This window comes from Hypanus sabinus, chromosome 13, assembly GCF_030144855.1.
Source record: "Hypanus sabinus isolate sHypSab1 chromosome 13, sHypSab1.hap1, whole genome shotgun sequence".
Taxonomy (NCBI): Eukaryota; Metazoa; Chordata; class Chondrichthyes; order Myliobatiformes; family Dasyatidae; genus Hypanus; species Hypanus sabinus.
In genome coordinates, this window is record NC_082718.1 from 55046349 (window position 1) to 55168244 (window position 121896).

Consider the following 121896-nt stretch of genomic DNA (forward strand, 5'->3'; position numbering starts at 1 on the left):
TTGGAGCCTTGGACACGGACCGGAACCTCCTTGGAGCCTTGGACACGGACTGAAACCTCCTCGGAGCCTTGGACATGGACTGGAACCCCCTCGGAGCCTTGGACACAGACTGGAACCTCCTCAGAACCTTGGACACGGACCGGAACCCCCTCGGAGCCTTGGACACGGACCGGAACCTCTTTGGAGCCTTGGACATGGACCGGAACCCCCTCGGAGCCTTGGACACGGACTGGAACCTTCTCGGAGCCTTGGACACCGACTGGAACCCCCTCGGAGCCTTGGACACGGACCGGAACCCCCTCGGACACGGACCGGAACCTCCTCGGAGCCTTGGACACAGACTGGAACCCCTCGGAGCCTTGGACATGGACTGTAACCCCCTCGGAGCCTTGGACATGGACCGGAACCCCCTCGGAGCCTTGGACACGGACCGGAACCTCCTCGGAGCCTTGGACACGGACCGGAACCTCCTTGGAGCCTTGGACACGGACTGGAACCCCCTCGGAGCCTTGGACACGGACTGGAACCTCCTCGGAGCCTTGGACATGGACTGGAACCCCCTCGGAGCCTTGGACACCGACTGGAACCTCCTCGGAGCCTTGGACACGGACTGGAACCCCCTCGGAGCCTTGGACATGGACTGGAACCCCCTCGGAGCCTTGGACACGGACTGGAACCCCCTCGGAGCCTTGGACACGGACTGTAACCCCCTCGGAGCCTTGGACATGGAGTGGAACCTCCTCGGAGCCTTGGACACGGACTGGAACCCCCTCGGAGCCTTGGACACGGACTGGAACCTCCTCGGAGCCTTGGACATGGACTGGAACCCCCTTGGAGCCTTGGACACGGACTGGAACCCCCTCGGAGCCTTGGACACGGACTGGAACCCCCTTGGAGGCTTGGACACAGACTGGAACTCCCTCGGAGCCTTGGACACGGACCGGAACCTCCTCGGAGTCTTGGACATGGACTGGAACCTCCTCAGGGCCTTGGACATGGAGTGGAACCTCCTCAGAGCCTTGGACACGGACTGGAGCACAGGAACACAGAGCACAGAGCCAGGACCCCTCCTTGGGGACAGGACATAGGGCTGGGACTCATACGTAGACACTAAACACAGGGACACAAAGAGACAGTTCCAAGCTCAACGATAGATAGTTCCTTCTGTTGGCATGGCCAGGCTCCGGTCTCACTCCGGCAGCTGAACTTGATGGCGATACAGGCGAGGACACAGGCCTGGGTTGCCGGCAGGGCTTCAGAGGGAAGGAAGGGAACAGTCCAGCCTCAGGGGAACAGCAAAGACAGCCTGACTTATCCCACAGAGGCAAGGACAGGATACTGACAAGACAAACTAGCAACCACACTTGAACCCAGGGTCACTTACATTCCAGCCCCAATATGAGAATCAGGTGCCTATGATTCAGCCCAAATGAAACAAGCAACAGCCGGAAGACCCGGAGTCTGGAATCCACGGACCGGACCGTGAACCAGAACGCGGACTTCACGGACCAGACCATGGAAGAAAGGGAAGTGGGTGGAGCACCAGAGGAAGGTGAGGAGCAGGTAAGGAGATGAAGTGAGAGAGGGAAACAGAAATGGGAAATGATGAAAGAGAGGTGGAATTCACAATTACTAGAAGTTCAAAAAATTGATATGAAGGCTACCCAGATGGAATATAAGGTGTTGTTCTTTGCACCTGATAGCAGCAGTTGACATGATAAAATGTGAATGGGAAGTAGAATTGAAATGGGTGGCCTGTGGCAGATCCTGATTTTTGTGGCAGAGGAGCAAAGGTGCTCAAAGAAGTGGCCTCCAAATCTATGCTGCGTCTCACCATTATACAGTAGGCCACACTGGGAGCACTGGATACAGTGGACAACCCTAAAAGATTCATAGGTAAAGTGTCGTTTCATCTGCATGGACTGTTTGAGTCCCAGAATGCTAGTGAGGGAGGAGGTGTAGGGGTAGGTGTGGCACTTGTTCTGCTTGCAAGGATAAATACCAGGAGGGAGATCAGTGGGGAGGAGGAGAAGGAGGACATCTTAGTTGTTCTGGAATGAAAAACCTCATCTTGAGAGCAGGTGTGGTGGAGATGGTGGAACTGAGAGAAGGGAATGGCATTTTTACGAGTGACAGGATTGGAAGAGGTGTAGTCCAGATAGCTGAGAGTCAGTGGATTTATAAAAGACACCAGTAGTAACCTATCTCCAAAGACAGAGACAGAGAGGTTGAGAATGGGAAGACAGGTACCGGAAATGGAACAACTAAGTTTGAGGGTAGTGTATAAATTGGAGGCAAAGTTGATGAAATCGACAAACTCAGCATGGGTGCAGGAAGCAGCACCAATGCAGTCATCAATGCAGCATATGAAGAGTTGGGGAGCAATGCCAGAGCGAGCTTGGGAAACAGACTGTTCCATATAGCTGAGATCCATGTAAGTACCCACGGCTACACCTTTGGTTTGAAGGAAGTGGGAGGGGCTGAAGGAGAAAATGTTGAGGGTGAGGGCCAGATGGAGGAGAACTGGATGGGCCTGTTCAGAAAGAAGCAGAGAGCTTTGTGGCCATCCTGATGGGGCATGGAAGTGTATAGGGACTGGACAGCACAGTGAAAATTAGATGATCAGGTACAGGGAACTTAAAGGAATTGAAAAAATCAAGTGCATATGAAGCGTTGCAGATGTAGGTAGGAGGGGACTGACCAGGGAGGATAAAACAGAGTTGTGGTATGCAGATACAAGTTCAGTGGAGTGTCTGCCTGCTATGAGGTTCATGCCCTTTCTCTGATTACTACCATCAGGGAGAAATATAGGAACCTGAAAAGACACACTAACCATTTTAGGAACAGCATTTTCCCTCCGCCATCAGATTTCTGAACTAATGAACACTATCTCACTATTCCTCTTTTTGCATTACTTACTTATTTTAGTGTCTTATTTATTTATTGCTGCACCATATTGTTTACATTTAGCAATTTAACACTGCAACAAAACAACAAATTTTACGGCATGTCTCAGTGATGAATCTGATTCTAGAAATGGTGGGGGTAGGGATATTAAAGGGAATATGAGGAGAAGAGGTTCCAAGGAAACTAATGGAATGGAATGAGATTGTTCTGTGAGCCATCTTCAGCATTATGTATCAACTGCTCTCCTTCTCTATATTTAGATTTATACTGTAGCTATAAGACCAAGTCTGCAGTTGCTCTTATCTCCTGACAATGAATTCAGCCCAAGGCAGGAGTTTATCCTTCTCCATTTTCATGACCTTGGAGGGATTTGGGCCAAATGCAAAGCTTAGGACACGGGGAGAAGGCAGGAGGAAGAAATTCAGAGAGATAATAAATCAGCTTTTCTCTTTGGAGAGAAGGAGAATGAGAGGTAACTTAGTAAGTGTGTACAAGATGAAAAATGGCATTGATATGATGGATAACAAGAGGCCTTTTTCAGGGCAGAAATGGCTAAAACCAGGGGAGATAATTGTAAGGTGATGGGAGGAAAGTATAGGGGAAGGTCAGACCTAAATTCATTACACAGAGAGTGATGGGTGTATGGAATGAACAGACACATTGAAGAAGCTCTAAGATAAGCACATGGATGATAGAAACATGGTGGGCTATGTTGGAGGCTCAGATTTGATTGATCCTAGAGTAGCATAAAAGGTTGACACAACTTCATGTGTAGAGAGTCCTGTGCTATGCTGTAATGATCTATGTTCTATGTTCACATGTGCTACCAAATTATTCTCATCCATTGTTGTATTTATTTTGCATGAAATGAATGAATTGACTCCAATAAAATTCCTCTGCTTTCTAGAAATTCCCAGAAAAACAATATCAAATACATAAGATTTACCATCTTATCTGCAAATGAATTACTCCTAAATTCTCAGGAATGATCTATAAGCTGACACTGTATTGGTTCACTTTGTTTCTGATTAATACTCACACTCCCCCTGCTGGTGGATTCCTTTTCGCTGTTCTTTTTGCACTATTTATTTATTTTATTTTTTATTGCTACACAGTAACATTTAGGTCTTGCACTGTACTCCTGCCTCAAAACAAAAAAAAATCATGGCATGTCTCAGTGATGAATCTGATTCTGGAAATTGTGGGGGTAGGGATATTGAAGGGAATATGGGGAGAACAGGCTACAAGGAAGCTAATGTAACGGAATTGGATTGTTCTGTGAGCCATCTTCAGCATTATGGATTGAATGCTCTCCTCTATGTTAAGGAAATACAAAAATAGGATACATTTACCTTAAATATAAAACCAGGTCTGCAGTTGCTCTTATCTCCTGACAATGGATTCAGCCCACAGCAGGAGTTTATCCTGATCCATTTTAATAAATCTAAAGGGATATGGCTGAATGCAAAGCTTAGGTCAGCAAAGGCTATGAGGAGGAGGAGAGAATGGAGTTCAGAGAGATAATAAATCTGCCGTAATGAAATGGTGGGGCAGATTGATGGGCTGAATGGCCTAACTATGATCCTATGTCTTATGTCTAAATCAGCTGCATAACCAGCAGTACTGGGCTCAGTATATTCTCCACCACCAGCACCAGAATGGAGGAGATTCTCCAGGTCTTGATTCTCCTTTCCCTTCTCCTACAGGCAGAAGCTAAAGAGCAACACTTCAGAGATGAATTAGCACAGCAAAGCACTAGTCACGGGAGACAAAGGAGCGACTACAGGCTTACTTTGAGTCAGTGGACTATGCCGTGCTTGTGGACTCATCTGTGGATCTGAATGAAAACATTATGGTTGACATGGACTTGATTGTACTTGTAAATGACTGTGTCCCCACAAAGTCATTCAGGATCTTCTCCAATCAGAAGACTTGGATGAACCGTGAGAGCTACAATCTGTCGGGAGCCACATCACTGAGATCTTTAGTCTCTTGCTTCAGCAGTCTGAGGTTCTCACCTGCTTTAAACAGGTTTCAGTTATACCGGTGCCCAAGAAGAACGTGGGATCTATCTCAATACTTATTGTCTCGTAGCAGTTATATCCTCAGCGATGAAATGTTTGAGAATTTGATGGTGTAACATATCAACTTCTCCCCGAGAAATGACTTAGATCAAATCCAATTTGCCTGCTTGAGCAACAGGTCCAAAGCAGATGCCATCTCATTGGCTTGTCACTTAATCTAGACAGCAAGGCTCTTTATCAGCTACTGCTCAGCATTCAATACCAACATCCCTCAAAACTTATAAATAACCTCGAGGAACTTGACCTAGATACCTCATTGTGCAATTGGATCTCTGATTTCCCCACTTGCAGTTCAGATTGACAACAACAGCTCCTCCACAATCTCCATCGGCACAGGTGCACCATAAGGCTGTATGTCTAGCTCCCTGCTCTACTCACTTTACACTTATGACTGTGTGTGTAATCGCAACTCCAACACCATGTCCGTTTGCTGACAACACCACCATCATAGGTCAAATCAAAGATGGTGATCAATTAGCATTTGGGAACAGATTAAAAATCTGGCTGAGTGGTGCCATAACAACAGTTAACTCAACATCAGCAAGACCAAGGAGCTGATTATTGACTAAAGGAGAAGGAAACCAGATATCCATGAGCCAGTCCTTATTGGGGATCAGAATTGGAGAGGGTCAGCAACTTGGTTTGCTATTTTGGAGGACCTGTCCTGGACACAGCATGTAAGTATAATTACGAAGAAAGCACAGTACTTTCTTAGGATTTTGTAATAATTCAGCATAACATCTGAAACTTTGACAAACCGTGTGTAAATGTGTCTTCTTACTGCCTGTTATGCAGCTGGCATTTAGGGCAGCAATGAAGGTCCTCCATCTCTGCTGGTCTTCAGGGCTTCCTTCATCATATCAGTAGCTTTCTCGGAGTTTCCACTACTGCCAGTCATGCAAGCCCCAGCCAGAAACTCAGGAATACTATTGCATTCAGCTGTAAAAGGATTCTTCATTGCTGTTTCCATAACAATTTTGTTTCACCAGTCAGGGTGAGCCAAACCCTCAACCTGGAGGACTGGTGGACCACACTTAGTCTGTCCTCCACCCTTTGATCTGTTTAGCATGGTTGACCTTACAAAGAGCCAAAGTCCTGACTCCAGCCAAAGTAGGCATGCAAGCCTCCAAACCTGACAAGGTTATGGTCCCCTTGGAGGCATAAACGTGTAGTGGAAAGTATATTGACTGGCTGCATCACAGCCTGACATGGAAACACCAAAGCCCTTAAATGGAAAATCACATAAAAAGTCGTGGATGTGGCTGAATCCATCCTAGTTAGATCCTTCTCCATATTGAGCACATCTACCATGTAACTCTGTTGCAGGAAAGCAGCATCCATCATCAGGGACCCCCACCACTCTGAGCATTGATTTAGAGCTGTGCTTACACACACAGTGATGAGTAGAAAGCGAGTTGAGCAGGGGCTAAGCACACAACCTTGTGGTGCACCTGTGCTGAAGGAGACTATGGAGGAGATAAAGCTAATCCAAACTGAAGGGTGGCTGCAAGTGAGGAAATCAAGGAATCAATTGTACAAGGAAGTATTGAGGCCAAGCACTCTTCTCACAGCTGCCATCAGGAAGAAGCTATAGGAGCCTCAGGACTCACATCACCAAGTTCAGGAAGCTATTACCCTTGAACCAAAGAGATAACTTCATTTGTTCCAGGATTGAAAATGTTCCCACGATTTAAGTACTCACTTTCAATAAACTCTTTATATCATTTTCTGCATTTTCATTACTTATTTATTTATTATTATTCTTTCTTTTTGTATTTGCACTGTTTGTTGTCTTTTACCCACTTGTTGAACACCGAAGTTGGTGCAATGTTTTATTGATTCTGTTATGGTGATTATTCTATGGCTTTATTGATTATGCCTGCAAGAAAATGAATCTCAGGATCATAGATGGTGACTTATAAAACCATAAGACCTAGGAGCAGTATTAGGCTACTTGTCCCATTGAGTCTACTCCACCATTTCATCATAATTGATCCATTTTCCCTCTCAGCCCCAATCTCCTGCCTTCTTCCGGTATCCCTTCATTCCCTGACTAATCCAGAATTTATCAAACTTTGCCTTAAATGTTCCCAATGATGGCCTCCACAGATGCCTGCAGCATTGAATTCCACAGATTCACCACTCTCTGGCTAAATAAATTCTTCCTCATGACTGGTCTGAATGAACACTCTTCTACTCTGAGGCTGAGTCTTCTGCTCTTAGACACCTCACCCTCTCTTTGACTTTTATGCTGGTTTTGAGTTCTCCTATCAGTCACAGTCGTGTTATCCTGGTTTTAGATTACTTCTTCCTCTTTGGGATGGGATATATTGTGTGCCTTCTGAATTGCTCCAACCATAGCTGCTCTGCCATCATCCCTGCCAGTGTTCTTTTCAAATCAATTTTGGCCAGCTTCTCTCTCATGCCTCTGTAATTCCCTTTACTCCACTACAATACTGATACATATGATTTTAGCTTCTATTTCTCAAATTACAGGGTGAACTCTATCATATTATGGTCGCTTGTCGCTACGGATTCCTTTACCTTAAGCTCCCTAATCAAATCTGGTTCATTGCACAACACCCAATCCAGAATAGCTGATCTTCATGTAAGATCAACCATTAGCTGCTCTAAAAAATAATCTTGTAGGCATTCTAGTAATTCCCTCTCTTAGGCCAGCACCAACTTTATTTTCCCATTCAACCCGCATTTGAAATCCCCCATGACTATTGTAATGTTGCCCTTTTGAAATGCTTACTTTGTAAACTCCATATTTACTACAGTTTGTGGGTCTGCCTATAACTCCCATCAGGGTCTTTTTAAACTTGTAGCTCTACCCACAATGTTTCAAGACCTTCACAGCAGTTTCCTGGAGTTGGACTGCAATTAATCACTGAATGGATTATGTAAAGATCTACCTTTTCAATCAGGTTTGCAATCAAGGTTAAAAAGGGAGAACTTCATGAAAGATTTTCGGAGTTAAACTGCACCCATCACTGAGTGGGATCCATTAGAAAGTTCAAATAACATAAGCACCAACACAGCCATCGTTCTTGCAGCAGCCATTATTGTGAGTGGGTCAGTGTTTGAAGTGGCTTTAGCTCATCAGGATTTGGCAAAATCAAGCTTAGACAAGGTAGGTTTCTCTTTATCTACATAATTCTTCATTCATTGTCTGTTTGGGCATAGCTCTGCATGGAGAATGGCTCCTGGGCAGGGTTTTGTACTATATGTGGGATGTGGGAATTCTGGGAGACCTCCGGTCTCCCAATAAACACATCTGCACCAGGTGCATCCAGCTGCAGCTCCTCAGAGAACATATTCAGGAACAGCCACTATAGCTCGATGACCATCTGCTCTTAAGGGAGGTGATAGATAGGAGCTACAGGCAGGTAGTGATCCCTAGGTTTCAGGAGGCAGGTAATTGAGTAACTGTCAGGAGAAGGAAGGGAAATATGCAGCCAGTACAGAGCTGTTCCCCTCAATAATAATAGGATGCTGTTGAGGGGGTTGACCTATCAGAGGGAGCCACAGTGCCAAATTTCTCACAATGAGACTGGTGCTTTGGCTCAGAAGAGAAGAGAGGTGAAGATGACTTCAGTGGTGACAGGAGATTCCATCGTCAAAGGAACAGAGATGAAGTTCTGAGGGTGTGATGGAGACACCTGGATGACATGGTGGCTCCCAGGTGTCAGGGTCAGGGTTAGCTCAGATCAGGTCCATAATATTCTAAATGGGGAGGGTCTGCAGCCAGTATTCTTGGTACATATTGGTACAAATGGCATAGGTAAGAAAGGTGAGGAGGTTCTGAAGAGAAATTTTAGGGAGCTAGGTAGAAATTTGAAAAGCAGGACCTCCAGAGCAGTAATCTCTGGATTGCTGTCCATGCCATGTGCCAGTGTGAGTAAGAATATGATGTAAATGTGAGGCTGAGGAACTGGAAAAGGGGCACGAGTTCAGACTTGTGGACCACTGGGATCTCTTCTGAAGAAGGTATGATCTGTACAAAAGGGATGGTTTACACCTTAACCCAAGCCAGACCAATATTCTTGTGGGCATGCTTTCTAGAGCTATTTGGGAGGTTTAAACTAAGTTGGCAGCGGGGATGGGAACTGAGGTGATAGTGCTGAGGACGAGGTAGTTGGTTTACAAATGGAAGCTGTGTGTTATAAGACTGCAAGCAAGGAGAGGCTGATGGTCGAACAAAATTGCAGTCAATAGGATGAGTTGCGGTGAAAAAGGGAGACACAAGCAAAAAGGGTGAATACAGGACTTAAGGTGTTATATTTAAATGTGCACAGTGAACAGAATAAGGTAGAAGAACTTGTAGCATAGTTTCAGATTGGCATGTATGATGTTATGGGCATCACTGAATCATGGCAAAAAGAAGATTATAACTGGGAAGAGTATGGTCATGCACTTTGGTAGAAAAAACAAAAGGGTAGACTATTTTCAAAATGGAGAGAAACTTCAAAGATCTGAGCTGCAAAAGGATTTGGAAGCCCTTGTGCAGGATTTCCTAAAGATTAATTTGCAGGTTGAGTTGATGGTAAGGAAGGCAAATGTGACATTCGCATTCATTCCAAGAGGACTAGAATATAGAAACAAAGGAGTAATGGTGAGGCCTTATAAAGCATAGCTGAGGCCTCACTGAGTATTATGAGCAGTTTTAGACACTTTATCTAAGAATGGATGTGCTGACATCACAGTGGGTTCAAGGTAGGTTTCTGAAAATATTTCCAGGATTGAAAGACTTGTCATGAGAAGCATTTGATTGCTCCGAGCCTCTACTCATCGGAATTTAGAAGAATGAAGAGAGACCTCATTGAAACCCATCAAATGTTGAAAAGCCTCAGTAGACTGTATGTGAAGAGGATGTTTTCTATGGTGTGGGACTCTAAGACCAGAGGACACAGTGTCCTTTTAGAATGAATATGAGGAGCTATTTCTTTCACCAGAGAGTGGTGAATCTGTGGAATTTATTGCCACTGACAGCCATGGAGGTGATTATCATTCGGTATATTTAAGGCAGAGGTTGATAGATTCTTGACTAGTCAGCCTACGATAGATATGGGGAAAAGGCCGAAGATTGATGTTGCATAGGAAAATGGCAGAGAAGAATCAAAAGGCAATTGCTCTAATTCAGCTCTTATATCTTATGGTCTTATGCTGTAATTGTATGTCACCTCTTTCCAATGATTTAATTTCATTTTTTACCAACAGAGCCATGCCACCCCCTCTGCCAACGGGTCTGTCCTTTTGATCTAATCTGTAATCTTGGCCAATAAGCTCCCAGCTGTAATCTTCTTTCAGTGTTGATTCAGCGATGCCCACAACACCACACAGGCCAATCTGTAACTGTGCTCCAAGTTCTTCTACCTTATTCCATGTACTCCTCCTTGAGGGTTCTGGCTTGTTGTGGTTTGGAGGTTTGCATGCCTCATTGACCCAGAGAGCTATGTTGGCTGTAGTCAAGGCATTATAATTTGGCTCTTGGTAGTGTCACCCATGCCAAACAGGTCAAAGGGTTGAGGCCAGAGAGTGGTCCTCCTGTCCTCCAGGTTTGTGGGTTCAGCTCAGGGCTAACAACCCTGATTAGTAAAACAAAATAGTTATGGAAACAGCAATGAAGAATCCTTTTACAGCTGAGTGCGACGGTATTCCTGAGTTTCCATATGGGACCTGCACGACTGACAGTAATGATAACTGAGAGGAAACAACTGACGTGATGAAGGAACCCTTGCACACTATCAGAGATGGAGGACCTTCTTTGCTGCCCTGAACACCAGTGGCATAATGGGCAGAAACACACACACTCTGTATATTGTGCACACTCAAATATAACAGCTTCAGTGCTGCATTCATATATGTACATTAATAATAAATTTCCTTTGAACTTTGATTTGGAATTATTCTCTGGTATTTAATCAGCCTTGGGATCATTGGACCATCAGTTGGTTATGAAACACAATATCCCTTTCCTGTCCAAATGCTAAATAAGCAACAGTGTGACGAATAGATAACACACCAACCCCTCACACATCGTAATGAAGCTGTGGATCCATTAGTGGCGGATGGAGTTCAACCAAAGTGTGAAGTGTGAAATGTTTCATTTTGGAAGATCAAATCTGAAGGCAGAATACAGGGTTAATGGCAGGATTCTTGGCTGTGTGAAGGAACAGAGGGATCTTGGGGTCCATGCCCATAGATCCCTCAAAGTTGTCGCACAGTTGTTACGGTTGTTAAGAAGACATCATTTGTCTTGGCCTTCATTAGTTGGGGGATTGAGTTCAACGGCTGCAATGCAATGTTGCAGCTCTATAAAACCCTGGTTAGACAACTCTTGGAATACTGTGTTCATTTCTTGTCACCTCATTGTAGAGAGGATGGGAAAACTTTCTAGACGGGGCAGAGGAGATTTACCAGGGTACTACCTGGACTAGAGAGCAGTTCTTATGAAGTTAAGGTTGTGTGAGCTGGAACTTTTCATTTTGGAGTGAAAGAGGATGAGGTGTACAAGATGATAAGAGGCATAAAGAGAATGGATAGCAAGGGTCCTTTTTCCAGGCCAGAAATGGCTAATATCAGGGGTCAAAATCTTCAGGTGATTGGAGGAAAGCACAGGGCAGACTTCAGAGGTAAATGTTTTACATAGGGTGTGGTGGGTGTGTGGAATGAACAAACACATTTAAGAAACACTCAGCAAAGCACATGGATATTAGAGGCATGGAGAGCTATGTAGGAGGTTAGAGTTGGATTGATCCTGGAGTAGATTAAAAGATCGACATAACACCATGGGCCACAAGAGTCCTCATCTATTTTCTATGTTCTCATGTGTTGGCAAATTATTCTTGTCAATTGTCATATTTATTTTACATGAAGCATATAAATGAATTGACTGAAATAAAATCCTTCTGTTCCCTAGAAATTCTCAGCAAAACAATTATTTCTATACATATGATTTACCATCTTACACACATACGAATTATCCCTAAATTCTCAGAAATGATCTATAAGCTGATGCTGTATTGGTTCACTCTGTTTCTGACTAACACTCACACTCTCCCTGGTGATGTATTCCATCTCTCTGTTTCATTTTCACTAATTGTCTGTTGGAAACTTTGAATCACTGCAAAGTAATGTCCTACGTGGGTTCTGGTGATTTTATGATTCACGGTTTCGTTTTAGGAGTACGAAAGTGAGCAAAAACGTGTTGCTTTATGATAGTTTATTTTGAAGTTTATACAAAGGAACAGAGAAAAGAAGAACATATGAAACTAAAGACAAGAATGAAAGCAAAGACAAAGAAGATGGTGATATTTGCAGACACTGACTGTTTATAGTGAGTTAAGGCCACATTCCTGAGATAAGTGAAGGGCCAATCAAAGGATCCACCAACACAGCATGTGTATCACGTGGTAATACTTAGTCAATGAAAAATGAAAAGGTGATAAACTGCTATGTAATTACCGTATCATTTTGCCACCAGTAGGTGGAGACAAACAACACATCTTACGAAAAATATCCACATTTAAAATGTTAGTCAACTGCAATTACTAAAAAATCATTAATTCAACTAATATCTTATTGGAAGCATAAAAACAACCGATTCCAACAATCTCACCTTCCTTGATTCCAAATCACATATTCACATATTTAGAATCATTTGAACTGAAAGGTCAGAAATAGGAAAGCATAAAGTGTCTACTTTACAGAGTAATCAATAACTACTTCAGTTATACAAGCTTGGATTATTCTGGTGATGATTACCTTTAAACACACACAAAAATGTAAATATGATTTTGCATATTAATGAATATTTTGACAAGCTTCCAAGACTGAAATGAATTCAATTAAAGAAACCCCATCTATCAATTTGATAGATTAGCAACTTCTTTACAAGCATTGTCAGCCAAATCAGATATGGCTTCAGAGTTGTCAAGTATGTAGGTGCAACATTTCTAACCTATAACTGTATCTATTCGCCCCTTAACTGCTAGGAGAACTCAAGAGGAATAGAATATAAAAGCAAGGAGATAATGTTGAGGCTTTGTAAGAAACTAGTCAGGCTGCATTTGGAGTAGTGTCATCAGTTTTGAGCTCTATCTCAGAAAGGATGTGTTGTCATTAGAGAGAGTCCAGAGGAGTTTCTCAAGGATGATTCCGGGATTGAAGGGGTTAACATATGAGGAGCGTTTGACAGCTTTGGGCCTGTACTCACTGGAATTTAGAAAAAAGTGGGGTGATCTCATTGAAACTTACCGAATGTTGAAAGGACTAGATAGGATGGATGTGGAGAGGATGTTTTCTGTGGTGGAGGTATCCAGAACTAGAGGGAACAACCTCAAAATTGAGGGGCAACCCTTTAGAACAGACATAAGAAGGGATTCTTTTAGCCAGAGAGTAGTAAATGTAGGGAATGTTCTGCCAGAGACTGTGGTTGAAGCCAAGTCCTTGCATATAATTAAGGCAGAAGTTGATCATTTCCTGATCGGTCAGGGCACCAAAGGATATGGCGAGAAGGCAGGTGTATTGGATTGAATGGCATCTGGGATTAATCATGATAGAATGGCAAAGGGGACTCAGTGGGCTGAATGGCCTAACTCTGCTCCTATATCTTATGGTCTTATGCGGAAGAGCTATGCCCTACTGGAATGGTACCTTCCGAAATCAGGCAAAAAAGCAGCTTTTATGGATAAGGTCAGGCGAGTCACTTCTCAAATCATATTGCTCATATTCACATAAGTGACTCAGTTAAAAATGATTTGTGGGGTTATGACCATTGTGTACTCATGTCACTTAATGAACTACAGGTAAAGTACCTACATCACCATCAGTGAAATGTTTAATGAAAAGGAACATACTTGCCCTGGATCTGAGGGAATGCCTAACACTGGTGAAGTATGTGGTATATATTGACATACCCTACAACTTGAATCATTAGCAGCATCTGCATATTCACATGATACCCAGAAGTACGTACAGTATTATGTCATTTAGTCCAGCAAGTCATGACTAGAGGAAGTAGGTAAACCTAAAACAACAACAAACATCAAAATAAATCCATAATGTCCGATAATTATATTAATGCTTGAAGTCTTCTCACACTTTTCTTAATCTGGTGTCGCTTTGGCTTATTTGCAATGACTGGCATGTACCCACTTACTTACTTCTACCATCTACCCTGACTGCTGAATTGAAATTTAACAGTTCTTGGCAAGGACCTTCCCATTGAGGTACCCGTGGTTCCTAATTGTGGTTCCTAATTCCTAATTCCTAATTCTTGACCAGGACTCTCTCACCAGGAATTAGGATGCGTCCTTCTTCAGATAGACCACTCATAGCAGCAAAAACCTGTTGAGAAACAGACTGAACAACTTGAGTTAGTTTCACTCAATTATTAGCCAAACTCGCCGCCATAATGTACATATCAGCCTGTATAATGTAATGTACATAATGTACATATTGCGAGCACCCAGCAGTGACCTGTTACCACTTCAAATGGACTCAGGTTTGTTTCCTTGTTTGGAGTTGGTTGAGAGTGACATTTACATTTCAATACAGTGACTTCTGATGGTAGTTGCATGAATTCCACAAGCTCTCATATTAGTTTGCCATTCTTGATTGGAATTGTCATGACTGTAAGAAATCCTCTTTATCTCCATAAGTATCCAAAGTCATGAACAAGAATCAGTGTAGATGTTTGCTGATCTTCCTTCTGCTAGCTTACATGCTTCAATCAAAGTTTTCAGTTCTGCTCATTGTGTAGAGGAGCCCAGACCCATGCTTCCTGAGGCCACTACTTCATTTTTTGTGACAAATCCCAACTTGCCATTCAAACTCCACTCTCAATGGTTGAGGAGCCATCAGTGTAAAGAATCAGATTTGGCTTTGGTAAAGGCATTTTTTTTTTGTAATTTATTTTTTTTTATTGAAGTTCATCATACAAACATTTCCATAAGATGTTTCAGACATTGTACATATATATCATAAATTCATATACATCACAAATCTCCACAAAGTATTTATCTGTGGTATACACTTATAGAAAAGAGTGGAAAGAAAAAACAAGCACAAGGAAAGAACTATGTACAAGTAGGGAGTGATCTTTTTTTTACAACAGATTCATTGATTTGAGAGGATAAAATCAGGCCTATGAGGCATTATGTAATTAAACCATTTTTCCCAGTATGAATCAAATTGTTCCAGCTTATGATTAACAGATGCTGTTATCCTCTCCATTTTGTAAATGTCCATTCTAATTTGCATCCATGTACTTAAAGTTGGGCTCTCCTGTGATAACCATTTCCTGGTAAGAGTCTTTTTACCAGCCACCAACAGTATATTCATTAAATATTTATCTCTTTTCAACCATCCTTGAGGTATATATCCAAAATATGGTCTTACTCTTCAAGGGTATTTCATATTTAAAGATGTCTTGTAGGGCATTGCGTATCCCCCTCCAATAGTTTTTGATAACAGGACAGACCCCAAAAATATGATAATAATTTGCATTTTGATTTCCACAATTTCTCCAGCAAACAGGGAGGTTATTATCATAATGGGATTTCTGAGAGGGTGTAATAAAATATCTTATCAAGTTTTTCCATCCAAACTCCCTCCATTTCTGTGAATTCGTACACTTCCGTTGATATCTCTATATTGTTGTCCATTCTTCCTCACATATAATTATCCCTCCTTGCTTCTCCCATTTTGTTTTAATGTATGAAGTCGAATGTGTTTTAAGATTTGACAATCCCTTATACATGCTTGAAATGATTCTACTACCATTATCTGAATTATATGCTTTTCTAAAGAGCTCTATCAAGCATGTATTTGCCTTGGTCACATTATTAAGCATCTTATTAACATATTGTCGCATCTGTAAATACCGATAAAAATCTTGTTTTTCCAAAAAGTGTTTCTCTTTAAGCATTTCAAAACTGAACAGTGTTCCTTCTTTCATTATGTTGCAAAGAACTGTTATTCCTTTAGCTGTCTAGTCCTTAAATCTAGCATCCAATTTATTTGGTGTAAAATCAGAGTAATACGCACACCATTTAAGAATTGCAATATCTCCCTCTAGATTATATTCTCTTATGGTGGTTTTCCACATTTTAAGAGTCAATTTCTCCCATGGGTTATCAATAGTATTTATGTACCTTTGCAGGTTGTTATCAGCCAAAATTGCTTTTAGATGGGAAGTACCCACTCCTCAATGTTTTTCCATTGAGCGTCATATGATGAGTTGCACCAACATATTACAGCTCTCAACTGTGCTGCAAAATAATAATCTCTATGAGAAGGCAAGCCCTACGCCCCCCCCTTTTCCTTTGCTAATTGCAAAGTTTTGAGACGAACTCTAGGCCTTTTACCCTGCCAAATATACCTTGATAGCATCTTGTTCCATTCATTGAATTGATTTTGATTAATCTCTATTGGTAGGGTCTGAAAGAGATATAACAGTCTGGGCAGTATATTCATTTTAATAGACTCAATCCTTGAACTGAGACTGAGAAAAAGAATCAGGCTCCATCTTACCACATCTTCCTTAATTTTTTTATATAGAGGCTGATAATGACATTCTGATAATTTTGCCAAATCTTTTGGCATAATGATGCCCAAATTTGAAAGACTGTGTGCCATGCCCAGGGGTATTGACTTTCAATTTCTCTTGGTGGGCTATAGTAATAAGAAAGTAATTGGGTTTTATCTATGTTAAACATAGAAACATAGAAAATAGGTTCAGTAGTAGGCCATTCAGCCCTTCGAGCCTGCATCGCCATTCAGTATGATCATGGCTGATCATCCAACTCATACCCCTGTACCCGCTTTCTCTCCTGATCCCTTTAGCCACAAGGGCCATATCTGACTTCCTATTAACTATAGCCAATGAACTGGCCTCAACTGTTTCCTGTGGCAGAGAATTCCACAGATTCACCACTCTCTGTGTGAAGAAGTTTTTCCTCCTCTCGGTCCTAAAAGGCTTCCCCTTTATCTTTAAACTGTGAATCCTCATTCTGGACTTCACCAACATCGGAAACAATCTTCCTGCATCTAGCCTGTCCAATCCCTTTAGAATTTTATACATTTCAGTAAGATCCCCCCTCAATCTAAATTCCAGTGAGTATAAGCCTAGTTGATCCAATCTTTCTTCATATGCAAGTCCTGCCATCCCAGGAATCAACCTGGTGAACCTTCTCTGTACTCCCTCTATGGCAAGAATGTCTTTCATCAGATTAGGGGACCAAAACTGCACACAATATTCTAGGTGGAGTCTCACCAAGGCCTTGTACAACTACAGTAGAACCTCCCTGCTCCTGTACTCAAATCCTTTTGCTATGAATGCCAACATACCATTTGCCTTTTTCACCGCCTGCTGTACCTGCATGCGCACTTTCAATGACTGGTGTACAATGACACCCACGTCTTGTTGCACCTCCCCTTTTCCTAATCGGCCACCGTTCAGATAATAATCTGTTCTCCTGTTCTTGCAACCAAAGTGGATAACCTCACATTTATCCACATTAAATTGCAATTGCCATGAATTTGCCCACACACCTAACCTATCCAAGTCACCCTGCATCCTTTTAGCATCCTCCTCACAGCTAACACTGCCGCCCAGCTCCGTGTCATCCGCAAACTTGGAGATGCTGCATTTAATTCCCTCGTCTAAATCATTAATATATATTGTAAACAACTGGGGTCCCAGCACTGAGCCTTGCAGTACCCCACTAGTCACTGCCTGCCATTCTGAAAAGGTCCCGTTTATTCCCACTCTTTGCTTTCTGTCTGCCAACCAATTCTCTATCCACATCAATCCCATACCCCCCAATACCGTGTGCTTTAAGTTTGCACACTAATCTCCTGTGTGGGACCTTGTCAAAAGCCTTTTGAAAATCTAAATATACCACATCCACTGGCTCTCCCCTATCCACTCTACTAGTTACATCTTCAAAAAATTCTATAAGACTCGTCAGACATGATTTTCCTTTCACAAATCCATGCTGACTTTGTCCGATGATTTCACCTCTTTCCAAATGTGCTGTTATCACATCTTTGATAACTGAATCTAGCATTTTCCCCACCACTGATGTCAGACTAACAGGTCTATAATTCCCCAGTTTCTCTCTCCCTCCTTTTTTAAAAAGTGGGTTACATTAGTCACCCTCCAATCCTCAGGAACTAATGCAGAATCTAAGGAGTTTTGAAAAATTATCACTAATGCATCCACTATTTCTTGGGCTACTTCCTTAAGCACTCTGGGATGCAGACCATCTGTCCCTGGGGATTTATCTCCCTTTAATCCCTTCAATTTAGCTAACAACACTTCCCTATGAACATGTATTTCCCTCAGTTCCTCCATCTCACTAGACCCTTGCTCACTATTTCTGGAAGATTATTTATGTCCTCCTCAGTAAAGACAGAACAAAGTAGTTATTCAATTGGTCTGCCATATCTTTGTTCCCTATGATCAATTCACCTGTTTCTGACTGTAAAGGACCTACATTTGTCTTGACCAGTCTTTTTCTTTTCACATATCTATAAAGGCTTTTACAGTCAGTTTTTATGTTCCCTGCCAGCTTTCTCTCATAATCTTTTATTCCTTTCCTAATTAAGCCCCTTGTCCTCCTCCGCTGGTCTCTGAATTTCTCCCAGTCCTCAGGTGTGCTGCTTTTTTTTTTGCTAATTTATATGTTTCTTCTTTGGACTTGATACTATCCCTAATTTCCCTTGTCAGCCATGGGTGCATTACCTTCCCTGGTTTATTCTTTTGCCAAACTGGGATGAACAATTGTTGTAGTTCATCCATGCGATCTTTAAATGCTTGCCATTGCATATCCACCGTCAACCCTTTAAGTATCATTTGCCAGTCTATCTTAGCAAATTCACGTCTCATACCTTCAAAGTTACCCTTCTTTAAGTTCAGAACCTTTGTTTCTGAACTAACTATGTCACTCTCCATCTTAATGAAGAATTCCACCATATTATGGTCACTCTTACCCAAGGGGCCTCGCATGACAAGATTGCTAACTAAACCCTTCCTCATTGCTCAATACCCAATCTAGAATGGCCTGCTCTCTAGATGGTTCCTCGACATGTTGGTTCAGAAAACCATCCCGCATGCATTCCAAGAAATCCTCTTCCTCAGCATCCTTACCAATTTGGTTCACCCAATCTATATGTAGATTGAAGTCGCCCATTATAACTACTGTTCCTTTATTGCACGCATTTCTAATTTCCTGTTTAATGCCATCCCCAACCTCACTACTACTGTTAGATGGCCTGTACACATCTCACACCAACGTTTTCTGTCCCTTAGTGTTATGCAGCTCTACCCACATCGATTCCACATCCTCCAGGCTAATGTCCTTCCTTTCTGTTGCGTTAATCTCCTCTCTAATCAGCAATCCTACCACACCTCCTTTCCTTTCCTGTCTATCCCTCTTGAATATTGAATATCCCTAGATGTTGAGCTCCCATCCTTGGTCACCCTGGAGCCATGTCTCTGTGATCGCAACTATATCATATTCATCAATAACTATCTGCACATTCAATTCATCCACCTTGTTACGAATGCTCCTCACATTGACACACAAAGCCTTCAAGCTTGTTTTTACAATTATACAATTATGTTGAAAAGTGTCCCTTTTTGCTTTTTGCCCTGGATTTGTCTGCCTGCTACATTTACTTTTCACCTTTACTTTTTGCTTCTACCCTCATTCTATACCCCTCTGTCTCTCTGCACTTGTTCCCATCCCCCTGCCACATTAGTTTAAATCCTCCTGAACAGCAGTAGCAAACGCTCCCCCTAGGACATTAGTTCCGGTCCAGCCCAGGTGCAGACCGTCCTATTTATACCGGTCCCACCTCCCCCAGAACTGGTTCCAATGCCCCAGAAATTTGAATCCCTCCCCCTTGCACCATTCTTCAAGCCACATATTCATCTGAAATATCCTCCTATTTCTACTCCGACTAGCACGTGGCACTGGTAGTAATCCAGAGATTATTACCTTTGTGGTCCTACTTTTTAGTTTATCTCCTCTCCCTAAATTCACCTTGTAGGACCTCATCCCATTTTTTACCTATATCGTTGGTACCTATGTACACCACTACCACTGGCTGTTCACCCTCCCACTCCAGAATGTCCTGCAGCCACTCAGAGACTGACTCCCTGACTCTTGCACCAGGGAGGCAACATACCATCCTGGAGTCTCGTTTGCAGCCGCAGAAACGCCTTTCTATTCCCCTTACAATTGAATCCCCATATCACTATAGCTCTCCCACTCCTTTTCCTTCCCTCCTGTGCCGCAGAGCCACCCATGGTGCAATGAATTTGGCTGCTGCTGCCTTCCCCTGTTGAGACTTCTCCCCTAACAGTATCCAAAACTGTATATTTGTTCAGGAGGGAGATGACCTCAGGGGACTCTTGCACTACCTGCCTACTGCTACACTGTCTAGTGGCCACCCTTTCCCTTTCTGCCTGTATAGCCTTTACCTGCGGTGTGGTCAACTCACTGAACGTGCTTTTCACGACTTTCTCAGCATCGCGAATGCTCCAGTATGAATCCAATCGCAGCTCCAGACGTTCAATGCAGTCTGCCAGAAGCGCAGTTGGACACACTTCCTGCACACATAGTCGTCAGGGACACTGGAAGTATCCCTGATTTCCCACATGCTGCAGGATGAACAAACCACAGGGCCAATCTCAGCTGCCATGACCTACCCAATGCTTAACTCAACTTCTGAAACTTTCTTCTTTGAAAGGAACTTACCCAGCCTTACCTCACTTGGAGTGAAGCTCATCCTCTGCCTCTTCTCGTCGAAACCTCTCGAGTCAAAGCCTCAAATCTCCACTCCTTCACTGGCCGCTTTCCACAGGCCACTCCGCTTGAGGTAACCCTCTATTTATTTGTTTGAGCTTTTCAATCTGCTTGGTCACCTAACCTCGATTGCCCAATCAGCTGCTTTCTGCTGAGTCTGACCTATTCAAATCTTGATTGTCTAATCAACGGCTTTCTGCTGAGCTATTCAAATCTTGATTGACTTGATTGCACAGTCTAACTGCCAAAACTGCCAGAATCTCTCGAGTCAAAGCCTCAAATTTCCACTCCTTCAGTGGCCCACTCACTCACTGGCCGCTTTCCCTGTTACTACCTTATATGCCCTTTGCTTGGCTTTTATATGGTCCTTAACTTCCTTTGTCAGCCATGGTTGCCTACCCCTGCCATTTGAGGACTTCTTCTGAAAAACATATCCATCTTGCACCTTGTGATCTATTTCCAGAAGCTTCAACCATCTCTGCTCTGCAATCACCCATGCCAGTAACATCCTCCAATCCATTTGGGCAAGGTCCTCCCTCATGCCTCTGTAATTCCCTTGATTCCATTGCGATACTGATACATGTGACTTATGCTTCTCCCTCTCACACTGCAGTATGAATTCAGTCATATTATGATCACTGCCTCCTAAGGGTTCCTTTACATTAAGCTCCCTAATAAGATCTGGGTTATTACACAACACCCAGTCTAAGATAGTCTTCCCCAAGTTGTCACAACCATGAATTTGGCATCACAGTAGATACAGCAATTGAGCTTGTGAATATGCACAGGTCAGTTAATTATTATTTCATTGTGACACTACTTAACTCCATACTTGTCGTTGTAGTGCCTCTCAAGACCTGGACACAGCAATGCCTCACTTCCTGCTTTCATTCTGCCTTGCCGGAGAAATTGGACTGTTGTGTCAACTGACTCTGAAGACTAGCGGTATTCGTTTAATGTTTAGATGTTCTTTTCAGCTGCAGTGTAGGCTTCGCTTTCCGTTTGAGGGTTTTAGCTAATGGCCCTGTTGGTCTAGTGTTTATTTTCTTTTCCCTTTAACATTGTTCGCATTAAAGTCTGTGAACTATCGACCAGCTTCGGTGTCTCTCACTCCACACTTGGGCCATGTCCGCACCTGCTGACATAAGTACGCCCAAGTACAAGCTGCTCTAAAAATTGTAGGCATTCAACAAATTCCCTCTCTTGCCATCTGACACCAACCTGATTTTCCCAATCCCCTTGCATATTGAAGTCCCCCATTAAGTTTTTGTTATTACCCTTATTACATGCTTTTTCCTTTACACTTTTACAATCTCAGCCACACATCTTGGTAACTATTTGGAAGTCTATATATGATTACCATAATAGTTTTTTCACCTTTGCAGTTTCTTAACTCCACCCATAAAGATTCAACATTCCCTTTGTAAAGATGTAATTCCATCTCTTGCCAACAGAGCCATACCACTACCTAGACCTTCTGGCCTATCCTTTCGATACAAAGTATGTCTACTGATTTTAAACACCCATCTATGGCCTTCTTTCGGCCATGACTCAATGATTCCCATAACGGCCAATCTGTAATTATGCCATGAGTTTGTCCACCTTATCCTGAATGCTACAGGTATTTGAATACAGCACCCAGGGTCTCAGCCCGAAATGTTGACTTTTCGTGTCAACGGATGCTGCCTGACCTGCTGAGTTCACCCAGCTTGCTTGTTCGTGTTGATTTGACCACAGTATCTGCAGTATACTTTGTGTCTGCATTTTTCACCCTTTCGAATTTTGTCTCTGTGGTACAACTTAACATTTTATTCTGTCTGCATTTGTACCCATGCATGCAACATCATCTACTTATAAACCTGCTAGCTCATCCTCAGCTCTCTCATACTAGTTCCCATCCCCTGCCATATTAGTTTGAACTACTCTCTACAGTTCTAGTAAACCTGCCCACAAGAATATTGGTCCCCCTCAGATTCAAGTTCAACCCGTCCCTTCTGTACAGGTCATACCTGCCCCAGAAGAGGTCCCAATTACTGAGAAATTGGAATCCCTGTCCCCTGCTCCAATTCTTCAGATATACCCTCTATTCTCTCAAGAGTTAAAAGAAATAAGAAATAAGGAATGAACTTAACTACTTACCTTGCCTCTACCTATTCTCACCAAAGCCTTGTTGAGCCAAAGCCTTACTGCTCTACTCAGACTACTCAGTCAATGGCCGCTCCCACAATGACCGCTCTGCTAGGTGGTAACCCTCTTTTATAGAGACTAGGTTTGAAAGCTCAGAGACTGGGTTTTAAAGCTCAGAGACTGGGTTTTTATAGAAACTGGGTTTGAAAGCTCAGAGACTGGGTTTTTATATGCTGGGTTTTTTAAATTCTGATACATAACAGTGTGCCAGTGTGCATATTGGTTCGTTCAACACTCGCATGTTTCGGAGTTCAATTCCAACACTGTCTGTTAGGAGCTTTTACATTCTTCTCCTTGAACATGTGTGTTTCCTTTGGGTGCTCCAGTTTCCTGCTACGTTCCAAAGTCGTATATGTTGGTAATTGTAAAGTGTCCTGAAATTCGGCTATGGTTAAATATGTGGGTTGCTGGGCGGTGCAGCTCATTGGGTCGAAAGAACCCAATTTAAAAATAAATCGAGTCACAAAGCAATACAGCTCTTCCAAGTGCTTCTTACATGATACTATTGCACCTGGCTCAGCCACTTCCCACCATCCATATACTCCCCACCCTGTCTGTGAACAAGTTGCCCCTCAGGTGCCTTTTAAGTCTTTTCCCTTTCACATTAAACCTATGCCCCTGAGTTTTGGACTTTCCTAATCTGGGGACAAGACTGTTACATTCACTTTATCCATGCCTCTCATTAATTGTAAATATTTTTATAAAGTTGTCCCTAACTCTTCTACATTCCAGGGACTAAAGACCTATCAATACCAGCCTTTCCCTATAACTCAATCCCTGTAGTCCTGGCAACATCCTTGTAAATCTTACCTGCACTTTTTCCAGTTCTTTATCCACTTCTTCACTATAATGGGGTGACTAAAACTGTACACAATACTTCAAGTACAGCCTCATCAATGACTTATATAACTGCAAAATATTGTCCCAACTCATATACTTTGTGGCCTGACTGATGAAGGTCAGCGTGCTGTTACGTATTCAGGCAACAATAAATATATGAGTTCGGCAAGGGTTTCTTATAATAAAACAACACGTTTATTAAACACAGAAAACAAACCCCTCAAAAGTAAACAAACACTACCGTAACCGGAAACAGCTGCTGAGCGGCTGTTCAAACAGTTCGTAAAGTGATATTCCAAAACAGTTCTTTGAAGTGATATTCCAAAACAGTTCTTAAAGTGATATTGCCAAAAGTTCGATATGCTCACAGTCCATTTAAAAGGAGAGACTTTACAGGACGATTTAAGTTCTCTTTCACGTCGCTTGCTTCGATTCCCGACGTCGAAATTCCCACGAAGAATTTACGAAACAGAACGGCTTAAAGGCACTGACCTTTCCTTCTCCACTACCTTCAATCCTTTCTAGGTAAACCTAGGGATTAACACGAAGATAGTCAACGAAATCCTTCCAAATAAGGATCAAACAAAGGTCGCCCCCGTTTCACCGTAGAAAGCGATTCTCCTCGATCTTTAACTTCCAACCTTGAAATCTTCACTCTCCTTTAATTCTCAAACTAACAGAATCATAAAGAACCTGTTGGCATTAACCTTTTAAACTTTAGGCATTAAATAAAAACTTCATCCTTCAACTAAACTGCGTCATCACTTCAAACACGCAGTGGCATGAAGTCAACTTGGCAAATCCAGCCACGAACTGCCCCTCCTCACAGGGTGGGGTCTACCTTTTATAACCTGTAAAAAAATCTCTACTGGCGGGAAAATGACATCATTCCACCTTCACAAGACCATCACCTCAAGTCCAGTACAGCTTCAACCCCAGTCACATGACAAGGGCTCCACTGTCATGTGTCACGAGTACGTAACACCTCCCTCCAAAAAAAACATTTTTGGTCTGACAAGAACAAAAATTTTTAACAATTGCTTACAAGAAAAACAAAGGTATAAATTTTATAACATATACAATCCACAACACCATCATATAACAGCTTATAACTCACAATACAGTAGGAGTGTTACAATTGAAAAAAAAACCACTCCAAAAAAAAATTACAGTGTACGTTCAACATCGAGATAGACAATCAGCAACCACATTATCTTTACCTTTAATATGTGTTATCACAATATTGTACTCTTGTAACATCAAACTCCAATTTAATAACCTTCTGTTTTTGTTTTTCATCTTACTCAGAAAAACTAACGGATTATGATCAGTGTAAACAATAAGTGGTTTCTGAGTTGTACTAACATATTCCTCAAAATATTCCAAAGCTAAAACAAGAGATAACAATTCTTTCTCTATTGTCGAATAATTTCTTTGATGCTTATTAAATTTCTTAGAAAAGTAAGCTACTGGATGATCAACCTCATCACCCTCATTCCTTTGATTTAATACTGCTCCTGCAGCCTCATCACTAGCATCCACAGCCAATGAAAAAGGTTTTCCAAAGTCAGGTGCCTTAAGCACAGGTTGTTGACATATCATTGTTTTCAATTTTTCAAATGCTTCTTGACAAGGCACCGTCCATACAAACTTCTCATTTTTCCGCAGGAGGTTAGTTAATGGAAGGGCAACATTAGCAAAATTCTTACAAAATTTTCGATAATATCCTACCATTCCCAAAAACCTTCTGAGAGTTTTTTTCCCCGTTGGAGTGGGAATCTCTAAAATTGCCTGAACTTTTGCCTGAACAGGAGCTACCTTACCTTGACCCACAACATAACCAAGGTAAGTCACAGTGGCATGTCCAAATTCACTCTTAGCTAAATTAATAGTTAAGTTAGCTTTTGAAAGCCTTTCAAACAACTTCTCCATCGCAATAATGTGTGCTTCCCAAGTATCATTTCCTGTCACTAAATCATCAATATAAGCATCAGTATCTTTCAATCCCTGAATCACAAAGTTAATCATCCTCTGGAAAGTACCTGGGGCATTCTTCATCCCAAATGGAAGAACATTATACTCATATAACCCAGATGGAGTTACAAATGCAGAAATCTCTCTACCTCTGTCCGTTAATGGAACACACCAATACCCTTTCAATAAATCAATCTTTGTAAGGAACTTTGCCTTTCCAACTTTATCTACACAATCATCTACTCTAGGAATTGGATATGCATCCGTTTTCGTTACAGCATTCACCTTCCTATAATCCGTACAAAACCTAATACTACCATCTGGCTTTGGCATCATAACACATGGCGAACTCCAATTCGAGTTAGAATGTCTAATGATATTATTCTCTAACATATATTCAATTTCTTTCTCAGCAAGTTCACATTTTTCCATGTTCATCCTATATGGATGTTGTTTAATAGGTTTGGCATCCCCAACATCTACATCATGTGAAGCTATAGAAGTCCTTCTCGGAACATCTGGAAACAACTCCCTATATTTAAAAATCAACTCCTTCAACTGTTGTCTCTGCTCTAACTGTAAATGTGCTAATTTTTCATCAATATTTTCCAGAATGGTTGAATTTGGTAACCTAACAGAAACAATGTTGGATTTAGAATGAAAGTCAGATGAATCATCTATCATGTTCCTAGTTAAATCAAACTCATTCTCACTAACCACAACAGTCACAGTATCAGATTGTTTCTCAAAATATGGTTTCAACATATTTATATGGCAAAGTTGTGTTGACCTTCTACGATCTGGAGTTTTCACCACGTAATCCACATCATTAATTTTAGACACAATTTCATAAGGACCATGAAATCTAGCTTGTAAAGGATTTGTCTGCACTGGGAAAAGAACCAACACCTTATCTCCAGGCTTAAACATCCTCATCCTAGCGTCTTTATCATACCAAGTCTTCATTTTCTCCTGAGCCAACTTTAAATTTTCCTTAGCTAAACTACAAGCTTTATGTAACCTGTCCTTAAATTTCAACACATAGTCCAACAAATTAATGTGTACTTCCTTATTAATCCACTGTTCTTTCAACAAAGCTAAAGGTCCTCTAACTCTATGCCCAAACACAAGTTCAAATGGACTAAAACCTAAAGATTCCTGTACCGATTCCCTTACTGCAAATAAAAGTAAGTTTATACCCTCATTCCAGTCACTTTCATTTTCCACACAAAATGTCCTAATCATATTCTTGAGGGTAGAATGAAACCTCTCCAAGGCACCCTGCGATTCTGGATGGTATGCAGACGAAGTGATTTGCTTAGCTCCCAATTTATAAACAATCTGTTGAAACAATCCAGACATAAAATTACTGCCTTGATCAGTTTGTATCTCCTTAGGTAATCCAAAATAAGTAAAAAAATTTATAAGGGCCTTTGTCACAGTCTTAGCTTTTATATTCCTAAGTGGTACTGCCTCTGGAAACCTAGAAGAAGTACACATGATAGTCAACAAATACTGATAACCAGTTTTTGTCTTTGGTAATGGACCAACACAATCTACAATAACTTTAGAAAACAGTTCACCAAATGCTGGGATAGGTTGTAATGGAGCTACTGGTGTAACCTGATTTGGTTTACCCGCAATTTGACAAGTATGGCACGTTTTACAAAACATCGCCACATCTTTTCTTAGACCAGGCCAGTAAAAATGTTTTAAAATCTTGTCCACAGTTTTCCTTACCCCTTGATGTCCACCTAAAGGCACACTATGAGCTAAAGTCAAAATCTCATTTCGATAAGCTTTTGGAACAACTACCTGGTAAACAACATTCCAATCCTCACTTGCAGGAATTGTAGGCGATCTCCACTTCCTCATCAACACTCCTTTTTCCAAGTAATATCCTACTGGCACCTTATCAATTTCACTATCTAGTAAAACCTGCTCTTTTAATTTTATAATCTCAGAGTCTCTATTCTGCTCTGCTATCATCTCCTTCCGAGACAAAGATAAATCTTTATAGTCAGACTTACTCCCAGAATCTTGTTCAAACAACGAAGATAAGAAAGTCTCTGACACATCCTCAAAACTCGAATCCTGAGTTGAACAGTCCTGAATAACAACCTCATTCTGCGCATCAATCTTTTTAGCCATAGCTCTAGTCACAACACAGGAAGAATCTGTGTTAGAATTCATCTCTGGTTCCTCTGACTCCATTGTCAAATGCACTTCAGGAAAAACTTGTCCACCTGCCAAGTCATTACCTAACAATAAAGAAATACCATTCACAGGTAAGCTATGCTGTAATCCTACTTTAACAAATCCAGTAACTAACCCTGACTTTAAATTTACTTTATGTAAATGTACAGGCATAAAATCACTTCCAACACCTCTTATGTAATTTACCTCACCAGTATCAGACTCTTCATTAAACTTCAACACACTGTCTAACATCAATGACTGAGAAGCACCAGTATCCCTAAGGATTTTTATTGGCACCAGAGTAGATCCTTCCTTCAAGGATACAAACCCTTCAGTTATAAAATGATCATATCCCTTTCTAACTTGGTCAGACTCTAACAAAGCCTCATTTGTTTTTATCAAACCCTGTAACTTTACATGTGCTTCAGTATGTTGCACACAAGCATCTGGAACTGCTTCCTTCTCTTTCTTTTTCAATTTGAAACAGTTAGCTATTACATGGCCAGGCTTCTTACAATAGTTACAAGTAAGACCAAACTGTCTTTCCTTCACAGGCTTTCCTTTCTCATCAACCTCCGATTTAATTTCAAATTTATCTGGAGTCTCCATGTTATTTTTCCTCTTAAAAATTCTGCCTTGAGGAAATTTGTTCTTATGGATCAAAACATACTCATCAGCTAATCTAGCACAGTCCTGCAATTTATCAGTATCCTTCTCATTTAAGTAGGTCCTTACTTCAACAGGAATGCTTCTTTTAAATTCCTCCATTAAAATCAGCTCTCTCAATGTATCATAGTCCCCATTTACATTTTTAGAAGAAACCCATCTCTCAAAACACATAGCTTTATCATAGGCAAATTCCACATAAGTTTTTTCCACAGACTTTTTCAAACTTCTGAATCTTTCCCTATATGCTTCTGGGACTAACTCATATGCGTTTAAAATATGACTCTTTACAATATCATAATCAAGAGCTTGTGCAGCTGTTAAAGCTGTGTAAACTTGTTGTGCTTTGCCTTTAATTACACTCTGTAACAACACTGACCATTTATCTTTCGGCCACTCTGACATCAGAGCAATAGTTTCAAAATGTTGAAAATACCTTTCCACTTCTGTTTCACTAAATGGAGGGACCAATTTAATTTCTTGACTAGCAACAAACGTTTTTTTAGAACCAGAAGACTGATTTCCAGTCCTTAATTCCTCCATTGCATATGCAAATTCTCTCTGCTTTTGTTCCGCCTCCAATTTACACCTCTCCAATTTCATTTGTTCGATTTGCAACTGCATCTCCAGATTACTTATTTGAAACGACTCTAAAATCGATTCATCAAAAACACCCGAATCCACATAGTGTGACGCGATTTTCCTCTGTATTACAGCCTTAGAAGTCGTCTGCAAAATACCTTTAAGTCGCAATCTACTAGCTATCTCAAACACCTCAGTTTTTTTCGCCTTCGCCAACACCTCTGCAGCTGGCGAAGCCAGAAACTCATCAATATTCATTGCTGCCGAATACCACAACAAGCCTAACAAAAGAACCGAGTAATCCCCGTTTCCAAAACACCGATTTAAAAGTTAGCAAGCATGTAAACTCAAAAAATTCGATCCCGGACGAGCCCCCATATTTAATGTTACGTATTCAGGCAACAATAAATATATGAGTTCGGCAAGGGTTTCTTATAATAAAACAACACGTTTATTAAACACAGAAAACAAACCCCCCAAAAGTAAACAAACACTACCGTAACCGGAAACAGCTGCTGAGCGGCTGTTCAAACAGTTCGTAAAGTGATATTCCAAAACAGTTCTTTGAAGTGATATTCCAAAACAGTTCTTAAAGTGATATTGCCAAAAGTTCGATATGCTCACAGTCCATTTAAAAGGAGAGACTTTACAGGACGATTTAAGTTCTCTTTCACGTCGCTTGCTTCGATTCCCGACGTCGAAATTCCCACGAAGAATTTACAAAACAGAACGGCTTAAAGGCACTGACCTTTCCTTCTCCACTACCTTCAATCCTTTCTAGGTAAACCTAGGGATTAACACGAAGATAGTCAACGAAATCCTTCCAAATAAGGATCAAACAAAGGTCGCCCCCGTTTCACCGTAGAAAGCGATTCTCCTCGATCTTTAACTTCCAACCTTGAAATCTTCACTCTCCTTTAATTCTCAAACTAACAGAATCATAAAGAACCTGTTGGCATTAACCTTTTAAACTTTAGGCATTAAATAAAAACTTCATCCTTCAACTAAACTGCGTCATCACTTCAAACACGCAGTGGCATGAAGTCAACTTGGCAAATCCAGCCACGAACTGCCCCTCCTCACAGGGTGGGGTCTACCTTTTATAACCTGTAAAAAAATCTCTACTGGCGGGAAAATGACATCATTCCACCTTCACAAGACCATCACCTCAAGTCCAGTACAGCTTCAACCCCAGTCACATGACAAGGGCTCCACTGTCATGTGTCACGAGTACGTAACAGTGCTAAATGCTTTTTAACCACACTTCCTATATGTGATTCTTCTTTGAACAAACTATGCACTTATACTCCTAGCCCCTCTGTTCCATTACACTCCCTAGTGGCCTACCATTTATAGTATAAGCAGGTTTGACTTTCCAAAATGGTCTACCTCACACTTACTTGAAATCCATTTACCAGTCTTTGACCCATTTTCCTAACTGATCAAGATCCCCTGCTAATCTATGATAGCTTTCTTCACTAACAACAACACCTAACTTCATATCAGTCACAAACTTACCAATCAAACCTCGCTCAATGAATAACAAAGGTCCTAGCAATGGCCTCTATGGCTCACCACTAATCAGCAGCCTCCATTCTGAGAAACAACCATCAATTGTCACCCTCTGCTTCTTATCTCTGAACCAAGTTTGGACCATCTCACCAGCTCTCCCTGGATTCCATGGAACCTAACCTCCAGACCAGCTTACTATGCAGGATCTTGTTGCAGGCCTTGATGAAATCCAAATAGACAATATCTTCTACTCCATCCTCATCTACATTTTTGGTTATCACTGTGAAAAAAAATTCTATAAAGGTTCATCAAGCATGGCTTTCCATGCACAAAGTCATTCTAACTCCTTCTAATCTGACTCTGTCTTTTCAATTTCTAGTAGACCCTGTCCTTCAGAATTCCCTCTAGTAATTTCCCTACCAGTGATGTCAGGCTGTCCAGCCTACAGTGATCAAGCCTGTCCTTGTTATCCTTCTTAAACAATGGAAGCATATCAACTACCTATCAGTCTTCAAGAACTTTGTCAATGACTAACAATAAAGATAATATCTCTACAAGGGCTTCCAAAATTTCTTCTCTAGCCTCCCATGAAATACTGAGATGTGCTTGGTCAGACCCTGAGGATTTATCCACCTTCCTGTTCTGTAAGGCTACAAATACTGTACTTTCTCTCTGGCAATATGAACGTCCTCCAAACAATCTCCATTTGTTTCCCTTATCTCTTGAGCAACCATAATTTTCTTCTCAACACTACAGCAAAAATTCTTTCCTCCAGTACAGTCAGGACTTCGGTAATGGTGGATTGGCAGATTTTCTGGACTAATTGATGTTATTCCAATTAATGCTCCACACACTTTAATTCCATTATTATTTAAGACATCACACAGTAGTCTTAATGCATATTCCATTGAACATTGTCAATTGGAAATGTGACACTGATGAATTTGAAGGGAGAATGCAAACCAGGACTCTGGTGAATGAAGCTATTGGGAGTCTAGTAAACCGAGAGACAAGAAATTCTGCAGATGCTTCAAATCTTGAACAACATGCACAAAATGGGGGAGGAACTCAGCAGGTCGGGTAGTATCTATGGAGGGAAATGAACAGTCATCATTTTGGGCTCAGACCATTCACTAGGACTGGAAAGGAAGGGGAAGAAACCAAAATAAAAAGGCAGAGGGAGGGAGGACTTGGAGAAAAGATAGGTGAATCCAGGTGAGGGATAAGGTAGATGGGTGGAGGTGTCAGAATGTAAGAGAGTGTTAAGAGAAGCTCTTCTCCTCATGTTCCATTTGGGTAATCTCCAACCTAATAGTATAATCACCAATTTCCCTAACTTCCCCTCTGTTTCCCAACATCCCTCATCCTTTGTTTTCTCTCATTCTGGTGGCCTCTTTTTCCCTACCTGCCCTGATGACCTGTCAATCATCTACCCCTGGTTCCACACCTACTCCCCTTTATCCTATGGTCTACAGTCCTCTCTTATCAGATTCCTTCTTCCTCAGCCCTTAACCCCTTCTCATTTGCAACCCCCCCCACCCACCTTTCCCCTTTTACATTGACTCACCTATCACCTGTCAGCTTGCATTCCCTCCCACCTTTTATTCTGGGTTCTGCTGCCTTCCTCTCCAATCTTGATGAGGAGTCTCAGCCCAAAATGTTGACTCTTTATTTCCCATCACAGATGCTGCATGACCTGCTGAGTTCTTACAGCATTTAGTGTGTGTTGTTCAATAAACCTAAACGGAGTTCAGGAAACAGGGCCCCATTGAGATAAACGGGGAGAACGAAAATCACCCGCTGAGCTCTTTTAGTGTTTTTATCATTTATCAGTGTGAGGATGTGGATAAAAAGCCTGTGTCATAGTTCATTAAAAGGAGCTGATCTATGATCTGCTCCCAGGAACACACAGAGAGATGGACACGAAGTGCTGCAGGCTGATTATCAACTCAGTGCAAGAAGCCCTTTATTCTGGCCAAAATTTGTCACCAAGATGTCCATGGAGGAATGCTGTCAATTGGCACATTCTGACATGGTAGGGGTACTTTCCGAGGGACAGACTGAAGCTTGGTGCAACAACACAAGGGCTCAATGGAGGAAAGACCACAGCATTTGGTTCTTCTGCTGTTGTAGAGGGAGAGACCAGTTTGAGTAAGGAAGCACTTCAGTTATTATTGCCATGTTCCACCTCAGTGGCCACGTGAGTGGCAGTGATACTGTTGGTGTGAAGGAACATAATAGAACAATACAGAAATTATTGACTGTGAAGGCAAGAATGAAAAGTCATTGCATGGTTTATTCTTGTAAATACTTATTTCAATTACGGATAAAGTATATTTTGATGTAAAATACAGTATATATCTGTTTTAATTTCATTTTAATGTTTTATAAGTTTTATTTCAGTGAAAAAAGTTTAATTATTTTAAAGTATTTAAAATAAATAAGAGGGAAGGGCAAGAGTCAGAGGCTGGAGAGTACCCCTGTGGCTGTCCCCCTTAACAGTAAGTACTCCTGTTGGAGTACTGTTGGGGGTGGGGGCAGCCTGCCTGGAGGAAGCAACAGTGGCTGCACCTCTGGCACAGAGTCTGGCCCTGTGGCTCAGAAGGGTAGGGAAAGGAAGTGGATGGCAGCAGTGATAGGGGACTCTATAGTTAGGGGGTCAGACAGGCGATTCTGTGGATGCAGGAAAGAAACTCAAATGGTAGTTTGTCTCCTGGGTGCCAGGGTCTGGGATGTTTCTGATTCCATCCAAGATATCCTGAAGTGGGAAGGAGAACAGCCAGAGGTCATGGTACATATTGGTACAAATGACATAGGTAGGAAAGGGGAGAAGGTCCTGAAAACAGACTACAGTGAGTTAGGAAGGAAGTTGAGAAGCAGGACCACAAAGGTATTAATCTCGGGATTACTGCCTGTGCGACGTGATAATGAGTATAGGAATAGAATGAGGTGGAGGACAAATGCTGGCTGAGGGATGTGAGCAGGGGGCAGGGATTCAGATTTCTGGATCATTGGGAACTCTTTTGAGGCAGGTGTGACCTGTATAAAAAGGATGGGTTGCACATGAATCCCAGGGGACCAATATCCTGGCGGGGAGGTTTGCAAAGACTGCTGGGGAGACTTTGAACTAGAATTGCAGCCGGGTGGGAACAAAACTGAAGAGATGGAAGAAGAGCCAGCTGGCTCACAAATAGAGAAAGCTTGTAGACAGTGCGAGAGGGGGGATAGGCAGGCAATAGAGGAGGGACGCGCTCAGGTTGACGGTTTGAGATGTGTCTGTTTTAATGCAAGGAGTATTATGAACAAAGTGGATGAGCTTAGAGCGTGGATCAGTAGTTGGAACTATGATGTTGTGGCCATTACAGAGACATGGATGGCTCAGTGGCAGGAATGGTTACTTAGTGTGCCAGGCTTTAGATATTTCAGAAAGGACAGGGAGGGAGGCAAAAGAGGTGGGGGCGTGGTACTGTTTATCAGAGATAGTGTCATGGCTGCAGAAAAGGAGGAAGTCATGGAGGGATTGTCTACAGAATCTCTGTGGATGGAAGTTAGGAACAAGAAGGGGTCAATAACTCTACTGGGTGTTTTTTATAGACCACCCAATAATAACAGGGACATCGAGGAACACATCAGGAGACAGATTCTAAAAAGGTGTAATAATAACAGGGATGTTGTGTTGGGAGATTTTAATTTCCCAAATAGTGATTGGCATCTCCCTAGAGCAAGGGGTTTAGATGGGGTGTAGTTTGTTAGGTGTGTTCAGGAAGGTTTCTTGACACAATGTATAGATAAGCCTACAAGAGGAGAGGCTGTACTTGAACTGGTATTGGGAAATGAACCTGGTCAGGTATCAGATTTCTCAATGGGAGAGCATTTTGGAGATAGTGTTCACAATTCTATCTCCTTTACCATAGCATTGGAGAGGGATAGGAACAGACAAGTTAGGGAAGTGTTTAATTGGAGTTAGGGGAAATATGAGGCTATCAGGCAGGAACTTGGAAGCATAAATTAGAAACAAATGTTTTCAGAGAAACAAATGGAAGAAATGTGGCAAATGTTCAGGGGATATTTACGTGGAGTTCTGCAAAGGTACATTCCAATGAGACATGGAAAGGATGGTAGGGTACAGGATACAACCAGGTACAACCGTGGTTGTAAAAGGCTGTTGTAAATCTAGTCAAGAAGAAAAGAAGGACTTATGAAAGGTTCAAAAAACTAGGTAATGATAGAGTTCTAGAAGATTATAAGGCTAGCAGGAAGGAGTTTAGGAATGAAATTAGGAGAGCCAGAAGGGGCCATGAGAAGACCTTGTTGGACAGGATTAAGGGAAACCCCACGGCATTCTACAAGTATGTGAAGAGCAAGAGGATAAGATGTGAGACCAATAAAGTGCGACAGTGGAAAAGTGTGTATGGAAATGAAAGAGATAGCTGAGGTACTTAATGAATACTTTGCTTCAGTATTCACTATGGTAAAGGATTTTGGGGATTGTAGGGATGACTTACAAGCTTGAGGGACTGAAAAGCTTGAGCATGTAGATGTTAAGGAAGACGATGTGCTGGAGCTTTTGTAAAGGTTGGATAAGATGCCTGCAATGGATGGGATGTACCCCAGGCTACTGTGAAAGGCGAGGTAAGAGATTGCTGAGCCTCTGGCGATGATCTTTGTAACATCAGTGGGGATGGGAGAGGTTCTGGAGGATTGGAGAGTTGCGAATGTTGTTCCCTTATTCAAGAAAGGGTGTAGAGATAGCCCAGAAAATTATAGACCAGTGAGTCTTACTTCAGTGGTTGGTAAGTTGATGGAGAAGATCATAAGAGGCAGGATTTGTGAACATTTGGAGAGGCGTAATATGATTAGGAATAGTCAGCATGGCTTTGCCATGGGCAGGTCATGCCTTACAAGCCTGACTGAATTTTTTGAGGATGTGACTAAACACATTGATGAAGGTAGAGCAATAGATGTAGTGTATATGGATTTCAGTTAGGCATTTGATAAGGTGCCCCATGCAAGGCTTATTGAGAAAGTTAGGAGGCATGGGATCCTAGGAGACATTGTCTTGTGGATCCAGAAATGGCCTGCCCACAGAAGGCAAAGAGTGGTTGTAGATGGGTCATATTCTGCGTGGAGGTCAGTGACCAGTGGTGTGCCTCAGGGATCTGTTCTGGGACCCCTTCTCTTCGTGATTTTAATAAATGACTTGGATGAGGAAGTGGAGGGATGGGTTAGTAAATTTGCTTATGGCACAAGGATTAGAGGTGTGGTGGAGGTTCTGTCAGAGGTTATGGCAGGATATTGATAGGATGGAAAAATGGGCTGAGAGGTTTCAGATGGAGTTCAATGCAGATAAGTGTGAGATGCTTTATTTTGGTAGGTCAAATAAGATGGCAGAATATAGTATTAATGGTCAGACTCTTGGCAGTGTGGAGGATCAGAGGGATCTTGGGGTCTGAGTCCATAGGACGTTCAAAGCTGCTGTGCAGGTTGACTGTGTGGTTAAGTAGGTGTATTGGTAGTCATCAATCGTGGAATTGAGTTTAGGAGCCAAGAGGTAATGTTGCAGCTGTATAGGATTCTGGTCAGACCCCACTTGGAGTACTGTGCTCAGTTCTAGTCACCTCACTACAGGAAGGGTGTGGAAGCCATAGAAAGGGTGCAGACGAGATTTACAAGGATGTTGCCTGGATTGGGGAGCATGTCTTATGAGAATCGGTTGAGTGATCTTGGCCTTTTTTCCTTGGAGCGACGATGAGAGGTGACCAGATGGAGGTGTATAAGTTGATGAGAGGCATTGATATTGTGGATAGTCTGAGATTATACAATCTGCTTTACTGAGGCAGTGAGAAGTGTAGATAGAGTCCATGGAGGGGAGAATGGTTTCCATGATGTATTGAGCTGTGTCTACTGCTTTCTGCAGTTTCCCGTAGTCTTGGGCAGAGCAATTACCTTACCAAGCCCTAATGCATCCACATACGATACTTCCTCTGGTGCGTTGATAAAAATTGATGAGGGTTGAAGTGGATATACTAAATTCATTTAGTCTGCTGAGGAAGTAGAGATGCTGATGCATTTTCTTGACCATGGTGTCCACATCACTGGAGCAGGACAGGCTATTGGCAATCTTTGCTCCTAGAAGCATGAAGTTTTCAGCCCTATCAGCCTCAGCGTCATTGATGTGAACCACCTCCTTTCCTATAGTCAATGACCAACACTTCTGCTGATATTGAGAAAAGGTTGTTGTGATGGCTCTGGATTCTCTATCTCCTTCCGATACTTTGACATCATTATTTGAGATAGAGTGCACTACAGTGGTGTGATGTGCAAACTCTGGATGGGTCGAGCAGATTTGGTCATGCAGTCATGAGTAAATAGGGAGTAAAATCACAAAAGAATGAAATTTACTGGTAATATTTACCACATGGCTGCAGCTGACATTTTAATGTAATATTTCATCAATCTGTTTTCATTTTTAATCCCTCTGAAATAAAATGTTTAAACTATCGAGCAGAGAATATGAAAGAATGTGTTTCTGATACCTCTCTCCCTTTTCTTGATCTCTCTACCTTCATATCTGGAGATATACTGTTCACTGATATCTTTCATAAATCTACCAGCTCCCGCAGCTATCTTGACTATACCTCTTCCCAATGCATCTCCTGTAAAAATGCTATTCCCTTTTCTCAGTTCTTTTTTGTTGGCTGCATCTCTTCCCAAGATGAGGCTTTCTTTTCCAGACCACCAGGGATGTCCTCTCCTTCAAAGAAAGGGGTTTCCCTTCATATACCATTGCTGCTGCCTCTTCCATTTCTTCGTCATCCGCACTCACTCCATCTTCCCTTCACCTTAACAGGGATAGTGTACCTATTGTCCTCGCCTATGACCCCATTAGCTTCCTCATCCATCCCATCATTCTCTTCAACTTCCATATCTGCAGTAGGATCCTAGTACCAAATACATCTTTACCTCCAGCCCCACTCTCTGCAATCTGCAGGGATCGCTCACCCTGTGATTCCCTTTCCATTCGTCCCACTCCACTAATCTCCTGGAAGAAGTGGAAGAAACACTACAACTGCTGATTCACCTCCTCCCTCACCTCCATTCAGGGCTATGAACACTCCTTCCAGGTGAGGCAACACTTCACTTGCAAATCTGTTCGGGTCATCTACTGTATCTGGTGTTCCCGATGTGGCCTCTTCTGTATGGGTGAGACCCAAAGTAGATTGGGTTTATTAACTTCCATAGATTCTGCCAGACTTGCTAAATTCCTCCAGCATTTTGTGTGTGTTGTTAAACACTGGTATTATCACAAAAAAATTATTCCTGGAGATTTGTGTGAAAGAAAAACATTTACAACACCTACAAAACTGATTAGCATTTCAAAAGGAAGACAATAAAAGGTCTGCATTGGACTTTTGTTGGTTTTGTTTCAATGATATTTAGGTGATAAGAGGCATTCAGAATTTAAGGTTTTTGGAGGTAAGAATGGGGGGGAGGTAGAAGTAGGTTTACAACACAGAGTGTAAAGTGCATGGATCGCACTGACAGAGGTAGATAAATAAGGGGCATTTAAGAGAATATTAGCTAGGCACATTGATGAAAGAAAAATGAAGGGTTATATCGAAGGGAAGGGTATGGCTGATCTTCACTAGGTGAAAAGATTGGCACAATATTGTGGGCCAAAAGGCTGGTACCAAGCTGTAATGTTTTATGTTCTATGATATTGACTCCTTTATTCTTCCTGATTCAATGTAAAAGTATAAACATTTTTATTAAAAATCGGTAAAACATCATGGCAGACCCACTTCCAGCTGCCACTGAGTCATGCCAGGAAGTCCTGCAAAAGTGAATTACTTTTGTTTGGTGTACGCAGAATGTACCAACTGCAATTATTGGATTCCCTAAAGATTCAGAATCACAAATCAGAAATATCATTCAGCTCATTTTAACCAGAATTTAAATTTAAAATATAATTGTTTCTACTCAACCAACTTATAAATTCATACGCAGAGTGTAGTAATTCTAACATCTTCCATTGTCAGGGAACTCCACCACTTAGGCCTGTTGTCATCAGAAAGAAGATGCAGGAGTCTCAGGACTCACACCACCAGGTTCAGGAACAGTTATTACCCCTCAACTATCAGGCTCTTGAACCAAAGGGTGGGGGTAGGGTGGAAACTGGGGATAAGTGCACTATTAAATGCTCGCAATGCCACGCGTCTCAAACAGGCACTGACAACCAAGTCTAGTTTCTGGCCTCTTATGTGGCTTAGCTACTAAGAGCAACAGAACAGTTTCTGAAAGGAGGAATGGACAAAGGCAGCTTATAGGCACCTTAAAACTAGTCGTATCAAGCAGATAGGACTCATCAGTCCTGGTTGGCAACTCATCTAGCAGAAGGAAAACTCTGATCTCAAACCTCCACCACCTTTTGGCTACACCTACTCTTTGGGAATAAATCCAATGAAAAATCTGGATCTGGAGTCTATAAGGCCATCCAAATGTTGAGTTTGATGCTGAATGGCAACTCCTTTTTTACTGCTGGTGCCAAACTGTATCAGTCTCTGCTGTTTCTTTGGATTCATCAGCTGCATGGAAAGGGGTGCTTGCTGCATACTGCCCTGGCCTGCGTATCAGCTAAACGTAGACAGCTAGGATGCAACATCCAAGGTTGACCCAGACCAAAGGAAGGCCTCAAACAAAGCAAAGATGATGATTTCTCTTATGGAGGCTGCCTAGAATCAGCACTCACATCCTCAAAACTAGGATCCATTGACATGGGATCTTTCTTCACTCAAGAGGTTAGAGAATACAAGGTTACAGAAGATCTGACTTTATGAAAATTGCTCTTAAGTACAGAACCTGAATTGCTTCACCAGTAACCAACATAGAGAAAAAAAACCAATGCCTTCTCAAAACACTCCTTCACGTGAGATTAAATATTATACATCCTGAGCCACCCCTCATTAGCAGACATTTTCTTTGATTAAATTGCTGAAGTTTTCACACTGATTAGCAGATCAGCTCTGTTCCTCACTCCATTCGAGCTGCTTTCAGACAAGAGTTTATCACAGTTCAACTCTTGAAGAACAAAACCATAACCTGGGACTCCCTGTGACTGGAATTCTTTACCCAAAGAAAGATGTCAATAAGATTGAGAGAGTGCAGAGAAAATTTACAAGGATGTTGCCAAGACCTGAGGTATAGGGAAAGCTTGAATAGTTTAGGACTTTTTTCTCTAGAGCGTAGAATGAGGGGAGATTGACAGAGTTATACAAAATTATGAAGGTTATAGGTAGGGGAAACACAACCAGTCTTTTTCCACTGAGGTTGGGTGAGATTAGAACTAGAAGTCATGGGTTAAGGGTGAAAGGGTAAACTTCTTCATTCAGAGGGTGGTGAGAGTGTGGAACAAACTGCCAGCAAAAGTGGTGGATGCTGGTTTGATTTCGACATTTAAGAGAAATTTGGGTAGGTGCATGGAAGGAAAGGGTATGGAGCACTAGCTTAGGTCGAGGTGCAGGTTGATGGGACTAAGTGGATTGATAGTTCAGCATGGACTAAATGGACTGAAAGGCCTGTTCTTTGCTGTAGTGCTCTAGACTGTGAAAGGGCTGTTGGTGCATCAGACCCTGGTTTATTCAAGAAAGCGTGTTGGATATTAATGGAATTGAGGTTAATTCAGGAATGTGGCACTGAGGCAAAAGTTCAGATCTTAATGACTAGCAAAGGGAATATGAAGGGCTGAATAACCTTCCCCACTTCTTACATACCTCATTTTCTTTGTTGACCTATCTGGTTTTGCCAATTTACTAGGTTGGTTGTGGGGTGGGCAAAGAGACAGAATGCATGTTTTGAAGGAGACAGGAGGTTTGGAGAAGTGGTGATAGTGATAGGTGAGAGTTGAAATCCTAACACTAGGCTGTATTGCAACCAGAAGGTTAGTGTAAGTTTTTTTTCAATGTTTACGTTACATTACAGTGGATTCTGGTTAACTGGGTTGCCGGTTAATCAGGTCAGCTGCTTATTTTGGACAACTTTTAAAGAACAAAAACTCATTGCAAAAATGGCCAGGATTCCCTTTGCTTATTTGGGACAGTATACCACCTAATTGGGTAAGGCGATTATTGCCAAACATTTCTAACTAGTGCCAGATGCATGCACTTGTGTGGCTGTAAGACTCTACACTGTGCTTAGAGTGAACAGTTTTTAAGTAGAGTCACTTGCACATTTGTGTTCAAAAAGCAGTGATATTTGTCACTGATGGCTGGTTGGTAAAAAACAGCAAGACAAATAAGAACTGGTTTGGTCACTGGCGTTTCAAGCATTCAGGCTCGGAGATGCCAGAAATGGCCAGGAGTGAAAATAAAATGATTTTACTACTTCAGCGAGTTAGGAACTATGAAGAATATCAAGGTATTGGCAATCTAATGAAAAGGAAGATTTGGAGGATGCAATCATTGAAAGCACTGTTTGAAGGCAGTTAAATATCTGAAATAGGTGTCTGCACTGATTTTGTTCATTTACAGTCTATCAAAAGAAAATGTCAGTGTACACTGAATGAATTCTTCCCTCCATAAGTATTAGGAACTAATAAAAGTGTTATATTTCTTTATTATGAACTAAATTAATCTACACATTTTTATAGTACTGTAATAGTTTTGGTAGAGTTATAAGGTGTTTTGTACGTCATTTAAATATATAATTTGTTACTCAGTTTGTCTTTTTTATACCTTTTTAAGTATATCCCTGAAACTTCAGTTAATGGAGGCAGCCAGGTAATTAGGCCAAAATGTATTAATCCCCATGTGTCCCAATTAACCAGAAACCTCTGTACTTATATTTTTCAAGTTATGATGTTGTATTATTGTTACGTAGATTGGTTGTTGCTTTGCATAGCACTATGTCATTTCTGTTTCATTGATAATTTTAGAAGTATTACATAAGTAATATAGGTTCATCATCATAGCTTGTCACACTAGACAGCCAGCCACTCTAGTGTTGTTTGATTGATGTTGAGCAGGTCAGTGAGAGCGGGCAGTTGTGCAGAATGTGTTCACTTTGGCCATACTCACAGGATTCGCTGGTCTTTAAACCCCACTTCACCATTGTGGTGAACTACATATACCTGTCTGGACACGCTCCCACTGCTGACTGCTCCTGTGGCTCCTCCCACAGACCCCGGTATAAAGGCGATTGGAGGCACAGCCCCTTCCTCAGTCTCCAGGATGTTGTGTGATGGTCACTTGCTGCTTGTGCTTTCTTCCAGCCAATAAAAGCCTACCTTAACCCACGTCTCAGTTATTGATGGTGCATCAACCATATTGTCTCCCGTCCTACAACTCCCGCTCTCACTCTGTTGAGTGCACCACTTCCATCTGTCAAGTAGTGTCCCGTCTGACGACGTCTCTGCGGGATCTTGCACTGTATTGTTTGGTGGGGTTCTGGCTTCTGTTTGTTGCCAGAAGTCAATCCTGTATGTTTGGGGGGGGGGGGGGATGTAGTTCCTCCACCGTAGCAAAGTCTTTCCCCTCGATTTTAGGTGGTTGGAAACTGGCACATGATGATGTAGTGGGTACCGTGAATCCGAGTTCTGTTTACCGTTTTCAATTTTTGTTGTAGTGTGTCTTCGGATCTCTGGGGAGTCAATGCCTGCAAGTCTGTAAATGATATTAGTGGGTATGGGGCGCAGTGTGCCCGTGATTATTTGCCGTGACCCTGTTAATCCGAAAGGAGACCAATCCTGACATTACGCACCAGACCAAGTGATCCAGTGGGTGGTAAAACCCTCAGCCCACTGGAAATCATGAAAATTGTTAGCTACATCGAAGGCCTCAGCCACAGTAAAGCAATACAGGAAACAATGTATTATTATTTGACCATCAGTAAGTTAATATGTAATCAGAGTATTTTTTATCAAAGTTTATTTTTCTCCTATACACGTGCCATAATGTATTTTTCAAAATGAGCAAAGTATATAGTATATACTTTTGTATTTCTTTTGTGACATACATAGTATGTGGGGCAAGGGTACTTAACTAAAAACAGCAGTAAGATACACACATTAATCTATACCCCTTCAACTTTCCATCCAACCTGCCTCACCAGTCCCCACCCAGAACCTGTCACCTCTTCTGAAAGTAGATAACAATAATTTGGGGGCTAGGGTTTGTTTTTAGAAGATACTTTGTCAATATGTTCGGATATGGCCCAAGTGCGGAGCAAGAGACACTGAAGCAGGTCAGTAGTTCAGACCTTAATGTGAACAGAGTTAGAGGGAAAAGAAACCAATAAACACTAGGCCCAAACAGAGCTGTTAACTATCACTCTCAAATGGAAAACAAAGCCAACACTGTGGCTGAAAGGAATAACTCAATATAAAATTAATACTGCTAGTCTTCAGAGTCAGTTGATTTGACAGTCCAAGTTCTCAGGCAAGACCAAATGCAAGCAGGCAGCTAAATGTTGCTGTACCTTTGCTCAAGTCTTGACGAACACTATGATGAAAAGAATGGAGTAAAATACCATCACAATGAAATAATTAGCTGACATGTGCATATTCATGAGCGCAATTGCTGTATCTGCTGCGCTGCCATATCTGTGGTTGTGACATACTTAGATTGTTCTCAATAAAAACATATGATACGCGGCTTACACAGAACTTCAACATCAGAATCAGATTTAATATCACCAACATATGTTGTGAAATGTTTTAACTTTACAGCAGCAGTACAATGAAATACATGATGAATATAGAGAGAAAAACTGAATTACAGTAAATATGTCAATTAAATAGTTAAAATAAGTAGTGCAAAAATAAACAGAAATAAAAAAGTATTGAGGTAGTTTTCATGGGTTCAATGTCTATTTTGGAATTGGATGGCAGAGAGGAAGAAACCTCTCCTGAATCATAGTGTGTGCCTTCAGGGTTCTGTGCTCTTTCCCGATGGTAACAATGAGAAGAGGGAATGTCCTCAGTGGTGGCAGTCCTTAATGATGTATGCTGCTGTCCTAAGGCACTGTTCCTTGAAGATGTCTTGGACACTACAGAGGCTGGCACCTGTGATAGAGCTGACTAATTTTACAAGTTTCTGCAACTTACTTCAATCTTGTACAGTAGCCCCTCCCATATCAGATGGTGATGCAGGCAGTCAGAATGCTCTCCACAGTTCATTTGTAGAAGTTTTTGAGTGTTTTAGTTAACAAACCAAATCTCCTCAAACTTCTAATGAAATATACCTGCTGTTTTGCCTTCTTTATAGTTGCATCCAGGTTGGGTTAGGTTAGATATTGACACCCAGGCACTTAAAATGCTGACTCTTTCCACTTCTGTTCCCCCTGAGGATTGGTTTGTGTTCTGTATATATGCAACTCCCACCAGAACCTTTTGCCCTTTGGAGTTCCTTAACTCTACCCACAAGGATTTTACATCTTCTGATCCTATGTCACTTCTTGCTCAAGATTTAATTTCATTTTTTAACAAGTCACCCCACCAGCCTCCCTCTTTTAGATTGTGTATGTTGCATACTTCTGATCTTCCCCCAGCCACAGCTCTATGATGCCCACAACATTGTACCTGCCAACATCTAATTGTGCTGCAAGCTCATTTACCTTGTTTCATATACTGCTTACCTTCAGAGAAACTCACTGGCATTTTATTAGGTTCAGGAATGGAACCCAGAGTAGTCTGCTGCTGCAGCCCATCTACTTCAAGGCTCAATGTGTTGTGCATTCAGAGATGCTCTTTTACACACCACTGTTGTAGCACGTAGTTATTTGATTTACCGTTGCCTTCCTGTCTGCTTGAATCAGCCTAGACTTTCTCTGATCTCTCATTAACGAGGTGTTTTTGCTCACCTGTCACTGGTTGTCTTTTTTGCCTTTCACACTATTAAAATCCCAGGAGATTTAGCAGTTTCTGAGATACGCAAACCATCCCGTCTGGCACCAACAATCACTTGACAGTCAAAGTCACTTAGATCACATTTCTTTCCCCATTCAGATGTTTGGTCTGACATCAACTGAACTTCTTTACTATGTATGCATGCTTTTGTGCAGAGTTGCTGCCACAATGAACTGATTAGATATTTGTGTTAATGAGCATGCAGCAGAATCACAACCAGGTTTAATATCACTGGCATATGTCATGAACTTTGTTAACTTTGCTGAAACAGTACAAAGCAATACATAATAAACAAAACCCCTGAATTCAGTGAGTATATCTACATATATTAAATAGTAAAATTAGTAGTGCAAAATAAAAACAGCAATTTTACAAAAAAGTATAGTGAGGTAGTGTTCATCGGTTCAATGCCCATTTAGAAAACGGGTGGCAGAGGGGAAAAAGCTGTTCCTGAATTGCTGAGTGTGTGCCTTCAGAGTTTTGCACTTCCTCCCTGATGGTAGCAATGAGAAGAGGGCATGTCCTGGGTGGTGACACTCCTTGATGATGGAAGCTGCTTTTCTGAGGCCCCGTTCCTTGAAGGTGGATACAGACATGTACAAGCCTACCTAATCACATTCAGTCTTGTATTCACCATCCCTTCTCAAATTGGTACAAGTTAAATTCTTGTCCCTTTCTGAATTGGTATTATGTTTTAACTTTGAAGACTTTAGTAATACAGCTGCACCCTCCTTCCCTTCTACTTTATCCATCAAACCCATCACCCCACCTCCCCCATCTCCAACTTTTAGTTTAAAGTTTTATTCACAGCCCTGAATATGCAATTTGCCAGGACTCTAGTCTCAGGATGGTTCAGGCAGAGCCTGTACCATAGGAACAGCACCCCACCTTTCCCCAAAACTGGTGACAATGCTTCACAAATTCAAATCCACTTCTTTCACACCAATGCACATTTAACTCTAATCTTATAGACCCTGTGTCAATTTGTAGATGGCTCAGGAAGCAATTTAGACATTACCTTTTCCATTCCACATCTTAATTTAGTGCCTAGCTGTTCAGATTCCCACAGCAGAACCACTTTCCTTGTACTACCTTCACAATTAGCATTCTCATGGATCAGTTAGAGATGTGGAGGTTAACAGTGCCACAGGCATATGTGGTAACCATGGAATTGGGGAGAACCAGAGGGCCGTAAATTTCTAGGGAACATACCCCTCACCTCCTGGCCAAGGAAAACAATCGTCATTGATTTCTACATGATTTTTTAACCAGCAAAGTGAGAGAAAAGGAGGAAGCCTGGCAAGTGGGGCTTATCAAGGAGAGTCATTGGCAGCAATTACAATCAGTAGCAACAAGAGTTATAGGTTTGTTAAAACACATTACTGCTGTTAAATCATATCACTCATGACTTTAATCATTAAAGCAGGAATGGAGAACCAATTGAGGGATTCAAAACAATTGTGCAAATTTGAAATAAGCACATTTTGTTAAAATTGTTTTTTTCCCTTAGCCCTCATCAAAAGGTTGGCATTTAAAGTGCATCTTCAACTCATTCAAGAATTTTATCTAGAAAGGTAGGTTGCACATGGGACACAGTAGTTTTCAGGGATAGAGGAATGAAGGCCCCTGCTCCCACTAATACCCCACCCCCTGATAAGGGCAATAGTTTTGGTGGAAAAATAAAGCTCAAAAAGACCAGCAACCTCACTGGAAAACTAGATCTATCCATGCAGCAAAAATATTGATTCTCTTCCCAGAGAAATGAGTTAAATGCACAAAAAAAGACAGTTCAAAACGACCTAGTGAATCTGTAGGTAATCACATGCAAGTTTTTCTGCTTATTAAAATAGAAAACCAGTGATGGCCATAAATCATATTTATTTCCTTTCTGCAACCGAGAAACTTGACAGAAACTCAAATTCTGGACATGTTCACAAAAGATACACAATGCATTGACTTGTGCTCAAGGTTGTCAGCAGCTTGAAAGGAATTGCAATTCCGACATGTTTAGTGGCTTCTATATATATATATATATTTTACAAAAAAATCTACCTACAACATACTCAGACTGAAATTGTCAGTTATGTTTTGGTGGGATATACAGAATTATGCAATTATATTCCCACAGCATTAAAAACCTTTGTACCATTCCCCATGTTCACATTTATAGTTGACTTGTTCCCAGTGGCTATGCACCCAGTTACGCTGTTACAATTGAATAATTGTTAACCAAATATCCCAATGTGGTACTTCATGCCATGGAGGTTACACCAGCAATGAAGTTACAGGTGGTTTCCAAAGTTACATAGTCAACATGCATTCTTTCTGACAATAAACCAACATAGTTTGCTTTCTTGTTTGTACTTGTAAATTAAATATGGTTTGATATATTAAATCAGATAGTCAATATTTCTAAAAGATCAGTAATATTGGTTTCTGTCATAAAATTCTCTTCTGGTCAACTACAGCACCAATGCCATTGGAAGTAGTAATATTTGTTAATTTGCATTTAAATTTTTTTTCCATTGGTAGATAAACAGAGAGCTTTTCAAACTTCACTGATGAGTGACACACGTTAATATGTAGTTCTAGGAATCCACAAGGAAACGATACATTAAAAATTCAGTGATATTATTTGATTCAAAGATTTATTTACAACATTTTAACATCAAAGAATGTATAATTGAAAAGTTAACCATTATAAAACTTAAATACTATAAGCACCATCTGCCATTACATAATAAGCCAGAGGTGTTCACTTGTATGAAAATTCTGCCCAATGAGACAGTCACAAATGGAAAAGCTCACCATTAACCTAGCCTGCTGCATCGGGAATCACAGGTTTAACAGAAGACAATGACATGAAAAGTAACCATGTGATAAGAAAGGCAAGACAATCACAGATGTATGCTAATTACTTTATGCAAAAGATGTAATCAGCCAATAAATGTTTACATGTTTAAAGTGTCAAGCCCTGTCCTTTCAAGTATCCTGTTACTTGATTTGCCAATAAAAACTGCAATAGTCATTATCGTTTTCCCAGAAGTTTTTGTTTGGTTGAGTGAGGTTTAAAGGGATAGAACAAGATATTCTTTCCTGATTGGTCTTGCTTGGTATAATTCTCCCTGCTTAATATCAGCTTCCTTCCTGCTGATCACTGAGCATTACTGATAGTAGTGATGGTGCTCAAATCCATCCTACTGGCTGGAGAAAGTGTAATGCTAAGCACCCTCCGCAAAGAGACACTTATAAAATTTTGGGTGGGGAGGAGAGTCAAAATGAGTGGAATTAATTGCAATGGCTATCGTTTTCTGCTCTAAACAAAATATTTTAATACAAAGAATGCTATCAAGTTTTATTTATTTCTGGACAGATAACAAGTAAAATATAAATTTAGAAATGTTTGTCTTAGGTGAACCTTATAAATATATTAAACAGCATACTTCTGCAGCAGTTGTTCATCCAGTTTCTGTTATACCATGCTGTTGCTTTCTCCAACTTTATCTACAAACTGCAAAAATAATGGAAATATTAACCAAAAGCTGTCACTGTATTAGCTTACATGTTCAAAGAAATAGATAGTTTTTCTTAAAATGGACAATTAAAACACAAATCCAGGACTAATACACCAATGATTGAAATACCAGTGCAATTAATTTGCTTCCAAATTGTAGAGCGCACTCCATGCACTGGTCAGAGGCAACACAAAAAAAATGCTCTAGCCTTACTGTCAAATTACAATTTTTAAGGAGTGATTTATTTTGATGTATTTAACATAATCTGCATTATACCAGAACTGAACTTGAAAGACCAGATTGGGATAACCATAATTTCGCAGACATTCACAATTGCAATACAAGCTATTAACACAGATTCACATAGTCCTTTGTACAATAAAACAATTTTGAATCAATTACAAAGTTTCCGAGTTTTCTTATTTAAAATGCTCTCCACGCCCCCCCTATCTCAGGTACATTTGTATGCACATCATTCTGCATGACCAGCCCTCAGCTCTAACATGATCTCCCACTACAGCTGGGAGATTACGATGTTTCAAGAACATCTGCTAATTAGCTCAGCAGCAATGGAGCCAAATACATCCCAGCATTTGGGTTCTATTCCAGCTTAGCTCCTTCATCCACCTGTATCTGAAAACAGGATTGAAAAGGGCAGATTTGTAACAGTTACATAGGGAAGAATGGGGAGAAAGTAGAACTGTTTAGGTTCTGAAATTGTTGAACTCAAATGCTTAATCTGGAAGACTGAAAAACATGCATCTCCAAGGCTTTTCCAGTTCTACAAGTTATTGACCTGAAATTTTAACCACAGAACCCTTTAGGGATACTGGTTTACAGAAATATTTTGGCATTCCATTTCTATATTTATGTTACATTACTTTTACTCTGGTCACCTTCAGCATTCTTCTCAATTAATTCACATCTAGTACAAGATTTTTCTTTTAACTTCTTCAACAGCTCAGAAATAAGCTTCCAAAATATTTCTTAGAAGATAGTTCAACTCTTCTATTGTTGACTCTGAATTATTTTGAGATTACTCTTAGGTCATCGGTTCCCACATTTTAAACAAATGTAAAAGCACAATGGAAATTCAGTACAGCACTATGAAGACAAAGCATGCATGACTGTAGATGGCTGTACAAAATGGAGATACAATGGGTTACATTAGATTCTAAAACCGAGACTTTGATTTGCTCTGTACAATGCTTTCTAACCTAACCCATCATGCAGAGGAAAGAGTACATCAATTTCCCAAGAGCTGTAACATAACAGTACTAAATAAGTTAAAACACTACCTTCTTGTTTATGAAATGTGAAAAGCATACTTCAGCAAATAAGAATATAAAAAAGATTAAATGTTATAATGCTTGTAATAAATATTTTTTGAATATCAAAGAGTTACTTCTGTTTCTCAATTGGGTGACTGTTGCATGGATTTAATGTCCAGTTAGTAACTACCCTGCACTTTCAGAATACAGATTTCAAGGGCAGAAAAGTATGCTTGAAATGTATCAGAAATGTGCAAAATCAGTACAGTGTACTGCTTAAGGAAAGCAAATACACATCATGAGAAAAATGAAAATGAAGTAAGCTGCTGGAGGAACTCAGGTCGGACAGCATCTGTGGAGACTATGGGATAGCTGCTATTTTGGGTTGAGACCCCACATCAAAAAAATTAAAAGATCATACATGCAAAGAAATAATGGACAAACTTAACAAGTATTTTGCATCTGCCTTCACTGTGGAAGACACAAGCAGAATACCAGAAATGTGAGAGTGTCAGGGGGCAGAGTTAGTGTCACTGGTATTACGAAGAAGAAGGTGCTTGGGATACTGAAAAGTCTTAAGTTAGGTAAGTCACCTGGGCAAATGGACTACACCCCAGGATTCTGAAAGAGGTGTTTGAAGAGATTGTGGTGGCATTAGTAATGATCTTTCAAGAATCACTAGATTCTGAAACGGTTCCTGAAGACTGGAAAAATGCAAATGCCATTCCACTCTTTAAGGGAGGCAGAAGAAAGGAAATTATAGGCCAGTTGGCATGATCTCAATGGTTGGGAAGATGCTGGGGTCCATTATTAAGGATGAGGTTTCGTGGTACTTGGGAGGCACATGGTAAAATAAGCCAAAGTTACATGGTTTTCTAATGGGGAAATCTTTCCTGACAAATCTATTAGAATTCTTTGAGGAAATAACAGGATAGACAACTGAGAGTCAGTGGATGTTGTGTACTTGGAATTTCAGGCCTTTGACAAGGTGCCACACATGAGGCTGCTTAACAAGCTATGAGGCCATGGTATTTCAGGAAAGATTCTAACATAGATAAAGCAGTGGCTGATTGCCAGGAGGCAAAGAGTAGGAGTAAAAGAGGCCTTTTCTGGTTGGCTACTCTTGATCAGTGGTGAGCTTCAGGGGTCGGTGTTGGGACCATTTCTTTTCATGTATTACGTCAATGATTTGGATGAAGGAACTTTTGGCTTTGTGGCCAAGTTTGCTGATCATATGAAGTTAGATGGAGGGGTTGGTAGTGTTGAGGAAGTAAGGTGCCTACAGAAGGACAGACAGATTGGGGGAACAGGCAAAGGAGAGGCAGATGGAATATTGTGTAAGACAGTGCATGGTCATGCACTTTGGTAGAAGGAATAAAGGTATGCACCATTTTCCGAATAGAGAGAAAATTCAGAAGTCAGAGGTGAAAAGGGACTTGATTCCCTAAAAGTTAACTTGCATGTTCGTCAATGGAAAAGAAGGCAAATGGAACATTAGCATTCATTTCAAGAGGACTAGAATTCAAAAGCAAGGCTGTTATAAGGGATTTGTCAAACTACACTTGGAATATTGTGAGCTGTTTTGGGCCCCTTATCTAAGAAAAGATGTGCTGGCATTGAAGAGGGTCTGGGGAGGTTCACAAAAATAATCCCAGGAATGAAAGGGTAACATATGAGTAGCGTTTGATGGCTTTGGCCCTGTACTCACAAGAGTTTAGATGAATGAGGGCCCAGATAAAGTGGATGAGGATAGGATGTTTTCCATTGTGAGGGTAACTAAGACCAGAGGAGACTGCCTCAGATTTGAGGGATGCCCATTTAGAACAGAGATGAGGAAAATTTCTTTAATGCAGAGGATGGTAAACCTTTGGATTTCATTGCTACAGAGAACTGTGCAGGCCAAGTCCCTGGGTATATCCAAGACGGAGGATGATAGCTTCTTGATTAATCAGATTGTTACAGGAATTAGTGTATTTTTGGGGTTAGGGCATAAAGCAAATATTGACTTGAGTGTCCAAACTTTAAATATGCATTGAAGATTATGTTCAAAATGCAGAAGACAGACCATTTCATGGATATGACGGTAATTAACATTTACTTTGGGTGTGATGGTGGGAAGATCCAAGCATTTGAAATTGTCACTTGTAGCTCAAAGAAAGCAACCTAAATATGTATTGTTTGAATTCTCCTGAATATTCTTTGACCTTTAGCACATAAAATGTTGTGTAGTGTTGGGCCAGGTAGATCTTCATCAACCGAAAGGGTCTCCATCTGAAACCTGCTGTAACTCACTTAGTTGAATAAAGAGGCCCTTTCATACCAGTACTTCTCTCAGGTACTGCAACAGGTTCATGCACGCAACAATGTGAAGAAGGCACAAGAATGGGGTTGAGGGATAATAAATCAGCCATGATGGAACGGTGGAGCAGACTTGATGGGCTGATGGCCTTAATTCTGCTCCTATGCCTTAAGGTCATATCGGAACTCATGCAGGGCCTTGATTTGAGATGTTGACAATTTACTTGCCTCCATAGATGCTGGCTGACCTACTTAGTTCCTCCCCCATTTTCATGAGTGAAGTTGCCTTGCTTATTTTTGTTAGAATATGAAAAATAAAAGGGAAAGACTTCCGAAATTGATATAAAAAGTGTAAAGTCAGTGAAGTGTATATATTTTTTTAAAAGGGGCTTATTAGAGAACATGCACCATCAATAACTTGCTACCCATTGATTAATGGAAGAGTATGGTGAACACAGCAATGATTTTCTGTGATTATTTCCTTCAATGCAAGTTCCAATTACTGGCAGAAAACCAGGATCATTATACCACGTATCTCTTATTTGCTTGGCTGAGATTTTAAAGTTAAGGTTGCAACATGCTGTCATAAAAAAAAGTACTAAGCTAGACAGCTTTAAGCAGGTCTTCCCTCTAGACTGTTAATAAAAAAATGTCCATTATGAAAATGTAACAGGGTACGTACTTCATGCTCAGCCTCCTTTACATCGTCAGCTTTGAAAATATTTAATGGAATAACCATTAACAAGCAGCATAATACCACCAATTTCATTGTTTAAAGAGCTAGATGGCTTGATTATGTGAAGTTTTCTTAGTAGTTTCATTCAAACAAAATGTACAGAACATATACCAGCTAAATACAGGAGATGCTACATGGGTGTCTGAGACTTCAAATATGCAGTCCCAGAACTTTATGAGTAGACTGTCTGCCGTATAAATTGCAAACATCTTCAGAGTTAATCCCAAATAACAGAATAAACAATTTTATGTGGAATTTAAATTGTGTCAGATATTTGACTGTATTGATACCAGAGAAGAGATTTAATATACCAGAGATCAGTTCTCAGCCAGGTTTTTGATTATGCAAATTCTGAAGGCCAAATTAAATGATAACTTTGAAGTACCATTTCCTGTACTTGTATAACCAACAGTTCAAACCTTCCCAAGTATATACCAAACATAATAGTGTTGTTTACTGAATTTCCACTTGGATATTTGTAAAAAAAACATTTTTTTGCAAATGTTATTTGGATTATGTTAAATCTAAATGTTAAAAGATTATCTAGAAACATGCTGGGGTCATTCTCAGGGCTTGATGGCCAGAATGGTGACCATCATAGAGGGAAATTATGACATTACAGTTATTGAACAAAACATTATTACATATGCACTTAAGCATATACATTATTACTTTATAACCAAAGGATTGTATTTAAATTGTAATTTTTCTATGAAAAAAACATTCAATTGGTCACACCAGGTACCAAAAACAAACAACTAATCCTTTGCTGGCATTAATTGAAGCAGGACATTGGCTAAGCACCGGGGAAATTTAGGAACTAGGCCCTCGGCACAACTCATCCAACCTGAGCAAGTCCCATTTATCTGTACTTAGTTCATATCCCTCTCAACCTTTCATATCAATTCACTTGCCCAAATGACTTTTAAATGTTTATCTGTGATGCCACTTTCAGGGAACCATGTACTTGTAACTCCTAGTTCCTTCTGTTCAACAGCACTTCCCAGAGCACCACCATTCCTTGTTGAAAGTCCTACCCTGTTGCTGCTTATGGGAAGTTAAATGTTACTTATCTAAATTCAACACCATTTGCCAGCCACCTGACTTTTTTTTAAATCCGATGATTTCACTCAAAGGAACATGTGTGATCATCTGCAAAAATAAACTGTGGTAGGCATTCAATGTCCCAAACAGCAAGGACAGTGATGCTTCAGGTCTAGAACACACCCTCAGAACTGCAAAAAAAACCCACGAGAAAGCAAATAAAATTTAAGTTGCAGGTAGGAGGAGGATGGAGACAAGGTGGGGCTGTCTGCAATAGGATGCCGCCCAAAGCTGGCTATATGGAAATTTATTTAAAATTGATGGAGCAAGTTAAAAGGTCATAGTCAGACTTAAGAGAGAGAGTAGAGATTTAAAGTGGCAGTGCCCAACCAATATAGGACATCTCTAGAATGTTGGTTCATTTCCAAATTTCAAGCATCTGCTGTTCACAAACTACCGTGGAATCTTAGATAACAACATTATATATACCCTATTATAGTTATATGTATGAAAATGTTAGAGGAAATCCAAGGGAAAGTCCTACCCTGGGCAAGAATTGCTAGAGTATATACTCCATTGTTTCACAAAAGATTATCTATGCTAGGATAAGGACAACTGCGCTTTAGATGGTTATTTTGTGGAATTGTATTGCTTCATTATTTTTCCAAGAACCGAGGAAGTTCTTTATACTTTAGCATTTTAAGGGTTGTTAAATGATGCAAATCAGAACCAAAGACCAAGTCCTGATAAAAGCACATCATCGATCACACAACTTCCCCCTCCATCATTTTAAATTTTGAAACTTCTGATCAGCACTGGAAACTGGACAGAGGATTTGAGGGTGGAGTGGTAAGGGTTAGCACAGCCAATGAGACCAGGATATTACCATAATCTGATCAGATGTTGCAAAGCAAAACAGGGCTTTGAAACTAGACCAGACATATGCTTGTTTATTTGACTGTTACTTTTACTACTGCATATTATTGAATAAAAGAAACATTACCTATCTTTAGTATGTCTTCCTCATGCTTCAACTGAAGTTCATCTGCAGTTCTCACTGAAATTCCTTCCCCAGTCCCATCCCTGTGGTGATTTGGAGCTTTTTAAAAAAATATTATTGCTCTTTTCAATTCCTCATTCTGCAGGCACTGTCCAGATTGTCTATGTTCTTTTTTTTGAATCTGCCAACTTCTCTGCTCAAACTCATCAGATATGTTCAATAGAGTCGGAGAAGCAAACAAGACCTCTGTCTGAATTAGGGTCTATTGGTTGGGGACGGCCCACTACACTTTAAAGAGAATAAAATGAAGTTGTATTTCAGTTAAAAGTGCATCGCTGACAAGCCTGAAAAATTAACCATTATCTAAACAACAATTACTCACATCTGTGATCATGAGGAAGAACGACTTAAGGGTAATAATCATAGTAAGTTGAAACAAACACATAACTGGCATTAGTAAAGCACTGGACAAGTTTCAGATATTTTGGTAACTATATTTCATTCCTGACCCACTTATCTGTTCCTCTAATATTCACCATTCAGCATTAGAAAAGACATTAGTGCTGCTCAGTCTTTGCTGATACATTTCTGAACAGACCAAATGCAGAAAAGCAAATCCCACCCAAAGTCTCCAATTAAATACAAGATGAATTCCTTGTGTATTTGTGACAATAAACCTTTTATCTTGATTCCAAAATATAACACAGAACATTATCCAGTATCTAGAGACTTAAAATGCTACATTTCCTTTATTGATCAACTGCAAATTAAAATAGATCTGATGCAACAGATGTATCTAATATCCACAGCTGGTCAAATACTTCACAATTTTTCAAAACTACAGCACACAGCAGTGTAACACTTGAGCATTTAAATCAAAGCAGCTCTGTGCTTCTGTTGCAGAAATACTGAATCCACCTGCCACCAACAAAATACCAAAGATTCAAAGGCCCTTACCAACAACTCTAGTAATAGATTTGTTATCCCTGAAAGTACGTAACAGCTGGGATATGTCTGTTTATGTTGTATATGTTGTAGGACAATGTGGTTTTATGCAAAGAAACAAGTTTTTTTTTTGTAACGCATCAATTCAATACATTTAAAAGATTGTACAACTAATAAATAACAAATGTTTAGTTTTCTACATTCAATAATGAATGAAATGGACAACAAAACATATGAAGACCGGAAAAGGGCTCTGTGAATATCATTACCCTCAGTAACTTTCACCATACATGATTTCAAAAGAAAAACAGGCTGTGGGAAAATTTCAGCTGGCCAGGTGACATCTGTGCAGAGAGGAAGTTAATACCAGGTCAATGATCTTTCATAACTGGAAAAAAATTAGAAATCAAACAGATTTTATATTGCAAGGTTAAAGGCTGGTAGAATAAAGGGCAGTGCCTCTGAAGAGACACTGAATGACCTAAGGGGTGGCGATGCCAGTTGATAGGGACTAGTGAAGGTTTGTTAATGCTGATCAATCTGGAGGAGACATAAATTTAAGATGAATGAAAACAGATCAAAGAGCAAGTGTGCTGGAGAAATGAGGACAAACGCTATAAATATTGGAAATATTCAGCAGGTTAAGCAGGTTGATGACTTTCATCAGAACTGGCATTTCAGATAACAACTGGAAAGGTGGAACTCAGTAACAGACCTCAGAGCCATACCATCCCTAACTGCAGGATGATATGCCATGCTTGGAGATTAACTTGGGTCTTGATTTAACAGTATAAAATGCTGAAGATTGAAATCAGGATGGGACTGTAATGAAGAATTAAAGTGACAGGCAACTGGAAAGCTCAGAATCACTAATAAAAGCTGAACAGTCTGCCGCAAAGCAGCCTGGGTTTCACTTCTTCAGTGCAGAGAGCACCAACTCAGAAGTGCAAGTGAACTGCCACTTCACCGAGGAGTGTTTGGGTCACTGGATGACAGGAATAGAAGAGGTGAAAGGACAGTTTAGCATCTTTTGACTCACATGGACAGGACAGTGACAGGATAACAGCAGTGCAGCTGAGAAATGTGAACTAGGGCACTGCAAAGGGATCAGTCAAAAGGGCAGGGAGGGTAGTGGGTGACTGAACAAGGAAGAAGTTATGGAGTTTGATTTGTTGAAAGTGGAAGCGGGTGGATAGCCTGATGATGATATGCAAAGCATGTCCATGCTCTGCAAGGGGGAAGGGTGAAATCATTGTGAGACAAATGGAACAAATGTGGTTCAACTATGATAAGCCACTTGTCCAAAAGAACACCTCAGGGGTAAAGGTTAGAGCGGATATATTGGTGTGAGAGAAAATGGCAGAACAGAATGAAGTCTTCAGATGCTGCCTGACCTGCCGAGTTCATCCAGCATTTTGTGTGTGCTGCTCAAGATTTCCAGCATCTGCAGCTTCTTCTGTATCTGTGAGAATGAAGTCCTTATAGCAGGGGTTCCCAAACTTTTTTTTTAACGCCACGGACCCCCACCATTAACCGAGAGGGTCTGTGGACCCCAGGTTAGGAACACCCGCCTTATAGGAAGAGAATGGCAGGAGATATAGTCAAGAATAAAGGGTCATGTGGGGAGAAGTACATTTCTTCCTAATATGACTATATTCTTTCTCTCACTCTCTAGTCTTTTTGAACTTAAATGCAGAACATCCTTAATTATATCTATGCCAATTTCCTTACTTCTGCTCTTACCCCTTTCCTCCCTCAAGGAGCAAGGACTCTGCTGACCCATGACTGTGCTGCAACACATATTATCAAATATTATCATATTATCAAATTCACTGATGACATGACCATGGTGGGTCTCATCAGCAACGACGAGTCAGCATACAGTGAGGAGGTGCAGCGGCTAACAGACTGGTGCAAAGCCAACAACCTGTCTCTGAGTGTAAACAAAAGAGATGGTTGTTGACTTCAGGAGGGCACAGAGCAAACACTCTCCGCTGAACATCAACGGCTCCTCGGTAGAGATTGTTAAGAGCACCAAATTTCTTGGTGTTCACCTGGCGGAGAATCTCACCTGGTTCCTCAACACCAGCTCCATAGCAAAGAAAGCCCAGCAGCATCTCTATTTTCTGTGAAGGCTGAGGAAAGTCCATCTCCCACCCCCCATCCTCATCACATTCTACAGGGTTGTATTGAGAGCGTCCTGAGCAGCTGCATCACTGCCTGGTTCGGAAATTGCACCTTCTTGGATCACAAGACCCTGCAGCAGATAGTGAGGTCAGCTGAGAAGATCATTGGGGTCTCTCTTCCTGCCATTATGGATATTTACACTACATGCTGCATCCGCAAGGCAAACAGCATGATGAAGGACCCCATGCACCCCTCTTACAAACTTTTCTCCCTCCTGCCATCTGGGAAAAGGCACCGGAGCATTCCAGCTCTCACGACCAGACTATCTAACAGTTTCTTCCCCCAAGCTGTCAGACTCAACACCCAGAGCCTGGACTGACACCAACTTACTGCCCTCTACTGTGCCTATTGTCTTGTCTATTATTTATTGTAATGCCTGCACTGTTTTGTGCACTTTATGCAGTCCTGGGTAGGTCTGCAGTCTAGTGTAGTTTCTTTTTTTCCTGTGTTATCTTCACGTAGTTCAGTGCAGTTTTTGCATTGTTTCATGTAGCACCATGGTCCTGAAAAATGTTGTCTCATTTTTACTGTGTACTGTACCAGCAGTTCTGGTCGAAATGACAATAAAAAGTGACTTGACTTGATAGAGCTCCCCTTACCTCCAACCTCAGTCGCCTCCACATGCCATGCATCTTCCTTCATAACTGTTACCACCTTCAAAGGGATTCCCCCATTAGGGGTAGCTTTCCTTTTCAGCTTTCCCTCAGTACCTCCCTAGTTCACCTATCCATCTGGATCAATGCCTATCCAATTGTCACAGTACTATTACATGCAAGGGATGTTATGCCTGACTTTTTCTCTCTTCCCTGGCAGCAATAAAGGGACCTAAACACTCCTTTCAGGTAAAGAAGCAAAGGTACTTGTACTTCTAATTTGATGTACTACATCTGATGCTTGCCCATACATTGGAGAAAACAAACAGATTATATACTGTTTTCCAGAGAGATAAAAAAGTCACCTAGTCCAAAAGGTGACCATAAGCTTCTAATTGCCTGTCACTTTAATATTCTACCCCATTCCTTTCCGATACCTGTCACTGGCATCCTACAGTTTTCAAGCAAAGCACAAAACATGAAAGACCACCACCCCATTTTCTGACTGGGCATGTTACAGCCTTCAGGATCCAATATCAAATCCAACAATTTCAGGTGATCTACCTTTCTCGTTTCTATCAGAATTGGACAGCTTTTACTAAAATTTATTCACCTATCTTATTACCTTTTTTTCTCTTCCAAAGGTGCTGCTTGGCTTTTTCCAGAGGTGCATGAGTATCTGCCCCACACCCCCACTCACCCTCCATCTCCTGTTCTCATTCATCTAGTTACAGCTCCGTCAGACAGATCAGCTACATTAACAAGCCTTTGTCAACCTCTCTCAACCAACTTTTATCATTCAGATTTGCTTGGCTTTCATACCATCACAGATTTTTTTTTATTCTCTGCAGCCTAAAACATGTTTGATTTGTAACCTTTCTAACTCTGATGAGACATCATTAACTTGAAATAACACTTGCTTCTTTCTCCACAAATGCTGCCTGTTTTGCTGAATATCACGAGCATTCTGTTCTTAAGAGTTGTAATATTAGTATCTGCATGTTATCATGGGAAATTGCCCAATTACATTCTGTCCCCAGGACTCAAGTCAATCCAATATGCTTAAACACACAATTAGTCTAGTTTTGCATATCACCAGAAGTGCTGGTTGAGGACACGATAATGTTGGTGGCACTTATCTATAATTTAGATATATTTATCTATAATTTGTTCTTTGATATGTAGTTTGGGTTTTGCTGGGCCAGCCCATCTCCACACTTCATTGAAGTGGGTGGTGAGGGAAGAGGAGGAATTACGGACGTCACATTGTCTAGAAACCTGCTTGGAGCAGTCACTTAAATAGCCACATATTAAGTAGTGTTTGTTGGCTCTTGGACTGTATTCATTAGAGTATAGAAAAAAGAGAGGGGATTTAATAGAAACATTTCGAATGCTGAAAGGGTTGGACAGAGTAGATGTGGAAAGGCTGTTTCCCTTGGTGGGTGAGTCCAGGACAAGAAGCCACAGTCTTAAAATTAGAGGGTACCCATTTGAAACATAGATGAGGAGAATTTTTTTTTAGCTAGAGGGTTGTGGATTTATGGAATTAGTTGCAACATGCAGCTGTGGAGGCCCAATCATTGAGGGTGTTTAAGGAGGAGACTGATAGATATCTAATTAGTCAGGGTATCAAGGGACATGGGGAGAAAGCTGGAAATTGGAACTAGATGGGAGAATAGTTTAGCTCATGGTGGAGTGGCGGAGCAGACTCGATGAGCCAAATGGCCTACTTCTGTTCCTTTGTCTTGTGATCTTGTGAAATACCCCACTAAGTTTTGAACTGATCCATCAGTGATCAGGAAGTGAAAGAAAAGCATTTGTGGTCCATCACTACCTATCAATGACAGCCACTGGAGACTCCAATAGTCCAGAGGAATTGCAGCAACAGCATGCAGACATCAATTGTTCAAGAGAGGATCACAAAAAAAACCTTTGCATTGATCCATTATGAGAGGAATAGATAAATAAATTTTATATTACATCTATCATAGATTAGCTTTTATATTCAGCTGGTTTCAAAGCTATCAGACTCACATTCAAACCAAGTTATGGGTAAGTGATCCGTATATTGAACACAATTTCTGTAAAGTTTACAAACCTCTGGTGAACAGAAATGCAGGCAGTCCTCCAGCAGAGATCTAACTAATGTTTTATGAAGTCGCAGCATAACCTCCCTGCTCATATTTTCAATGACCCAACTAATGAAGGCCAAAAAATCTTTTCCCTAGGGCTGCCGTGCAGCTAAATAGTGCTCACCTATAGTCCATCGGCACTATGGACAATCTCTAAGTGCAATATGTGGGCATAATTTTGATACTATTTTACATTTAATCATTGTATTTAACATGGGCATGTGCAATACTTGCACACTTGAAAAGAAACACAATTTCGTTTAATGTTAGAGTTGTTTGTTTTTAATTCAATTGTAATTTAGATATCATTCTGAATAATGCAGTCATCATTTTAAATTTAGTTATTATGTTTTTAGCAATTGACTTAACAGTATGGTGTTTTGCACTGAATGGAAAACTGCAACCTCAGCAATGACAATAACGCTCTAATCTGATCTATTTCATACTACTAACCACATTAGTTAGCTGTGCTGCCTTCTGCAAGAATCTTTGGGCATGCAAATCTAGACTGCTGTGTTCTTCAATAATCCCCATATTGGAGAATGGTACTGATACCCTCCCACTAAAGGAGGGATAGTCTTGACTATTGAATAAAGTTGCTTCTTAAATAATTAAAAGAGTTCTTAAATCTACACTCTTCTTAAATTTAAATACCAATCATCTTTTGCTATTGATGATGTGATCTGGCACCAAAAAGTACACATTACGTGTTTAAATATTCTTTTGTTCTGCACCCACAGTTGAAACAACAGTTTGGATTATTTTTCTGTAATCTGTGATACTGAATATGCTTCTACAATTCAACCGTCACTGGCCCATTTCCAAGCTTTTCATAAGGTTCAATAGTTAAGAGTCATAATGCTTATTTCCATCATAGCCACTGAATTTCTCCTGTTTGCCATTTTCACATGAAAGCATGAACTTTATTACATTTTAAAATATCCTTTATTAACTATACCACATGCAAGTTATAATGTGACGCACAGTTAAATGCAGATCTCCACTTTAACGAAACCTCTAGATGATGTGCATGAGTTCTTTGTTGTTTAGTCAACTTTCCTCAATTCAACCCCATATACTAATTAAGGAGCAATATCTATTAAAAACACATGAATAATTCAGAAATTATTCAGCCTTCAACAATGGTAGAAAATGGCAGGATGCTTGTACTCCAAAATGCAATAGACAATATACTTACTGAGCTTATTCCAGGTAAATTCAGAATGGAACCTAATATAGGCACTCGCCTAATAAAACCAACCACCACCGGGAAGAACCCCCTAGAAAAAAAAATAGCGTGGGAAAGGAAAGAAAAAAGGCTTTTAATAAATGAAAACTATAAAAACCTCACAAAATTAACTAGAACTGCAGCCAATGTTTCATGATCGCCTTTTTGTTCCGCAAGAGAATGAATAGAAAACTACTCAACTGGCAGTCCTTAGCATTTCCTTGACCATTTAAAAACAGTTTTTGCTTTACTTTAAAACCATTAGAACTTCTTACATGAAAACCATTTCAATATTAATTGTGGAATAATTAAGTCTCGAGGGAAAAGCAAAAGCAAGTCTCATTGTATTATATTAAGATTTTAAACAAATGAGATTCAATAATAATGTTAGTTAAATAAATGAAAAGCAAGGCAACATGATTCAGTTAAAATTGGCATCTTGGCTTCATGACAATTTAACTAAAAACCTTGAGTTCTGTACCTAATGAAAATGATAAATTCAGGCTTCTTAATTGTTTATCGGTATAATTTGTATTCCTTTTGCTTTTTGTATTTCAGATATTATAATGCTCGAAGTATTAAGAAGATACAATGATCCATAACATCTTGTTCACTCGAGAGTGAGGTAAATAGTGAATTCTAATTAACTTACCTGAATAAAAGAAAAAATCCATAAATTTCAAGTACCATGCCTATTACAGGCCAGCCAATGAGTACTACAAAAATTCCACCAAGAAAGAAACCAGTAGCTTTCATTTTGTGTTTCTGGAAGAAGAACCTGAAAGTCCTTTCTAATCCGATTACGAAGGACAAACCTGCCACAAATAAAATCTGCAAAAGAGAGAGAAACAAATATGTTAGGAGGACCAATTTGAGAAAGGTAAGTAGTAAACAGGCCTGTGTAAAATTTAGTATTCAGTTTAGAATTCATGCTCAAAGCATTCCTCTAGTTCCTACAAACAATAATTATCATCTCCATGTATGTTTTTCCTTCAATAGCTCAGGTCATGCATTATAAAAGATAGATCAGAAACAGGCCCTTTATCAGTAATGGCCATGATGCAATTTTAACTGTTGGAACATGGCTGGTATTTCTCTATTTTCTGATTTTATGAATCTCTCTAAATGCCTCTTACAGTTATTACACCTGCCTTTACCACCTCCCTGGCTGTCTGTTCCGGATACCTACCCCTGTGTGGAAAAAAAAAGCACTTGCCTTGAAATTCTCCTTTAAACTTCCCCCTTCTTTCCTGAAATGTATATCCTTTACCATTTGACATTTCCACCCTGGGAAAAGACACTGACTATCCACCCCATCTATCCTTCTCAATCAGTCAAGTCGTGCCTTGGCTTCTCTCAGTCAAAGAAACCAATCAGTGTTTACCCAACCTTTTGTAACAACTAATACACTCTAATCGAAGGAACATCCACCTGTACCTCTTCTACACCTTTCTTAACTTAAATAAATCTCATAATGTGGGAAACTATAGCAGTTAATAGTGGCTTGTCAGATTATTTTGTGATTAAAGGCACCAATAATTTGTGGAAAGAATTTATTTTTATGTATAGTACACATCCAATCAATTCTAAGGTGGGAATATCAGAAATCAAAAATTTCCAAAACACCCATAACAGTTTTATGGTTACTTAAAAGTTTCAGTTTCACAATCCGTAGAAAAAGCTTCAATCATCCAACTCCATTTGTTCTGTAGAGGAATTTCTTTTAAAGAAATTACCCCAGAAGAATAAGAAACAAGAGTTGTGAGTGGTGTTGGTACAAAAGGGTAGGAATGGAACTGATATCTTAAGAGCTTTACATACGAAGCACACCATACAACAGCAAGGGTTTTGCCATATTCTAAACAAAAATGCCAATGCTCAAGCAACATAGAAAAGCTTTTCAACTGTATTTTCCACTCCATCAGCTCCATACATCCTGTCCCAAATCTTTAAAACTTGAAATGAGAAAAGGCGACTTTAATTATTTTTTCTGAAAATGATGACCTTTTTGAAAAAAATGGGGACAAACTTAATCTTTGTAGAAGAACATTTCAGAAGCCAATCTTACATTTCCTATCGCAAGGAGTGCCTTATCAAAGAACAGGATCATGCCAAAGAATAGGAAAAACACGCCAAAGCCTGTCAATCCCATGCCAATTTCTGTAAAGGAAGCACATGACAATTAGACAATATTTTATCTCAATTCCAGATGTTCCTTAAACTACGGTTGCTTTAAATATGCAGAACATTAGAATTTGATTAACTCAGAATCAGATCACTAACATGTTGTGAAATGTTGTGAAGTTAGTCCTGACGAAGGGTCTTGGCCCAAAACATCGACAGTGCTTCTCCTTATAGATGCTGCCTGGCCTGCTGTGTTCCACCAGCATTTTGTGTGTGTTGTTTGAATTTCCAGCATCTGCAGATTTCCTCGTGTTGTGAAATTTGTTGTTTTGTGCAATACAGTGCAAGACATAAAAATCACCATAAATTACAAATAAATGATTTGGCTAGGGTTAAGCCAGTGGGTTGCTGGTGGTGCGGTTCAAAGGGTCTATTCTGTGCTGCATCTTTAAATATATAAATAAATCCTGCAAAGACGTAGTGTCCATGGACCGTTAGAAATCTAATGGCAGAGGGGAACTGTTAATACACGTAGTGTGGGTCTTCAGGCTTGTGCACCTCCTCCCTGATAGCAATAACGTGAAGTGGGAATGATGCAAAAGGTTTTGATTTTTAATGAGGGATTCTTGAGACACTGCCTCTTGAAGATGTCCTCAGTGGTGGGGAAGGTTATGCCCATGATGGAACTAGCTGAGTCTACAACCGTCTTCAGCCCCTGTTGACCCTGTGCGTTGCAGCCTCCATATCGTGCTGCAATGCGACTAGTTCAAATGCTCTCTATCATATTTCTGTAGAGATTTGTAAGTCTTTGGTGAATAACAAATCTCCTCAAACTCCTAATGATGTACTACTGCTGGCGAGCCTTCTTCATGATTCAAAGAGTTGGGCCCAGGATAGATCTCCTAAGATGTTGATACCCAGAAACTTAAAGCTGCTCACCCTTTCCACCAACCCCTCAACGAGGACTGGTGTGTGTTCTTCTGACCTCCCTTTTCTGAAGGCCATAATCAACTCCTTGCAGACATTGAGTGCAAGTTTGTCTGATTTGTATGATCATCAAATTTGGGTTATTTGAGTACAGCACCAAATTTTAAATGCATGTAATGAAACTAACATGAAGACATAATCTGTTGATATCCTAAAGCACTTAAAATAAGTGAGGATTGAATTGTCACTGCAATAATCTAGGAAACATAACTACCAATTTACACAGAGCAAGATCCTACAAAAATTTGGACAGATACCAAATAATATGCTTTAGTATTGTTGGCTGAGGGGAATAGAATTGTCAAGATACTAAGAACAACCAACAATTTAAAACAGTATTGTGTAATGTGTGAGAGCAGACAATGCTTCAGTTTAAATTTCCATCTGACAGATGGCACTCCTGATATGTCATTCTGATAACTTGGATCTTGCTCTTCTGTCTCTTGTGGGATATGAATGCATGACCTTATACCTCAGAAATGAAAATGCATCACTAAATTGGCACTGAAGCTGTGCTTTTTTTTGGTGAGATACCAAGTCTAGTTTAAACAAACTGCTTTCAGATTGTCCAAATCACTGAACATGTCTGACCCATATTTACAATACAGATATACACTGTAATAGATAGAGCAGTAGAGGGTGAGTTTTATGCTACATCTGTACTCTTTCCTGGCAGGATATTATGGAATGTGGTAAGAGGAACTTATTCTGCACCTAGCCCTCAATCCAAAACATATTATCCTGATAATATCTTTTTGGTGTTCTGATGTTCCAATGTCTTACGAGGGCAAAGAGGATCATGGCTTAACATAGACCCTTTGGTACTGCAGCACATAAGTGAACACAGGCTTTGGCCTTTTGATAGACTGAAACCATGTGAAAGAAGATGGGGAGTCCTTACATGAGCACATCAACCCTTTTAGCTATTTATGTTGGGAAAAGAGCTGCAAGAGCTTTTTATTATTTACCGCTGGTGATTTATATATTCTTGCAATGTGCAAGCTTTTCTAATCACTTTGGTTTTTTTCACTTGTTTATTTGTAGCTGATTTTGACTATTTTAATTGCATTTTCAAATTTATCTGAAATCAGAAATAAAATAACCTCAAATTCTGTTACCATTGTCTTCCAAAACTTTTACTAATTGAAACTTCGTCTATCAAATGTGTTTTCTGAACTGTGTCTGGTGTAGAGAAAGTAATTGCTAAGCTGACATCTGAGCACAAAATTTATGGTACTCATGAACAATACTGAATGAGTGCTGTGATGATAAGTACGTTGTCTTTTAGTTGTAGCTTTTAAACTAAAATCTCAGCAAATGATCCCACAGCATTTCCTCTTTTTTTTTGCCCCTACTCAGTGTCACGCAATTACTGGACTTGCGGAATTACTTCTGATTATCCAGACGAGCTGGTTATCATCACAAGGTTATTTGTGGGAGCTTGGTGACTCAGCTTCAGGAAGCACTTAGGAAGCTCCAGCAGAAGCCCCGAGCTCAGTAAGCTTCAAGTTAAGCGGCAAAGTGGACAAATGAAATCGCTTATTTTTAACAAAGAACGAGCTGCTGCAGGAACTTATCCGACCCAGATGCAGGGCCTTCGACTGCCCCCTATAGATGCTGCTTGACTGGCTGAACTTCCAGTAGATCGGTTGTACTCACAGACTCCAGCATAAGAAACAGATTCCAGCATAAGAAACAGATTCATCTTTACAGATTTAAGTCGTGGAATTTGATTTAGCCATTTTACAAAAACAAATGTATAATGCAAAAGAGGAATAGCTAGTACTATTCATTAGTTCCAGTTTCGTATCTGCAAATCACTTAATTTCAGCTGCTTTACGCTCTGTTTGCACTACAACTACAGCGCCAAGACCGGGTGACCAGACTCCCACCTCTTCGGGCTGAGAAAGCAAGCAGGGCCAGTGCTCATGCCTGTACGGGAGGCCTGCGTCCAGAGTCACAGCGGGCCAGCGCACGGCAGCTCCGGCCCTGGGGCCCCTGTCTGTCCGTACCGGCTCACCAAGCCCTCAGGTCACTTACTCTGCGAGTCCGTCAGGGAGATCATGTTGGCGGCCGCTTTTGCTCATCGGCTTTACGAAATCCACATCAGCCGCCACGTCTTCCGGAAACACACGCCTCCCTCCCCCCTCGGTAACCGGGCAGCCGCCACATCCGGGCGGGGGCGGGCCGTGGGTGAATGCTCCGCCCTGCAGAGGGTGGGACTATTACGCACCACATGATCGACAGATTGGTTGGCTTGGATGTATTGGTGGTGCTGTGATTGATGGGAGGAAGTTCGGCTGCGATGACGAACTGTGATTGACGGTTGAAGACCCCGTCACTCTCCGCAGTGTTTGGCCCGCACCGTGTGATTGACAAGACCCCGCCTCGTGAGAATGACGACATGACGTCCCGCCCTTCCAAGGGGAGGGCGTTAGATCTGTGAATGACGGGAGGAAGCCCCGCCCCTCTGAATGGTCGGCGCGTGAATGACGATGTCCTGATCCGCCCCTTTCCGGGTACTACATCCCGCGTGAAGGGCGTCTTTTCATTTCTCGCCACGCCGTCGGCAGCAGCCTCAGGTTTGAATCTCGCATCTTACGGCTGTGATATCCCTAATCGAACGGCAGACCTGCAGGGGAAGCCCCCACTTGTCAGGTAATTGCTTCCGCGATGCTTTGGTTTCTCACTGAACCGTGCCTGTGACGTCATGGGAATAACGACGAATTGGTACCGGGATTGCTGTGATTGGCTCTCACTGGACCAATGAACAGAGGCGCTACTGTTGATTGGTTCTCCCGTTGGGCTTGTGGAAGCTGATGCTGAGGGTTGGGTGAGAGTTGCTGGAGGTATTCTGCACTTGGTCCCTCATTCTGAAAAGTCTGATAGGCTGTTAGCGCTTTAGAGTAGCGGACAGGGTGGGCTGAAGGGCCTGCTCTACATTTTAGATAGCTTGGGGAGAATCCCACGTCTTAGAGCCCATCACCGAAATGCACCCTCCTGCGGACATCACTTAAACACCAACAAATGTTACCGGATGTGTTTTCCCCTTTGGTCTCCAACATACCACAAGCCTTATTTCTGACTTTCCCCTGTTCTAATGAAAGTGTATTCTTTGGAAGCGTTGATAGATATTTTTTGCCCCGCAGTATTTTGCTTTTTTTATTTCAAACTTTCAGCACGAAGTATATTGGACTTTTGCATCATTCCAGTTAGGTACATTGACCTACTAATGTAAGACCTACAGATTCTGCCACGAGTGAGCTTGGTGATGCGCATGTGGTAATTTAGGAAATGGAATACTTCCTCTGCTATGTGTGTTCAACTTGTGTATGCTTCAGATGAATAGGTGAGGTTTTCAACGCTGTTACATTTTAAAAATATTATGCATCGGGGATTCCTGCATCAGTGCGGAGTTTCAATGTCTCAAGGATGCTTTGAGAGTACTTAAATTTTCTGTACCTAGTTTGGCCATCGTGGAGGTGAAGTAGTGTGGCCTTTTGTGAAATGTGTTTTTGATCATATGAACAGATTGATTCTCTGTTAAGGGCTGTAATTAGGATACAGGGATGTTAACCTGGGAGAATGCTGATGTTAATTCAGCATTGCTGATGATGGATTTGAATATTTTCAGGGATGGTAATGGTGATATTTCTCTTGTGTGTTGAAGGGCTTTACTCTATTCTTGTTTTAACCTATTCCTGGCCTATGAGTACTTGATGGTATCTATGGAGTGAACAATCCTTACTTTAACCTTCTTCCCGGAGAGTTTGATAGGGTAGTTAAGAAGGAGCTTATACAGCATCTTACACTTTCCATACCGGATGCAGCGATTCAGATCGACGGGCTTACTATACACCATCAGGATAGATCTACAGAATCTCAAAAGCAGGGGTGGAGGAGTATGGCCTCATTAATGCACAAATATATCAGATGCATGGCAACTCTGGCATTATTTTCTACAAAGCGAAACCCGATAGTATGAATGGCAGCAATGCTTTACTACCAGATGAGCTCAATGCCTTCTATGCACGCTTTGAAAGGGAGAACACAACTACAGCTGTGAAAATCCCTGTTGCACCTGATGACCCTGTGATCTCTGTCTCAAAGGCCGATGTTAGACTGTCTTTAAAGAGAGTAAACCCTTGCAAGGCAGAAAGTCCTGATGGAGTACCTGGTAAGGCTCTGAACACCTGTGCCAACCAACTAACGGGAATATTCAAGGACATTTTCAACCTCTCACTGCTACGGGCAGAAGTTCCCACTTGCTTCAAAAAGGCAACAATTATACCAGTGCCAAAAAGGAATAATGTGGGCTGCCATAACGACTATTGCCCGGTAGCACTCACATCGACAGTGCTGAAATGCTTTGGGAGGTTGGTTATGTCTAGACTGAACTCCTGCCTCAGCAAGGACCTGGACCCATTGCAATTTGCCTATTGCCACAGTAGATCAATGGCAGATGCAACCTTAATAACTCTCCACATGGCTTTAGACCACCTGGACACACAAACACCTATGTCAGGAGGCTGTTCATCGACTATAGCTCAGCATTTGATACCATCGTTCCCACAATCCTGACTGAGAAGTTGCAGAACCTGGGCCTCTGTACCTCCCTCTGCAATTGGATCCTCTACTTTCTAACCGGAAGACCACAGTCTGTGCGGATCGGTGATAACATGTCCTCTTCATTGACGATCAACACTGGCACACCTCAGGGTTGTGTGCTTAGCCCACTGCTCTACTCTCTGTTTACACATGACTGTGTGGTTAGGCATATCTCAAATACCATTTACAAATTTGCTGACAATACAACTATTGTCGGTAGAATCTCAGGTGGTGACGAGAGAGTGTACAGGAGTGAGATATGCCAAATAGTGAAATGGTGCCACAGCAACAACCTGGCACTCAACATCAGTAAGATGAAAGAACTGATTGTGGACTTAAGGAAGGGTAAGACAAAGGAACGCATACCAATACTCATAGAGGGATCAGAAGTGGAGAGAATAAGCAGCTTCAATTCCTGGGTGTCAAGATCTCTGAGGATCTAACCTGGTCCCTACATATTGATGTGGTCATAAAGAAGGCAAGACAGCAGCTATACTTTACTAGGAGTTTGGAGCAATTTGGCATGCCACAAATACACTCAAAAACTTTTATAGTTGTACAGTGGAGAGCATTCTGACAGGCTGCGTCACTGTCTGGTATGGAGGGGCTACTGCACAGGACTGAAAGAAGCTGCAGAAAGTTATAAATCTAGTCAGCTCCATCTTGGGCACTAGTCTACAAAGTACCCAGGACATCTTTAAGGAGCAGTGTCTCAGAGAGGCAGCGGCTATTATTAAGGACCTCCAGCACCCAGGGCGTGCCCTTTTCTTACTGTTATCATCAGGTAGGAGGTACAGAAGCCTGAAGGCACACACTCAGTGATTCAGAAACAGCTTCTTCTCTGCCATCTGATTTCTAAATGGACACGGAAGCTTTGGACACTGTGGTTCTGTTTTTGCTCATTTTTAATAATCTATTCAATATATGTAATTGATTTACTTGTTTATTTGTTATTATGTTCTATTTTATTTGTTATTATTTTTTTCTTTCTCTGCTAGATCATGTATTGCATTGAACTGCTGCTGCTAAGTTAACAAATTTCATGTCACATGCCGATGATAATAAACCTGATTCTGATTCTGATTCCTTGCAGCATTTTATGGGACATGGTGAGAAGAACTTATTCTTTATCTAGCCCATGATCCACAATGTATTAACCTGGTTATTGTATCTTTTTGTCAGTCTTATGAGGGCAGACCGAATCATGTTTTAAACCATATCTGCAGTATAGTCCCTCTGTTGTTGCAGCACTGAAATGAACAGCTTTCTTATCCTATACAGATGATAGACTGAAACCACGTGGAGGAGAAGGTGGAGAGGGATTGACCACATCAATCCTGTTAGCAATTTATGTTGGGGGAAAAAAAAGCTGCTGGAACTTAATTATTTGCTGATGGTATTTTACAATGTGCAAGCTTTTCGATTATTTAGTTTTATTCTCTTTTATTCAATTGTAGCAGTTTTGTCCATATTTTCAATATACTAGAAATCAGAAATAAAATAACACTTTAAATTTTGTTACCACTTTGTCTTTCAAAATCACTTTCAAAATGTCTGCTAGTTGAGTAAAATCATGGTGGATGAAACAGGTGATTTTGAGTATCATAAAGGAGTTTTCTTCACGGTGTTTGGTATAGAGAATGTGATTTCTATTATTATTCCATGTAATTGCCAGGATGTTGGATAGGAAAAGATTATCTCAGTCTAATTTTATTTTTGGGTAGCTGTTTCTATGACTCATGCAGCAGCTTTCACTCTGAATGTAGGCCTGCCAAATTTGGTTTTAGAACTGGTGATGATCTAAACATTTCTAACTGGAAATTTCCCAAATGATTTCATCTTCTCTTTGTTCCTTGGTAAACTCAACTGCAGAATGGCTCTCAAATGTTATAAAATATAGGTCTTTAGTATGAGGATACAAGTCTAAATTCAGATGGAAGCCAAAATATCAGGACAGTAGCTCAAAAGAAGTTGACAACACTTGTAACTAGAAGCATGCTATATGTTAAATTGATAAATATTAAAGATTGCTCCCATGCATTAATGTGGCCAATTCCATGTTCCTCTGGATGCAGTATGTTGGCTTGTAAGAGACTACAGATGCTAGAATCTGGTGGAAAAAGCAAACTGCTGGAAGAACTTGGCAGGTGTGCCGAATGTGTTGAGTTCACTGTTCATCAATTTGTATTATGTTGGTTCTGCTACTCCATCTTCTTCCTCTCTTCCTTCTTTTTGTCTTCTTCCTTTCCCACACTCCTGCCCTTGCACCACTCATGTTATATAAACCAGGAGAATCCAGAGGTGTCATATACTGAGCGGATTGCTACGATACAAAATTTTGCTATTAATTTGTTGCAGGTTCGGTCTGTATGAAAAGCTGTTCTGGAATTTTTAAGAAATAGGATCAGGAATTATTTGGTCCTTCAGTCCTATTCTACCATTCAATGTAATCACAGCTAATCATCGGTTTCAGTACCTATTTCTGTCTTTACCCGGGTCCTCTTGGCATTAATAATTGTATTTGCATCCTTCTTGAATTAATTTAATGACTTAATTCCACTTCATTTTGAAGTAAACCGTTGGAATGAAGGAATTTCTCCAGATATCTGTTCTGTATGGTGTGCACTTTATCCTGAAGCTGTCATTTCTGGTTCTGAACATACCTCCTGTACCTGGTCTTCAAGTCCTATTAGAATCTTATCGGTTTCCTAAAGATAACCTCTCATTCTCTAAATTCCATTGAATTATAGACATCACTGCCCAATTCTCTCTGTATTTCTCCATTCTGCCATCTCAGGCATCAGCCTACAAATCTTGTACTCCTCTGTGACAAAACAACACATAATGCTCTGGATGGGACACTGTATATTGCAGCAAAGCAGCCTTGCTCACCTACTGAATCTTATTACAGTGAAGGCCAACATACCATTTGTCTTGCTACTGGGCTGCATCTGAGCACTTGCTTTCAACAACTAGTGTACTAGAACACACGTCTCACTGAAACCTTTCCCAATGTATAAAAATGTAGATAATGTGGATAAATACTTTGAGATGATGGTCAAGGATTGCATCTGTAGCTTGCTGCCATCCAAACTGGACCCCCCTGCAATTCACCTATTGATACAATAGATTGACAGACGTTGCAATCTCCACTGCTCTACATCCCGTCCTTACACATCTGGAGAAGAAGGATGCTTATGTGATAATGCTGTTCTTGGACAGCATTCAACACCATAGTTCCATCCAGGCTTGACAGGAGGCTGAGACCTCGGCCTTGACTCTGCCTCGTCAAGTCAAGTCACTTCTTATTGCCATTTCAAGCATAACTGCTGGTACAGTACACAGTAAAAACAAGACATTTTTCAGGACCATGGTGTTACATGAAACAGTACAAAAACTGAACTGATCTACGTAAAAAACAACACAGAAAAAAACTACACTAGACTACAGACCTACCCAGGATTACATAAAGTGCACAAAACAGTGCAGGCATTACAATAAATAATAAACAAGACAATAGGGCAGTAAGTTGGTGTCAGTTCAGGCTCTGGGTATTGAGGAGTCTGATAGCTTGGGGGAAGAAACTATTACATAGTCTGGTCGTGAGAGCCCGGATGCTACGGTGCCTTTTCCCAGATGGCAGGAGGGAGTAGAGTTTGTATGAGGGGTGCATGGGGTCCTTCATAATGCTGTTTGCTTTGCAGAAGCAGCGTGTAGTGTAAATGTCCATAATGGCGGGAAGAGAGATGCCAGTGATCTCAACTGACTTCACTATCCGCTGCAGTGTCTTGCGATCTGAGATGGTGCAATTTCTGAACCAGGCAGTGATGCAGTTGCTCAGGATGCTCTCAATACAACCCCTGTAGAATGAGATGAGGATTGGGGGTGGGAGATGGACTTTCCTCAGCCTTTGCAGAAAGTAGAGACGCTGCTGGGCTTTCTTTGCTATGGAGCTGCTGTTGAGGGACCAGGTGAGATTCTCCACCAGGTGAACAGCAAGAAGTTTGGTGCTCTTAACAATCTCTACTGAGGAGCTGTCGATGTACAGCAGAGAGTGGTCGCTCTGTGCCCTCCTGAAGTCAACAACCATCTCTTTTGTTTTGTTCACATTCAGAGACAGGTTGTTGGCTCTGCACCAGTCCGTTAGCCGCTGCACCTCCTCTCTGTAAGCTGACTTGTTGTTCTTGCTGATGAGACCCACCATGGTCGTGTCATCGGCGAACTTGATGATGTGGTTCGAGCTGTGTGTTGCAGCACAGTCATGGGTCAGCAGAGTGAACAGCAGTGGACTGAGCATATAGCCCTGGGGTCCCCTGTACTCAGTGTGATGGTGTTGGAGATGCTGCCTCTGATCCGTGTAGCTGGATCCTGGATTTCTTGTAAGATCGCCAGCAGGTGGTAAGAGTGGGCTCCCTCATCTTCACCCCTCTGACTCTCAATACAGGAGCACCTCAGGGCTGTGTACTGAGTCCCCTCCTTTACTCCCTGTGTACCCATGCCTGTCTTGCCACCCACAGCTCCAATCTGCTAATTAAATTTACCGACGACACCACATTGATTGGCCTTGTCTCAAACAATAAACTGGTGGCCTACAGGGAAGAAGTCATCTCTCTGACACAGAGGTGTCAGGAAAACAACCTCTCCCTCAATGTCGCAAAAACAAAGGAGCTGGTTGTAGATTACAGGAGGAATGGTGATGGCATTGATATCAATGGATCTTAGGTTGAGAGGGTAAACAGCGTCCATTTCCTCAGCATCCACATCACCGAGGACCTCGTGGTCTGTACACACCAGCTGTGTGGTGAAAAAGGCACAACTGCGTGTCTTTCACTTCAGACGGTTGAGGAAGTTTGGTATGGGCCCCCAAATTCTAAGAATTTTCTACAGGGGCACAATTGAGAGCATCCTGACTGGCTGCATCACTGCCTGGTATGGGGACTGTATCTCCCTTATTCGCAGGGCTCTGCAGAGAGTGCTGCAGAAAGCCCAGCGCATCTGTAGTTGTGAACTCCCCTTAATTCCAGACATTTACGAGGAAAAGTAAAGTCAATTGAATTCATTCATAATCTATCCTTTTGTTAATAAAAACACAAAAAGAATAACCCAACACTGATCCACATTGTATTGATTTTGCCTTGGAATTAGGCACACACCTCACTTTGGAGCTGCTTTGCATTCTGGCAATTTCCATTCCCCCATAACAAATCATTCTTGAATATCATGACTAGCCAGCTACTGAACTCCATGGCACTCCTGTGGGCCACCTGGATTAAAAAAAACTATTTGTTCTGTGAATAATGATTTATTTGTACAACTTGTCTTCTGTGCATTGGTTGTCAGTCTTTGTTTATCTAGAGTTCTTCATAAACTCTATATTATTTCTTTGTTTTTCCCTGTCAGTACCTGCAAGAAGATAAATCTCAGGGCAGTATATGGTGACAATCATGTGGCAGGAGTTCAGCGCATAAAAGCATGCCAGAATGGCCAAGAAGTTTAGTTGTAGTTCAGATCAAACATCAGAATGGGGAAGAAGTGTGACCTAAGTGAATTTGACTAGTATGATTGTTGGTGCCAGATTCGGTGGTTCAGGTATCTCAGAAACTTCTTCTCTTCTGGGATATTCACACGCAGCAGTCTGTAGAATCTACAGAGAATGGTACGTAAAACAAAACAAAAAAAAAAACATCCACTGAGCAGCAGTTCTGTGAGCGAAAATGTCTTCATAATGCGAGAGGTCAGAGGAGAATGGGCACGCAGGTTCAAGCTGACAGAGAGGCAACAGTAACTCTAATAACCATACATTACAACAGTAGCATGTAGAAGAACAGCTCTGAATGCACAACGTGTCTAACCTTGAAGAGGATGGGCTACAGCAGCAGAACATCAGACTGCGTTCCACTTCTGTACCTAATAAAGTGGCCTTGAGTATATACATACTTTGATAATAAATTTACTTTGCCTTTGACTTTGAGATAATAAACCTGATTTTGAGCTCCATGGGCTGAAATGGAGTTCATGTTATCTGTGTTGGTCATGGGCTTAGTTGGGATCTATAATGCATTGTATACAGTGTTAGGGCATATTCTGGAGTTGGGGTATATTGCAAATATTAACTTCAGCAAACTATCTTTAGACTTGGATTATAGGTTACATTTAAAATGCAGCCCTAGACAATGGTTTCCTGGAGCTGTGGACACCAGTTATTTGAAAACCAGATAATTCTGATTAAAGTTCATTCTGCATGTCTGAAGTGTGGGTGCAAAGAAGGTGTGATAATTATATGCAATTCAAAGGAAGCATTGTACCTATGTGTTGTACCTATGGAATTGTTCTACTGCTACCTTTGATCTTTAGCATATAAAATGTCATTTAATATTGGGTCGAGCAGGCCTCTCCCTCCAAGAGTGTCTCATTGTTGAATAAAACACTTCTGTATGCACTAGCTTCAGTGTCTGTCCTGTGACTTTGTTCACTTTACAACATTCAGCATCATTGTCATCTCCACCTAGTGGCTTGGAAACTGCATCACAGGCACTAATCTTGGAGATGTTCTGCAGAGAGAGAGTTTTTCAAAATGACGTGTCATCGAATGATTCTAAGAATGCCATATATCCTTGTTCAGAAATTTATGTGATAAAATATTGTTTTGCAGGCTTTGAAGGTATATCAGTACTCTGAAAGGTGGTTGTTACTCTGTTTCAAGGATGGCTGATATTTCAGGTGAGTCAAGCATTCTACAGCATGGCATTGTGAGAGCCAAGTTTTGAAGGTTCTGCGGTCTTTCAGGTTTTGGTGCATGTGACCGCTCTCGCCATTAGCTTCTGGGACAAAAGGTCACCTTTCTTGGCTTTCAGGTTTAATCTCAAATTTGGAAGCACGTTTCCTGCACCTGTCTAAAGATTCTGTGTTAGCACTTTAGGGTGTGGATGCTTTCCTAGTTTTATTTAGATTTTAGGGGGAGTTATGCTACTCACTAAGGTGTGAATTGAGAATTTTGAACTGAGGGCATAAGAAGTCAGCCGAGTGGTTTCCGGAGCCTGTTCCATGTTCAGTGGGATTCTGCTGATCTGACCTTTGCTCCCAACGACATTCTACTGCCAGATTCCCGGTGACCGTGATCCTCCTTTAATCTGAAATGCTTCCTTCTGTAGCCACAATGAGGTAGAGAATTCCCACCCTTTGAGAATTGAAATTCATTGAGTGTGGGAAGAGACTGTTCGGTCCGTCAAATCCATGCTAACAATCAATTACCCATTTACACTAGCCCCATTTTATTCAGCCTCTGTTCCCATCAACTCTCCCCAGATTATACCATTCACCCACACACTTGGGGCAATTGTAAAGAGGCCAAGTAACTGTGTGATCTGCATGACTTTGGGAGGAAACCCATATGGTCACTTGACGAGTGTGCACATTCCACACTGAACAGAGGTCAGGACTGAGCTGCCAGCAGGAGCCAAATGGCAGCATCTGAAGTCTACCTCAAGCAATTATTTTCTGGTTTCATTACAACTGATGGTGTAACACTAGTATACTATGCCACCTCTCCTTATTGTAGCCACCAGTGGTTAATCTCCCTGGTTATTAGGAAAAATTTTATGACAAACCTCAGGCTCCTATGACTGTGGCTAGAAAGGTTCGGATTCATTTATTTATCACACATACATTGAAACTTACAGTGAAATGTATTGTTTGTGTTAACAACAACTTGTGGCGGCGCAGTCCACAAATGTGGCCACACATTCTGGTGGCTACATAGTTTGCTTGGCAGGACAACACAAAGCACTACAGGCAACAAAACAACAGCAAAACCTGCCCTTTTTCTCCCTCCTGCCCAGCCACACACTGTCTCCAACCCCAGGGCAGGCCTCTGGTCTTCAGGGTTTGGCCATTGGGTTTGACTTCTGGAGTTCCAATCAACCTTTGTGTTTCAATCTTTGGTGTGAAATTCTGCGTAGGTGATTGGCTGGAGCACCCTTGTTCCATCTCCACAATCCCATTCCCTTCTTTTGAGGATTGGATCTTGGACCATAGGGCTGGTTAATGTTCCATTTGTAGCCAATAAAGAGACTCCAGTCTGAATAGTACAAGATAATATCAGCCCTGTGTTCTGGAGGTAAAAACAGTAGAACCCTCATGCTTTAAATGCCCAACTCCTCATGGAACTCTCTCAAATTCCAGGAATGTCATTTGAGTACCACAAACATATGTCTAAAATGCGGCCTTGTGCTTACAACTAATCGTTGATGTAATTAGACGGAAGAAACATCTTTGTTTCCTTTTTGATACTGTTTAATTGAAGTGGAGGAGAAGACATTCTTATTCCCCTTAGAATTTGTTAAACTCCAATTCTGAAGTCTCTTGTCTCACATGGAGTCAGTGATAAAATAAAAATGAGTCAATCATACTGTACTCCCATTATCTCATGATATTCGAACAAACTGTTGTCTTTGCCCAAAACAATACAACAAAATGTTGTGTACTGCGCATGTTCCATTGTTAGACTCAGATTTATTTATCACATGTACATCCAAACATACAGTGAATTGCATCATTTGTGTTAACAACCAACTCAGTCAGCAATGTGCTGGGGGCTGTTTACTTTGGAATTTCTTGGTTTTTTTTCCCACATAAAGGGGGCTACTGCAAATGGCAAATTCTCTTCAAACTCCAAGGCTATTCTCACCACCACTGCCACCATCCTCTCTGGCTGCCCACTCAGTCTAGGCATCCAGTAGGAATGGGAGTATCTGTCAGCAGCTTGTCTCCAAGTAATGTCCCCGTGTCTTTGTAGTCTGTTTCATTGCAAAAGATGGAATAACATGACTATTTTAGTTTGAAAGTTGCTCTATGTGTAGATTTGCAGGAGGAACTGATGTTGATTGACAGTGAGATGAAGACCTTGGAGGTCCAGATACAAGAGCTACTGGAAAAGCAGCAGGCCCTGCAGGAGAGGAAGCAGCGATTAAGCAAAAAACTAAAGAAACTGAGGGGGGATCATGAGGCGGGATCCAGCACTGCACCAGAGGCATCTGCTGAGGACTGGGACAAGAAAGGTATGGTGAACTGGGATCTGGCCCACTTTCTTCTGAATGTTAGCAGAGTCTTTGCACTAATGTGGTGGCTTGCATTGGCCCAAGGGATATTCCCCACCCTCCCTTCCAATTAATTGTGATGTTAATGAGGGCAATTGAAGTTGTACACCTGGATTTTCAAATATCATTTTAGGCTACATCCACACTACACTGGATAAATCCGTAACCGAAGCTTTTTCTCTTTGTTTTTACAAACACTGGCAGACGGCAGCGTGCTATTTCATTGTTTTCTTGAATGCTACCTAACAATTTCAGAACAGACAACAACGAGACTGAAGCCAGAAGAGTTAGAAATGTACTCACCAAATACTTTGACTCATAACTTACTGAATAAATAAGTATACTCACTTTGCCCTGTTTTCTGTCCTCGCTCATATGAAGGTGGTTTACCTATTTATGCAAGCACTTCTCTGACAATGGACGTGTAACAGCCTAATGTAACATTGTATGGAAATACAAAATAACACTGATGCAGACATGTTTTATACATTTAACAAGGGGCTTTATTAATGCAACAGAGTTAGTCAGTTTTTCAATGTTCGTCGTCAGCCGGGTCAATCTGTCTATGAACTCCCTGTCGGTTGCCTCCGTACGCTCCTGTATTTGTTTTTTAAAAAAACTTTTAAGTTCTCCTGCGCGACAGCCAGCAGCTGTCTGTCGTTTTAAGTTTTTCTAGTCTGTAACTACACAAATGCACACTTTCACACCGAGATTCGACACCAAACAGGTTGCTTGTTTTCGGTAGTGATGTCCTGCGCATGCGCAGTAGGAGGAGATTCGCCAAAATCTCCGTTTCAATGTAAACAGAGATACTTTTAAAAACGCAAAGTGTGGACGCCTATTGTTTTTACGCGAAACCGGCTTATCCGGTCTAGTGTGGATATAGCCTTAGATGATGGCAATAATGAAATAAAACAGTGGGAATAGTCAGCAGATTAGGCAGATCTGCAGAGAAGAAAGAGTTAATGTTGTACATCAATGACTTATCAGCGCAATACACTTTTTGATGGTATTCCCCTTGATATCAATCATTAGCCTATTTCTTTCTCCATGGATATTGCTTTAGAACAGAGATGAGGAGCAAATTCTTTTGCCAAAGGTTGGTGAACCTGCAACTCATTGCCACAGACAGGTGTGGAGGGCGTCATTGGGTATATTTAAAGCAGAGACTGGTAGGTTGTTATTAAAGAAGGGTGTCAGAGGTTCAGGGGAGAAGGCAAGAGGATAGGGTTAAGAGGGATAATAAATCAGCCATAACTAAATGGTGAAATGGCTATGATGGACCATATGGCCTAATTCTGCACCTGTGTCTTGTGGCCTTGAGCTGTCACCACCATTTTCTGCTTTTATTTCAGCTTTCCAGCATCATTAGATTTTTGCTTTTTAGTTAGATATTTGCAACATTGGATAAAAGGAGTAGTGGAAACGTGGTACAAAATTGGCTAACAATGTATTTAACGAATATTGTGAGAAGTAGCCTTTTCTCAGCTAGGGAAAGGTGGATGGTGGCATTTCTCAAGACTCGGTAGTAGAGCCCCCATAGTCTTCATTTGATGAGTTGGGAATTCAAAACATGGATTTTTAATTTTCGGAGACCATGAAATTTGGAACGGTGAGAACTCGAAAGGCATTTGAGAAGCTGATGAAGTGGGATTGGAGCAAAAACACTGAGCGAATCCATCTCAGTAGGGCAAATAAAGTGCATGTTAAAAGATGTAAATTTGAAGGTGCCTGCAAGGTTTTTAAAGAGAGCTTGGGAAACAACAGCCCCAACCTGTTTAAAGGAAGCTCATTACACAGTGAGTGGTGGGTGTGTGGAATGCCCTCCTGCCAGGCATAGAGGCAGATACACTAGGGGGCTTTTAAGTGTTACGTATTCAGGCAACAATAAATATATGAGTTTGGCAAGGGTTTTTATAACAAACAACATGTTTATTAAACACTGAAAACAAACCCCCCCCAAAAGCAAACAAACACTAACGTAACTGGAAATCAGCTGCTGTGAGGCAGCTTAAACAGTTCTTAAAGCGATGCAACTCAAACAGTTCTTAAACGTAGTATTGCCAAAAGTTCAAAATGCTCACAGTCCATTTAAGGGAGAGACTTTTTAAGACGATTTAAATTCTCTTTCACGTTGTTTTGCTTCGATTCCTGACGTCGAACTTTTCCCACGAAGAATTTACGAAACAAAATGAAACGGCTTAAAGGCACTGACCTTTCCTTTATCACACTGTCCTCAATCTTCTGCTATCCCGCAGAGATTAACACGAGAACAGTCCACGAATTCCTTTCGAATAAGGAATAAATAAGGTCGAACCAGTTTCACCGTCGTAAATCGATTCTCCTCGATCTTTAACTCCCGAACTCCGATCTTCACTCTCCACTGATTTCTGAACTAGCAGTATTGTAAAGAAACTGCTGGCAATGACCTTTTAAACTTTAGGCATTAGATAAAAACTTCATCCTTCAACTAAACTGCGTCATCACATTAAATCACTAAGTGGCATGAAGTCAACTTGGCAAATCCAGCCACGAACTGCCCCTCCTCACAGGGTGGGGTCTTCCTTTTATAACCTGTAAAAAAAAACCTGTCACATGATCTCTACTGGCAGGAAAATGACATCACTCCACCATCACAAGACCATTACCTCAAGTCCAGTATAGCTTCAACTCCAGTCACGTGACAAGGGTACCACTGTCATGTGTCACGAGTACGTAACGTAAGAAACTTACATGGGCATATGGATGATAGAAAAAATAGAGGGTTTTTTTGGAGGAAGGTTAGCTTCATCTTAGATTAAATTATTAGTACAATATCATGGGCCAAAGAGTCTGTAATGTGCTGCAGTGTTCTGTGTAAAAAGAGCAGGACTCAGTGTGTTTAAAGGGAGTACTGGAAACTGGGCACTGGTATACGTAAAGGGAGTACAGGACAGGTGGCCCCTGTGTACTGAAAAAGAGAACTAAAAAATGGGGTATCAGTTTGTTTAATGGAAGCACAGGAAAGATGGTCCAAGTGTGTGTTAAAGGAAGCATGGAAATCAGAGTGCTGGCAAGTTTAAAAGGAAGGTGGGAAGCATTACCTGCTGATTAATTCCAGAACTGTCATAGTTTCCAATCAATTGGAAAGCAGTATATCAGAGTATTCCTGTGTCCAGGTTAGTCTCATCAAAGCCTTCACAATTTTCGCACTATATCATGAGTGGACAGATAGTTCATTTGGATAACGTACCTACCTACTATTGTATCCCCGGCTAGATTTTCCATGGTCTCAGAAAGTTGATGAGGTATTGAAGAATGTGTTCAAGCTACAGTCGTTCCGACCTCTGCAGCTTCAGGCCATCAATGTCACCATGGCAGGGAAGGATCTGTTCCTGATAATGCCTACTGGTGGTGGGAAGAGCTTGTGCTATGAGCTGCCAGCTGTCTGCTCCCCTGGTATGTATATTTACTGCCTTTGCTGAGAAATTGCATTTCTCCTTTTGTTTTGGCCACAAGAAAAACATCATTTTGTGTAGTGCCAGTGTCAAATCAGATCCTCTGAAGAAAAAGATCCAGAATTAGTGTGTTCCTCTCCCAAAAAAAGGGTTAAATCATGATACGTGTGGATCCTGATGGAAATGCTTCCAGCTTCCAGAGATGTTGGATCATCTCTGCCCTTGAGAAACCAACATGGGGCAATTGAACTTGGAGGCAGTGGTTCTTTCCACAACGCTGTAACTTATGCTGCAAACCAAAATGGGAAGTGCCTATGTTGTAAATTATTTTGAGTTTTGGTTTTGAGTTTTTGGTTATTTTGAGATGTGATTCTTATTTTTTTTCTCTCTACTTACACTATTCTTCAATATGTTCATCTCAAGCTGATAGTTACTGCACACATCGGGGGAACTAACCTGAAAATGTGACAAAGACTTTCTATGGCACCTTTTCAAATCCTCGGGATGTTTCTGAACTCTTCAGATACGATGAATTATTTTTGAGGTTTTGCCACAGTTATGCAGACAAAAATGGCAGCCAGCTTGCTTATAGTTGGAGTTCATAAAACCCCAGATAATAAACACAAAAGATTTTGCGTATGCTGGAAATCCAGAGTAACACATACACTTGAAGGAAGCCAGCAGGTCAGGCAGCATCTATGGAAAGGGATAAAGAGGCGACATTTCAGGCCAAAACCCTTCATTAGGATTGGAAAGCAAGGGAGAAGAAGCCAGAATAAGAAGGTGAGAGGAGCAGGTGATAGTTGAAGCCAGGTGAGGCTGAAGGTGGGTGAGTGGGAAGGGGGAATGAAGTGTGAAGCTGGGAGGTAATAGGTGGAAAGGGCTACAGAAGAAGCAATCTGATAGGAGAGGAGAGTGGACCATGAGGAGAAAGGGAGGGAGGGAGGATAGGGGTGTGAGGAGAAGAGAATGGGTAAGAGGGGTGCCAGTATGGGGATGGAAAATGAGAGGAGAGGAAAGGGAGGAGAAATTACCAGAAGTATCACATTGCATCACATTGGAGGCTGCCCAGGTGGAATATGAGATTTGCTGCTCCAACCTGAGAGTGGCCTCATTGTGGCAGTAGATGAGGTCATGGATCAACATGTTGGAATGAGAATAGAAAGTAGAATTAAAATGGATGGCCACTGGGAAATCACACCTGTGTGGTGGATCGATGAGGGTGATCGATGAAGCGATCCCCGATCAACATTGGGTCTTCCTGATGTAGAAAAGTCTGCACTGATTGCAGTAGATAAGCACGATAGATCTGAAGGTGAAGTGTTGCCTCAGCAGGAAAGATTGTTTGCTGGTGAGGGAGGAAGTGAAGGGACATGTGAGGCATTTTCCTGCTTACTGGGATAAGTGCTAGGAGAGCAATCCCTGCAGAAAGGGGAGAATAGGGGAGGGAAAGATGTGCTTTGTGGTAGGATCCTTGCAGAAACCCAAGATAATCCATTTTTGAGGGATGCACATTAGCCAAGATGCTGGCAGAATGCTCCTAAATTCCTTGTGTAGCAGTATGGGATATTTTATCTACAGTTGTCATATATGAAAATCCTCTGTGTAATGTCCCATTCTACATCAGGCACTTCTGCCAGTGCAGCCCTGAGTATGAAATGAAAAATATCAGCCAAGTCCCTGAAGTAAAGCTTTGAACACGTGATCCTCAAATTCAATAGCTAAAGTAATTCTGCTGAGCAAAGTTTACTCCACAGCCAGAAAAATCATATCAATTTAATAGGTTTAACTGTTAAAATAAATGTGTGGAGATTTTAATCTTTTTAGTAACGAGACTTCCAGCACTGTTTCTGAGTAACACCTGATTTACAACTAAATTTGTTTTTGTGGTGGTTCCTCATTTGTTTCTTTTCATTGACACAATTATACAGCAGAACTGAGGTGCATGTTTCACATATCAACTATCCAAGTATACTCTGAAGCTAGCCACATTAATTGAACAAACCTTGGTGAGATAGATTTGGTGAAACTGCTGGCCTTTAGTTGGTGAGCCTTCTATTAATCTTTGACAATTTTAAGGTTGTTTTTTTTAAATTGTTTTATTTATTTTAATGTATTTAATTATTTTTAATTTTTGAATATAATTTCAAAAAATCATGTTAAATGTTACAGTCATCATACTTTTTGAATATTCATTAATTCAGAGACTGAAGCTCCACTCCCAGGTTTTGACTTCTGACAGAGCCTTTAAGTTAAGGCTTGAGCATTTAGCACTTTGCCCGTTTATACTTGGTTGCAGTTGAGCTCTTGTTGCCTGGCCTCAGAGTTCAGAGGTCAGTGAGATAAGTCTTCTGCACTCCAGCTGGCTGAGGGCAGGCTGGTGGGGAGGGTGAGTGGTGATCAGATTTAGCACGATCTGGCCCAGTGTAATGTTGATGAAGAAATGCTCAGGAACTGCAGTATATTAAAAGTTGGCCGGAGGGAAATAATGGCTTATTTGTTTGATTAGGATTCACTTTGGTAATCTGTCCACTGATCTCATTGATGGAAGATCAATTAATGGTTCTTGAACAATTGAACATCCCCTCCACCATGGTGAATTCCAGCAGCACAAAGGTAAGAAAGGTCTGCATTTGTTTAACATCTTCAGATACTCAGCTTAAGGATCTGAAGATGCATCACAGTCTAGGAAGGAGTTGTTTTTTTTAAGAAAGGTGGTTATAGTGCCAATGTAGAATAAACACAGTAGTTCAATTGACACACAAGGTCCTATGGACACCAGAAGTAATAGAATGGAAAGAACCATGATGTCAGCAACTTCTAGTGAGTCTACATGTATATTTAAATACATCGATCTGGAGTTTGCTGTGTGAGGCTCTACTCATCACTAATTCTGGTCTTCTAGTACCTCTCCAACTTGCACTGTGTTGCACAGAATAAGGAGAAATTCCAGTGTCAGGGTATACACTAAACTCCACAGCAAGTGTTAGGATGTGTCCGTTCCAATATGCCTGAATTATTGCAAATTAACTTTTCTGGTACTGAAAATTAACTTTTACACATCTTATTAATGCATATTTTAGTTAGTGATGAAAATAAAACATGATCTTAAAATTCCTTTTTATTCTATTTAATTTCTCCCTCTATAATTTATTTATTTTTAACATTTCTGTATTTGAATTGAAGTTGCATTTAATATTCAAATTTTTTGATTCAGACTTTGCACTATGATTTTTCAGATCCTTAATCCTCTGGTTAATTTAGGAAATTGCCCTTTTCATAGTGTTCCCAGATACCCTTTTGAGAGTTAAGATTAAATTAAAAACACTGCAGATGCTAGAAGTCAGAAACAAGGGTAGAAAAGGCTGGAAGCTCTTAGCAGATCAAGGCGGCATCTGTAGAGAGAGGAAATGAGTTAATATTTCACATTAAACACCTTTGGTCAAAACTAAGTTTGGATGACAGTTCTGCTGAACGGTCTCCTACTACCTATTTCTGGTATTTTCTGTTTGAAGTATTTGAGGCAGTGGATAGCAGTAATTTCCCAAGCATAACCTCTCAGAAGATGTGAGTGCAACAAATGTCCAGTTCATTGGTTCATACTGAGAGAATGGTTGATTGGTATTGGTTAACTGAAACACTCGGCAATCCACGCCTTTTCTTCCAATTTTGTAATTTATTTTTTTACAGCTATTAAAAATCAAGGGGATTGTGAACAAACAACTTGTAGCATACTTCTGATCTTAGTATTGTTTTGTTTGACATGGTTAATATTGTTTAGTCCATTCAGAGGGGCTTTTCCATTTATCATTAACTGTGATCTTAAACCTAGTCTGAAGCATTTAGATATGCAGCCACTCATGATACAGAGGTGGTGCAGTGTATATCCTTGCACTTCAAAGCCATGTTGTAGACTTACACAGCATGGAAACAGGCTTGATGCCCCAACTTGTCCATATCCAGCCCATTTACCCGTGTTTAACTCGTATCCCACTAAGCATTTTCTATCCATCAGTATTTGTATTGATTTGTCAGTATCTGTGGATGCTGTACATAAATATAATAATTGTTTGATTTTGGACATATTAATAAGGTGAACTGACTTAAAAGACCTTTCCAAACTATCAGGCTACTTGAAGGAAACCATAGTGAATAATGAGTTTTAACAGAGCCATCCCAAGCAACCTTCTGCAGGCACGCATAGCTGTAGCTATGAAGGATCTATGTCCTGGGTTCTGCTTTAAGCTCGTCCGTCCCGATCCTTCTGAACTGCTGTTGAGAGTTCTCCCTTTAGTTATAGCATCCACTCTTGTAGTAGAAGCACTCTATGTGGCAGGTACTGTATTTAACAAATCTCTTTGTTTTAAAAATAATCTCATCCACAATCTCTTGTAAGATGCTGAATGCTGGCAGCTGGAAGAACTGGCAATAGATCAGTCGCACAACTGTGGAACTGACGCTGTGCAGAGCCACGGTTCTGTTCTGTGAACCTCACAACTGAAGATTGCAATCTTATGGGACAGTATAATGGTGGCCTGTGCCATTGTGTTAAAATTACTAAAATGTACATAAGCCATTTCAAGGCTGTGATCTGAAGTGAGAGAACATAGAACGGTAGAGTACTAGACCTTTCAACCCATGATGTTGTACTCTACAACAAAACCAATGACTCCATTTAAATCTAATCTTTCTTCCCTGTGCATTGACCATATCCCCCTTCTCTGCATATTTATGTGCCTATGATGTTTGAGTATCATAAAGATGAATTTCCAACTGCGGTTGAGGATTTGTCTTGCTCGACTTTCATATTTTGTAAGTGAGTACTCTACCCAATCCTGGTGATATTTAGCTCGACAGTATTTTTGTTAATGCTCTTTTTGACAGGAACATGTAAAGTGGGTCCATGATGAGATGCTCAACAAGTCCTCCAAGCTGAAGCTCCTGTATGTGACCCCAGAGAAGATCGCTAAAAGTAAAGTCTTCATGTCTAAGCTGGAGAAGTCTTATCAAGCAGGTTGCCTGACGCGTATTGCTGTGGATGAAGTTCATTGCTGTAGTCAGTGGGGTCATGATTTCAGACCAGGTAAGGAGCATTGATCTGATCAAGCAGTGTAAAATAAGTCCTGGATTGTGTGCCTGTTGATGGATTATTTCAGTTTAACCAACAGCAGGAATAAGAAAATTAATCCAGACTTTAAGAGAGATAGATGTTGGTTACAGTTGTTCTCTCAGAAGGCTTGTCGTAGTGATGCATCTCTATGTTTGGACAGCATACTGGCACAACTAGTCCAGCTGATCACTCACAGCTCCAGTGACCCAGGTTCAGTCCTGACCTCTGTGGTCTGTGTGGAGTTTCCACATTCAATTTAGGATGGTCCAAGCTTACTAAGAGGGTAAAAGTAAAATGGCACCAGTAGAATGTTGTAAAAGTTCCTTCAGTGTCTTGGGTACCCATGTACAAGTTAAATTTCCTCTTCAAGGCCACCACAAACATGAAGAAAATGACAGAAAAGGAGGGGTAATTAGTGAGATTAGCCTCTTTGGGTCATAACAATCAAGATTCTGTAAATAACCATCCTTGCCAGATTCAGAAGCAGACAAAAGGATTGCTGGCAAGAGGTTAGCAGGGACATTTACAGTGATTAAAATCCTTGGGAATTAGATTTTAATAAGGAACTGCGTTGTTGTCAGGGCTACACTTCGATGAAATTGAGATATCTACTTGCACCATCTTGTAAGTAGATTAGCATGTATAATGACCAGTTTTAAAAGGTATGTGAAATGATGCAATGAATCATTGTGCTGCCATTTTTGATCGAGCTCCCAGGTAGATTTGAAACAATTCTTTTTGAATTCTATTAACTAATTTTACACTCTGTGGCCACTTTGTCAGGTACACCTGTACACCTCACTAATGCAAATATCTAATCAGCCAATCATGTGGCAGCAACTCAGTGCATAAAAGTATGCAGACATGGTCAAGAGGTTCAGTTGTTCTTTTGACCAAACATCAGAATGAGGAAGAAATGTGATCTGAGTGACTTTGCCCATGGAATGATTGTTGGTACCAGGCTGGGTTGTTTGAGTATCTCAGAATCTGCTGATCTCCTGGGATTTTCATATATATCATTCTCTAGAATATACAGAGAATGATGTGAAAAAAATCCATTGAGTGGCAGTTCTGTGGGCAAAAACATCTTGTTAATGAGAGGTCAGAGGAGAATGGCTAGACTGGTTCATGCTGACAGGAAGGTGACAGTTACTGAAATAACCACATGTAACAACAGTGCTGTGCAGAAGAGCATCTCGGAATGCACAACACGTTAAACCTTGAAGTGGGTAATCTGCAGCAGCAGAAGATATTGAACATACACTCAATGGCCACTTTATTAGGTACTGAAGGGACCTATTAAAATGGCTACAAAGTGTATTTTGAAGGCAAGTACTTTAAACAAATAACTAAACTAAGCCCTATGTTGCTGTAACATGTTTTCAGAAGTAACTAAAGGTGAGGAGGCATGGTTCTATCTTTTACTTTTCTCCAGACTATAAAAGCCTTGGTATCCTAAAACGCCAGTTCCCAACTGTACCATTGATTGGGCTGACAGCAACTGCAACAGGCGAAATCCTGGAGGACGTGAAGAAAATCCTCTGTGTGCCCAGGGGCCTCACATTTACGTCTTCCTTCAACAGGCCCAATCTGTTCTATGAGGTATCTCAAATGCATCAAAGTATTAAACCCTCTGCAGATTGTCTCTAATATTTGTTGCTTATACTTGATCTTCCACACTACATCAGATTTACTCACATTTGACATGGCAACACTCATTATTCTTTTAGGATTGGAGAATTGAGTTTTCAGCTTCTTAGCTAGTCTCTTGGGATCAAGATTGACTTAGTTCTATTCTGGTTCTGTGAGTCCCTGGGCTATCGTGGAATGCAGATTAAGCGAGGGTTAGGGCAGGTAATGCCTGACAGAATAGATGACTGCTCATTTAGAGTCATAGAGCACTACAACACAGAAGCAGGCCCTTCAGCCTGTTTAGTCTGTGCGGAGCCGTATTTCTACCTAGTTGCAATGATCCACACCTAGATCACAGCCCTCCATACCTCTTCCGTCCGATGTACTTATTTCAACTTCTCTCAAATGTTACAACTGAATCCTCATCCACCATTCCTGCTGGCAGCTCATCCCACACTCGTGTGAAGAAGTTCTATAAGTAGTCTTACCTTTAGTCTCACCCAACCTCAGTGGAAAAAGCTTGTTTGCATTTGCTGTATTTATCTCTCTTGTAATTTTGGATACCTCTATCAAATCTCCCCACATTCTCCTACACTCCAGGGAATAATGTCCTAACCTATTCAACCTTTCCCTAAAACTCAGGTCTTCAAGTTCCGGCAGCATTTTTGTAAATTTTTTCTGCATTCTTTCAATATTTTTTCCATAGGTAGGTGACATGAGCTGCGCACAATACTTCAAATTTGGCCTCTATTGGTTACACACAACCTACCACTCACAAAGCTGTGTCGACTATCCCTAATCGGTCCCTGTTTATCCAAGTACTTTATCTATCCTGTCCCTTAGAATAGCTTGCAATAATTTTCCTACTACTAACCTATGGCTCACCAGCCTATTTGTGAGGTGGAGCACCGTTTCTCCTGTTTTGTTTCTTAACTTGCACTGAATAACTGGTTTGTAATCTGCCCATCAGGAAATGATGAGAAAATCACCTGCTATTTACTTAGACATTTAGTAGTGAGTCTATCAAACATGTTGTAACAATGACCAGCAATATCATGAAGGCTTCTACTCACCCTTCTCATAAACTGTTGATGCACTCTTATCAGGTAAGAGGCTAAGCAAGGTCCACTCCAGGACCATCAGACTCAAAAACAGTAACTTTCCCCAAGCTGTCAGGCTGATCAACACCTCCACCAATCAACCCACTACACTCCTCACCACTACTACTTGATCATTTCCTATCAGAGTTATCTTATGTACATGTATTCCTGTTCCTAATGTCTCTTTATGTACCTACAATCAGTCTATGTGTATAAGCTAATCTTGTGTGTTTATTGTGTTTTTTTTTATTGTGTTCTTTATGCTTATTGTGTATTTTTTTTATGCTGCATTGGATCTGGAGTAACAATCATTTAATTTTCCTCTGAAGAATTTGAAATAAAAAGATGTGCATTTAAAAAAAAAAAAGTTTTTCTTGAATTGGTACTCAGTGTAGGTCAGTAAGCTTGGAAACAAGATAATTCAAGTTGGAGTATTGATAGTTGAGAACTTTGTTCTGTTTAGGTTTATGGAGTGGCAGAGGGAATTGTGCACAGGAGGAATATGTTGTCATAAGGCAATCATTCTCTGTGTCACTGAGAAAGTGTGAAGTACTCCAGGTTGTTTTGTCAGATAAAGCAATTCTGACTGGCTTGAATCCTCCGTACTGTGTATAGCTTTTGATTACTTTTACATTTCACAGGTTCGACAGAAACCATCAAGTTTTGAAGCATGCATTGAAGATATGGTTGAACTTATCAATAGCCGTTACAAAGGGAAATCGGGTACGTGGCTGTGGACTCACTTTTGTGAACTTCAGTTCTGAGTGTTATTTGATTACTTTATTGCTTGCAGGATTTGTATTTTTTGCACATTGAGTGTTTGGTGATCTTTTTTTACTGGGTTCTATTGTGCTTCTTTGTTTTGAGACTGCCTGTAAGGAGACCAATCTCAAGGTTCAATACAAAGTACATAGTTAGATATTCAATATACTTTGAACATTGTTGTAACTCTGAACATAAAGCAGAATAGATTCAAGTGCACACTGGGCATCCATGGATGGAAGTGGACACAGGTGATCCCAATATATTAGGCAATCCAATCTCTTTCCCATTCCTTCCCTGCAAATCTGACTGCTAATTTAAGTAGACTTGTACAATTGAGGCCCCTAGTCCTTATTTCCCAATCCTATTTTTTGTATCAGAGACTTTTTTCTCCCATTGTCAATTCAGAAACATCAAATCTCCTGAGACATTTATCTATTAGCTTCCTACCATTTTGAGGTAGCAGATCCTACCTGCTGCTAAAAATATTGCTCCTTAAGGTGTGAAATATGGAAGTAAGCCAGCCAATAACATTAAAGAGGATACCAAAAGTCTCTTCATATACATAAAACATAAAAGAGAAGTGAAAGTGAATATCAGACTACTGGTAAACAATGCTGAAGAGGTGGTAATGGGGGACAACGAAATGGCGGTTAAACTGAATAAGTATTTTATATCAATCCGCACTGTGGAAGACACTAGCAGTATAGTGGAAGTTCCAGGTGTCTAGGGTCAGGAAGTGTGTAAAGTTACTATTACTAGAGAGAAGGTTCTTGGGGAAAGTGGAAGGTCTGAAGGTAGATAAGTCACCTGGACCAGATGGTGTACACTCCAGGGTTCTGAAGGAGGTGACTATAGAGATTGTGGCGGCATTAGTAATGGTCTTTCAAAAATCACTAGATTCTGGATTGGTTCCACAAGACTGGGAAAATTGCAAGTGTCACTCCACTCTTCAAGAAGAGAGAGAGACAGAAGTAAGGAAACTACAGGCCAGTTAGTCTGACCTCAGTGGTTGGGAAGATGTTGGAGTCGATTGTTAAGCATGAGGTCTTAGGGTTCTTGGAAGGCACATGGTAAAATAGACCATAGTCAGCATGATTTCCTCAAGAGAAAATCTTGCCTGACAAATCTGTTCGAATTCTTTGAAGAAATAACGAGGATAGATAAAGGAGAATCAGTTGATGCTGTGTGTACTTGGATTTTTAGAAGGCCTTTTCTTCGGCAGTTTAACGGGAGCAAGACTGTGCAAGCGCGTGTAAGTCGGAACGTGAGGCAGCGGGAGTATTTAAAGAGAACAGTTAGATGGAGCAGGTGACGGAGTAGTGGGAGACAGAGTAGGAAGGCTTTGTCTCGAGAGGCTTCGGCGAGCAGAGGCGGAAGACGAGCCTCACTCCAAGTGAGGTAAGGCCGCGTAAGTTCCTTTAAAAGGAGAAAGTTTCAAAAGTTGAGGCAAGAATTGGGTAGGTCATGGCTGCTGAGATCGGCCCTGTGGGAAATCAGGGATACTTCCAGTGTCCCTGACGACTATGTGTGCAGGAAGTGTGTCCAACTGCAGCTTCTGGCAGACCATATTGAGCGGCTTGAGCTGCGATTGGGTTCATACTGGAGCATCCGCGATGCTGAGAAAGTCATGAATACCACGTTCAGTGAGTTGGCCACACTGCAGGTAAAGGCTACACAGGCAGAAAGGGAAGGGGTGGCCACTAGACAGCGTAGCAGTAGGCAGGTAGTGCAGGAGTCCCCTGAGGTCATCTCCCCCTAAAACAGGTATACTGTTGGGGGAGATGTCTCATCAGGGGAAGGCAGCAGCAGCTGAGTTCATGGCACCATGGGTGGCTCTGCGGCACAGGAGTGAAGGAAAAGGTTTGGGAGAGCTATAGTGATAGGGGATTCGATTGTAACAGGGATAGATAGGCATTTCTGTGGCCGCAAACAAGACTCCAGGATGGTATGTTGCCTCCCTGGTGCAAGGGTCAAGGATGTCTCTGAGCAGCTGCAGGACATTCTGGAATGGGAGGGTGAACAGCCAGTGGTAGTGGTGTACATAGGTACCAACGATATAGGTAAATAACGGGATGAGGTCCTAAAAGGTGAATTTAGGGAGTTAGGATATAAACTAAAAAGTAGGACCACAAAGGTAATAATCTCTGGATTACTACCAGTGCCATGTGCTAATCAGAGTAGAAATAGGAGGATATTTCAGATGAATACGTGGCTTGAAAAATGGTGCAAGGGGGAGGGATTCAAATTTCTGGGGCATTGGAACCAGTTCTGGGGGAGGTGGGACCGGTATAAACAGGTCGGTCTGCACCTGGGCTGGACTGGAGCAATGTCCTCGGGGGAGCGTTTGCTACTGCTGTTCAGGAGGATTTAAACTAAAGTGGCAGGGGGATGGGAACAAGTGCAGAGAGACAGAGGGGTGTAAAATGAGAGTAGAAGCAAAAAGTAGTAAAGTGAAAAGTAAAAGTGGCAGGCAGGCAAATCCAGGGCAAAAAGCAAAACGGGCCACTTTTCAACATAATTGTATAAGGGCTAAGAGTGTTGTAAAAACAAGCCTGAAGGCTTTGTGTGTCAATGCGAGGAGCATTCGTAACAAGGTGGATGAATTGAATGTGCAGATAGTTATTAATGAATATGATATAGTTGGGATCACAGAGACATGGCTCCAGGGTGACCAAGGATGGGAGCTCAACGTTCAGTGATATTCAATATTCAGGAGGGATAGACAGGAAAGAAAAGGAGGTGGGGTAGCATTGCTGGTTAGAGAGGAGATTAACACAATAGAAAGGACTGACATTAGCCTGGAGGATGTGGAATCAATATGGGTAGAGCTGCATAACACTAAGGGGCAGAAAACGCTGGTGGGAGTTGTGTATAGGCCACCTAACAGTAGTAGTGAGGTTGGGGATGGCATTAAACAGGAAATTAGAAATGCGTGCAATAAAGGAACAGTAGTTATAATGAGTGACTTCAATCTACATATAGATTGGGTGAACCAAATTGGTAAGGATACTGAGGAAGAGGATTTCTTGGAATGTATGCGGGATGGTTTTCTGAACTAACATGTCGAGGAACCAACTAGAGAGCAGGCCATTCAAGATTGGATATTGAGCAATGAGGAACGGTTAGTTAGCAATCTTGTCGTGCAAGGCCCCTTGGGTAAGAGTGACCATAATATGGTGGAATTCTTCATTAAGATGGAGAGTGACATAGTTAATTCAGAAACAAAGGTTCTGAACTTAAAGAAGGGTAACTTTGAAGGTATGAGACGTGAATTAGCTAAGATAGACTGGCAAATGATACTTAAAGGGTTGACAGTGGATATGCAATAGCAAGCATTTAAAGATTGCATGGATGAACTACAACAATTGTTCATCCCAGTTTGGCAAAAGAATAAACCAGGGAAGGTAATGCACCCATGGCTGACAAGTGAAATTAGGGATAGTATCAAGTCCAAAGAAGAAACATAAATTAGCAAAAAAAAAGCGATGCACCTGAGGACTGGGAGAAATTCAGAGACCAGCAGAGGAGGACAAAGGGCTTAATTAGGAAAGGGAAAAAAGATTATGAGAGAAAGCTGGCAGGGAACATAAAAACTGACTGTAAAAGCTTTTATAAATACGTGAAAAGAAAAAGACTGGTCAAGACAAATGTAGGTCCTTTACAGTCAGAAACAGGTGAATTGATCATAGGGAACAAAGACATGGCAGACCAATTGAATAACTACTTTGTTCTGTCTTTACTGAGGAGGACATAAATAATCTTCCGGAAATAGTAAGGGAGCAAGGGTCTAGTGAGATGGAGGAACTGAGGGAAATACATGTTCATAGGGAAGTGTTGTTAGCTAAATTGAAGGGATTAAAGGGAGATAAATCCCCAGGGACAGATGGTCTGCATCCCAGAGTGCTTAAGGAAGTAGCCCAAGAAATAGTGGATGCATTAGTGATAATTTTTCAAAACGCCTTAGATTCTGGATTAGTTCCTGAGGATTGGAGGGTGGCTAATGTAACCCCACTTTTAAAAAAAGGAGGGAGAGAGAAACTGGGGAATTATAGACCGGTTAGTCTGACATCGGTGGTGGGGAAAATGCTAGAGTCAGTTATCAAAAATGTGATAACAGCACATTTGGAAAGAGGTGAAATCATCGGACAAAGTCAGCATGGATTTGTGAAAAGAAAATCATGTCTGACAAATCTTATAGAATTTTTTGAAGATGTAACTAGTAGAGTAAATAGGGGAGAGCCAGTGGATGTGGTATATTTAGTTTTTCAAAAGGATTTTGACAAGGTCCCACACAAGAGATTAGTGTGAAACTTAAAGAGCACGGTATTGGGGGTATAGTATTGATGTGGACAGAGAATTGGTTGGCAGACAGGAAGCAAAGAGTAGGAGTAAATGGGACCTTTTCAGAATGGCAGGCAGTGACTAGTGGGGTACCGCAAGGCTCAGTGCTGGGACCCCAGTTGTTTACAATATATATTAATGATTTAGACAAGGGAATTAAATGCAGCATCTCCAAGTTTGCGGATGACGCGGAGCTGGGCGGCAGTGTTAGCTATGAGGAGGATGCTAAAAGGATGCAGGGTGACTTGGATAGGTTAGGTGAGTGGGCAAATTCATGGCAGATGCAATTTAATGTGCAAGAACTTGGTTGCAAGAACAGGAAAACAGATTATTATCTGAATGGCGTCCGATTAGGAAAAGGGGAGGTGCAACCATTGTACATTGTACACCAGTCATTGAGGGTGGGCATGCAGGTACAGCAGGCGGTGAAAAAGGCAAATGGTATGTTGGCATTCATAGCAAAAAGATTTGAGTACAGGAGCAGAAAGGTTCTACTGCAGTTGTACAAGGCCTTGGTGAGACCCCACCTAGAATATTGTGTGCAGTTTTGGTCCCCTAATCTGAGGAAAAACATTCTTGCCATAGAGGGAGTACAGAGAAGGTTCACCAGATTGATTCCAGGACTTGCATATGAAGAAAGACTGGATCGACTAGGCTTATACTCACTGGAATTTAGAAGATTGACGGGGGGGATCTTATTGAAACATATAAAATTCTAAAGGGATTGGACAGGCTAGATGCAGGAAGATTGTTTCTGATGTTGGGGAAGTCCAGAACATGGGGTCACAGTTTAAGGATAATGGGAAAGCCTTTTAGGACCGAGATGAGGAAAAACTTCTTCACACAGAGAGTGGTGAATCTGTGGAATTCTCTGTCACAGGAAACAGTTGAGGCCGGTTCATTGGCTATGTTGAAGAGGAAGTTAGATGTGGCCCTTGTGACTAAAGGGATCGAGGGTATGGAGAGAAAGCAGGTACAGGGTTCTGAGTTGGATGATCAGCCATGAATGACAGTGCAGGCTCTAAGGGCCGAATGGCCTACTCCTGCACCTATTTTCTATGTCTCTGTGTTTCTAGAAGGTGCCACACATGAGCTGCTTAACAAGCTATGAGCTCATGGTATTACAGGAAAGATTCTAGCATGGATAATGAGAATAAAGGGAAACTTTTCTGGTTGGCTGTTGGTGACTAGTCGTGTTCCACAGGGGTCTGTGTTGGGACCAATTCTTTTTATGTTGTATGTCAGTGATTTGGACAATGGAATTGATAGCTTTGTTGCAAAGTTTGCAGATGATGTGAAGATAGGTGGAGGGGCAGGTGGTTTTGAGGAATAGAGAGGCTATAGGGGGACTTAGACAGATTAGGAGAATGGGCAAAGAAATGGCAGATGGAATGCAGTTTTGGGAAGTATGTGGTCATGCACTTTGATAGAAGAAACAAAAGGGTTCACTATTTTCAAAATGGAAAGAAAATACAAAAACTTGAGGTGCAAAGGGACTTGGGAGCTCTTGTGCAGGATTCTCTGAAGGTTAGTTTGCGGGTTGAGTCTGTGGTAAGGAAGGCAAATGCAAAGTTAGCATTCATTTCAAGAGGACAAGATATAAATGCAAGGATGTAATGTTGAGATTTTAGAAAGCACTGGTGAGGTCTCACTTGGAGTATTATGAGCAGTTTTGGGCCCCATTTCTTAGAATGTGCTGAAAATGGAGAGCGTTCAAAGGAGGTTCTCAAAAATGAATCCAGGATTGAGAGGCTTGTTTGAGAGTGTTTGATAGCTCTGTGTTTGTATTCACTAGAATTCATTGAAATCTGTCGAATGGTGAAAGGCCTTGATAGAGTAGATGTGGAAAGTGAGAGCCCATGACTAGAGGACACAATCTCAGAACAGAAGAGCGTCCTTTTAGAACGGAGGAATTTCTCTAGCCAGAGAATGGTGAATCAGTGGAATTCTTTGTCACAGGCCAAATCTTTATGTATGCTTAAGGCAGAGGTTGATAGATTCTTGATTGGTTAGGGCATGAAGGGATATGGGGAGAGGCAGGAGATTGGGGCAGAGGAAAATTGGATTAGCCATGATGAAATAGCAGAGCAGACTCCATGGGCCAAATGGACTAATTCTGTTCCTATATCTTATGATAATTGCTATCATTGTAAATGTTATTTGTACTTAGGGAGTCATAGCCTTACCACCCATCAGATAAACTTATTCTTCCCTATAATAATTTACTATACATCAAAGATAATTTTTTTTTTGTTTGCCATGCTGTAAGAGACTTGGAATTCTATTTAACTTTCTGAGGCACCAAAATAAATGACAAAATCCAGAGGTGGGATGTCACGATTATTGAACAGTTGTAACAAAAGGGAGAATTAAAAATCCTAAACTTGACTCTGTTCACCTCAGGAAGCAGTTGTGGGACAGCCAGCGAGTCTGTCTCCATATACAGTTGGTCTCTCGGCAGACTTGTTTGTACAAAAAAGGGGTTTAAACTTTTGTTTATAAAGGTGTGTACAATTATGGGTGCTGAACTCTGCATTGTCTTCAAGGTATTGCTGAAGATTTTGACTCGTCCTGTTCGATTGTTGAGGAGTGGCAGGGTATCTGATGAGCTTTGACACAAAAAAGAGAAAAGAGAGAACTTATTAAAATTGTTCAGAATTTAGAAACTTTTCCACGAGTAGGAAATTACAAAAGAGACCGATTTTAGTTAGTTTCCAAAAGAGCCATAGAAATTAGGTTTTGTTAAAGTGATATGCTTTTATCATACCTCTAAAATGCTGGCAGGAGCAGACTAACAATAACTTTCAAATCTAATTGAGAAGGAAATTTCAGTAAGCAGCAAGGCAAAATGAAAATACTGGAATTACTCATCAGGTCAGGCCACATCTGTGGGAAGAGAAACTGAGTTAAAGTTTCATGTCAGATATTTTTCATAACTAAAAGAGACAAAAGAAATTTATTAAGCTGTAAGGAGATTGGGGGAGAGGGATATCTGGCAGGGTAAAGCCAAGATGACTGTGGATAAGCAACAAACAAGGTTACCTGATTACTGAGAGAATGGATTTAGATTCAAGTGCATTTATTTTATCACATGTACATCATAACACACTGTGAAATGTATTGTTTGCATTAATAACCAACACAACATAAGGATATTTTGAGGCAGGTTGCAAATGTCGCCACACATTCTGGCGCCAACATAACATGAGATACAGTTAACAAGCAAGTGAAAATCCCAAGTGAAAAGCTGCAGATGCTGAAAGTTTAAAACAAAAACAGATAGTGCAAGGAATAGTCGGGAAGCCTTTCTAAACAGGCACCTCTGTAATGTTCCTTTCTTTCTGAAGTGTGGCTTTCCCTCTACCATAGTTAACAAAGCCCTTGACTGCATTTCCTGTGCCCCTACTTTCCCCCTCTCTTCCCTGGGACTAAACAATGTTAGAGTCGTTTCTCCCCCCCCCCCCCCACCCCCCAGTCTCCCTGATGCTCACCTTTCATTCCACTGGCCTCCACATTCAGTAGACCATTCTCAGCAAATTTCTACCATCTTCACTCATTCAGTGTTTAACTGTGTATTCCCATGGTCACCCTGGTTTTACTATATCAGAAACATTCCCTTCCTGGAGCTTTACAAACTTTCCAATCCTGAAGAAGGGTCTTGGTCCAAAACATTGGCTCTATTCCTTTCCATAGATATTGCCAGACCTGCTGAGTTTCTCAAGTGCTATATGTGTACTACTCTGGATTTCCAGCATCTGCACGATCTCTGGTGTTTTTAAATGTTGACATTGTTTCTCTTCCCGCAGATGTGGCCTAACTTGCTGAATGCTTCCAGCTTTTTCTGTTTTTGTTTTGGTTTTCCAGCATCGACAGTTGTTTTTCACATATTTGGTAAATGGGATTAATAGATGGCTCTGTCAGTGGGCAATAATAAAAGGCTATAAAGCTTCTTGTCTGTCCTACAAGAACAGTTTACCTTTGGGGAGAATTATGCACAGTCTCCATTTAGATTATATAGACCACAGAACAGTAAAGCACAGTACAGGCCCTTCAGCCCATAATATTGTGCTGACCTTTTAACCTGCTTCATGATCAATCTAACCCTTCCCTGCTCCCTAGCCCACACCCCCCATTTTCCATTCATCCATGTGTCTTTCTAACAGTCTCTTAAATGACCCAATTGTTTCCTCTGCTCTCTCCATCCGTGACAGTGCATTTCAAGCACATAGCGCTTTCTGTGGAAAATAACCTATCTGACCTCTCCCCTAAACTTTCTTCCACTCATATTAAAAAGATATCGTCTGGTATTAGCCATTGTCACGCAGAGAAAAACACTGAATGTACACTCTAACTGTAGCCTTTATAATCTACACCTCCATCCATTTTCTGGAGAAAAGCTCCAGCTTACTCAAACTTTCCTCTTAAGACATGATGTGCTTTTTCTGGTTGGAGGTGTATTGTAAGTCTTTTGTTGGTGTGAACTGGGCAAATCTAGAGTAACAGTCATAAGTAGTCAGAGAAGCTCAGTGGTTCGGAATGTCAATCTCTTCTCCTCAACACTGACATTTCTCCTCTGCTTACCAATCCAGATGGTGATTAGATGCTCTTCACAGATATTATGTAGCTGTAGTCAGTGTACTGTAAAACTCTGATAATGTATGTTCTTCTTCAGCCCCTCACCGCTAGACCACCAATAGCAGCTTGCCGGGGTCCTCTGTCATGGCCTCTTAGAAGGTTGATTGGTTCTCCACACAACATCATTTATCTAGACGAAGATCCTTCCTCTACCAGGAATGAAGTCTGGAACTTCTGCTGACATTTTTGTAGCTCCGGATTTCACAGGATGAAGTTGCTAGACACTCTGCCCAACCCTCCTCCTCCCACATCCGGGCTTGGGACTGTCCATGTCAGAGTTAATGTATGTTCCATTGTTTGGGAATTCCAAAGATTTGAAACCCCAGTGGTTCAGCTTCTGGCTCCCTGATTCAATTGTCCCCCTTGATCCCACCGGGTCCTCAGATCCCAAGATCCTCTTGAATTACCAGGGAACTGGTTCCTGCCCTCCCCTTGAACTCGTTTTATCCATGTTTCTTTGTCTGTAGGCACAGATGTCTCTAGTCATAATGATCTTGTTCACTGGCCTGGTTCACTTAAAAAAATGTTGCACTATCATGTAATAATTTTTTTTTAAAAAGTCAACTAAAAACATGTTTTTTAATACGATAATATTCAATAGACCAGAAAATCTAGAGTTCAACGTTGCACAACTCCCTGAGTTGCCATTATTGGAGTTTTACTCTAAGTGTCTTTGGATTAGTTGTCCAGATTATCAGAGTCTATTTTTGGATACACAAGAGGCAGCAGATGCTGGAACTCAGGAGCAACAAAACACTGGAAGAGATTATCAGGTCAGGCTGCATCTATGGAGGAAATGTCCTGACAGAGCCTCAACCCAAACTGTCATTTTCCATTCTCCTCCATAGACGCTGCCTGACCTGCAGAGTTGGAACAGAGAACATTGCAGCACAACCCATGACGTTGTGCCAATTTTTTAACCTACTTTGAGATTAATCTAGTACTCCCTCCTACCTAGCCCTCCGTTTATCTACAAGCTCCTTAAATGTCCCTAATATATCTGTCTCTACTTTGGCAGGACATTCCACACACCTGCCAGTCTGTGTTTTTTAAAAAAAAATTAGCTCTGACGTTCTCCCCCTATACTTTCTACCAATCACCTTAGGGTTATGCCCCCACGAATTGGTCATTTCTGGCCTGGGAAAAAATCTCTGCTTTACCAGTTGATCATCTGTACACTTTTATCAAGTCACCTCTCACCCTCCTTCACTCCAAATAACATAACCCTAGTTCACTCAACCTGTCCTCATAAGGCTTGCTCTCTAATCCAGGCAGCATCCTGGTAAATCTCCTCCATACCCTCTATAAAGCTTCCACATATTTCCTATAATGAACTGACCAGAAATGAATAGTGTCCCTTTAGCGTTTTGTGTGCTTCTCTCCCTTTTGTGTCACTGCATTGGAAGTTGTGTTTCAAGCTTAATCTTCACTAGTATAATCCGTATTTTGGGCTATCATTTTAATTCTGTTCATTTTGCCCTTAGGAATCATCTATTGCTTTTCCCAGAAAGACACTGAGCAGGTTACAATGAGCCTACAAAAACTTGGCATTGCAGCTGGGGGTTACCATGCCAATATGGAGGCCAGTATGAAGAGTAAAGTTCACAAGGACTGGAGTATGAATATAATAAAGGTGTGGTAAAATAAGGAAGATTGCTAATTTTAATCTGTTCCTTTGCTAGTATGTGGTATTATTATTAAGGAGTTTGTACCAGGTTGTCGTCACATTCTCGTCATTAGAATGATGATCCTGATGTTGCTGATTAACTGGACTCTGAAAGCTCATTTCTCAGTTTCACTTTATGTACATGTTCACAACGAGAACAGCATGACCCCCGTCATTAACTGTTCTTTAATTTGAGAACAGGAATGCCATTTTAGACAGAAGTTGACTAGTGGTACAGATATCACTAATTGGTAACCTTGCGTATGTTCAAATTCCTTATTTATATAATCAATCATCAATCACACTATGGTAATACAAGTTTTAATGTTCAGTAGAATCTCCATGTTGAAGTCCAATACTACTACAGAATTAATAAAGTAATTGATCAATAAGTGTCGCCCTAGAATCCTTTGTTTGCATCCTTATCATTGTCAAATGGCTCCGGTTGCCTGTGCAACCGGAAGCTATGCTCTTCAAAGACCTCTTTTCCAAGGCCTCACTTGCCTGGGCTGACTGCACGCTGTCTGCTAACTGTCCTTGCCTGGACATTACCTCAACCTCTGTCTTGCTGCAACTTCTAGAATACCTTCGGTCTTAGTAAAGCATTCATGTGTCAATCCCTTGACCAGAGAAGGACCAAGCCTTCTGCCCCAGATGCTTCATGTATGTATTGCAGCATATTGTATATGAATCTCTGCCAGTTCTGTTATAGATTACTATTGAGCTGGTGCCTTAAAATTTATAGCCCGTTTCATCCCTCTGACCATCGGGTGGGTAGAGTGTCTCTGGGAGCTGCTCTGTTCAAGCCCATATGCGAGGCTCCCAACAAGCTCCTGTAATAAGAATGAAATTGTTGTGGTGAGGTGTGTCTAGATAGGGAGGGGGAGCGGTGGGAGTGGGGTGCAGGTGGGGAGAGATATTTCTGTGTGTTCTTCTTTAAAAGAAGAAAGAGTTAACTAATATTGTGGTTAATATAACCATATAACAATCACAGCATGGAAACAGGCCATCTCGGCCCTCCTAGTCCGTGCCGAACTCTTAATCTCACCTAGTCCCACCTACCCGCACTCAGCCCATAACCCTCCACTCCTTTCCTGTCATTATACCTATCCAATTTTACCTTAAATGACACAACTGAACTGGCCTCTACTACTTCTACAGGAAGCTCATTCCACACAGCTATCACTCTCTGAGTAAAGAAATACCCCCTCGTGTTTCCCTTAAACTTCTGCCCCCTAACTCTCAAATCATGTCCTCTCGTTTGAATCTCCCCTACTCTCAATGGAAACAGCCTATTCACATCAACTCTATCTATCCCTCTCAAAATTTTAAATACCTCGATCAAATTCCCCCCTCAACCTTCTACGCTCCAATGAATAGAGACCTAACTTGTTCAACCTTTCTCTGTAACTTAAGTGCTGAAACCCAGGTAACATCCTAATATCCTGGGACTGGTTCCTGTTTCTATGTGTCTGTAGGTGGATTGACTGCCCAGTTTTCACTTCAATTTGGTGGAAGGATTTCAGGGTCTACAACTGGCAGGCAGAATGTTCCACTTGAATATTATCCAGGCAGTGAAGATTAAAACAGATCCCATAAATTCACTTGTTTCAAGCTGTTGACCTGCTTTCACCAAGGAAATTAAGTATATCCTGTCATTGAGGCATACGGGATGGAAACAGGCACACAGGATCTGAGCATCCATTTTCACTGATACACTAATCCCGTTATATTCTTTCTACATTCTACTCTATTTTCAAAGTCTACCAGCCCTTGTGTCTTTGGGATTTTGGAGGAAATATCTTGTTGCCTCACTGCAATGGGATAGCACAAGAAAAGAGCAGTAACAGAGTGCAGAAAAGATGTACAAGGATACCACCAGAGGGACTGAGTTATAGAGACGTTGTACAGACTAGTCCTTACAGCGTAGGAGACTGAAGAGTGATCTTATAGAGGTAGATAGAGTCATAAGGGGTGATCTAATTTTGTCCCAGTGCTGAGGTATCAAGAACTAGAGGCTATAGGTTTAGGATGAGAGGGGAAAGATTTAAGAGGAGCTTGAGAGCAACTCTTTTACACAAGGGGGTGAAAATGAACTGCCAGAGGAAGTGGCTGAGGCAGGTACAATAATAACTTGGACAGGTATATGGATTGGAAAGGTTTAGAAGGTTATGGTGTATACACTGGCAAATGGGGCTAGCTTGGATAGAGCATCGTGGTCATTATGAGCCAATTGGGCCAAAAGCCAAGCCTGTTCCTGTGCTGTACAACTCCATGACCATGACTATAAACCAGAACATCCAGAGGAAATCCACATGGTCTCAGGAAAAACATGATCTTTTTCATTCCCTTGTTATCCATTTAATGTCTTAACTAAGTTTTTTTTATAAAAAAGAAACTTTATTGTGGATAGAATGCATCTTAACTGCCATGCTTGTTATGTGTCATTTCAGAACCTTACAACTTACTAAAAACTTGGATAATGCACCTTTTAACAGTGTTTGATTCTCAAATACTTTCTTTCCCAGGTTGTGGTGGCAACAGTGGCATTTGGCATGGGCATCGACAAAGCTGATGTCCGATTTGTGTTCCATCAGTCTCTCAGCAAATCCATGGAGAATTACTATCAAGAGAGTGGACGGGCAGGTCCGGTATCAGACGGGGACTGAGGGAATGTGGCAGACTAAATGGTCACAAAAATAATGTCTGACATTGCTGTTTATCTTTTTATTCAAATTTAGATACCTTGAATGAAATCAAAAAATACATACTACTACTTACTCTATTTCTCAAGCCTTACATTTTGCTTCAAATGTCTTTCAAAGATCTTGATAAATTCTTGGAAAGGGCTGTAATATGTAAACAGACAACATTATAGCAGCACTTATATAATGGTTGGATCTGAGAGTCACTGGTGAGGCCGCAACAATTGCTCATCCCTGACTGTCTTTGAGATGGTGCTGGTGAGCCACCTTCTGGAACCACTTCATCCTCTTGCTGAAGATGGTCCCACAGTGCTGTTAGGGAGGGAGTACCTCTTCCCTGGTGGGAGCAATGAGAAGAGGGCATGGCTCAGATAGGAGTTCCTGATGATGGATGTCACCTTCCAGAGATGCCATGTCTTGTAGATGTCAATAGTGGGGAGGGCTGTACCTGTAATGGAACTGGCTGAGTCCTCTTTCTGTAGCCTCTTGCATTCCTGTGCTTTGGTGTTTCCAGACAATTCATGGTACAACCAGTCAGAATGCTTTCCACTGTAGACCTGTAGAAGCTTCAGGGTCTTCGATGATATGCTGAATCTCCCTAAACTTCTAAGAAAGAAGAGATGTTGGTGAACATTTTTTTTGTGGTTGCATCTGTGTGCTCCACTCAGGAACTTGAAGCTGCTCTTCCTTTCCAGTGCCGACCCTTCAATGAGGAGGGTGTATGTGTTCAACTGATGTCCCCTTCCTAAAGTTCCTTGGTTTTGTTGACATTGAATGCAGGATTGTTACAAGACCACTCAACCAGCTGATCTGTCTCATTTCTGTATGCCTCTTTGTTGCCATCGTGATTGCGCCAGCAACACTGGTATTATCAGTGGATTTTTTTTTATGGCCTTGGAGTTATGCTTAGCTGCACAGTCGTAGTTATAAAGAGGGTAGAGCAGAAACTTCTGCAGTGATGTTGGAAAGTTGAGATAATTGACCTCCAAGGACCATACCATCTTCCTTTGTGGTGCATGTATTCCAGTATCAGTCCCTGATGTCTAATAATTACAGTTTTACCAGCTCATGTAATTGGCATGTACAATTCAAGCAATTGATAGGGATGTATTGTAGCATAACAATTAAATGGAATATTATGAATATTTGAAGCAGTTATATAATGAATTTTGATATCAATGTTTAATGTTGGTAAGCTACTCAACCACATGAGAAACAAGTTAACATACATGCAAGCTATTTTGTGTGTTTCTTTGTCTACAGGCACAAATGTCTACAGTCATAATGATTACACCTGATGAAAGATTAAGACAGGCACCATCTCATACACTGTATCTTCATAATAAGATGGTGATGCCTTTTATTCAAAAGTAACTACTGTAAATCAACCAAAACCGGAGACTTTTTGATTAATGCAAAGGGGCATAACTTTAAGAGGTTGAGGGGATAGTATAGGGAATATCAGAGGTAGTATTTTTACGTAGAGAGTGGTGTGTGCATGGTGGCAGATGCAAACACATTAGGGACATTTAAGAGGCACATGGGTAAAAGAAAAATGAAGGGCTATGTGGGTGGGAAGGGTTAGGTTGATCTTGTAGATGGTTAAATGGTCAGCACAACGTTGTGGGCCAAAGAGAGCACAGAACTGTGCTCTATAGTTCTATGTTCTAAATGTTCTTTTATACCATGTTTTGCAGGTCGAGATGACCTTAAAGCTGATTGCATTCTCTACTATGGATTCATGGATATCTTCAGGCAAAGCACAATGGTAGTTATGGAGAATGTAGGACAACAGAAACTTTATGAGATGGTGGCTTACTGTCAGGATTCAAGAAGGTATGGTACATCTGTTCTTCCCAGTAAAGTCCTCTTAGGATGACTCATTGCTGAGACATCGACCCTCAGCTGGGATGGTGTAATCGGAACTCAACCCCAATGACCTTTGAAACAGGGATTTAGGTGAAGACAAATCAACAGACACAAAATGCTGGAGGAACTCAGCAGGCCAGGCAGCATCTGTGGAGAAGAGCAAACGGTCGGCGTTTCAGGCTGAGACCTTTCTTCAGGACTGCTGCCCAGCCTGCTGAGTTCCCCCAGCATTTAGTCTGTGTTGCTTTGGATCTCCAGCATCTGCAGTTCTGCTCGTTTTAGAAGGAGTCATGTTGTTCTAACCTCACCAAGTTAACCAGGGAAAAGGAAAGAAGATAAATCAGAGAAACTTCCTCGTAAAGACATTTAATTTTGTATACCCCCATACTATGACATAACCTTAATCTAATCTACATAATAAGATATTTTCACTGATGTGGCCTTCATGCATTCTATATATATACACTCTGACGTGCCTCTAACTCTTATCAGTATGATAGCACTGCACACTTATACTGTGACACAGCATTAACCCAATTGATGTAATGCATACTTACAAGTAGTGCCCAGTTGAATTTTTCAAGTGACTCAACACAACTTGAAAATGATCGTTGTCATGTTCCACTTATGGAACAATGTGCTGTCAATTGCGAGACACCGAAAATAACAGTGTTATGCAATTGCATCTCGAGATAATAGTTATGTACTACACTCACATTGTGACACAAGCTGTAACCCAGGGTATATAACACTGTACAGTTAAGTGGCTAGAGGTGAAGCCATATGTTTTGTGAATCAACCTACTATGTTTCAGATGCAGACGTGTACAGATAGCACAACATTTCGATGAAGTCTGGGAATCAACGAAGTGTAACAAGATGTGTGATAACTGCAACTCTGAAGCATGTAAGTCCTTTCCTGAGTCAAAAGTAAAACGAGAGTAAGCATTAGATTCAGATTCAGATTTATTTGTCACTTCTAGATTGTAATATACAGTGAAATGCATTGTGTGTATAAACAGCCAGCTCATCTCTGGATGTGCTGAGGACAACTCGTGAGTGTCACCACATATTCCAGTGCCAGCACAGCATGCCCAATGTTCTCCTCAGAACAACACAAACCACATCAAAACAGAACGTACCAAGTGGCAAAATAATAACAGCAAAACTAGCCCCATTCCTCCCTCCCAACTGTGCAGAAAGACGTCATTTAACCCCAGGATCCTTCTCCATCCTCCACTGAGGACGTGGAATCCCACACACTGGACCTTCAGTTTTCCTAGTGGACTCTCAGAGATTTGGGACAGCACAGTAAAGTAGTGGTTAGCACTACACTTTACAGTACAGACGACCCAGGTTCAATTCCTGCAACTGTCTGTAAGGAGCATGTACATTCTCCCCATGACTGTGTGGGTTTCCTCCCACAATCTAAAGACTTACGGGCTGATGGGTTAATTGGTCATTGTAGATTGCCTTGTGATTAGGCGAGGGTTAAATTGTGGGATGCTGGGCGGCACACCTTGAAGAGAAGCTATATCTCAGTAAAAGAAAAATAAAAGCTAGAAATAGTAGAGAACTAGATGTCGATAAGGACTGAGGAGCTCTAAGAAATTTCCATCAGGCCGTAAGTCCCCAGGACTCAAAGTTTATCCTCCTCAGCAACTTGAGATGATGGATACAGCAGCCTACAAATTTCTGTTGAATGTAGCATGTCTTCCACAAACTGGAAAGGAACAAGAAGGAGTTGGAGTGAAAATTGGAGAACTATACCCCAGTTATATCAGATTCTATTGTTAAGAAAATTGTACCAGGATGCTTATACAAAAATCATGGAACTGGGCAAAATCAAAATAAATTTATGTAAGGAAAATCACATTTCACAAACCTTTTTAGGTTGTGTCTAGTCGGATAGATAACAATGGTATTTGTTGATTTGATATTAAACAAAGCGAAAAGTTCAGGATGGGAATATTATACTGATGAGGACTGAACACTGGGTAAAGGGCAGAATTTAGAATAGGGGTAACAAGAACACTGTTTTCCACTGTAGGAGTTTAGTTGGAAGAGAGCTATTTTCTAGAAAGGAGCTGCTACTTGATGAAAAGTATTGATTCCATTTGGAATCAATTTTATTTTTAAATTATCGTCATAAAACTTAGATCTAGTTAGAATAAAGAACAATTATTTTTGCAGTTAACGTTAGCTAATTTATTTTGCCTTGTAGCTTCAGAAAAGGTGGATATAACTGATTACTCTTCTGATTTGATCAAAATACTGAAACATGCTGAACAACTTGAAGAAAAACTCACTCCGCTAAAATTAATCGAAGCCTGGTGTGGGAAGGGTCCCTCCAAACTGAGGCTGGCCTCTGTAAGGCCTCCAAATCTGTCCAGGCATGAAATGGAGGATGTGATTGTTCATCTCCTCCTGCAAGAATACTTGAAGTAAGTACAATGCTCCATCACTAAATTGACACTAAAGATAATAAAACCAAGGAATACTCGCTTGAATTATGGGAAAAGTAAGAAAGGAAAAGCTTGCAAACGAGGACTTCATCACTGCTAATGAGTTCGTTAATTGTTGCCATAGGCATATGTACCCTTAGTATAAATGTGAAAATTAACATTTAGCAGCCACAACACAGGGCATTACAGGGTGAGAAAGTTAATATAAACTTCTGTTAGCATAAATTATACGTAACCTACACATGTGAAAATTAACAGAGTAAACATTGTAACACTGGTGAAAGAGACAAGAAAGAGGTAGACTTAGAGTTTTTCATGTTGGTTTAAGAACCTGGTGGCAAAGGGAAAGAAGTTGTTGTTGAACCTTGAGGTGTGGGTCTTCAGGCTCTTGTACCTCCTGCCTAATTGTGTCATTGAGGGGAATCATGGCCTGGCTGGTGGAAGCCCCTGTTGATGAGAAGATTTAGAGAGGGTCCTGGAAGTTACAAGTGGTTGTGCAAAAGTTAACGGTAAAAGCTTCCTTCCACAATATAGCAAAAGGTTATTGGTAGAAAAGCAAGGGGTAATAGATAAGAGCACTGAATTCCCATACTCAAACTTTTTCCCAATGTGGGTGGTTTTATCAAAAAGGATGTAACAACTAAAAGGAAATTGGGATGTTTTAATAATGGGGAAGAAAACAGGATACAGTACATGATACAGTACAGTGTAGAAATGGGGTTAGGAGAAACCCACTCCCCACCCGTTGAAAATTTAGTACCAACAAGCAATAATTGGTTATGTACCTGCTTCTGTTACATTTTCTGTTATCTCTTGGTTTGTTTTTCAGTATGCCCTCTAAAAGTAATTTGCAATTGTACATTATATTTTTGCCATATTTTGATTTCCAGGGAAGAGTTCAGCTTTACTGCATTTGCAACAATTTCATACCTGAAGGTGGCACCCAAGGCTAACCTGCTGAATGACGATAAGCATGTTGTTTCTATGCACATGCGGATGAGAACTAACAAGGTATTTATGGAAGAATTACCTTAAAAACGACTAAGCCATTCCAGGATTTAAAGAAAGCAGATGAGGACATTACAAATGCCTCATCTATAATTGTGCAAGTTCCCTCACTTAAGGGAGCTTTTGCTTGAAAATTTTCAGATATATAGAGTATAAGAGTGGCGAGGAAAATGACACTGGAAAGGTAGTTATGGGGGGACAAAGAAATGTTGGATGAACGTAATAAGTATTTTGAGCCAGTCTTCACTGTGGAAGACACTCGTCATATGCTGGAAATTGAGAATGTCGGGGGCAGAAGCAAGTGTAGTTGCTATTACTAAGGAGGATGTGCTTGGGAAGCTGAAAGGTCTGAAGGTAGGTAAGTCACCTGCACCAGGTGGACTACACTCCATGTTCTGAAAGAGCCATAGAATTCTTAGAGTATCTAAGAGTAAGGCAGATTGCCTTGGTTTTCCTTTTTATCTGTAGATAAACTCTCCTGATAAGCAAGTACCAGAAGTCAAAGAGGCGAAGCAGAAAGAGAGAGGGAACAAGCGCTCTGCTGCAGAAACTATTACAAGCAACAAAAAAAGTAAGCTGACCAAGGCTCAGGCATTTCTCCTGGATTGATTCATCCCTATTAGAAGGTAAGATTTAATCAAGTGGATGAATTTCTAACAGACCTGGTACATGAGAAATGTAATATGGCTTAAACTATAATAACATTTTATACTTTTAGTCCACAATAAAATACAAGATTTTGTTTCAACAATCATTTTACTTCTTTCAGTATCAGACAAATAAACTGACTGGTACTGCACGCTTCCTTAAATACTGCGATTGTTTAAATTTTTTCAAAATTTCATTTTAAAAAAAAGAGAATAACAAAGCAAATTCTTCACTCAGATATGTACATTTTCTCTGCTATTTACCTTCTGAAGTATTCCCGGAGAAACTTTGCAAGGATGCGTAAATCAAATGGCAGCAGTGTGGCAGTCAGTGCCGCTTCCTCAGCTCCACCAAGCCTGAGCTGACCCTGACCTCCTGCATGGTGTTTGCACATTCTCCCTGTTATCACATAGATGTCTCTCGGCTACTCCAGTTTCCCCCCACAACCCAAAGACAGACTGGCAGTGAGGTTAATTGACTGCTGTAAATTTTCCCTAACTCGAGTGTTTGGGAGAAGTATTAGGTGGGAGTTGTCAATATGCGAGAATAGGTTACAGGTAGATAAGGGGAGGAATGGGAGTGATGGGGTTGCCCTGAGATAAGGCATGAATTCATTGGGTTGAATGGTTTCCTGTGTCATTAGAAGTAACAACGTTGAGGAAGATTCCTCAATGTGGATCAGGAACAGATGTAAGAAAATCAAATCTATGATGTGGCACCTTGTTGCTTGTTGTGTCCATCTCATTTCTGACCGGAGTTATCCTACCTCTTTTCAGTCAGTTCTCCATTCAGACCATAGCGTTTATAATTCACCGTTTTTGTTTTAAACTCAGGAAGATAACTGGCAGTATATGTAAGTGTTGCTTGCTAATGCATGAATTATTTTGACTTTGTCTGCAGGAAGTAACTATTGGGAGTTGGATTGGGAGTTTTAGAAAGGATGGATTGAAGAAGGCTCGAAAGCTTACAGCAAAACCACGCTTTTCAAGATGACTGCATAACAAAATTTGAAGTTTAAAATATGAGTATATATAAGTAATAATCTCAAGTATGATGAGAATGCACTAGCTAAGAATAAGTTTTGGGACTTTGTGTAAAAACAAAGAACTGTAAAACTGTCAAGGAAAGGAAACATCACTAACTTTAAGTGCAATTTTAGCATAAAGGAAGCCACAGAATTACTCTTTTTGTATAAGCCGCGCTTTTTTTTTGAATTAAGTGAGTCCTAGTTTGATGAAGGCATGTTGAACTAGTAATCTAACAAGTGCAATAGGGGACCAATTCGTTTTCATACATTGTGAGGAGACCTGAAAAACATTTCAAACAAGATAGAAATCAACAGATAACCAAAATAAAGGATTTCTTACCAATAATATGTTTAATGAACACATGTATTTACACTGTTTGCTGCACTATTTCATCTGCTCTCCAAAGATAAAATGTTACCTTAATGATGTCTCTGTTTTCAACATGCTATGTGATGGCAGTTTGAAGTGCCAAAATTATGCAGAAATGTTCAATTGTCATATTTTGTACAAAAATCAAAATTCTGGATCACTATTCTAATCTTGCAAAGGCAAAGATATGTAAATGTTTGTGCACTATAATTGTTAAAGCATGGGTATTTTCTATTTCGAAGAGGTGTGCGAGAATTGTGGTATGCTCCCTCTGAGCACCATAAGGAAATGGCTGGCATTACCGAAGAAATGTTTGATGACACTCCTTGCCTGATGAAATTCTTTTGAAGAGTAGTCATTGATACATATAGGAAACGCTGCACTTTGCTTTATGCACAGCACGGTCATAGGGTGATGTTACAGTGACCAGATAATGTGTTTTAGAGATGTTGGTCAATGGGTTTATATTAGTCAAGATACAGGAGAGAATTTCCCCACCTCCTCTTCAAACACTCAAGGGGATCTTTAGAGGATGGCATCTTGTTTTAGTGCTTTGTGGTGCCTCAGAATAGTCCAGATCTTCCTTGGCACTGCACTGAAGTCTTAGCCTTGATTATACATTCATGTCCCTGTATTAAATCATGACCATCTGCTTCAAGGGGAAGAGTGCTAACATTGACATAATGCAAGTGCCTTAAGCCTCCAAATTATTGGATGGGTGCAGGATGCTGCTGCTCTAAACAACAATGTGTAATTAATAGATTTGCCCCCACCCAGTTGCCGCCTTTTTGAAATGCCGAGCAGAATTGCCCTGCAAATTGATTGGAGCAAATGAAAACGAGTTTGGCTTATGTACATACATCATTCTCATAGTTGCACTGCCCTGCAGCTGGACTACATTGGCACCAGAAAACAACTTGACATCTCCCACACTTTGAAGCTTTAGATTGTGTCGCATCAGGAGGAGAACATAAGCTAAGATACCTGCTTGATTCATAGATCAGATTGCTTGAATGGATTGTGCATTCAACTACAGCAAATCTGTTCCCCTGCATAGTCACAATACCTGCTTAACTGGTTTGATAGAAGAATCTACAATATCCCATTTGAGTAAACGCACATCATCATTAATCTTGATAGCACTTTCAAAGCTCTTTATTTAAAAAAAATAATCAGATAACATGCTGACTACGGTTCTTTGCGGGAATAGGACCTGCTCGGGGTTTCACAACTGGCCGTTGTTGTTCGGCAAGGCAAGGGCTCGGCCTAAGAGCTCCACTCGCCTTTGGAGGACCGAGTTTTCGTGGCTCCAGAGAAGGGGAGGTCAGTGTCCGAGCAGGAGACTGGTGTGTCGTGGGAGATGGAAGACCTAAGGCTGTGTGCCCAGGGACTCGAGATCTTTGGGTACAGAGCTCGGAAAAAGTGACGGGACGGACCTTTAACATTGTAAACCAGCGAGTTGTTTGTTATGTCTCCCCTCTCACTGAAATGGAGACATTCCTTTCTCCCTTACTTGGGAGAGAGAGAGAGAGCCTGTGGTATGTCGAATGCCAGGTGAACAATATAGTTTTTGGAGTACTGTACTGCAAGTCTGTGTCTTTGCTGTTGCCTTGCTCATGCTTGAGTGCTCGGTGGTGGGTTCCAATGTTTGCTGCTGCTTATGCGTGGGAGGGAGGGGAGCTGGGGTTCTAACATTTTAACTATCGTTCATTCCTCTGTTTTTGTGGATGGTTGCAAAGAAAATGCATTTCAGGATGTATATTGTATACATTTCTCTGACATTAAATGTGCCTTTGAAACCTTTGAGGTTTAATATCACCTTCATATGTTGTGAAATTTGTTAACTTTATGACAGCAGTACTGTGAAATAGTGAAAAAACTGAATGACAGTAAATATATGCCTATTAAATAGTTAAGTTAAAATAAGTAGTGCAGAAAAACCAGAAATAAAAACTTAAAAAGAAGAAGTAGTGAGGCGGTGTTCATGGGTTCAATTTCCATTTAAGAATCGGATGGCAGATGGGAAGAAGCCAGCCCCTGAGTGTGCGCGTTCAGGCTTCTGTACCTTCCTCCTGCCGGTAACAGTAGAAGAGGGCGTATCCTGGGTGATGGGCATCCTTAATGTTGGACACCGCCTTCCTAACTCTTTAAACTTACCAGCTGATTTTAATAAATTCTGCTTTTCTCCAAGGGCAATTATAAAGCAACAATGTCTTAATTAAAAAGTGAAAGATTGGTGAATGAGAGTTAATAACACTGGATTGATGCAGTTTGTATTGATCAACATCTGTACCAAGGACAAGTTTCCTTATTAGAAACTGATCTGCACTCCTAAAATGAAAGGATCTATTTATTCGATTTACACTACCAGCATTTTACTTTTTATTCCAGCTGTGTCCAACCTTGCTTACAGAGTACACTTTGGTGACTGGTCATCAGTAAAATTAGATTTGAACAGAACTCTGGAATCCGGCTGCAGTACTTTAACATACTGCGGCAGTGACAGCCAAACCCTCCTTGCTGAAATAATGATATAGCTAGTACTGGACTTCGTGACATTTGATTTTCCATTACACAGTCATTCTGTTCACACCTATTTGATAGCACTAAGACTCATTTTAGGGTGCACTGTTTTTCATATGCCTGTAGTTTGAGAGGAAGTTTTCCTTGTGTTGCTGTTTATGAACTGCCTTCATTTGTTGTAATAAAATATGAGGTGCCGTGCTGTTACCTGACAGATTTCAGTTAGGTTGAAATATTAATATTTCTTTAAGAAATGTGCAGAAGTGTGACATATGTTCAACCCTAAGGCATTTTCTATTGTGTATTTAAATGCCAATTCAAAATGGGTCCTTTTGTGATATGAAGCAAATATTTGCATAGAATATAACAGCATCAATCCTTCCTGGTGTGAGAGCCAATGACGCTGCACAGATCTAAACAAAACTACATAAACCTTTAATTTTACCAGACTAAAATGAAGGTGATTTTTTTGGGGGGGGAGGGAAACATTTGTGATGTGTGCAGTTATAAGTCCTAAAGTGATCACAAACACAAGAAAGTCTGCAGATGATGGAAATACACGTGCAAAATGCTGGATAAACTCAGCAGGCCAGGCTGCATCTATGGAAATGAATTAACAATCGACGTTTCAGAACGAGACTTCTTTAGGACTGGAAAGAAAGGAAAGGAGAAGAGCACCAGAGGGAAGTGATGGGCAGGTAAGGAGATAAAGTGAGAGAGGGGGCAATTTCCCTACACCCCCCACCCCCACTTTCCGCAATGATCGCTCCTTACGCGACTCCCTTGCCCAATCATCCCTCCCCACTAATCTCCCTCCCTCCCTCCTGATACTTGTCCTTGCAAGCAGGTCAAGTGCCACATCTGCCTTTACACCTCCTCCCTCATTACCATTCAGGACCCAAACTGCCCTTCTAGATGAGGCAATACTTCACTTGAGAGTCTGTTGGGGCTGAATACTGTGTCCGGTGCTCCTGGTGTGGCCTCCTGTACACCGGTGAGACCTGACTTAGATTGGGAGACTGTCTTGCTGAGCACCTACACTTCGTCCGCCTGAAAAAGCAGGATCTCATGGTGGCCACCCATTTCAATCCTACTTCCCATTCCCATTCCAACATGTCAGTCCATGGCTGCCTCTACTACTGTGTTGAGGCCACACTCAGCTTGGAGGAGAAACACCTTGTATTCCATCTGGGTAGCCTCCAACCTGATGACCAAACATCGATTTCTCAAACTTCTGGTAGTTGCCCCTTCCCCTCTCCTTCCCCATTCCTCTCTCTCCCTCTCTCTCTCTCTCTCCCTCTCCCCCTCCCCCTCCCTCTCCCTCTCCTTAACTCCCTCCTTCCCTTCTTCTTCCATGGCCTCCTGTCCTCTCCTATCAGATTTCCCCTTCTCCAGCTCTATCTCTTTCACCAATCAGCTTCTCAGCTCATTACTTCATCCCGTCTCCTATCACCTGCCACCTTGTACTTTTTCCTTTTCTCCCCTACCTATTTACTCCTTTTCTTTCTTTCCCATTCTGATGACGGGTCTCGGCCCGAAACAGCGACTATTTACTCATTCCCATATATGCTACCTGGCTTGCTGAGTTCCTCCAGCATCTGGCGTGTGTTGCTTTGAGTCCCGAAGTGATGTTCCTTTCTGGTCTGTGACTCACTCAGTCATTTAGTGTGGTTTCTCAGTGGTCCTGACGAGAGGAATTGTTGGCAAAGTTGGGATAATGATGAAAAGGGTAGAGCTGAACACTTTCAGTTAACTGCTGACTCGTGGTGTACAATGACACCCTCTGCTGGTCAGGGTCGACTGTGGCTGTTGCGGCCCAGCTGTCTCCGTGTTACGCAGCAAGCTGTCTCCCATGTCCCCTCTCTATGCAACTGATGAGTCCAAAGGAACGATAGGGACCAATACAGTTCGGTACCAGCAGCATCGCAGCAATTGCCACTCAGCTCCAGATTTTTCTTCAGGATTTACTACCAAAGCCTTCCCAATGAGTGGGTGTGGCCGCAAGGCAGCAAAGGGTTGAGGTCAGAATTTTCCTTCTAGATGAGTTGCCAACTATAACTGACAAGCCTCGGAATACAATAATTACAATGATTTCGACACAAGAGACAGTGAACCCTGGGATCTGGATTAACAATCTGCCTCTGCAGATTGAACAGGTTGGCAACAAAGAAGCAGCAATCTGAATTTGTACCAGAAGGTGGTAGTTCAACAAGGCCCCAATTTAAGTTCTGTTGTTCCTAAAATCACTCAAGAGTCACTGCGGTTGCAGGATGTTAGCTCTCATCCGTCTCCTCTGCAGCACTTTCCTGCTCCACTGAAAGCAGCTAAAATGACAATTTACTTTGTGGTCCACCAGTTTGGGTTCATCAGAGCGAGCTGATTTAGCAATGTTCACATTGAAACAAAAACTGGCAATCTAAGAATAAAAACAGAAACACTAGGAACACTCAGCAGGTTAGACGGTATAAATTAAAAGTTTCAGGTCGAAAACTTTTCACCAGAACTCAAAATGCAATTGGATTCTTGAAACAGAAATGCAGTGCAAGTGGATAGCTACTTTAAACCAACAGACACTCTTCCTGGCTAAATGTATGATTGATTTGTATCAGTGTCAACTTGAATCCTGTCAAAGGGTTTCGGCTTGAAATGTCGGCTGTACTCTTTTCCATAGAAGATGCTGGCCTGCTGAGTTCCTCCAGCGTTTTGTGTGTGTGGCTCGGATTTTGAGCATCTGCAGAATTTCTCTTGTTTGTCATCTCATTGTATGTTTTGTTGTACGTGTGACAAATAAAGCTAATCATAAACGCAAGAGATTCTGCAGATACTTGAAAATTTGAGCAACACACAGAAAATGCTGGAGGAATTGATGACTAGTCCTGAAACATCGACTGCTTACTCCCCTTCATAGATGCTGCCCGACTTGCTGTGTTTCTCCAACATTTCCTCTGCGTTGCAATAAATACCAGCCGTCACCAGGTACATCAAGAGTGAGATGCATCATTTGCATGAGATCAGATCAGCGAGGATTGTGCTGGGCAGCACTCAAGTGTCACCACGCATCTGGCGCCAACATGGCATGCCCGCAATTTACTAACTCTAACCGTACATCTTTGAGAATGAGGGAGGAAGCCGGAGCACCTGGAGGAAACCCACGTGGTCACATGGAGAACATCTAAATTACTTGCAGGCGGTGGTCGGAATCGAACACCTGGCATTGTAAAGTGTTGCACTAGCCGCTAAAGTACCGTGGTGGCAATTGATTTGCTGCCTTCTGTTGATAGTTTGTACAAAAATGCTTGAAATGCCATCAAACCAATACTTTCTCACTTTTCAGAAATCTGAATTAACCTATACTGTAGTTAATGGGCACCTTATCTGATTTTCTTCCTTCACTCCCTTAAATTAAAAGTCCATTCTGTGGTTGTCCTGATGCTAGGTTTCTCATGGATTATGTACAATGTCCTCTCCCATACACATTGACAGTACTACTCATTTTCAGCATCCCCCAAACTAAAAAAAATGTCCTCAACCTCGCTTTTGATTTCAATACCTACATGAACTCCAAGGCTGTATGTTCCCATTCTTGATATGCCTCCATTTTCAGGGAGAGACCAACAATCAATATCCATGATAAACACATGAACATCTTGATACACCCTGCTTCCTGTAAGGCATCTTTCCATTCTTCCAGCTTCCTAGCCTTCATACTGCATATATGGCTGAGGAGCTGAGGAAAACTGATACACAGGAAGGTAGCTATTACAGAATTCATGATTCATTTTGGGCATGGGTTAACATACTGTTTTCTTATGAGGGGAGTTTGTCCTCCAGCCCCCAGGGCATACCCTTTTCTCACTGTTACCATCAGATAGGAGATGCAGAAGCCTGAAGGCACACACTCAGTGATACAGGAACAGCTTTATCCCCTCTGCCATCTGATTCCTAAATGGACTTTGAAGATTGGACACTACCTCAGTTTTTAATATACAGTATCTCCATTTTTGCACATTTTAAAATAAAAAATATACATAATTTACTTGTTTATTTATTATGTTTTATTTTATTTATTATTTTTCTCTCTACTACTAAATTACCTATTGCATTGAACCGCTGCTACTAAGTTAACAAATTTCACATCACATACTGGTGATAATAAACCCGATTCTGATTAATAATTTTGATTAAAGAAACAATGATACCTTGTGATAAACTAAAGGGATTGCAAAGTTAAAAAAAAACTAGGTTGAGGAATGAATTAAAGCACCAGCTTTGCACTACTGGCACTTACAATGTAGAACATAGAAAACCTACAGCACTAAAAAGGGCTGTTCAGCCCACAAAGCTGTGCTGTACATGTCCTTACCTTAGAAATTACTTAGGGTTACCCATAGTCCTCTAGTTTTCTGAGCTCCATGTACCTGTCCAGGAGTCTCTTAAAAGACCCTATTGTATCCACCACCACCATCGCTGGCAGCCCATTCCATGCACTCATCACTCTCTGCCTAATAGACTTACCCCTGACATCTCCTCTGTACCTACTTCCAAGCACCTTAAAACTGTGCCTTCTCGTGTTAGCCATTCCAGCCCTGGGAAAAAGCCTCTGACTATCCACACGATCAATGCCTCTCATCATCTTATACACCTCTATCAGGTCATCTCTCATCCTCCGTCTCTCCAAGAAAAAAAGGCCAAGTTCACTCAACCTATTCTCATAAGGCATGCTCCCCAATCCAGGCAACATCCTTGTAAATCCCCTCTGCACCCTTTCTGTGGTTTCCACATCCTTCCTACAGTGAAGTGACGAGAACTGAGCAAGGTACTCCAAGTGGGATCTGACCAGGGTCCTATATAGCTGCAACATTACCTCTCAGCTCCTAAACTCAATCCCACAATTGATGAAGGCAAATGCACCATATGCTTTAACCACAAAGTCAACCTGCGCAGCAACTTTGAGTGTCCTATGGTCTCGAACCCCAAGATCCCTCTGATCCTCCACACTGCCAAGAGTCTTACCATTAATACTATATTCTTGCATCATGTTTGGCCTACCAAGATGAAACACCTCACACTTATCTAGGTTGAAATCCGTCTGCCACTTCTCAGCCCATTTTTCCATCCTATCAATGTCGCACTGTAACCTCTGACAGCTCTCCACATAATCCACAACACCCCCAACCTTTGTGTCATCAGCAAATTTACTAACCCATCCCTCCACTTCCTCATCCAGGTCATTTAGGAGCAGGGGTCCAGGAACAGATTCCTGAGGCACACCACTGGTGACCGACCTGCATGCAGAATATGACCGGTCTACAACCACTCTTTGCCTTCTGTAGACAAGTCAGTTCTGGATCAACAAAACAATGTCCCCTTGGATCCCATATCTCCTTATTTTCTCAATAAGCCTTGTATGGGGTACCTTGTCAAATGCCTTGCTGAAATCCATATACACTACATCTACTGCTCTACCTTCATCAATGTGTTTAGTCTCATCTTCAAAAATTCAATCAGGCTCGTAAGGCACGACCTGCCTTTGACAAAGCCATACTGACTATTCCTAATCATATTATGCCTTTCCAAATGTTGATAAATCCTGCCTCTCAGGATCTTCTCCAAAAACTGACCAACCACTGAAGTAAGTCTATAATTTCCTGGGCTATCTCTACTCCCTTTCTTGAATAATGGAACAACATCTGCAACCCTCCAATCCTCTGGAACCTCTCCCATCCCCATTGATGATGCAAAGATCATTGTGAGAGGCTCAGCAATCTCCTCCCTCGCCACCCACAGTAGACTGTGGTACATTTCATCTGGTCCCAATGACTTATCCAACTTGATGCTTTCCAAAAGCTCCAGCACATCCTCTTTCTTAATATTGTAGTGGTTACTTGAAATGACCAGGAGACGCAGACAATTCTTCGAGAAGATTAAACCTTTATTTGCAAACAAAGGCTGAGGCTATCAATGAACTTGTCATCGAAAGCCCACCGAGCTCCGGTGTACAGCATTCTTTATAGTAATTTCTTATTTCAGTTTTATCAGCATACCCAATCAATTTTAAGTTGTATATCATTGATACATTAACTAATCAACTGCTCTTGCCTAGCTCTTGCTGCGCCACCAGCATTTCTTTCCAGTTTACATCTTGGGCCTCATTCCTGGCCAAGGTTGTTTCTCAGTCAGCCTCCTTAACCTCTCTCACATTACATTTTCTGTTCGTACCATCCTGTCCACCACTGTTATCTCTTAATAAACAAAGGCTGAGTATAATACATGGAATACATTTCAGCTAATTAGTGCCGCTAGCTAAACAGGTGTTCTTTAACTGCCACAGTATGTAGCTAAGAGAATACAAGGTACCTAGTGAAACAAGACATAGCAAAATGTGTCTAGTAAAATAATACATAGTAATATTCAGTACATAGGAGTGATTACATAGTGTAGTAAATAGCTAGTACATAGTGGTTATATTTCAGGTATATTTAGTGATTATGTCAGGTATATTTCTCAATAATATCTACATGCTCAAGCTTTTCAGTCCACTGTAAGTCATCCCTACAATCACCAAAAGCCTTTTCTGTAGTGAATATTGAAGCAAAGTACTCATTAAGTACCTCTGCTATCTCCTCCGGTTCCATATACAATTTTCCACTGTCACACTTGATTGGTCCTATTCTCTCACGTCTTATCCTCTTGCTCTTCACGTACTTGTAGAATGACTTGGGGTTTTCCTTAATCCTGTCCGCCAAGGACTTTTCATGGCCCCTTCTGGCTCTCTTAATTTCATTCTTAAACTCCTTCCTGCTAGCCTTATAATCTTCTAGTTCTCTATCATTACCTAGTTTTTTTGAACCTTTTGTAAGCTCTTCTTTTTGACTAGATTTACAACAGCCTTTGTACACCACAGTTCCTGTTCCCTCCCATCCTTTCCCTATCTCATTAGAACACACCTACATAGAACTCCACGCAAATATCCCCAAACATTTGACACATTTCTTCCGTACATTTCCCTGAGAACATCTGTTCCCAATTTATGCTTCCAAGTTCCTGCCTGATAACCTCATATTTCCCCTTACTCCAATTAAACGTGTTCCTAATGATCTATTCCTATCCCTATCCAATGATATGGTAAAGGAAATAGAAATGTGATCACTATCTCCAAAATGCTCTCCCACTGAGAGACCTGACACCCGACCAGGTTCATTTCCCAAAACCAGATCAAGTACAGCCTCTCCTCATGTAGGCTTATCTACATACTGTGTCAAGAAACCTTCCTGAACACACCTAACAAACTCCATCCCATCTAAACCCATTGCTCTAGGGACAGGCCAATTGATACTGGGAAATTAAAATCTCCCACCACAACAACCATTATTATTACACCTGTCCAGAATCTGTCTCCCTATCTGCTCCTTGATGTCCCTGTTTCTATTAGGTGATCTATAAAAAAAACACAGTATTGACCCCTTTCTGTTCCCAACTTCCACCCACAGAGACTCCATAGATGATCCCTCCATGTCTTCCTCCTTTTCTGCAGCCGTGACACTATCTCTGATCAATAGTGCCACAACCCCACTTCTTTTGCCTCCATCCCTCTCCTTCTGTCCTTTCTAAAACATTTAAAGCCTGGCACACGAAGTAACCATTCCTGCCTCTGAGCCATCCAAGTCTCTGTAATGGCCACAACATCATAGTTCCAAGTACTAACCCACGCTCTAAACTTTGTTCATAATATTCCTTGCATTAAAATACACATCTCAAGGCATTGGTCTGAGTGTGTCCTTTCTCTATCACTTGCCTATCTTCCCTCTCGTGCAGTCTCCAAGCTTTCTCTATTTGTGAGCCAACTGAACCCTTCTTCCGTCTGCAGTTCAGTTCCCACCTCACCCAGCAATCCTAGTTGAAAATCCCCCAACAACCTTAGCAAACCTCCCCACCAGGAAATTGGTCCCCTTGGGATTCAAGTGCAACCCGTCCTTTTTGTACAGATCAGTCCTGCCCCAAAAGAGGTCCCAATGGTCTAGAAAATTGAATCCCTATCCCATGCTCCAGTGCCTCAGCCACGCATTTATCGTCCACCTCATTCTATTCCTAGACTTACTGTCACATGGCACAGAGAGTAATCCCGAGATGATTACCTTTGTGGTCCTGCTTCTCAACT

General features: G+C 41.1%; 2 protein-coding genes across 3 annotated transcripts; one reads left to right on the forward strand and one right to left on the reverse strand.

The window, feature by feature from the left end:
* Positions 1-46536: 46536 nt before the first annotated feature.
* Positions 46537-66933, reverse strand: LOC132403873 (vesicle transport protein GOT1B). Its single transcript, XM_059987649.1, has 5 exons — positions 66776-66933; positions 63693-63784; positions 62277-62455; positions 61595-61676; positions 46537-48186 (listed from the first exon to the last, which is right to left on the reverse strand). Exons 1-5 carry the CDS (start codon positions 66798-66800, stop codon positions 48148-48150), a joined length of 417 nt encoding a protein of 138 aa, XP_059843632.1. The 5' UTR covers positions 66801-66933; the 3' UTR covers positions 46537-48147.
* Positions 66934-67212: 279 nt separating this feature from the next.
* Positions 67213-113390, forward strand: recql (RecQ helicase-like). Of its 2 annotated transcripts, none has more exons than XM_059987646.1 (16): positions 67213-67393; positions 75996-76063; positions 78202-78399; positions 81697-81876; positions 84385-84491; positions 86760-86958; positions 88421-88587; positions 90359-90440; positions 100943-101091; positions 103653-103770; positions 105527-105665; positions 106513-106604; positions 107922-108141; positions 109053-109173; positions 109639-109796; positions 110719-113128. In XM_059987646.1, the coding sequence occupies exons 2-15, from the start codon at positions 76048-76050 to the stop codon at positions 109777-109779; spliced, it is 1929 nt and encodes a 642-aa protein (XP_059843629.1). In that variant the 5' UTR covers positions 67213-67393; positions 75996-76047; the 3' UTR covers positions 109780-109796; positions 110719-113128. The 2 variants fall into 2 exon arrangements, with proteins under 2 accessions (XP_059843629.1, XP_059843630.1); XM_059987647.1 differs by lacking the exon at positions 67213-67393 and adding an exon at positions 67583-68084 and having other exon boundaries at positions 110719-113390.
* Positions 113391-121896: the final 8506 nt, after the last annotated feature.

Coding starts and splice junctions, on each gene's coding strand:
- LOC132403873 (XM_059987649.1), bottom strand. CDS start 66,800: ATGATCTCCCTGACGGACTCGCAGA. Junction 63,785..66,775: donor CTCCCTGACGGACTCGCAGA/GTAAGTGACCTG, acceptor CTTCCTTTACAG/AAATTGGCATGGGATTGACA. Junction 62,456..63,692: donor CACTCCTTGCGATAGGAAAT/GTAAGATTGGCT, acceptor TCTCTTTTGCAG/ATTTTATTTGTGGCAGGTTT.
- recql (XM_059987646.1), top strand. Junction 101,092..103,652: donor GGAGTATGAATATAATAAAG/GTGTGGTAAAAT, acceptor TTTCTTTCCCAG/GTTGTGGTGGCAACAGTGGC. Junction 108,142..109,052: donor CTCCTGCAAGAATACTTGAA/GTAAGTACAATG, acceptor TTTGATTTCCAG/GGAAGAGTTCAGCTTTACTG.